Consider the following 144179-nt stretch of genomic DNA (forward strand, 5'->3'; position numbering starts at 1 on the left):
ACCCTCTCTTTCTCTTTTCTGTCAGTTTCCCCGATAAGCATTTGAAATAAGAGGAGAGGCTCACAAAAACTGTCCGCGGACGAAAACGCACACTATCTGAAACACAGAGAGCGGGGCAGGAAGAAAGTAATCATAGGGATGTGTTACATCCCAACCCACGGTAAACTGCCCTGACAGAGTTTGACATGGCTACATGCTCAGGGTGACAAACATCATCACACCACCCGCAACTCATCTCATACCCAGTGACACACATCACGCACAATACGTATCTACACGTGTGCACACACACACACACACATGGCAGAATTGGATGCATGCACCTATGTGGGCTCACATGCTGAGGCACATATTGACATAATGTCATTAATATGCACTAGTAGAGGCGCACACACACATAAATATACATAAATCCTATAAACCCAAACACAGGGGCACATAGTGATGGCAGCTATATAGGTATATAATTTGTCATAAATGTTACGTAGATTTAAATTGTATTTGAACTCCACCTACAGCATTACATGAGTGCTGCTATGTAATTCTTCATGAACCAGGACTCATCCAGTTTACGGTCATAACCACAGCCCGGGACATCCATCCATCCACCCACCCATCCATTATCTAACACCGCGTCGCGTATAGAGGGCTGGAACTCACAGCTGACACTGGGAGCGAGGCGGTGTGCTCCCATGACAGCTCGCTGAGTCCATCACGGGGCTAACACAAAGAGACAAACAACCATTCACACTCACATGCACACCTACGTCCAATTTAGAATCACCAGTTAACCCAACAGGCACGTCTACGGACACCGAGGAAGGGCCTGAAAGTGCATGCGGACGCTGCACCCTATGGGAAAAAAACGTGCCACTGCCGTACGTCCCCAAAGCCACAGCAACATCGTGTAAAACAGTAACGGCGAGTTGAGATGCTTTTTAATCGATCTACAGTTAAGTCCACATACGTTAAGACACTGATAAATATAATTTAATTCATTTCATTTAATATTTTAGCTGTTCATCAACAACAAAACTCAACTGAGAGTTTTATGAATAAAGTGAACCATTCAGACTTCATCCACCAGACTGGACAGGCCTATTTACAGTGTGTCCCAATTGTGGAGTGTGCAGTGTAGCTGTTCTCCTTTTAGGTTTGTTCAATCACTTTTGTTTCAATTCCAACATCTTTCCACTAATGTAAATGTGACCACCCTTAAACTGAAGCAGAGAGTCTGCTTTTTAAACCTATAACTGTGACTTGAGTATCTTTTGATAAGAGTGATAGTGAGTACTTCTGATACCATAAGTACAATTTTCTGCTAATATTTTTCTAATAACGTACATATTTTGTGTATTGTAGTTAGGCCGGCTGTTAATTCAGGAAAGAATTCTTCCGCGACCGGTTGTAGACATGCACACTGAAACACGCCGCTGAAAATCATCCCGCCTCTCACCAGAGCAGAATGACACTTCATGCAGGACTTCCTTGAATGAAGCTGACACCCTTCTCACTATTTATAATGTTCACTTATAAGAAGGCACAACTCTACAACAGCATGAGCCCACTGAAAGCAGGCAGCAGTCTCCAGAGGAGTCGCTCACACTGTATGATGTCACTGCCTAACTCCCGTATCCCACTTGTATTGCGCTATGCCATCTCTCCCCCCCTAACGAGGCTGGGACATTGGCCTCATGACGCCTTTGCTCCTCTCTGGTCGGTCCAAGCAGCCTTTTCAGTTTAGATCTTTTTCTTAACCTTACAGCCCCAGCGCGCTCTTAGCATTTCATGTCCTCCAAGGCTATTAAAGTCACCACAGTGTGTTGAATCATTGATTTTGTCACTCTGTGGATGAGGTGACTCTATAATTGCTAGTGACAAAACTGTGTTGCCTTACAGTGATATTTGCAAATCATTCGTTAAAAGAGGTGCTGGATTTAAATTTCAAATTTAAAGTCAGATTAATAAAAAGGTCTTCTGTGCATCTATTTTTAATTAACGTCTGAGCCTATCCCTTACAATTCTTGGTCCATTTACAATCTGAATGAAGGCATGTAAATTTAGAGCTCTTTTCGTGTATCTCGTATTAACTTATAGCCTCTGATTTCAGCCTTTGGACACATCAGCTCTGGTTTGTCCACTAAGTTGTCCCCTAATCAAACAGGGGAGCAAACATAGCATGTGACAATGCTGAGCTGTCTCCTCTGCTTTGCTTTCAAACCCCCATACACCCACCCACCCACCGCTTCATCATGTTTTCACCTATTCACTTTGCATCTCATGAAATAATGTGCATCTCAAGATGTCTTTGTCCGGTGGGCGGACAGTGCTGGAACACCTATTACTCACTCATGCTAGAGCCTATTAGACTGCAACCATGTCATGTCACAGGTCCCCTTAGGCCACGTTTTTTTTTTTTTCTTCTTTTTTAAATTCTGGTTATGCGTGTGTGGACATTTGGATATGACTGTACGTGCATCTGCCCAACTTGAAAATGTGAAATTCTTTTTTTTTATTCCGTACACGTGTTGTGTGTGTCTTCGTAGGGCTGCGTACACAGCGTTACCCCTAGCTGTGACCCACAGCTGCAGATTTCAAGAAGTCAGGAGGAGTCTCCCTGCGCTGTCTCTCCCACTCCATCACACACACTGACACACGCCCTGCAGAAGTGTGTGTATGTGTGTGCGCGGCCTAATTTAGCACTGGACCTTTTTTTTTATATATATATATATATATATAGCTCTAATGGGTAACACTGTATGAGCCACGTGAGAGTGACTGACTCCTTATCAAACCTCAGTCATTCAAGAGCACAAACACGCTGAAATGCTACAAGGACATTCACCTTAATATTACGGATGATTTAGGCCCAACTGCATCCGCTGAAAGTCTGCTGTCACTCCGGCTCAGTCTCCCTCCTCTCCGTCTAAATATGCATTCAACAGCTGCCTCTCTCTCAACTCCATCCCACACCACTTTGCTCTTGACAAATTGATGTGGAGCGCTTTTACATAACAACTACATAACGCACACACATTCACACTCCAAAAAATAAAAAATAAAAAAAAAAAACGTCCACGGCATAAATGTAAACCTTACTCGACCATTACACATTCACTTCACCACCTGTGTTAAAAGCCCAGTGTTCGCAGTTGCAAACGTTTCCATCATTTTCTCTTTGCGGAACACAAATGTGGCTTCCATGTTAACTATTGCTTGGAAAGCATGCAAAAGAGGGGAGGGAAGGGGAGAGGAAGACAGCGGGAGGGGGGAGAATTGACATTCTGCCCGAGCACTGCGCTCTGCTTGTGGAATAATGATTAGCTCCTCAGTATTCTAGTCACATATGCTTCACTATCAATGAGAGAGGGAGGAAGGAGCAAACACGAGGGAGGGGACAGAGAGGGAGGAGACAAGCAGAGGGAGGTGTGAGAGCGAAGGGGGAGGGACAACGAAGGGGTGGGTGTCATGCAGGCAGGAACAAGGTGAACAAGAGAGCAAGGGATGGAAAAAAAAAGTGAGAGGTAATGGAGGACACAACAGAGAAGCATGGTATGACATAAGCAGTAGATGTAGGTGTGCTGCAGTGTGCGCGCACGCACACACACACACACACGTTGCATGCTTTAAACAAATGAAACAGACAAATGTGCAAACTAAAAAGCGGCGCGCGCGCACACGCAAACACTCTTGTGCATCCTTGAATCGACACACACAGAAACACACCACTACACGCGTGGAGACTACTTTGTCAAAGTCACAGCAGGTACAGCCACCTCAGCAAAGAGAGAGACAGAGGCTGCGTCGCAGGGGGGGAGAGAGAGAGAGAGAGGGAGAGGGAGAGGGAGAGACAGAACGAGGCGGGTGATGAAAAAAGAGGAGAAGAGAGAAAAAGAAAATAAGAGAAGGACAGAGGGCGGAGAGGAAGCATGTGCAAGCAATAAATATATAATCACAAGGCATAGAGAATGATAAATGTATACCATTAGTTAAATAGGTCAATCACACATTAATAACTAAAATATGATAATAAAGTTGGGAAGTGAGCTGGAGCCGACTGAGTAAGTTGGCATAACTGCGCTCAGTTAGTCACACACAAAGAACTACATCATGTTACTGAACGCCCTCTAACTCAGACTTGACTCCTCAAGGTGGATTATTATATAAGAGAAGTGCAGTGGTGTTTTTCACTCCAGATGAAAAAAAATAAATAAAAATGAAAGAAGTTCTGAGCAAACAGAATAATTTACTGCAATGAATAACATTAGCTTTTACTGGTACAAACAATAGATACGCTAAATCTCGAAGCTTTGATTTCAGACAGCCAACAAACACTTTTATGTTTAAACATATTTGAATATGCAGCCTTTAAGCTATAAAGCACAACTATAATTTCATCTGGTTGCAGTTGTAATTATATAAACTTAACCAGCCTACTGTCTCCTGGGCTGCAAATGCAAAACAGAGAGAATTACTTCAGTAAAGCAGCTGTGGTAAATATCAATAGATGAATAATTCGGACTAGTAAATACTTAACACACCTCAGGCATAGGTCATCGTGTCATCGGAGAGTCTGCATTTATATACAGTATGTGTATTCATAAATATAACTTCATAAAACATGCCTTTCCTCCTGCAAACGCTTCCTTGGAGGGGATACAGTATAGTAAGGTGCTGCATCTACTGTACACTGACCTTAATATGATTTATGATATTTCTCTCTCCAGCAGAATGCCTGGTGTATGTGATTTTCCCTGGTAAATAGTTTGACCTTTAATGACCACGTACTACGTCTGTGATAAAGATACGGTGTCTTTTATATTATTATATGCAGTCTGACTTTAGTTTTTTTGACTTAAGGGCTGGATAAAATCAAGGCTCTGTCATGTCCGTCCACAGGGGGGAAAAAAATGTTAGTGCAGAATTTGTACGGCAATTACACCACTAAGAAACGCTTTGAAGGGTGTCACGGAAAGGACGACATATGAACCCTGTAATCATCATATAGGAATAAAACAGCTCTATGACTAAATTACATGTCTTTTTTGACCACACTGCCAATCTGTGTCAGTGAAAAAGTGTTTCCTCTCACGTTACCTTGGAAACAAAGCGGTGGCCAGCATCTCTGAGATGTCAATAGAAACGCCATCAAAAAAAGGTGTGACGTTAATGGTTCTCTGGGGACACAGTGCTTAGTGCATTTACAGTGACGGTATAGAGGTTTACTGTAGGTCTGTATTTTTTACGATAGCACACTTCAGTAGGTTTGTCCATTTTGTTTGTCTATAGTTACTATATTTATTTTTACTGTCTATTTACTCACATACTGCGTTCATACTTACTTCTGTCTGTATGTATATATATATATATACACACACACACACACATACGTATGTACAAGATATGAACATGGTATTTTTTACTTGTTTATATGTATATTTTGCTTCATATTATTATTATTATTACTATATATACATTTCAGGGCATTTAACGTATTCCGCTACTATAAGACAACAATATATTATATATATAATATATCTATATTTACTTATCTGTCTGCCTGTATCCGAGTTTTCTCAAGTAACCTTAATACATATGTTTACATATATTCTTTTTTAATAGCGAACATAAAGGTAATTCTTTGACAGTAGAAATGTCCATGTGTGCTGGCGAATAGTTCAAAATCTAAAGGTAACCAATTAATTTAATAGCTAGGCCTGATGAATAAAATGCTGAAATCAATGCATAAATGAAAAAAAATTCTAAAAAAAAAAACAAGTTAAACAGCTTAAATTAACATTCATATAACACAGAAATGACCATATATGTTAGAACAGGATAAAAGTAAAATATTTCATGGAGTAACTGATAAATAAAATAGATAAAATAATCAGTTAATGTTGTAGACGGCTAAATGGTAATTTTGCACAAAACATAAAGGTCAATGAGACTTCTAACTGTTAGCTGAATTAGAAAAATTAAATTAAAGAAATCGCTCCAAGTCACAAGTTGATATATGGTTGAAATTACTTAAATAACATTAAATTAAGGATTAAATGTTACTAAAACATCTTCTGCCACGGTAATTAGCATTCAAGAACAAAATTACACTGACCACATGAAAACTATAGAATGCCAAATATTGCTGACTGTGTTTTAAAGTGGTACTTGCCACCGTTAAAGCTTAGTTATCCACTTCATGGCTGCTCCACCATCACTCTTACCTGGAGATTAAAGCCGAAAACAGAGCTCCTGGTGTCCTCCACCTGCTCGGGACACGGTGATGTCAGCGGGTTTACTGCTGTGAGAGCTGAAAGCTGAATATGCACATTCCCTCCTCAGGGTCACTGGGGTATTTTTAGTGTTTATGATATAAAAAGAGGTGAGAATCAAAGGGATGCCCAGGGTGAGAGAAGCTACTCCGCGTGCTTGTTCCTCATTTTTTCATTTGCTACAAGGACATTCCTGAATCTGATGGGTTATTTTAGGGCCCATGTAACTGCATAATTGTCCATTTTATCTGGCTGCATTAAAGGATAAAACCCTCTCATCTCCCCCTGCGTTAACAGCTTATACATGGCATGAATAATTTAATAGACGTGATTGGGGGGAGAAAAAAAACACCACGCATGTAAGCACATGTAGGAGTTTATTTTCCTCTCAGCTATGTATACATGCATGATGGTAAAGCATTTAAGTGGTTTGCGGGTGCATCAGTGAAGTGATGAACACAAAAGCTATTAATTTTACCAGCAGCCATGTCAGTTCATTCAAGCAACAAATGACCGTTGTTCAATGAAACTCTTTTTGGAGGGTCTTTGAAATTCTTTACAGTGTAAGAGCTACCAAGGTCTATTTTATAATGACTTCTTTCTTTAAATAAATTAAAAAGCTACATTCATATTCAAGTGCCAGCTATATTTATGCATTGACATGTATCAGCATATGAATTGATACATCCTATATGATCTGTGAGCTCATGTCACCGCTGAGAGCCGCACATCATTCTGTAGACTAGGAAGGACTTTATCACACGAACACAAGTTGTTCTTCTCAGTCTGTTTAAGCATTCTCATCACAAGCCAAGGTTAAGCCGGAGGCTAAGGATTGAGCGCAGCCAGACAACATACTGTTTTCTGTACATTAAAGACATTTATACTGCAGACCGCTTCCCCCGGAGCAAGTCTCATGATTTCAACAGCAGCAGTATTGACAGTTTCATGATGCGTCTGTGTTCTTATGCTTTCTGTTTCACTGCTGGGTAGCAGGTATGGAAAAACAACACTCCAACCAAAATACCAGCTCTCGCGGTTTGAGAGGAAAGAGGGGGGAAACATGTATTTATCGACTGGTTGCTAGTTGACTCTCAGAGAAGCAATGAAAAGCAGCTAAATTCTTGGCGCCGGTTCCTTTTTGCTCCTCGGGAGCCCTCTATTTCCTGATATGCCTCTCACTCCGCAGAAATGCTGCCATTTTCCCATTTCAGTTACCCACACAATCATCAGCATTTCTGCCACCCTGACATGAAAACAAACGAAGACTGAGTGCCTCTGCGCGTGTGTGTGGTTTCAAACCCCCCTGTCAGCAATCACTGGGTGGGAGACAGCCATAAACTGCACTTTGGAAGCCTATAATGGGCGACTGCAGCGCTGGCAAAACTTATATCACATTATGCCTCTTCCCATTCAGACACAAATAGGATCATTATTTTTGATAACAATACAGCAAGTGCTGCGTAATTTCATTACGCTATTTGCCACAGTATAATGCTGTACTTCAGTTAAATCATCATAAATCTCGCTGGATCCCTGTTATTATTGTATTTAATTACAGCAAACAAATCAATAATAATGCCCTACAAATTATTGGAGCATTAGGGTTGATCTATACTCACAGCTCTACTTCATTCTGCCTTCCACTAACATTAATGCGAGGATGACGGAAAGAAACAGCGGTTTGAAAAGGTTGTACGCCACTGACTGGGCCTTTATATTTTTCAGCATGAGACTTAATAGCATTTGTCAAACGGCAAAGGTGTCAATTTACAGCGGGGCCTATAAAGCCCATCACATCAGATGGGAAGGGGGCGATACCCTCAAGTCACCCACCTAATAAAATGATGGACGCTCACAAGTGTGAAAACTGAAGCGTTTTATTATAAAGAAAGCAGAGAACATTTCACAGGCGACTGTGTCTTGCCCTAATAAATAGGGGCTGTAAATACACCCTTGTATACGATCAGGGACCAATTTGTTCACAATCTGTTTTTTAAATAATTTAAAGGATTAATTTAAGGTTCTTTCCTGAAGCTTTCCTATTTGTATTAACCTTACTTTAAGTAATTAATTTTCACTACTTCAACAATGGTATTAAATGGTAATCTACTACTCAATGCAGGAGTAGGTTTATTTCTGGCTTGAACATTTACCAAACTATATACATATGAGATAATAACTATAGTTTTTCAAACATTTCAACCGAACAGCACTCTATAATTATAATAATAATTTCAGAACCAAAGGTGTCCCAGTGCTCGTGTCTCCTTTGCTTTCACACCGTCTCCTCCACAATGAACTCAATGGCATGCTGTGGCGACTGGCTCGTCTCCACCATGGTGATTTCTCCTCCCAGAACGGAGGAGGGCAGGATGACGACCTGCGAGTTTTCCTCCATGACACCCAGCTGATCGGACGGGATCATCACGGTCTCTGTGCTACCTTCAGGTCCCTGCAGTACGTAGATGGTCTGCACGGTGCCAGCTTCAACCTCACCTGTGGCGGCCAGAGAAGACAGCGCCTTGGCCCCCTCCAGCACCTTCTGAACTTGGGCGACGTCGGCTGCGCTAACCACGTGCTCGGTGGTCTCCGGAAGCAGATCTCCGTGTAGCCGGATGTGTTTGTCCAGGTTGGAACGAGAGCGGAAGGCGGCAGGACAGTTTGGGCAGGGGTAGGGCTTCTCGCCGCTGTGGGTGCGGGCGTGCTCGGTGAGACGGGCGGCCACGCTGAAGCTCTTGCCGCAGATCCAGCAGCAGAAAGGTCGCGCGCCGCTGTGGATGCGCTCGTGGTCCTGCAGATGGGGCAGCTGGCGAAAACGCTTGCCACATGTGGCACACTGGTGAGCAGAATGGAGGAGAATGGGGAAGTGGAGAGTGTACAAAACACAAAAAAGGTAAGAAGACGGCAAGAAGAGTTATGCTCACAGTGCTACCAGTGCACAAACTCTACTGCAATTAATATTTTCTGAGTCTTCTCTTTATTTTTCTGCAGATGCAGCACTTCTGGCTGGGACAGAGAAAGAGCAGAAAGAAGACTGTATAGGGGGAAGACAAAGGAGGAAGGACAGATTCAAAGCAGCAGAAATGTTGTATGGTGTTGTATGGTTATATTGTTGTTTTTCATCTGATGTTTGATTTTGTTTTACCCAATCAAAGCCTGAAGATATTTGGTTTGATGTCACAGAGAACCACTCGACATTTACATTTCAGAAGCAGGAACCAGACAGCATTTGTCATTTTTAGCTGATTAATATCCCATTGTTCAAATAATTGAGTCTAAGCAAAACGTTGCAGCTGTGTGTATAAAAGAGGGTAAGAGAGGGTAAATCACAGAGCTGCACACAAAGTATGATTAGTTATACAACACAAAATGTTACCAGTGAAGTCAGCGCTAAACTATTTAAAGCGTGGAAGTAACCATATCAGCAATCAGCCATTCAGTAGTTACACCTTTAATGCCACATTAACATTTGCTTTCTGCTTGCTTCTATCTGAGTGTGCACAATGAACTGCAAATAGATACCTGATTAAACATTAAGCACTACAAAAGAATGACACTGTGCTTCAGCTGATTGCCACTGGGGACACTCAGGTTGAAACTAATCTCTGTTGACAGACGTGCAGTTTTTTCAAAAATAAAAAAATTACAAAAATACTCTAATAGAATTACTTTTTTTAATTAGGTTTGCTCTTTGCATACTATGCAAACACAGGTGCTCCTTCAGGAGCTCGCGCGATCTGTAATATAAATAAAAATGAATCCCCATAACTGGCTCTTTGTTTGAGAACGTCAGCTCCTTGAACCTTGTTCCTTAGAGTACCTGGAAGATGTGGCTCAAAGAAAAAGCCACAAACATTAAATCAGGCTTTTCTTGGCTGAGATGGGCTTGGGTGGGTCTATAGTTGATGTCCTGCCTCGTCACCAGAGCAGCAAAGAGAGAGGGAGAGAGTCCCAGAATAGTAACAGTCACTGAGGGGAGCTGACAGGCCCTAACTCAAGCCTGTCATTAATCACAGGTACACAGGGAGGGAGGAAACACCCGCAGGACGCACACTGCACGAATGGCCATGGTGTGGAAGCAGAGATTTAGCCGTAGCCATGACTGGGTGTGATGATTTGATGTACGGGTGTTAAAAGAATTAAATGAGGACAAAACATGATTCTGGAGGATGCCCAAATATTCCCTTTGTATGCAGGCGCACAAAAGCCATCGCACGTCTTACCTCAAAGGGCCTCTCATCAGTGTGTGTCCTCATGTGAACACTGAAGGTGGAATTGTAGGCAAATTCCTTGTGGCAAATCTGACAGCGGAAGCGGGGTCTGTTTTTGGACTTGCTGAGCTTTCCTTGGAAATGCGCCAGCACGTGCTCCTCCAGGGAACTGTTGCAGGTGAATCGGCGACGGCAAGGCCTCACTGGGCATTTGAGAGGTGTCTGTCCCGTGTGGGATAACCGATGGAGGTCAAGGCCCTCCTGGGTCATGCAACGGTGGCCGCAAAGGTCACATTCAATCTGAGAGAGGAGGAAAAGGGAGATGGAACAACCAATAGGTAATGACGCGGAGATCAGAAAGATGGAGGCAATTAATGGAAAGAGTGTCCTCATGCAGTAACTGTGATGCAACCGCAATGTCACAGTTTGATTCCATCATTGTTAGATGTCACCGCCCTTTCATCACACATTTCCATTCTGTCTGAACTGTCAGCAATGCATCAAGGGAAAACAAATCGCACCAAAACTTTGAGGTGAAGGGGGAAAAAATGCTTAAAAATAGTCATTAAGGGTTTTATATGTTCCCAACCTGTCCAGTGGAGCGTCCTCGACCCTGTCCCCGACCACGGCCGGCATTCTTCTCCTCGTCTGTGGTAGGACAACGCTGCAGGTGGATTTCCAGCACTGACTGGTTGATAAACTGGGATGAACAATGAGGACACGTCGCTGGCTGCTTGTCTGCAATGGAATCGTGACAGGTTGAGACAAACCTGTCAAACACTTCATACTAGGCCACATACAAGGCTACGGTGTTGTGTTATTATTCGATAGCTGGCTTGAGCTCACTGATTGCTAGATGCTGTGCCAACCATTGTGCGGCGACAGGTGGTACATACAGAAATGATTGGTGATGGGCAACAATGCCCAATCATTCAGATGCAGCCGGTTCTTCTGGGTTTAATGACTATTTACAGTGAGAACACACTAGGAGAGTTTAACCCAACAAATGTATGCTGCAGGATGGAAAACATGAACTTGTGTTGTACTGAGTTCAGAAAATAAATGGTTTGTCCATTTTTTATGTTGCAGGTGTAAAGATTTTCTGATTTCTGAAAATACACAATTAAATGGTTTTCTATGTCCATTCCAGTCAGAGCAGTGAGACGACATTATTTAGAGCTGTTATTATTTAGACATGTCAAGGTAGGAGTAACATCTTACTCCAATTATCCAAAAACATCCGTGTTTATTAATTGTAAAGACACAATGAACGCCACTGAGCTATGAGATGAGAGATTTTTACATATTAATTTACTGTCGACATCCGATAAAAACAGACCCAAACTCTTGGTGGCCTGCTTCTAAAAGCTGTCTGGGAATCTACTGGCATTAATGGTTCATCATTATGTCATAGGCCATTATGCCAACCTCTTGCAATCTGCTAACCATCTGTACAGTCTGTCCCGGTGGGGGCGATCCACTCTGCTCCCTATTGGGACCTTCTAATTAAACCTTTAATAAGGACAATCTCAGTCTATGGCCCTGGACTGATCAATAGATCAATCTCTCCAATCATCTTTCTCAGAGGAGCAACATACCTCTGACCCCTGCTGCACGCTGACTCTTCAAGCTTAACTAATGAGGTTGCCATGCCAACAGCCCCCCTGATTAAGATGAAGTGTCAACACGCTGACCCAATTCATTTACGTCTGCAATCCTCTGCCATTACACATAGCACACAAATCAATGGAAAGTCATTGACCTAATGCACTGGAGGAACAATGCACATATAACATTGGATGTATGTTTGTAAATAAACAAGATGGGCCACCCAGACGAGCTGATGGGGTCATTCATCGCAGACTTCGCATTTATCAATAGTAATTCACTGCATGCTGGACTGACAAGGACATAGTCTCTAACTGAGTTTCATTACAGGACATTAAGGCTTCAGTCTCTGTATGTTCCCTTCAGTTCTCTAAGACAAAAGCGTGGCCAATCAGACGAAGGGAGTGAGACATGCAACATGAATTGGACATTTAATGAATAAATAAATAAATAAATAACCCATGAATATGACTTGAATTGTTGCCGTGACGTTGGAGCTACTGATACATGCGAAGCTGAGGCCTGAACTCTCACCTTGATGCACGAGGGAGTGAAGGTCGAGATCTTTCCTACGTTTGAAGGCCTCTCCACATTCTGGACAAGGGAACGGGTGGCTGGTGTGGAGCAACCTGTTTAAAAAAAACACACATATTTACAACTGTCAAGCACAAACACAATTTATATTATGCTACAAAATTATACAGTAGACCTCAAATCTGGAAAATGGAAGACAGCGACATGTGTACCTCAAATGTAAAAGCAATGATGACACTTCATTTACTGTAGGGCCTAATATAAAGCCTTATAAAGTCCTAATTCAGAGACGCATAACAATAAGTTATGTTTTGGTTTTAAGCCCCCATTCTGTACGTGGGGGGCCTGTGGGAGGATTACCGGTGAGTACGTGCTCAGCTGTGCTTAAGGTCAAATAAGGAGTATTAGCACAGCGTATAACTGCTGGAGATAAAAGAACAGCAGTAAACAGGGAGGAGTCAGAGTTAGGGCATGAAAGACTATATTTATCCATTGCATAACTTTACGCTGGGTGTAGCCTGAGGGGAGGAGAGTAGTGTTAGGATGTATTCACCTAATGCTGCATCAGGCCTGCTTTTACAGCACGGGGGGAAAAAAGAAAACAAATACAGCTACTCTGGGCACCTTCTCTTTATCAGAGCAAACACTTAACACACAGAAAGATTATACTGTATGTACTGCATTATCTCACTCTACTAAATCACACTGCTTCAACTGAAATACTTAACCACACAACTCACTTAAAGCGGGATGCTAAAGGTGATTTGCAAGGACCCTTCAAGGCCTGTGTAAAAGGCCAGACTGTTTCTGTTCCCTGTTAAATAGACAATAGAAATCAATATTTCAGGGACAGCTGGCCCTGAGGCAGCTGGCAGGAGAAAAATTTCAGTCAAGGCCACATCTCCTCTGAGCCAGATGTTCTTCGATGAGAGGGGTGACATTGTAACCATAGGTACTAGTAGGAACATATTTGCTAAGACGCTAAGGTGATTTATTTATTATCTATCACCAAGATGAATGAATTGGTTGATTGTTAAAAATGTCATTTTACAAGAAAATAAAAAACATCTGTATGCTGCGGCTGCTTAAGACTAAAGATCCTACTTTGCTTTGTCTCTTTATAGCAGAAAACCGAACATCTTTTTTGAATGAAGGTGCATTCCTGAATTTAGGAATTTAAAAAAAAGAGGATGATGAACGAGCAAACTCTATCTGCTCATCAAATGTGCGTTGCATTCGAAAGCTCTGAATAAAATAGTCCTTAATTTATCACCGTTTTGTCAAAAATGAATCATCTTTTTCGAACAAAACCATTTGAGGACGTGGCTTAGATACTGATGAGCAATTTCCATTTTCTAACATTGGATAGACCGAATGATTATCAAACACATTAGCAGCAGTTTAACTGACACACTAACACTGACTCCTTTTCCCCAACAAATACAATATATATTGGTCCTCTGGTTCACACACTGGTTCTGAGATCAAAGGCAATCAGAAGCGTAGTAAGTGAGCTGTGAACCTTTGGAAGATTTAGTCTGATTCTGTTCATCATAAAACATTAAAGAGCTACTTTTGGGTTTGATTTAAAAGAAGTGACGTCCACAGTACATGTATATGAAATCTAAAGACCTTTAATCCTTAAGTGTTTAATGTCACATATAGAATCTGGAGCGTTTATCCCCGACCCCTAGTTTAGCCAGGTAGGACAAGACCCGGCTTTTCTCTCCGTCCTGGGTCGTTATCATAATCATCTTAATTTACTGGGCTTTTGTCCGTCAATCATATGTGGCTGAGGCTCAAGGGCACCCGGGGATCTCAGCGTGTTTGCTACACAGCTTAAAGGTCTAGCTCAGTAGTCAGACACAGCTCAGCTACCACAGCTCCTGGCGTGAGGGAAGGTGGCTTATCTAAATCCTGCCGTGGGTTCTATCTCAAATTGTAATTCAAATGTATTTATGTGGTACACAGAATTGGAAGATGATTTAATACCGACACCTGCCCGACGCGTTGCTGTTATTTCCATCAACACCTACAAATGAAATAATGTATATATAAATGTGTTATTACTTGTGATGGTTAAGCTGATCCACAGTGTTGAATCGTGAAGGACAGTTAGGACACGGGTAGAGAGGGGCCTCACTGTCCAAAGCACAGACCTGCTCAGAGGAACACAAAGGACACAAATGCAGGGAAAATTAATTTCAAATACATAATAAACCAACCATTTCAAAAACGTGACTTAGATGATTAGCAGATAAATCACTATGAATCATTACACTTAAAAATGATTTCATTTATTATTTTTCTTTCGGAACCAAATAATTCGGTTTGAATGTTATTTAACAAACACAATGGCAGACTGTACCGGTTTGCGTCCACGCTTGCGCCGAGGCTCCGTTGACGTGTGAATGCGTTGGTGTCTCTTCAGGGTAGCTGCTTGGGAGAAGTTTTTGCCACAATCATCGCAGCTGAAGGGCTTGTTGCCCGTGTGGCTCATACTGTGACGCAACAGGCTCTGGGAGTTGGTGAACGACTTTGAGCAAACCTTAACAACAACAACAATCAGGATTAGTGTCGGCTGTTTTGAGTGCTTTTGTGCAAAGGTTTGGGAATTACGGGATAAAATGCTAATTTGGAAATCTGAACATGATTATTTTTTACTTCACAAATTAAAATGAATAAAGAAACTGAGAAAATACTAAAATAATTGTCGTTTCTGCCAAAACACTATCGCAGTCTTCAACTCTATTGTCTTGTTGTAGACACAAAATAAATAAAATGTATGGTTTTCATATATATTTTATTATTATTATTTTTCTTGTGAGAAGACACCGGGGAACCTGTCAAATATAATGAGGTCGTGGCTCAAATACTTTCAGCATCCAATTCAAAGCATTACATCATCCTATCAAAGTCAGCTGCACAACGTAAATGATATTTACATGAAAGCAAACCATGCCTTAGACTGATGAAAGGGAATTCTGGTTAAATTTTTCATTGGCACCTTGCATGTGAAGAGCTTTTCTCCAGTGTGGCTGTAGACGTGTGTGCGAAGGAAGATGCGCCGGGTGAACGTCTTGCCACAGTGGGGGCAAACGTGGGGAAGTGGCGTTCGGGCCCAGTCTTGCAGCAGCTTGGCAGGCGGAGGGTGATTTGTGTTGTCTGAATCTGCTGCAGCGCTGCCCTCTGATTCATCTTTACTGACTGAACCCTTGTTTCCTGACCACATAAAAACAGTTTAAGGCCAAAACACCCTGCAAGTAATGTCTTTTTTCCCCCCAAATGGGTTTTTAAAATGATAAATTCGACTTACCTCTGAGTGCATTGCTGCTCAGGATCCTGAAAGAAGGCCTGCTTCGCTTAGAAAGAGGAGAAACTGATTCACTTGCAGAGGCAGATGGGGAAAGCAGACGCTTTGTGCTCTGTGGGCTGTCTTGAGGTATAGTGGCGGCTGTTTCATCACTAGTCTCGGCTCCATCTGCCACCTCTGTCGCTAATGTGAAGCGATGCTGCTGCCGATGGTACAGATACTGGGTGGTGTTCATGAAGCTCTCGCCACACTGGGAACAAGTGTGCAGCGGCTCCTCCAGGTTATGCTTCTGCTTGCGATGAGTGACCAAGCCTCCCTCCTCGCCGAAGCTCTGCCCACAGTGGGTGCACATGAACAACTCGGGCTGCGCGAAAGGGACGGTGACGGTGGTCGTGGAAGACGTAGCGTCCTGCTCCTGCACGTCCATGCCGTTGCTCTGACTGCAAACTTCCTCTGACGTCACCTCGGGAACCGCGGCCGCCTTCTCCTCGCCCTTCTGCCTGTGTTGTTTGCGGTGATAGAGGAACAGGGTCGTGTTTAGAAAGCTTTCCCCACACACGGAGCAGCGGTGCAGAGCTTCCTCAAAGCCATGCTGGGTCTTGCGGTGGGCCACGAGTTCAGACACCATGCCAAAGCACGAGCCGCAGTCCACACACAAGAGCAATGGTTCAGGCTTAGGCTTTTTGTTTGCCCCTCTCCTCCTGGTAGATGAATCATCCTGACTGGAGGCTGCAGAGGCGACCTCAGATACGGAAGGATCAGCGCTTTGAGATGAAATAGTCTCTGCAGAATCTTGTATCTGTCTTTCTTCTTCAGGATGATCTTCTAGTTCTTTTTTAAGATTCCTTATGGTTTCACTCAGGGTAGCGTCATCCAGATTTATTTGTGTGGTTACAATCTGGTCTGAGGGGGTCTCTGGCTCAGGTTGTGAATCGGGATTGTTCTCGAGGGAAGGAGATTCCCGACATATCCCCTGTTTACGGTGATGCTGCCAAAGGTCAAGGCTCTTGAAAAGTTCATCGCAATCTCCGCATTGGTAGAGGATCCTCGGCTGGTCTGAATGCATGCCCGCAATGGCTTCAGCCTGCTTTAGTTCACTCTTAACCGACTGCAAGACCTGGGAGTGTTCTGTTTGGATTTCAATCTGTGGAACAGCAATCGTCCTTGACACATTTACCAACTGTTGCTGCAGAGACAAGACAAAAAGCAGAGCAAATCAGAGGATATCTTCAATATTTCAACCGTCTTTTCTGTGTATAAATCAAATATGAAGTTAATTCAGCCATCTGCTTTGTTTTATTTTCTCTGGCAGATGAGGGACAAGAATTCAGTGTTGGGGTACTGAGGTCAATTAGTGCAACATGTGTTCAGAGCCAAGGTTCCTCCCAGAGCTCCAGACAACCAAGATAAGGCCTCAGTCTGGCCGATAACTATCAAAAGGTCCATCAGGGTTGAATGGGTCAGTCCGCGGGGTTTTACATTCGCTCGCTCCATTCATTTGGATGATAAAAACAGAACAACAAGGTCGAGGTTAAAGGCGCTTGGAGCTGCCTCAATCACAGCGGTTCACCAGGACTCAGTCTGTAATGACTTATAGGCTCTTTGCTTTAGTATAATGGTTAGTTTAATAGCTTCCTGACTGCATTTCAATGCATTTTATTCTTACACAAATACTGATGTTAATGTTGTGCGTGTCTTCCTCATTGAATAGAATGAAAAGGTGTGTCCAACATTTTGAATGGTAGTGTATGTATATATAAGATGTAATTTATGCTTTAATTACCAGTTCACCCAAATTAGGTCAATAACAATTTGAAGGAGTGCCATTTGCAGTATTTTGCTCGTTTCTTTTTCCTACAAGAATGAATTATAATAAACAAAAATCTGAAAACGCCTGTTACACATTGTCTAATATTGTGTTTCGGGTGAGGAACAGGCATCTTTTAGTTTTAGACCCAGATACTTCCTTTGGGGAGAATTTCTTGGCGAAAAAATAACTTTGTTTGACTGACTGTTTTTTTTTTGTCTACATCAATGAAAACCTGCGAAGGAGCACAAAGTCAAGATCAAGACCGAGTTTGAATTCATGGGGGAAGTGAGAATGTTTTTTTTTAGCTTCTGTACTAAAGTTATCTTAAATGCAGGAGGACTGAGCTCTCTGTCCAACTCGGCTCACCAAAGAATTCACTAAAGCACTCTCACTAGAGAATAAAACTCCCACATGGAAGAATAGACAGTCTTGACATGACGGCTACGCAACATTAAAAACCTGTTTTGACATAAATTGAATGATGTTGTGCTTCCATTTAACATCCCATTGAAAACACCACAATAACAGTTTAATTTGAAGATGGAGGCTTATCTGCATAAACTATGTTTTTATCTGTGATTGGTGCGGACGTTTGGTTTCAAATTGTAATTGACATTAGATATATACCCAAAAATAGTATGGCTTCACCGTGCACTGCTAATTGTTCAACTAAAACAAACAACACATGTGAGTGAAGAGAAATGGCCTCAGATCGGTTCTACGAGTTTTGCCTCTTTTCTCCTGACAGAACGAAGAATATGTATCAAAGATTTTCTGTTTTGTTTTTCTTAATCGTCGTTTTTTCTTACACCACCCGCCTGAAATATTTACTAGTCAGAGCACAGCTTGACTATGCTCTCTGCGTATTATTAATGGTTAAAACTAAGCAAATTAAACTGGAGGTGTGTGTGTTTTTAGAGTGTTAATGAGCGACGGGGCTGCAATGACTTGCTTACGTTTTCCGTGACCTTGTTAATGTAAATAAGTGGATGTCAACGCGAAACAATGATTACACTAATCTCTAATTACGGCGGCTCCCACTGCCAAGACAGAACAAGATTGATAGAAAAAAGTCCAAAGCTTCTACAGAGACAGAGTAGGCAGACAGGTCACTAAACTGAACAGTGCTTTACACAAGCACTTCTATCTGTCGGCTTCCCGACCTCAAAACAACATAACGTAGGTATTAGGACTATTATAGAGAGTTTTGTCTGACTGATGGTTGGTGGCCATTGCCTGGGAGTAGCTGTAGTGTTCTCATTTGTTGTTTTTCGAACAAGGACTCAACAAAGACTCCCCAGAGAAGATACTAATGGCCTCTATGGCAGCGCTGCTTTCCCATGCATTTTTGAGTTGTAAGCGGTTTGTTTTTGAACATGTGCACCTATAAAACTTTTTTTGTGAATTGTATCATTAGGTAAAAGTTCAAATGGGTTCTTTGTTAATAGATCTTATAAAATATCTAGCAATGAATACGTCTGAATAACAAAGGATTAAATTGATGAATCTGAAAGTGATTGATAATTTAGTCAAATTAAATAAATGTTGCAACTTGCAACAAACCCACTTAAGTTAAAAACAAGGTCCATGAAGCCAGAAAGTACCCAGGTTTTACAGCGTTTCTCAAACTGCTTCATCTATGAGAAGGCCAACGAGCAATCCATCAGGAGACAGGGTGTCATTGACAGATGCATTTCTCATGCTCCTCTTCCCGCTGGCGGCTCAGGATGCAATACGTCTGTCACGAGCGTCACTGTGCTTTATGGGCGTGTGCTGAAGACCATGAGGACAGGAGTCCGGGCACAAGCTTAGACAGCCGTGGCCCACTGCTAAACGAGGGCAAGCGACTGCTTTTAACCCCGAGAGCTTTCTGGAGCCATCATGCGAAAAGCAAAAGAAAAAAGTGACTACGAGACAAGACTCGGCTTAATACATCAAAGTTAAACAGAGTAACTCATCTCATTATACTAATTTTAAACTCTGAATTTCAGATACTGTCCTCGTAGAACGAACGCATTCCTAAAGAGGATTTCTACAAAAGAGACACATACCTTAAAAAAAACACGAATACAAAGCATTATGTAAAAAATTCTATGACCTCGCAAAATAACTATGAGCCAACAATATTTACATATAAATGCAAGCAGGATGCAGAGGGAAAAACTCTACAAAAATCAATTGTGCTGCTCACCCACAGAAGCACGATGGTAGGATCGCTACCAAATGACACCAAAACAGATAATTCGTTATTACTGAAGCATGAAGAGGAGTTGTCCAGAACCTCAATGTGGCCAGCGACCTTTGTCAAATGTCCTTCTCTTTTGCTCTCAAACGTTCCTGCTTTCCTCCAATGTTCCTCTAGTTTACCCAACTGATGCCAAAAATAAACCAGTACTTACTATTGTATTGCATCATGTAACTTCTCCATTAAACCGGCTTATATGCTCTGACTTACCAAAATCTTGTGCACATCAAAACGGTGAGAATAGGGACTGCCAATTCTCATATGCCCACAACAGCTTATTCATAACATAAACGTGTTACGTTGCACATTCGCAAATATAAATCCTGGTTTAAAAACATCCATAATCAATCCACTCGCAGTCCTGCCAAGGATGCTACACCTGTTTGCCTCACTAGTGACTCATTACTCTGATAAACAACCTGCTAATGTGTTACTCTGACATAATGCTAGACATAGAGCAGTTCCAGGTAGCACTTGTATTTAGAAACAAATGCGTTGTAGCTCAGAGAGAAATCTGGAATTGGGCACTATTTATTATGGGAATCTTCAAATCTTCAAAATACGGGATACGTTTGAAAACGTGTATCAATTTGTGTTGTCTCAAGTAGAGAATTATTGTCTTCTCTATGAAAAAAAATCCTAATCTCAATAATAATTTTACCTTGAATTAAGATGCAACCTACTGGTTATTGTGTGGATACAATTATGAAATCAGAGTACACCTAAATCAGCTATTAATACTAGAGTAATACTAACAACGTACCAAGATATTCCCCTCCCCGGTCTGATATCAATCTTTTAATATTCAGTATCAGCCCATCCAATAAGTAATAAACAACGTTTCCTTACTTATATTCTCCTAGATCACGTTTGCACTGTGTGACTGTGCTGAGTTCAATAAATAGTGGTGTCAAAGTTAATGTGGTGTGGAGAAGGTAGCTGGTACCTTGACAAAACAGAATCTTCAACAGATGGTGAAAACCTGTGTTCTCTACTTCAGAAATAAGGTGGCCGTCCAACGCCATAAACTCTGTAACCCTCTGTGTGATGTTTTTTACCTTGATTCTCTCTTGGGGAAACTTTTCTCTCTCTTGTTTAAACACGGCACTGAGTGTTTGTTGATTTTCCTGAGCAGCCTTGTGCCTGAATTTACTTCTTTTTATGTTTTTTTTCCTCAGTATTTACTTAGTTGGTGAATCAAGTTGGTAGTATTAAATGACCATCTGCCAAAAAAAAGTGTAACTGACTTCATCTTTCAGAGCAAAATACTTCCACAAAGCATGTTTATTCGTGAGATTTGGTTCCTCTTCTTCAATCAATTTTTGGCAGCTTTGACACTTTCCAACCAAAAGTAAAACAGAAGAAGAAGTTGTTATCTTCTGCTTCTTTTTTGGCGGATTTAATTTCTGTTTCCTGACATGATTCAGACACTTTGTGTGGTCAGTCTGGGCTACGTTACTGAGTTTGCTAAAATCCTAACAGGCAGTTACATGATAAAAAGCGGAAGGCACGCCGGTGCTTACTCTTGTCTGCAGCATCGGAACAGTGACGGCAGTAGTTCCAGGTGTGACTGGCTGATCCACCTCAGCAGTGCATGTCAGCTGGTGCTTAAGGACCTCTTCCAGACTGTTGAACTCCTGGTAGCAGGGGAAGCACATGTACACCGACGAACTCTCCATGGCTGCTGGGGAAACATAAGTTAAAAACATTTCATGAGAAATGCAGCAATGTAAAAAACTGACTGAGATACAGATGCAACGGTTCACAAAACTAATGCATTCCCCAGACTATGAAAGTAACATCACAACGTGAACCTTTCACAGATACAACCTCCCCCCCAGTGCTTTACGTATGAAGTTAGGTTGTGAACATTGCCCTCTCCTGATGAAAAGAAGCACCTGCATATATTATCAAGACAGCAGCTTGGACACGAGCACCAGGATGCTAATTCTGAGGTTGCCAAGATGACTCACCGAGTGCTGAGCCTAAGCTAATTGTTATTTTAACCATGAGTTTGCTACTCAGATGGAGACCTTGCAAAGTCTTTCTCTCTGTGCCATTTCATGAGCTAAGCTGATGTTTAGTTTCAACATCAATTAGACATGTACTGTAATTGGATGCGCTGGAGGTGCAGTCTAGCTCATGCTGCCGTCGAAAGTAACTATAATCAAAATACAGGCTCTGTAATCCTTCCCGCTCACTAGAACCCAACGTTCAAACTGCACCATTTGACAAAGGAAGCCCATAAATCAAAGAAGCTCACTGAAAGGCACATCTCTGTCTTGGAAAAACATTTTCTTGTATTAATTATAGCTTCGACAAATAACTAATATTCTATGCCTTTGTTTTGTTGTTAAACACAATTAAAGTGGAAAATCAAGGCATCAATTCTATAAGCAGCATCCACCTACTGAAGATGCATCTTTGAGAATGGGTGACAAATCTAGACTTTATTAAGGGCACATTGCCAAAAAAGTAATTCCCTAAACCACTATAGGTTATTAGCAAATGATGTAGTGGCTGCAGATTTGATTTTCACTACTTACTATGTACTGTGTACAACTCTGCAATATCCGCAATAATTATATTCAATCATTTTTCGTATTTATGCCAGTACTTGGCATATTCTTTTTATTATTCTATTTAATTATTTATGTTTTACACCCTTTCTTATTTTTCTGCCCCTTTATGTGTTGTTGCAAAATTCTATTTCCCCATTGCAGGATAAATAAAGGTTTTCTTTTAATTCCAATTGATCAAGTATTTTACAGTTACCACATGCACTGTAAATAGGAAATATGTCATATGACTGGTACATTTCTAAAAGGTTTAGAAAAAGTCTCTATGGCAAAGACGTGAGTTTTAATAGACACCGCACACTGGACAAATTAGTTAATGGGGCTTGTTGGTCATAAAAGAAAAATACAGAACATGAGCACACAACAAAACGTCAAATAATAAAGCTCCACTGGCCCATGTTAAAATTAGTCTGGGCTGGTATGTGTCCATCTTGTTGACAGGAACAATACTGCACTTGCATAAAATGGTTAAATATAAACCACTTTCACCTGAGTCTGGCCATAAAGAATCGACCGCCATGTGATCAGCATCTGTCTCTATCCGTTTACCTTTCACCAAGTATAATATCCCCTCCAACACATGTTTTTAAATGAGTCAGGTGGTCTAAACTACAGGTGTCAAACATAGGCCCGGAGGGTCCACTAAAAGTAACTACTATTCCTAGGGTTCATAAGACACATGACACAACATTGAGACCTAGAATTTGCAGACATTGCACTTATTTTTCTAAAGAGATGTCTGGTTGCTCATTTCATGTTTTATAATAGTGCAGTTCATTAAATTTAAACACTTTCATAATGCACTTCTTTGCATTAAAGCAAAGGGAAGCCTTTGGGGTTGTCGTTTTTTAAAGATGAGTATGCTATTGTATCACTGGATCGGCCCATTTGACATCAAATTGGGCTGTATGTGGCCCCTAAACTAAATTGAGTTTTAAACGTTAACGTACTTCATGACAAGCATGAAGCTAACGCTAGCTTTCACTTGCAGGGGGGCTAAAGTCACACCACTGCTAAACGACAATAAACGGCGGACAAATAAAAATACCAGTCACTCATGGCTCAAACAGCTACTGTCAAATGCCATGCCCTGTGTTAGCTTCTTGAGCTGTTTTGGAGGGGATCAGGGAAAGCTAAACAGGTAACGTTAGCATGTCAATGCTGGCTAATGGCCGCTGGCTAGCAGGCTGTCAGGCTTTATATCTGACCAGGGCAGTGTTGCTGACTTGCAACCATGGCCATCTTTCTAACACAGCTAACGAGATCCTGTCGTGGTAGCTAGCTCCCTCGCTAGCTTTGAAGCTAACAAAACAGCCTCCAGTCTCATCCTGAATAGCGGGCGTCGATTCCACGCTAGCTCGCTACGAAACCCCTTTATACCACTTGGACCAGTGGTGCTTACTTTCTGATACCAAGGAGAAGAAGAAGAAAAGACCGAAGAAGGAGGGCGGGATACGCTTCTTCGGTGGTATAATGGCGGCGACAGACTAAAAGTTAACATTAGCTGTCTCCCCCCGTCGAAATCCTCCATACGTCAATACCACTCTGCAATATATCAGCGAAAAAAAAGTAGGCTTTGTGTAGAAATAAGTCAAATTAATTCAACTAAACTCACCGCAGTCAGACGTTAGCGGTCGCGGAAATAGGACAACTTCAGTTTTTTAGCATGTTAGAAGCGTCGTTCTCATTGGCTGTCTGCGTCGCTTCCTGCACCAATAGCGTCAGAGTACACATAACGCAGGGAGTTTGTAGTCCAAAAGCGCGCCAGGCCAGCAGCAGCAGCAGAGAGAAACAGAGACATGGGGCTTGGAAAAGATCTCCAACTTAAAATTCTTCTACTTACTGTATTCCACTGTGTTTTACAGAACAGGATTAGGAAGAAAAGAAATAGCAGGATTTATTTCTTTATTTATTTTTACATTTAACTTATGTATCGAATTATTCGTCATTAAAATGTATACTTCAATTGTAAATCAATAAACAAATGATATAAACAATATAAATTTTATTTGTACATTCAAACCACACAACAGCATTAAGGTTTGGGGAATTACCCTTGCATAAAAGAAGCTGCTTGACATAAAGGCAGATTAATCAAGAATTAATTTCAGCCTGCGGTAGATGCTGTGCACTGATGTCAACATCACAGTGTCAGTCTGAGATAGAATAATTCAACAGAACAAATGGAGCAAGTTCTCCAAAATGCACCAAAAAACTACCTTCCAAATTTCTTTAAAGATTTGTAGAAGTGTGTACAGAAGAACTGATGGTGCTTAAAAGCTAAATGGAGCTGCTCACATCATTATAATTAACACTGATTTGATTTGTTGTTGATTGCACTTTCTCTGAAGTGAGAAGATTAAAAATGTTGTTGCCATAATTTCTGAAATCCTCCTCAGTTTAGTTCCTTAACTATTTGCACAGTCCTGCACGTAGACAGATAGCGGAGGGGTGTATTGGTGTGTGATCAGTGAAGGTTATACACTATTGATCCACAAATTGTATAAATCAGGCAGCACCATTGTTATACCCACAATCTAAGGTTGTTACTGCTTGAGTGATTTTATTTATAAAGTAACAACCAGTTACTGCCCCTCATGATTTATCCTGCTTATTGGACAGGTCATGTGGCTAAACACTCATCATCTTCATTCTCCTCAGAGTGTGTACAGCCAGCCACATGGTGTATCTCAATTTTGCTGCATCAAGTATTATATACCAAGGTCAGTGGAAGTATAGACTTGTCCACTCCACTAATTTCCCCGAATTACGCTATGCCCCTGTATGGCCCATTGGCTGATTGGGAGGATGAGCTACTCCTCTAGACTGCTTAACTCCAAATGGTATTAAAGAGCCAACCAGGCATTGAGCCAGAGGGGCCAGGGCCACTCCACAGAAACTCTACAGTCTGTGCAACACACTTCAGAATAACATTATTCAACCTTGACATATCATATCATCATGATGACGGCTTAGCAGTCATGCTTTTTATTGAAGGTTACGGTTGAGAGGCTGCAGGTCCCAGGGGAAGGCGGATGTCTTGTCACACAATATTGATTGCATCCTCACCTGCATCTTCTTGTGTTGATTTCGTGACATATCCCTCTCTTAAAGCTTTCAGTGGCAGCCGCATGTTTGCTCAAGTGGTAATTGACTCATCCTTTAGTTAAAGGTTCATTTAGTAGTTATCGATCACATCACATGGTTACAAGCCTATTCGCTTTGCCCACACTTTCAAAAAGATGTTAGCTTACAGACAGCACAATTTCACACAGATTTTAAAAAACAGTGAAAAATAGTGCGTCCAAGATCTCCAAGATCCTTCAACCTCGCTGAGCCTCCATCAGTAAGCTATCCAAAACATAACATTTCATTAATGATAGATTATGTTGACAATATAATTGATTTTGGAAAATTCAGGCTTAATTTCCCATCAAAACAACACAACAGATCAGCACAGTATTTGGTGACAAATCATATTAACCTGTAAATGAAGAAATTATTACCTTTTGTTTTTTTTTTTTGTTTTTTTTTTTACCAATAATTACAGGTTAGAGTTTGATTCATGATTACTAAAACAAAAACAGATATTTATCTTGGCCATTTGATCCTACAGTTAAAGAAATTTTACCTAATTAATTTATTATGGAATCCATTTATGTATTCCGTTTATTGAATACAATCTTTTGTGCTCTGCGAAATCACAATCCCCAGCACATCTTTGAATTGTCTGCCAGTTTTTAATTAGATTACATTCAACGTTTTTTTTTTTTTTTGGTTTTGTTTTGTTTTTGGCAATTTTCCATGTGATAAGTCTGATTTAGTTGATCTTATTGTAAATACAGTGAAATGCCACATTGATACATCCAAGTGGAAAAGCACCAAACCCGCCTTTACTTCCTGTAAACTTGTTTCTGCAGGTGATGTCTTTCTTGTCTTAGTGCCAGAGAAAGGCAGATTTATTTGTATTGTACTCTTTAACAAGACGATTCAAAGTGCTTTATATAGATATAAAAGCAACAAGCAGTAAGACAAGATGTAATATAATACAATTATGTAATATAATAAAAAGAGTAGAGCTAAATTAAAAAATAAAAAAGGAAATGTGCAGCCTTTGTTTATGTGCTGGTGTCGCATTTTGATTTGACTTAACCACTGTTAAAATGTCTCTGCAAGGCCTATTAACAAAGAGAGACCAACAGCTGTGCCAGGCCACACAAGGACAAACTATTAATTTATCTGAGTGGAACCTAAGGGGGGCGGACTTTAAGTTAACCAAGAAATCTTAGTCAAGCACATGGAGGCAAAGGTTCTGCCAGAGCCTTTAAATATTTTTCTACTCAAATACTGTGAAAGGCGAAAGAAGAAAGTTCACTCACACCCTGAGACTTCATTAAACCATGCTCTTCTTTTACAGCGGATGCTTGTCTGAATGGAAAATCTGAGTCGTTCTGGAGCAGAAGTGTAGCAGACAGGTACTTTTTTTATGCAGCCCTGAAGATGCTGAGCTATGTTTGAGATGTGAGGTGAAGATCATCACAGTTAGGAATCAAGCAGTTATGTGACCTGAATTCATCTCGACTGTTTGAGAGACAATCAGCTAAACAACAGCGTAATGTCACTGAAACCACAGCATGAACACGTTAATATCGATGAACCAGCACAGAAACCCCAGACACCGTGTTCACAGATCTGATATAATCAAACTGCTCTAGTGCATGATTTCATCAATCAAGGACAAAAACACTGTCGGTGACATTTGCAATATCATGGTTCCCATAGCAACCGTCCATCTCATCTCATCCATTTCATCATTACTCAACGGATCCTGTGCAGAGTTCACTGATCCACCTGACTCAGCTGCACAGCTTATTTTCATTATTGCTTTCATTAAAAGGCTTCATACAAAGCAAAAGCATGCCCTGCGATTCATACTTGATTAGCTATTATATAAAGCTCTGCATATAAAGTGTATAAGATATGTTTGATGTAAAGAGCACACCACACTTACTTACTGTATTGTCAACATCTGAGAGCTGGAGTCAAGGTAGGTGACTTGTTTTACACTGAATGCAGAGTTGCTTAATGATCAGCAGTCAGCATTTGAATATAGGAATTATTATTTAGATAACAGAACTTAATATTTGCACACATTAATGCAGAGACTTTGTGCAATGACTACAACTGCAGATGTCTAACACACACATACAGACGTAACAAAGGCAGTGTGGTCAGGTTACAGAGAAAATGTGTCGTCATACACAGTAATTAACTCTGTACTAATTAAAACATAACCGAAGGTGTAATGATACTCTAGTGTGAATAAATTTATCCATATGCTGTTCAACATAATCATAATAATATGATTATTATTATATAACTGATTCATTGGTAGGGTTAGGGTTCTTTTTTTAAAATGTATTTGATGTAAGATGTATTGATTGATGTAAGGCTTGCGAGGAATTTCAACTAAGGTGCATATTAGATTTTAGATTTGCAGTCAGTGAAGGCTCCCAGTCACCCACATCATTTCCTGAAGACGTTACTTTGTTGAGTGGTGAAACTTTACATGTCCAGTTGCCTTTATTTCAGTTAAACTTGTTGCACTCATCTTTCATACATATAGATGGACTTGTTGCACGTAAAGATGAGTAATAACAGAATGAAAACAATGCACAATTTTGTTAAAAAGTAGGAAGGAGAAGGGAGAATTAGAAGACAAAAAAAAACGTTAAACACACATGCAGAACATATAAAAGGTACAAATATGATTACATATCATACAACCAGGATAAAATAGCCAGCATTTAAAGTATTAATTTTTTGAGCGAAACTTTCAAAACTATTATTTAAAACTATTATTATTGTAATATTGTGCTCATAAGGTTATCAATATCACAGGTGAGTAGGCTGGCAAAAATAAATATCAGAAAATTAGGTCAATAAATACTTAAAATAAGAGCCTGTAAAATACATTTTCCAATTTATTTTATTTTTTTATTTATTATAGATAGGTTTTTAGGTCTTGTTTAAAAACATCTGTGGTTTATGTGGCCCTCAAGTGGTCAGGGAGGGTGTTCCACAGCCTCGGAGCAGCAGACGAAAAGGCCCCCATGCTGCGGAGTAGTAGATGGGCGATACGGGCCTAAAAATTTATCCCAATAAATTTTGCCTTTCTAGCGGTAACGATAAAAATCATGATAATAAAATATTATAATTCCAATCCCTGTTCCATGTGTCCAAAAAATTTGTGAAATGAAAAAAATCTTTGATTCTTGTTTTTTTCTTTTTTTTTTTCTTTTAGTTTTCCAATAGAATATGTTTGTTTTTAGAGTGCAGTGATGTAAACCAGTTGATACTAGGCTGGGTTGGGATCATTCTAAAGAGATAATTGATTTTGACATTGACATTTTGACTGTTGCAATTCTTCCCGTATGGATGGGGTGGAGCATTTGGGGATGCAGCCATCCAGTCTCCCGCACTCAGTTGGGGGTGGTAGGTTTAGTCCAATATATTGAGTAATATGAAAGTTTTAAAAACTGAGCTTTATGACTTTGTGCAGGGAATTGGATGCGGATTGGAGGTACAACAAAATGTCATCTGCGTATAAGCTGATCTTGTGATGGTAATTGGAAAAACAGATGCCCTGGAAACTGCGGTTCTGACTTCAACTGCTTCAAATTTCAGTGAATATGGCAAAGAGATGAAGAGAGTGGACATCCCTGTCTTGTTCCCCTGTGAATGGCTTTGATATTATTCCATTGGTGATGACGGTGGCCATGGGTGAAGAGTATAGTGTTTTAAACCAGTGTATAAATTATTCTCCAAAACCAAATTTTTGTAGTGTTGAAATAGAAATGTATGTTTAACTCTCAGGCTTTTTCATTATCAAGAAAGGTGATGGTTTTGAGGTTGTTGGATTCAGAAATGTTTATCAGGTTAGAAAGTCTGCGCATGGTATCTGAGGAATGTTGGTCTTTAATGATCAGGATATATTATCTCATCTCATCTTCTACTACCACTTATCCTTACTAGGGTCGTGGGGGTTGCTGGAGCCTATCCCAGCTGTCACTGGGTAAGAGGTGGGGTACATCCTGGACAGGTCGCCAGTCTATCGCAGGGCTAACATACACTGCCAGGAATTTTGGGTCCAATGAAAAAAAAAATCACATTGGGACCCCATCATAAATAAATAAAATTCTTTTAACAATAAAGAAAGTTAAATAAACTCAAAATAAATTAAGATAATCCCCTAAAAATAATGAAAAGAGCAAGTTTTTATGTTTTTTTTTTGTTTTGTTTTTTTGTAAAACATAGCAGCACATATTGAAACAAGAAAATAAAGTGACTAAATGAATAGGTTTTGAGGTTTGAAATACAGTCAGTAACAGAACCAGTGACCAAATTAAAAGGTGGGTTAACATGCTTGAGTAAGAACAAAGGACTGGCCAATACTATTGACCTTTTGATTAGAGGAACCTTTACTGCCGAAATCAAGTGAAAACAACACGAACATCACTTATTTTACTACTATATTTTATTATTCTATTCAAATTTTATAGTTTTTATGATGATGGTTTAATAATTTTCTCCTTTTTAAACCTGTCTTTTGGGGCTCCTGCAAACAACCATTTGCACTCCTATGGGCAATTTAGAGTCCCCAATTAACTCACCAAGCATGTCTTTGAAGGGTGGGATGAAACCGGAGTACCCGGAGAAAACCCACACAGACAAAGAGAGAACATGCAGGATGTATTATATGAGGGATTACTTTTTCGATGTGGGGCTTTGCTTATTATTTTAACATCTGTGTTGATAGTGATAGTGTTAGTGGCCAGTAACTGGAACATTGTGTCAGGTCTTTGTCTGGCTTCGGTAGTAATTTCTTGGCACATTTTCATTAATAGTGGTCAAATAGTGTCCCAGAAATTCAGCAGGGGGGCCGTCCAAGCCAGGTTTTTTTATAGTTCGGCATTTGCCTTTAAGTATTCATCTTGTGTGAGTGGTTTGTCCAGGATATTTGCTTGATCAGTTGTCATTTTGGGAAGGTTGAGATTGACTAAAAAATAATCAATTTCTGATGCATCTGGTTTATACGGAGCTCCTAAGGGCACATGGGGGACATTTTTTTCAAATTGATATTTTGTTAAATATTTAGTCGAATTGGATTTTAACCTCTCTTAGTTCATTGTGTGTAGCTTCTGATGGGTTATTTGCAATAGAATTGTTCAGCTGTTTGAGTTTTCTCTCTAGTTTCATTTTCAATATTCATGTCTTTTTTTCTTCTCATATGATGAGTATGATGCGAGTACGTCGAGCGTGTCATGTGAGCCTATGTCATCAACTTGTGTCTGATGACAGCAGTTAGAGCTATGGTAACTCTGTGAAATTAATGTGAGGTGTGACGACCTTCTTTCTGAAAGGCTTATGCTACTGCTTAAGATTCTTTCAGGGTGCCACTCTAGGTGCAGACCAGCAGCACACGTACCTCCCCATCCTAGAGAAGAAATTTCCAATCCTTTTCAGTACTGCCTTTCGGGTTTTGACTGTGACGCAGCATGAGTTTTCTACATTATTACTAGAGTTGGGTTCATGATCTCGATAGCTGGGTTTGTTGGGATTACCTCCAGGGATTGTCTGGCTTGGTGTTCTGCTGTGTTTGGGCTTTTTTGTATTACTTGCCGTACCAGGAAAATGGGTAGGTGAAGCAGTGTTCTTTGGACCATCCAGACGACGGACTGTTGACAGTCTGGGCTTTGAGGTTGGGCTGAGGGCACCATCAACAGAGACTTCGCTGGAAGTTACAAAGTTGCGGATTTCAGTGTTTGGGTCCAGAGATGGGCAAACGCTCATTCTGTGGCGGGACCATTTTACATAATTATTAGTGTCTTCAGGAAGGTTTCTCATGGTAATAAACTGATGCCCAAGACCTTGAATAGGTGTGATTCTTTTAGCGGGATCCACATATAGCATCCTTTTCAGGAGGCTTAAAAATCTTTTTGTGTCCTCTTTCTCACATTTTGATAATGGCGCTGGGTGGAAATTGGCTATATCTTCCAAACAACTGTACTTACAGTGTGGGGTTTCATGCCGCCTGGTTTCAGCGCCAGTTGCAGTGTCATATTGAGCCTGTGTACGCAGGGTCTTCTTTTCTTGTTTTTTCCCCTTGAAATATATGTTAGTGTGCAGCCCAGCATCCAGTAGGTGGTCACCTGGCCAACCATTTATTTGCACAATGTGTTTAACGACATCAAAATTAGTCGTGATAGGATAAAGATGCCGGCACAGGTACAGGAAACTCACCACACAGCCAAGAGCCCACATATCCACAGCCTCATTTAGTGGGAGGCCCAGGATGACCTCTGGGGCCCTGTAACCAACAGGCTGAATGAGAGCACCAGGTTTTAGGGATGAAACTCGCCGGGCTAAACCAAAATCAATTAATTTTATCCTAAAGGGCTTTTTGAAATGATCAACGAGCATGAAATTGTCTGGTTTAATGTCTGTATGCACCAGTCCAATGCTCTTCAGAGCATTCAGAGCCACCAGCATCTGCTGAGAGAGAACACGGATTTCGAACAAACACAGCGGCTTGCCATGCCTCTCTAACATGAAGTGAAATAAATCAATGTCTAGCATTTCCATAACTAGACACATGGACCCGTTGTGCATAAATGATTCATAAAATTTCACCAAATTGCACCTGTCCACGTCCAGGATGCTGAGTTCTTTGGAAATAGCTGCTTCTTTTTCAGCAGCGTGGGCTTGATCTTTCTTTGTAATCTTGACCGCTACATTCTTCAAGGAGAACAGTTTAACGGAGCGGACCACTTGGCCAAAGCTCCCTTCTCCAATGGGCTCCACTGCTATGTATTTACCATTCATAACAGAAAACTTGGCGATTGCCATGTCAAGGCTGTCATCCGAAGACGACGTTGAATATGAACGTGCCATTTGCTCAGGTAAAAAGATGTGTTTCAAATGTTTCCAGCTGAAGCAAGTATTTTCTCTAATGTCCACAAGGATCAGTAGGTTATTATAAATCTTGGGTCTGAGTGTTATACCTGTTTATGGTGCCAAAGTTCAAAGGACATGCGTTGTCGTGACGTCATACCACGACCGCAGTGTAGAAGAAGTAAACAAACCCTAGGGTTGGTTTCCATGGTAACAAATGCAGAGACGCGGGGACGAGACTAAAGATGCAAAACAAAGCCTGAATGTCCTCTTTAAGATGGGGTCGAATTATTTAAAATAACGAATACACGATTGGTGTATAGTACAGTACGTAGTCCACACGGTTTGCTCTCATTCATTTGAGTCGTTTCGTCGTGTGAAGTGTTCGTCTCTCGAGCTCGTTAAACCATTTATACAGCTCGATAGACAATTACATTTATATTGGACTATCACAGCACATTTCAGCTGATCGTTGCAATATTTTTGACCTCTACGTGTGGCGAGCGAGAGCGAGGTGTGGGGCTGAGGTTTTCTGCTGCCCCAATGAACAATCCGACAACACCACCCTGGGAATTTCAGACAGGGATTAAGTTATTAATTCTGAACCAGTTCTTAAACGTCACTCGGGTTCGTTTCACAAATGGGCAGGAGACGAAGTTCCATCGGTTAAAACGGTTTTTATTGAGAGACAAATTATTAAAAAAGAGCCGACTGTCACACACAGCCATTAAAAACTGGTTCAGACTTACCAGTGGAGGCATCTCGGGGAAGGGTCTCTGAGCTATTCCACGAAAATGGTACAATCTGAGTCCCTGTCTCTACGGAAGCCCTAAAGAGCTTTGCATATACACTGAAATGACTCCTAAACATGAACTAAATTTGATATTTTTATGAGAAATAATATAGCTTTTTCAGTTTACATGTCCATCAAGGCCTAGATGACAGTATACTTTGAAAATAGCGAGTAAATGTATATATAAAAAAAATCAATACATTTTGATATCAACCTAAACCTCTATTTGTACTACTTTATACTAAAAGTTAAATTTCATTAAAATATAAAAGAACCAAATACACATCTATCACTGCACTGACAGTTGTGTGGAGGCCAAGCAGTACGGCCAACGTGGTTAGCTGTGCACAGACAACCTTCCCAAAATGGCTTTAATATGAGCTACTAAAGCGAAGCACACACACACACACACACACACACACACACACAAAAGCGAGAAAAGCAGTTAAAACCCTCAGAGATCCACGGGCGAATGGAAAAGACGGGCAGAAAGGGCAAAGCCAAAGCAAAAAGGAAAGGTATGTATAAAGACCAAAAAGGAGAATCCAATAAGGCAAAGCAGCAGCATGTGGAAATGTGTCAGTCACGCAGTTTAGCTTCCAGCATGGCTAGTAGCCCCCAACAGCTCCAATACTCAGTATTTGGACTCAGAACGGGGGTAACCGTGGGCCATGAAGTTCCACAGGCCTGGGCTTACATAGAAACCCTGCAACAATGATGAGTCTGCTACACATGTGTAAATTAATTTATGAAATATGCAACATATTAGCACAAAACAAAATGTCATACACACTTCAAATGAAATATATGTGAGCAGCTACTCTGAGTATAATTATAATACTTATAATTGTAAGTGTACTGCAGACATGTAAGAATCTAGTATACCTCAATCTGGCATAACGTTACTTAATATCTGCCACCAAAACAGCCCTGACCCATGGAGATATGGACTCCACTACAACATTGATGTTAGCAGCAGATCCTTTAAGTCTTGCAAGGTACAAGGTAGGGCCCCTGCTTGTTCAGGCACTTCTCACAGATGAGTAGTAGGATTGAGATCTGGGAATTTGGAGCCCAAGTCAATACCTTGAACTCATTGCTGTGGTCCTCAAACCATTCCTGTGCAACTTTTACTAGGTGGCAGGACACATTATTCTGCAGAATAATACCGTTAATGGGAATACATTCACCTGAAAATGTGTACATGGCCTGCAACAAAGTGTGACTCATCAGACTAGGTCATCTTCTTCCATTGGTCCAGTTGGATGCCCACTGCAAGCGCTTGGCCAGATGTAAGCGTGGACATCCAGTTGTTCTAAATTTTATTTAGCAATTTGTTGGATCGGACCACACTGGCCAACGTTCTCTCCTTACATGCATCAAGGCCACTTTTAGTTGAACACCCCACAAGAGCTACAGCTTTTGGAGCTGCCCTGCTCCAGTCACCTATCCATCACAATCTAGTCCTTGTCAAAGCTGCTCATATCCTTTCATTTGCTCATTTTTCCTGCTTCTAACACTTTAACTTTGAGGAAAAAATATTCTCCCGCTACCTAATATTTACCACCCACTGACAGGTGCCATGATAACAAGATGATCAGTGTTATTTTCTTTACCCGCCAGTGGTCAGAGATGTTGTGGCTGATCAGTATACTCTTACAGATCAATTTATTCGGTACGCTACTGAAAACAAACACATTCTAAATAAATGTCCTGCACTTAATCCCACTTCACGACTGTTAAAATGTTCAGTTTGTGTCAGAAAGGTGCCAATTCAAGTGTATGATCTTTTTAGAGGATATAGTTTGTGAATGATGACAGATGCTTAGCAGAAAAAGTTGAGAGGTTTTAGAAGAGGCCTGTTTGGATTAACTTTCCAATTTGGCTACATTTGGGTTTGATCTCTATGTGCAGCTGCTCCCAGTACCAGGAGTGCTATGGTTACTAGGGATTAAAGTTAGATCTAAATGAGATAATATTGTGCGTAGAAGTACACAAAATACACAACATCTACAGCTTTACATGAGTCTAGTCTTGCATGACAAAAGACTATAGGTAGCATTAGTATTTTTTTTTGTACATACAAGTCAAATGTGTTGGTAAATTGTAACTTGGCTCAGTCATGAACAGGAAACAGTTTCATCACTTTATTAATGAGCTTAATTATTTATACCAACAAACAAAAACTGTCTCTCTCCCTCAATCCCTCCCTCTTCATCATCTCCTTTATCCAACCGTTCTGTTCCCAACGATGACATTGTACCCTCCGACAAGGGTAATAAAAGAGAAGGGTCACAGGAAATTAAAAACAGAATGTGGCAGATCAGAAGATGAAACAAACCTACTTTAAAATAGCACATTTAGCCAGCTCTTCATTTCAGTTCAGAGAATAACATCCGCCAGCACACAAACACACATACATTCCTGCAGCAGCAGCAAGAAACTCATCCGCATTCATACTCGACTAACAGGTTGAACCTGTTTCACTCACTCAATACACATTAAGCAAAAACAGGAAACAGTCAGACAAAGGAGATGATACATGTCGATAGACAAATTTGTTTTCCACTTGTTTTCCACTTCCCTCCAGACACACACACACACCCACACACAAGGTGATCCACGTTCCTTCCCAACACCTCGACCCCACAGATCCAGACACTTGTAACATTCCCTTCACATTGAAGTTAAATGGAAAACTGGAGTTCACCTGTTGGCTAACATGTGCATCTGCATACACACAAAACCACCGTTTGGAAACCAAACTCCGTCGTCTGGATCCGAGTACAGTATCTTGGATGTGAAATGGTTTTGCATGTAACATTGCTGGACTAAAAACTAGAATTAAAAAAACAAAACAAAACAAAAAAAAAAGCTAAAAATTTACCACCCCAACGGAATATATTCCTCCTCCCCACCCCCCACCCCCCCAAAAAACACAATACAATAAATAAAACAGTCATGACAACAATTGTGGGGGGGACAAAGGAAAAACAATGAAGAGAGAAATGGAGGGAGAGAGATTAAAAATGAAACATTTTGTTCTGTTTTTCCCCTCCTGATCCAGGGACTGAAATGAAAACGTATTTACAGACTGCGACTGAGGATAAACAGTCCGGCCGCTGCTGCGCCGGTCTACTAGAGAAGAAAAAAAAAAAAAATAATACAAGAACAACAATATAATAACAATAATAACAAAAAAAAATAACAAAATAAAATAAAAGGTACTTGATATTTACAGTTTAGCAGTGAAAAAAGGAGGACAGAGGGAAGCAGAAGGCAGAGGGATGAATAAAGACAGGGAGGAATGGGAAGGCTCCAAAAGCTGTCAGGTTTCAGGGATTTGAGCATAATTTCTGGTCAGATTATAACTGAAATTAGTGGAATAATATAGTGCGGTCAACTTGGACATTACATGCACTTGTGTTTGTTGGAAGAAGGTAAACTAGCTGATGCTGACAGTGGACTGCTCGCAGCGTAAATCACTCCAGATCAGAACAGGACAAGAACATGATATGAACGTCACAGGCAGGCCAGTCTGGGGAAAAGGGGTTTTAACAAATCGCTCTCACAAACCAAAAAAAAAAAAAAAAAAAAAAAAAAAAAAAGATGATTCAGTCGTCTTCCTGAACAAATTTGAAATTGTGACTCAAGTGAGCAGTGAAAGCACAGAGTAGTATCCCTGCACCTGATGTTGTTGAACATAGTCGAGCTGATATGAAAGGTAACACTGTAAAGTGGCATAATTAATGAGCATCTGCTTATGACAAGTGATGTTAGATGCAGCTGGAGCTCCACGCCTACAGCTCCCTCTGTGTGACCTTATGCTAACCACCGGACGTTACACATAACTCGCCCCTTCGCTTCCCTCTACTCCCTTTTGGAGGTGTGCAATACTCACTTGAGAATTAACATGAAACACTTGGTTTCCAGCTTAACCAATGAAGACATGAGCTTATAATGAGGAAACTAAAAAATGTGCACTCTGTTCGTGCAAAGCTCCCACTCATTCACATAAAAGGCAGACGAGGAGCTAATACGAACAAACGGTAAAGACAAGCTGTGGCGCGCTCCTTTGTGATAAAATTTAAAATCGCCATGTAAAAAGGACAAAATCGAGCTGATGTGTTTGGTATTTTTTTTTTTTTTTTAATTCTTCATATGTGTCCGCCCCTGTGACGAGCGGACAAGTTGAGCAGAGATCAGGGTAGAAAGTGACAGAAACGGCACTACTCTACACAGTGTCCTGTACAATCCAACACTACGTGCAGTATGAGTGTGGCATTTTTGACCCTACTTTGGATGATTGTCAATATTAGTCAGGCCTGCCCCCAATCTCAACTCCTCAGCCAGTCAGGATCTCAACCATGGCTGCGCATAAAAGTAGCTAATGCAAATAAAAGGAACTTAAAAAGGATAAAAGTCAACTGTTGATTATAATACAGAAAATCCACATGACATGTACAACCCCGCTGCTCATTTCCTAAACATCCAACTCAACCAATGTAAAGTTTCTTTAATCTAACGGGCCATAAAATGGCCATTCTGGACCTAGACCAGCTGCTCTCATTTAGCACAAGCACGGCTATCTAAACGTCCTTAAAACAACCTGCAGCTTCCTGAGGTGCTGCAAGCATTGCTTTTATTTGAGACGGTTAACATTCAGGGAAACGCTGAGTGTTTATATGGGTTTGTCTAGTAATTATTTTCTATTTTAAGGGTTTGGAGCCAGAACGAAGGTTGAGAAGGAGAGGAGCAGCAGAAAGAAAAGGACAATGGGGAAGACAAAAAAAGAAAATATGGATGGATGCTCAGGTGCTGTTGTTGATGGATCCGGGTGCTGAGCTGGGCTGGGTGGTACTGTCTGACACGCTGCCCTCTGCAGGGGGAGAGAAGAAGAACACGTTAACGATGGGACAAGCAGTGTAGTAGAATTCAGTGTTTGTAGCTGAGGCTAATCTCAGGATCAGAGCATAGAAAAGGGTCACGACTAAAGTTCAGAATGAGGCTGAGATTGGTTAGGTTCTCGTGGCCTGAAAATACAACAAGCAGTTTGTCACCAGACGTGTGATCACTGGATGAGCCACATGATGTGTTGCTAGCAGTTTAGTACATTTAATAGTGCTGATACAGCTGGAAAATGCCATACGCACCGTGTGAGGCAGGCGATGTCTGTGCACGAGCGTGAGGAGGAATGAGCGTGGAGTTCAGCTGGGGCTGGATAGACAGCTCTGAGAGAGCAAAACATAACAAAGGACAACCATGTGAAGATATGTGAAAATAAAGCAGACAACACAGACGCAACGACAGAGGGGTAAACTGACCGACGGGGCTGAAGTTGAAGAGGAGCGGCAGTTCTCTTCCGCTGGGCAGGCGGGTGTTGGGCTGGCGCAGCTCGTCGAAGAAAGCATGCGCGCAGGCCTCCAGGGGAGACAGCCTGGTCACTGGTGTGTATTCCAGCAGTCGGGAGCAGAGGGCAATGGCCTCCGGTGGGGTACGAGGCTTAAACACCTGATGGGAGGGAGGGAGGGAGGGAGAAAGAAAGAAGTTTAGTTTCTGCATTGACAAATGAAAGTCAGCCCCAGCAGAAATTTGTCTTTTTATTTCAAAAAGGGGTAGAAAGTATTTTAAAAACAAAAACGCAAAGCTAATTATTCTGGATCAGGTTAATGCAACAACGTAGAATGACAAGAAATGTTTTGAATTGTTTTATAAGAATGAATGAAAATCAAAACATTCCAGCACCGACTGTATAAAACCCACACTGATATTTGACCACACAATTACAAGGTTTCAGTTATGAGATTGTTGTGTCCTCTTTGTTGCTACAAATGGTGAAGTTGGAAACAGATGACTCTGACTCTGCTGATTTATCAGACTTATAAATGGGCAGAGGCATTTTCTCTTAATCTATTGGTGACTCTTTAGATGAAAGGGACAGATCTGCCACCAGTCACTGACATAGATATACTCATCAATCTGCAGCACACAATAAGTTATTTTCAACCTTTTTCCTATCAAGTAAGCACTCCACAATGCAACCAAACAAGAATAATCCATTAATGACAACATACCTTTGTCCAAGGGTGTGCTTTGATCTGTGGGAATTTGAACTCTGTGTAGTTAGGATTCATCTCGCGGATCTGCTCCCTCGTGGGTGTCCCCAAAACCTGGCAGACAGGAGTGAACGTTACCAATCATTAATATCAATCACAACTGTCTCCATTGTCATTCCAGATGTATCGTTCTTCAGTTTAACAGCACCTTCACTGTCAACAACAAACTTATTGTACCTTGATGATCTCTACTAGTTGGTCCACACCACTGTCTCCAGGGAAGATGGGCTGGCCCAGTAGCAGCTCAGCCAGCACGCAGCCGGCTGACCAGATGTCAATGTTGGACGTGTAGTCAGTGGCGCCAAATATGAGCTCTGGGGCACGATAGTACCGCGAGCAAATATAGGACACATTGGGCTCCCCTCGAACTAGCTGCTTAGCACTAGATGATTTAAAAAGAGGGACATAATGCAGAAAATGAAACAGTTTAGGAGGAGAGTGCCAGTTATGTGTGTTTTTGTATTCAAAACCATGAAAGCAACAGAAACATAAAACAGAAAGGATCCACACACACAGACAGTGAACTAGACACTCACAAAGAGACTCTCGCATAAAAAGGCTGATAATGACAAATACAGAGAGATGAGTCTGTTACTGACCTGCCAAAGTCACAGAGTTTGAGGATGGCCGTCTCTGGGTCCACCAGGAGGTTTTGAGGCTTGATGTCTCTGTGACACACGCCCTGGGAATGGATATAAGCCAGACTGCGGAACAGCTGGTACATGTACACCTGAGGGAGGGGGCAGAGGATTGTCAAAACGTCTGACATTGTTTAAGTAGTTCACTCAAAAATACCAAAAAAAAGGAGCAAAAGTGCATTTGAGGACACAGGTGAGTTCACTTCTCTCATGACTCATGGAAGGTGCCCTGGCTTCAATGCATCAACATTTCTGCAGGTTTGTTTAGTTAGATAAAGGTTAAGGCCTTTTAATAACACATGCATTTTTATTAGGGGATGAACCGATTGTGAAAATCTGTGACGATACTGTTGTTTAAAATAACAATTTGGCCGATGATGATTTTTTTCCTTGTTATTTACACATTACTGAACCGTAATGTCATCCTACCATCCCAACACAAATTCAATCAGTGAAATTTATTAAACTAAAACGTACTTTAATGCCAATTTGACATTTAATACAACCTTTAATCCACAAAGTTCTTTTCTTAAAAACAACTTTGAATTACTTATAATTAATTCTCAATTAAATCGTCAGTATTACATTGCCCAACAAAATAATTTCATTGGTTTTAAAGACATATTTTTCTGTGAAAATAAACATATGTGTAAATGTAAAAACATTGGAAAAATAAAACACGTTAAAAACATTGAAACACATTGTCTGCAGACATTTTTTTCCCACGGGCGCCGACTAGTGTTTGGGTGGTGTTTTCACAGAGCGAGTCAGACTTAGGAGGCACAAGTATAAATGACTCACTACGGCGGAGGCTACATGCGTAGGTCACTGAGTCTATGTCCGGCAGTACCATAAAAGCGTCTTAAAAGAGTCTTACTGGTGGTGGTTTGGACTTTCTTCAGTCGTCAGTTTTTGGTCGGCTATGAGATTTGATTTGTTAAAATCATTTCTGCGACTGTGAAGTTCAGCCACGCAACTGACATCTCGTTTCAGCTGATTAAGGAGAATGCGGGAGTGGTGCGTTAAAGGGCCTCTCTTTAGCACGCTCGTGTGACACGCCAATCAAAACACAAACATCAGTCACTGCCATCAGCCAAAAGAAATGACATAACCGATGGCAATTTATGAGTCAAATATCGGCCGATACCGATGTTCAGCAGATGTATCGGTGCATCCCTAAATCTTATATAGATTTTCTTATTTGTCAGTATGTCACAGCAGCATAATTCAATGCGACCTGGACACGAGCAGAGAATGGATGGGTAGATAAGCCAATAAAAAATATTCATTACTTTAAGTCAGTCAAGACTAGTGTCAGCAGGTCTGACAAGAAAAATATGATTAGCAGGCTGTTGAGTACACAAACTGTCACTACCACTTCTTTAATGTAGAGATGCATAACATCACCCTGTAAATGGATATAAAAACATTTACCACAGCAGGTGAGAGAAAATAAGCCACTTTTCTTAAGGCCTGAAGTATTATAATCACTAAAAAATGAGGCTTCACAGGTTATTTAAAATAAAGAATGAAAAATATTGTTCTGCTGCACAAATTTTAGTACAGTATGTCTATTTAGTATATATAAGTGGACATGGCTACATTTAAAGGGGCAACAAACCAAAGTGGTTGTGAAGAGCTGAACTGTGTTACTGATGAAATCTATTTTAACGAGCAGTATAAACACAGAGCATCGTGTCTTACAAAGGCAAGGGCACACGTGCGTCTCCATGTCTGCACAGATTCTCATCATGTGCCACTCACATCTACACTTGCCCTACTTCTGTTTCTGGCTGTACTGTATAGGTGTGTATTGAAAGAAGCAGCTGCGTGGTGCCTGACGCCGCCTGCAGTCGTGTTTTTCAACACCAAAATAACACGAGAGGAAAACAAATCTCCCTGAAGGTATGTAAAGATACTCCCTGAATTAATATTTGCCCTTTGTCTAAACATCCAAGGTCCATGATGTCATTCTAAAATAAAAAAAATGTCTGCAGTCTGCCATTTAATGTGTCTGTGAAATGCAGACACTAAACATCTTAACATGACAAATGATGACTGTCATCATTACCATCATTATTACCCACATGATGCAGTGACAGCAGGCTGGCCAGATTACAAAATGATGACAGACAAGATGACAGAGGGATGAGAGATGATGGACAAAGAGAGGGCGGAGGGGTAAGAGGACAAGAGGCTTGGGAGGGAGAGAAAATGGAGAACATGGCAAAAACATGAGACTCAAGGGACACGGAGGGGGAAAAGACCCCGGGCATATAATGTGTGTAAGTGTGTCACTGGGGGAAGGAGAGATGTCAGAAAAGAAAGGAAGAGTGAGATATAAGCAGCAGTTTGAGGTAGGGAAATGGCCCATGAGAGGAACTATAATGTCCCGTAATGTTGTCTGTGAATGGTCTCGTCTCCACTCACCTTAACATAGATGATGGGGATGGTGGTCTTGGCCTTGTTGAAGTGCCGAGCGACCCTGTACACCGTCTCGGGGACGAAATCCAGCACCAGATTCAAATACACCTCATCTTTCTGATAAAGACGAACAAAAGGAAAGTTAATACTTCACATAAGTGAGCTCTCCACACAGACGTGAAATACACCGAGTTATACACTAACCTGTGTGTATGAGCTTACTGGACTAGGCCTGCTGTGTTGGATATGCCATAAAATTTAGGCCACTGAATGCAGTGTACATACAGTGGTGTGAAAAGTGTTTGCAGCCGTCCTGATGTCTTATTTTTTGCTGGTTTTCACACCTAAACGTTTCAGATCATTAAACTAATTTAAATATAAGATGAAGAACACTGAGAACAGGTTTGACAGTAAGAGGTTTGGGTTTTCATCTCCCTTGATTTAAAAAAAACACATTTTGTGTTTACTTGTGTTATCTTTGACTAATATTTAAATTTGCTCGATGAACTGAAACATTTAGGTGTGACAGACAAACAAAAAATCTAAGTAATCAAGAAAACAGCACCACTGTATAAAGACTGATCTGAGGATTACAGGGGCATATCAGTTTTTCTACACAATAATACAAACGTTATGGACAAAAACGTTTGACTGGATTGTCAGTGCGTCTTAAAGTCATACCCTCCAGTTTTAGTTGCTCGTGTTGAGATTTAAAAAAAGCCTAGCTGGTTTAATATGTGTTTGAATTTAGACAAATATGAAACCATAATGTTAATCTGAGCAATTCATCTTAAGTGCTAGGACCCCTTGAGTAAAAGGTAAGATCGACTTGTCTCAAACATGTCTATGAATCATCATTGACGCATACCTGGGTGTGGACACAAAGTGCTTCATAAGGAGAAAACAATGTAAAATGCCATGTCAGTGCATACACACCTTCTCTCCACTCGAGTAGAAGAAGTAACGTAGCCTCACAATGTTGCAGTGGTCCAGTTTCCTCATAATTTGCAGCTCCCTATTCTACAGTGCGTAAAAGAAAAGGGCAACATGAAATGCAGAGGGTGTAAAACAGAGGCACGGTGACCTGATTGGGTGAGTGTGTTAAACGTACCTTAAACCTCTTGTCTTGGAGAACTTTCTTAATCGCCACCATCTCCTGGCTGTCGATGAGACGGGCCTGGTAGACCACTCCGAAGGAGCCATTTCCTATAACCTTTATGTCTGTGTAGGACACTTCCTGTGGGCGATCAGGGCCCTGGCCGGGTGTGGCTACCACCGTCGTCACTTTGCCACTGTCTCCTGTAAAAGACAGAACAATCCGTCAGAGGTCGGTCACACAATTAACCCTGATAAAAAAAATAATAATAATAATAATAAAATTAAAAATGAGGCTTCGTATCCAAGTTACATTCATTAACGCTTACTCAATACAAACCTCATTGATAAAAAAAAAGCCTTTTTTCCATTGATAATGGCTAACACTCGAGACAGAATCTAAACATCAACAAGCCCACCCCTCCACTTAACAGTCGTGACCAGCAGCATGTGGTGAATCCCCAGACACACGGCGCTGGCTGGTAGTGAGCTACTCATAAAACATTTTCACCCTGCACCATGTGTGAAGCCAGTCTAAACCTCTTTCATGGTGGAGACAAGCATGAGATGTATGAACCCGCATCCAACCTGAGTTTGACCCATTTGAAAATGACATCCAAGATTAATCCCTTGTCACTGCAATTACTAGAAACCAGAGACTACAAAAGTATTTGCAGTCCATTATATCTCAAGTTCCATATTATTATTTACTAAATATCGTATCCAATGTAGAAAATGTTCATTTTAATTGGGAGTGCTTCATTCATGCCAAATAACTGCCTATCACAGCACAATTTTGGAAGTCAGTCAAGATGCTTGATCATCAAAACTAGGTTGCATGAAAGATGGTAATGACACATCGTCTATTCAGTCGACTAATAACCAGCCCATTCACAAAGCTGGCCAATCACGGCCTCACGTGGGGGTGAACATTGGATTAGAGGTTTTCAGAAAGTTACAGCAACACCCGTTGCTAAATGCAGCTTCAGAAATGTGTGGAGAAAGGGGGTTTCTGAAGCTCTCAACCACCTGACGAGCTCTGTAGATGTTGCATAGTGGCTTCTTTTGGATCACATGTTCTGATATTATGATCTAAAACCTCAAATAAGCTTCCACTCAGTGTTTTCTCTGTTGCGGACTAAGTGGCTTCGGGAACTGGAAAGAGTAAACTACTACACCCTGGTCACATTAAATAAATTACACTTGGAGAGGATTTTACATGAAGGAATCTAAGGTGAGATTAACTGGCTGAACAGACTCACTTTTGGGATAATATTGGACCTTGTGGAAATGAGGCAAACTAAGATGCTTAAGATCTGACAGTTCAAGTTAGGGTCAAGTAGCTGCTCTGTGTTTTACACCCATGCATGCGTTGGGTCAAGACCGATTTGACAAGTGGGCACCAGAAGCAACGACACTAGGATGGGAAGAACAGCAGAGAGGGGGCGCACTGCCAGAAGGCTTGTCAGAGCATGTGATGAAATTGCTTGGACAATAGCACACCCAGAGGTGCTACCATTTCCTTGGCTTGCTCACTTTGCCTGTCTGAACAGGATCTCTCCTGGTCTCTAGTATGTCTCCAAGTTTCAGAATGGAGTCAGACAGTGGAACATTTTGGTCTCTCAGATTAAGATTTACAGAACACATGGTTTTAGTAAGTGCCATGTCTGTATATATGAACAAATAGGGTCCAAGAAAAATATTTTAATGGTCTTGTAAATTCAAATGACTGATTACTGAGTATATATTTTCTATTGTTAAAACTTTCCAGCAAGATGTTTTTAAAGTTAATGGTACAGGGTAGTCAGTGGAATATCCATGTGATTGGCCTAGACATCATCCCTACCCTCAGGTCAGTAGGAAACATCCCCATTTGAGAACAGTCACAATGAGGTTCCTGCACAGTGTTGAAATATTTTATTTCAGCATCACTTCCACACTCAACAACTCAGATTTGAGGGGAGCACATTTAATATGGAGCAGCTCTGGCATGATGGCATCCTGAATGATGTATGTAAAAATGAGCAGTCAGTGAATAGCTTTGGCCACGTTTATCACAGAATTGATAATAATTTGGGCACAGATGCACTGATGCCAGTATGAGGGACTGGTCTGATGCAGTGGGCACAGGTTAACTGGCTATCAATGGTTTAATGACATATGTCACTTTCGAACAACTGTACTTATTTGTGAAAGAAATCTTTTAAAAACTCAAGTGTTTCCTCAATATTCTACCTCTAGTCGGTACATCTTGCATGTGGCTTTTGTTTTGTGCAGCTCTTCTGTTATCATACTTTTTAAAGTATTATTTAAAAAAAAGTTTTCATGATTGATGGTGCTTGAGGTTGTAGTTTTCGCCATGTTTTAGAGCTCCCAAAGATGAAGACTTATTGCATTGCTCTGTCTTTCAAGACTTGCTTCAGTCAACCAATCTGGACAGAAATGGCATATAATTTTATGGACTGATACTGAGCATTTAAAATCAAGATTAATTTGCATCAGAGAATTGACTGCCTGAAAAAAAGAAAAGAAAGAAAGACTACACCCAGACAAGCTGGGTCAGCACATACTACATGTTAGTAGCTGGGCCACAGCATGTAGCACTGTAGCATCATGCTATAGCCTCTCCTTGAGCAGAAGAGGGCAATGGAAATGATTGTCTCAGATTAAAAAATACCTCCACAATCTCACTGCTAATAAAGTCAGTGTATGTACATTACAGTTTGTGAGGAAATGAATAGGATAGAGATAGAGAGGATAGAGAGAATGACTACAACAAAACCTCTTTATGTTCAACCTTAATATTTTTAGTCTGTAACATTTTCATACTCGATCTACTTTATAAGAGACCTGAACAACTGAACAGTCAATTTCATAATATCATGTATCTTATTGGCTAAAGTATTTGGCTTTAGACATTAAAAATGTTCTGAAGAAAACATCTGATCTAAAAATCAATGTCGGAACAAATATTTATTAAGTTATTAAGATTACTGCTCGGTAGTGGCAAGCGCTCAGAAGTAAGTACTTGAAAAGTTGTATCTCTGCTTCCATAACTTTGGGGCTCACCTCCAAGTGTAAAACACAAGTACACTTTTAAATGTCTTATGCAAAAGGCAGTTGTGTGACAAATTATAACTACACATCAAAATTTGATTTTCTGGCAGGACAGGCTCTTGATGCATACATCTACATATTTCCTCTGCTGCTCAGCTATGGAAAATCCCTTGACTAACCAGAAGTCAATCAGAGTCACATGACAAACATAATGGTTGACTTCGCCTGTGGTTGGTCAGTTTACTTCCCAACTAGTGTAGTTCATGATCTTAGTTGGTTCCACACAGAAAAACTTGCATTATGTCTTCACAACAACTAGTATTAGAAAGCTACAGATTAATGGTTTAAACAGAGAAGGTCAAATTGGAAATCAACGGAGGAAAATATACTAGGAAAAAAATTGACTCTAAGATGGCCTATGTGTGAATAAATTTGTGAAATTAATTTGTTATACATTAAAATGTTTTCTTCTGTAACTCCAACCCCCTTGAATCTCGATATACTCAAATTTACTATGCTTTTAGCATGAATCTGTTTGCCTAACTAGAGTTGGGAGTGGGACTAGCTGAAAACCAAAATGATCTGATCTGGATAGGACCATAGGGCCACTGGATGACACACCCTAAAACACATAAAAGCACAATGAACCATAGCAAGGTATAATGAATGTATTGTACCACTTTTATTCACCGCTCATAATTTGAATAAGTAACAGTTTGCTTGCTATCTTAGTAGCATATGCGGTCCTAACAGCACATATTTAAGACAAGTAGTCTTAAACAGTTTATAACTATCAAAACTACTAAGGTTCAAGTCCCTACGCTGATGTCAAACCACAGTGGCAGTATCCTACATACATCAAAATGGTAACTGGTAAAACAAATACATATGATTTGTTGACATTTTCGCTGGAGCATTAAAACAATTGTGTCAACATTGGTTTGTATTGCATCTTGGGTTTCAATTTCATATGTGGGCTTTCATTGAAAAATTTATCACAGCTCAACAGTTGCTCTGTTGCTGCTAGTATGAACAGAGCATAAGCAGGCAAATGGCACCTTGTAGAAAATGCTCTGTTTTCACCATCCACTTAAAAAGAGTATTGTGGAGTTTTTGACTCTGTCCCTGTCTGGTTTTGGTGGTGAACTTAGTAATGTTTCGAGATGGAGAAATAATTTTAGATTTAGCCAACTTAGTGTTGACGTAGTTTTGACTTCACAGAATACACGGATCCTGATGACAAAAGTTGGGATACTGTAAAACTGGAGAAGGGAACAAGTCACTCTTTACAGTAAAAGGAACATATTTCATGGAACCAAGTCGTCTGAGGATCTGATACACAACGATTTATGTTTACTTTTATCTTGAACTTATCATTTTCTTTGTCATTTGTATGGATCAGTTATTAATCAAATTCAGACAATAGAGATTGAGTGTGTTCCAGCCAACCACTCCAAAATTAAAGCAAACAGGCAGCCAAGGGCTCATACATCTGAGGGACTGACACTGCTGCAAAACTATATTCTCACTTTTCTGATCTGAAAAATCCCCTGAAATGGAGTAAACCTTAACTTAACTGATTAACTATAGCCATCCAGGGAGCAACTCAGTAACGTTATTGCGAGGTCAACATCTACTGCCTAGTAAACATAAATGCTGATTCGAACTCAGTATTATAGGATATGGGTTATTTTTGCTCAGCATAATTCCCATGTATTCAGGTTACCACATAATGTATCGTCTTACCCGACACCTTAGTATGGCAAAAATGCCATGACAAGATCAGACAGGATCGAGAACGACGACTAAAAACTTAGACCAGCTGATTTTCAATACTCTTTGATCATATTAGCAAGCTAGCTAGCTTCCACATCAGATATTGATGTCGATTATATGAGATGAGCGTAGAGCAGCTCACCACACCAGAGTTTAAAGGCAAAAATAATGCTCGGATAATCCTGCCGACAAAAATGACATTTCGTTAATAAACGTCGAAATATCAGCGGCTTAATTATAAGCTTACTAGCGCAGCTAAGGATACTGTTAGCTGTGTGATAAAAGCCCTTTTGATCTTAATGGAAAACACAGCTAGTTGTTAGCTGGAGCGCTAACTCCAGTTGGCTAACCAGCTAACGGCTAGCTGGCTAACGTTAGCTTCGCTACAAAAATCGAACAGTTATTTAAGAATAGCACACAGACGGAGTCTTTACATGTAACATGGCCATTTCACTAACCATGGAAACATAAAATAATACTTACTAGGCAGTTTCAAATTTCCAAAGCTCGTCGAGCTGTTTCCACTCGCTTGAGAAGCCCCAGTTTTTCCTGCCGAGCTTCCGCCGGCTACTGCCGATCCGGCTCCGGCTGCAGCAGGTCCGGGAGCTCCGGGAGGCTCAGCGAATGAGCTGGTCCTGGGCCGCCCGCTGCCGCTCATATTGGTGAGAACTAAACCCGGGGCAAGTTTGAAGGTTATCAGCAGCCACGCCGGCAGAGACTGGAGCTATATATGTGTATTTCAATATTCGGTATATATATAAAAACTACACTTACAGCGTTCAATATAGGTTGCCCGTCTCCCCCTTTCTTCCTCTGTAGAACAGTGATGGTGGGGGGACTGGGGAGTTGACGCACAACGACGTATACCTCGAAAGGGTTCATGGGAAAATGAGTCATTGGGCATTCATGTCCGAGAGCGCGCTTTTGCGCCATCCATTGACTGTAGGAGCCAACTAGAAAATGTCCGTTTACAGGTAATAATAAGAATAAATAAAAATAAAAACTTTGCTTAATTACTAATTGTCACTACGTTAAAAGCCGGATTACTGACGTAATGCCGACATACTGAGCGATTTACCTATGCTTTTTAAAGCTTTTTAAAGTGTATGAGGATTTAAGAATATATACAACAAAGACCACAAAATGATTACGATGAAATTACAAAAGTAAATCAAATGAATGATTGCATATAACATACATAATTATGCAAATAACAAGTTATCCGTGTACTTAAACGGTTTGAACTTCCGATTAAAAAAACTACAATTCCCATCTGTATGGGAGGTCTATGATTGACAGCCAATCTGACCAATCACAGGATTTGAAATGTTCAGACTACCGCATTGGGCGGGGCTTTGTGTCACAAGAATGGGAAGCGATCGGCGGGCAAACGTTTCATTACACGTTTTGTGATTTTATATCCCTTTGCCTTTTCTCGCAATTTTAATTTCCACGCCACGGGTGGCGACAAGGGGCTGCCCAAACAAGAGATACGACTGCAATAAGGAAGAGTGATGGCTGCACGAGGGATTGTCCAACGAGAGTAAATGAGAGGTAAGGGGAAAGAAGGGCCCGCCGTCCTAGCGAGCCGGAGAGCTTCGGTGAAAAGTGGGTAGCGCCGCCTGACGGACCGCCAGACCAGCCCGGGAACCCGTGTCAGGAAACCGCGGTGCCGAAAAACAGGTCTGCAGTATCGGAGGGAGCGCCGCCAAGAGCTCTCCATATGCCATCACACACTGTAAACAAAGATACGAGGCAAATTAATGAGGAAAACAGACAATCATGTGCTAGCATGTAGTGAGTGGCTCGGCATAGCATCAGAGGCCCTACATTTAGCTAACGACTGAACACTGCGACAATTGTTTGTGTGTTTTTGTTTGTATGGACACCACCATGATTCCTTTTCCTTCAGTGTTGACTCTGTGGACCCTTTACAAACGTAGCATTGTGTGATAGTAACACTGGCCCTGTATGTTAACACATATGATGATTTGCTGCATGTGCTAATATCATTAACTGTTACATGTTGTCTTTGTGTTGTTTGTGTGCTACAGGTGTGCTCCTACACTGGCTCTCTGGATGACAAGGGTCGCGGGCATTCATCAGACACGGCCCTGAAGTTTCAGTTCTCACCACTTCATCACCGCGTAGTCAGTCACACCTCTCTCTCGCCCTCATGGCCGAACCCCAGGACGAGGCGGAGGGCGTGTACGTGGAGCACCAGTACATGTGCAGCGAGTGCCACGAGCTGTTCAACACCCTCGAGGATGTGCTGATCCACCAGCAGATCCACACGGGCCAAGAGGGGGAAGGGGATGCGGGCGAGGCCTCGGCCGTCCACGGCGACCCAGAGATGGGGCAGAGCCAGCAGTACCAGTGTCTGGAGTGTGGCAGCCTCCTCATGAACCCGGAGGAGCTGCTGCTGCACCAGGAGATGCACATGAGAGAGGCCGGGATGGAGGTGGAGCAACAAGGTGCACGATTTGTTTTTTGAATTTCTATCACGCGTGAGAAGCTGGATTGTGATGTGATGTTTGCTCTCTGTAGTAGCTGGTGGAAATGGCACCGATCAACAACTGCTGATCCTAGTGAAACGCTCACAGTGTGTGTTTATGACCGTTCCCCAGAGCTGTGTGAGGTTCTGGAGACGGAGGAGGCCAGATCAGATGCACACATGTCGGGACCGGTTCAGTACCAGTGTCTCGACTGCCTGGCTCTGTTCACCTCACCTGAGACGTGGCTGGAGCACCGGAGGACCCACAGCAGGAGCAGCACCCACAGTAACACAGAAACCACAGTAAGAGGCTCAACACAACACACTGCCAGGGGAAACACTAATCTTCTGTTAATGCCACAGTTGGTGATCATTTAACAAATGATGAACTTTTCCCTTAGACTGACTGCACTTAAAGGCAGTGTCACTTACTGAAACCATTTCTCTACAAATCTAAAAGAGCCGGCGGTCACTTCTTAAATCCCCGTTTTACGGCGCCGCATTCATCTCCATCATGTCTTGGCCCACGCGCTGTAGATCGCTTTCAGGCATCGCCGAGACGAACGCAGCTCTGGGCTGCGCTGGTGGGCGGAGACAGACTCATCGTGGCTGTGCTTTAATTTGTGGAAATGCCAGTTTGAATGGTCGTTGTAATTAATCACGGCTAATAAACGTAACATGTGTCTTCGTGCCTGGGTGACAGGAGTATGTGCTGCAGCCGGACGGCACCATCACGCCGCTGAACAGTGTGCAGAACTACGTACTGAGTGAACAGCAGGCGGGGGAGATCTTGGCACAGGTACTTATTTAAAGCCCAGAAACGGATGCACGGAGGTGAGGACTGGGTTTAAGGTCTGTTCTGTTCAACGCTGTGTGTTTTCCAGGTACTCGCCCAGCAGCAGCAGCAGCAGCAGCAGCAGCAACAACAACAACAACAGAAGAAACATCAGTTTGTCTCTAAACCTGCGGCACCCTCCCGCTCCTCCCTGCTGCCTCCTGTCATTCCCACCCCGGGCTCGGCCACCATGCACCTGCAGATCCTCACGGCCCAAGCTCTGGCCGACGGCTCCACCGCTCCCAGCCAGCGTCGCTCCAAGCTGCCTCCTCTGTTGCCCGCTATGGGGAGAAGCTCTTCAGCGAAGCTGGGGGTCGTGGAAAATGGCGTCCAGAGGCTGGAGTTGAGGCTGGGCCCCGGCGTCCAGGAGGACAGCCAGCACCAGCAGCCGACGGAGGTGGTGGTCATCCACCCGTACGAATGCTCCGAATGCTCCCTTCTCTTCCAGACCCCGGAGGACTTCCTCCAGCACCAGGGGGAGCACTTCCTGGGCCAGGACAAGGAGAGCGGCGAGCTGGGGGTGATGAGCGGCTTCGAGGAGATGCGGGGGAGGGAGGAGACTGCGGAGAAGGTGGAGGACCTGAGGATTATAGTGACGGAGAAGAAAGCGGCGGTCTGGGGCAAGAACCAACAGTGTGAGCTCTGCCACCGCTCCTTCACCTCCGTCAACCGGCTGGCTGCTCACAGGCGCGTTCACGAGCAGGGCACGCACGAGTGTCCCGAGTGCGGCAAGGTGTTCAAGAAAGCGACCTCGCTGCAGACGCACATGCGGACACACTCCGGCGTGGCCCGGTATCTGTGCGTGGACTGTGGCAACGGCTTCACCACGGAGATGACGCTCATCATGCACAGGTAGGAGCGCGGCGACGCCACAGCGGCACACACGCACACGCTGTGTGTGATTACGAGACGCTCACGCGTGTCATCTGTTCTTCCTTTCTTACAGGAAGTCCCACACTGAAGATCCCCTGCACAAGTGTCAGTTCTGCAATAAAACCTTCACCAACATGACCAAGTACCTCTACCACCGCCGGACCCATCTCAACCGTAGTACATCCAACGCGCCTATGTCTGTCTCCATGGTAACAAAATGAGCGCATCCCCCCTACTAATTGCTTCAGTAACCTCAAGTTAGTGTCGTGCTATAGTTACCGGTTTTGTTTTCTAGGTCTCCCCTCCAAGGAGAGCATCCGTCTCTGCCCTCGCCATCCTTCAGAGAGCGAGAGACAAGAAGCATTCCCTCGTGGACGAGGCGAACATGAACCTGATGGCCCCTCTCACCGAGGAAGAGATGGAGGCATTGGGGGATTCGCAAGAGAGTACCCGGAAAAAAGCGGATGGAGGTGAAGAGGAGCAGGAGAGAGAGGAGAGCAGCATGGAGGTGACGGAGCCACCTGAAGTCAGCGCCGATGACGCGCAGAAGGTCGGAGATGCCGCCGCCTCGGCTCCAGACTCCGCCCTCGCCGGTGCCGCGTCCGACCCCGCCGACTCAGCACCAGCCGCTCCAGCTGGGTCGTCAGACAAAGGGCCTTTTTCCTGCCGTTCATGCCCCAAAACGTTCCCCTCCCAGCTGCTGCTCGTGCACCACCGGCGCAAGTCCCACGTGACCGAGCGCAAGTTCATTTGCGGCATCTGCGGAAAGGCCTTTAAGAAGCAGATCCACGTGCGAAACCACATACGCATACACACCGGCGAGAGGCCCTTCCAGTGTTCCGACTGCGGCAAAACCTTCTCGTGTCTAGCCAACCTGATGAGGCACAACCTCATCCACTCTGGCGTGCGGCCGTTCCGCTGCGACGTCTGCCACCGCTCCTTCTCCCAGTCCTCCAACCTCCGCCAGCACACCCTGCTGCACTCCAGCGCCGCCATGCTGAGCTGCCCCGACTGCCCCGCCATTTTCCGCTGGCCCACCAAGCTGGCGGCGCATCGCTACACCCAGCACTCGGGAGCCCCGGCGCCCTTCCCTTGCTCTCACTGCGACGCGGGCTTCGTGACCAGGAGGCAACGAGACGGCCACTGCCTGGAGCAGCACCCGGCGCAGGTGCAGGCCGTCGCGGGGGCGGACGCGAGCAAGGAGGCCAACAGCCGAGCGGAGCCGGGCAAAGATCCGACCTCGGCGGCCTCCACGTCGGCGTCGGAAACGGGGGGGGACTCGGCCGGTTCGACGAGGGGCGGCCTGGATTGCAACATTTGCGGGAGGAAACTCAACTCTCCCGCCAACCTGCGCCTTCACAGACTGAGCCACTTCGCCATGGGTCCCGGGCGGCCCCGGTGCACCCCAGGGAAGCGGCCCAAGGCGCACCAGTGCCCCATCTGCGGGAAGCTGTTCGTGTCCTCCTCCGGCGTCGCGCTTCACCAGCGGGTGCACACGGGCGAGCGCCCGTTCCCCTGCCAGGTGTGCGGGAAGCGCTTCCGGCAGAACACGCACCTGCGGGAGCACCTCCGCACGCACTCGGGCGAGCGGCCGTTCCGCTGCGAGGTGTGCGGGAAGGGCTTCATTCAGAGCATGCACCTGGCGGAGCACCGGCGGACGCACACGGGCGAGCGGCCGCACGCGTGCCCCCAGTGCGGCAAGGCCTTCAAGACCTTCTCCAACCTGAGGAACCACAAGAAGACCCACGCCAGGCAGCAGAGGCTGGACCAGGAGGCCGCCGCCCTGGAGACCGGCCCTGCTGTGGCAGTGGTGGACGCGTCTGGGGTGGAACTAGCCAATGGGCAGCCTCAGCTCATCCAGATACAAACTTCAGATCTGCAGCAGGTAGGAATTGTCTCTGAAGTTTGATTTTATTTTATGATGACATGGCTAATTATTACCCTCAGGTCAAACCTCTCAGTTGTTCCCGGTTGTTAGAAAATATCATAGTAATAAACACAATCAAAGCAATTGTGTAGCAGACTGGAATTGGAACATGTGGTCCTGAGTTGCTGGTTTGTCGACTGAGGTTTTGTCATGGTTTTGTCCTCGCAGGCGCAGGGCACCCCGACCATCATGTGTAATGAGTTTGGGGAGACCATCGCCATCATTGAGACCAGTGAGGGAGGAGCGCTGCCTCTGGAGCAGGCCCTGGAGATCTACCACACGGCTTTGGAGAACGGCCTCGCTATGGACACGGTCGCCGTAGACGGACTTCAACTCCTCTGAGGAAGAGTCGACCAGAAATAGTTTCAATCTCGGCTGAAATGAAGACTAACGTTCAGTTGGCTGAGTGACGATCTCAGATTATTGTGTAGTGGACAAATAAATGTCGGCGAACAGACCAAAGTATGTCAACATCCCACATTTATAAAGCTGTAGGAGAAGTTGGTATTAAAATCTACTGATGTGACACAAACTAAACTAGTGACGTGGTTTTCATTATAAGTAAGGACCATCAGTCGTGCCTCAGATGCTGATTTGTATAAAATTTTGAAATGGCTGTGATTTTTCTTGTTTAAAATGATGTTCAGGTTGTTGTAAATAGGTAAAATCAATAAATGTTTTTTTCAAGATCTGCATGGCTACCATGTGGTGTCATTCACTTCACACCTGTGCGCGCTGTGGAGATGTTTAATTTGCATAAGATTTCTTTTTATTTAAAGGGTCTGGATGAAGAATTATGCGTTTACATAACTTTCATAGAACACTGTATTTCTGCTTAAGGAAAACCCATTTTTCACATTACCAGCGATTAAATCACTTTAATTCAACACCTATTTTTATTTGCATACTGAAAGATACAGATACAAACTTAAATTATGTATATAAATTCCTCTCTTGCATACTGGAGCAGCAGAACAAGGAGTAAAACACAAAAACATTAATAGCCATATTTATTGTTTTTTTTTTTTCCCCATGTCACGTGTTTTACCTTTGATAACGGTGTCTTAAAATTCAACTTATGTTCAATGACAGATTTTTGCCTTAATAATATATCGAGTCTACTGACTCTACAGTAATTATTTACAACACAACCAAGTCTTGCACAAAGACACAACCAGTATTATATTCTACCAGCTCTCTTTGATCCGTTACCCTCCCGTCACTTCCCCCAGTTTTCTCTCCACCTGTTGAAAAAAAGGAGGTCTGGAGAGAGCAATAAAGTGACAAAGGGAGGACGGAGGGGAGGAAAGAGGTGGAGGAAGGAGATGTACAAGTATCAGGGCTATAGAATCTAACTTAGCAAGAGACGGAGGCATACAGGGGTGTCTAAAAATATACGACTTATTGAAAGAATATCAAGGTTCATATTGTGTTTGTCTTCCTCTTTGAAATGAACAATAAAAATATCTGCACCCCAGATTTCCTGGCTGAGGTGAGAGGCCAGTCAAGGGAAGACTACAACGGAGGAGCTGTACAGGTGCGGAGCATCATCTTTCACCTACCTCCAAAAAGATACAAAATGAAACAAGCTGGCAGAAATAAAGGAAACATCTGTCAGAAAAAAAGAACAGAACTCAGAACCGGGGTTCACTGCAATGATATGAGGAGTAGTAATGATGATAATAATAATAATAATAATAATAATAACCATTGGAATAGTACAACAACAAACTGAATAATATGACAATGTTAAATACAAATTATTTTTTAAAAAAAGTTAATAAAACTGCTTGGCAATAGAGGGTTAAGGTCTTATGAGCCTGACCTCTATGACTAAGAGCCAGGATGTGCCCGGTGACTCTGACCCACCTCCTTCCTTCATGGCTAGCGAAATGAGAGGCACAGGAATGCTTGGTTCCCACCTACTGGCATGTGCTAGGGTCAGTCGCAGGAAGGGAGGCCAGTCCGGTAACTGCAGGAATGATGGCACTGCCAGAAGTCCACTTAAATTTCAGTCAACGTTTCAGTCCATCCGCGCAGACCTCCGCTGAAGGTCCACGGGTGAGAAAAAGATTGTTCCGCGGGTCAAATCTCGTTTCCGGCAGTTGAGGGCCCAGCCCCCGCACTTCAGCAGAAACCTTCTCACAACAGTAACATAACAACAAGTTGTTCCTCAAGCTTCGACTTCTCTAAAACTATTAAAAACAAATATCAAAACATAAAACGTCCCGTGTTAAAACTGCTGACTTTTCACCGACTCAGACTGTTCTTTTTCAAGGCAAACGACTGCAGCTGTACACAATGGTCCTTCGTTCACTGGCGTCAATGGGAGCTTTCTCCAAGGTGGTTAATACAGAGTGCTAATTCAAGTGGTGGAATCAAGAGTTTGCGGTTTGTGTGTGTGTGTGTGTGTGGTGTTAATGTGGTAGTTTTTTGTGCCACTGGTTTTTCAAATGTCCTTCTTTTGGTTTAAGTCCCAATGTTGCATACAAACGTCCCTCGCTCTCAAAGGTTGGCTGCTGAGGATGGAGAGGAAACGGGATCTGAACAGAAGAGAGTGAGGAGTCAGGATGAAGGAAAGCGTGAAAGCGTGTGGGGGGGGGGGGGGGGGGGGGGGGGTGGGCAAAGTCGGCAGACACTGATTGGTCGATTTGAACTGATTGGTCAGCCTCCCTCATCTAGACGAGTCCTGCGAATCTCGAGGATCCTCCGGACTCGCTTCAGTTCCTTGTTCCATTTCTTCATCCTGCAGGTCTCCGCCTCCTCTCCCGGACCCCTCCCCTGACTGGGAGCCGGAGGGTCCGGGGAGGGGGCCGGCCGGGTCAGAGGGGCCCAAACCAGACGCATCGGAGGGGGCGGCCGTCTGCATGATCTTCTGCCGCACCTCCCTGATCTTCAGCTGCAGACACACCTTGGTGGGAAATATGTCGGAGTATCTTGTCTGGAAGGCTGCAGTGGCTTGAGCTGGAAAAGGAAAAAGCAGCGATCAACATCTGCAGGTGGAAGCTCATTCTGAAAATGCCTGTGTTCACATGTATGTGTCTTACCTGATGGGAAGAAACCCTGCTCCTGGAACAGCTGCATGACCAGCGCTCTCCTCTGGTCCAGCGTTCGTCGCAGGGAGGAGTATGGGACCTTTTCAAACTCCAGTTCTGCCAGGATGTCTTCTCCATCTGTGGCTGGGGAAGGAACACACAGGTGGAGCGGTTGAGACTCCAGGTAACCTTTTGAAATAACAAGCACCTTTTGTTTATGAGGCAAAAGGTTTGGACTCACCAAACCAACATCAAATAACTACTGGCAGCCAAACTGTGACGTAGCCTCACCTCACTACCCGCCTAGACCAAAAACCTTGACACAACCCTCAAACAGTGCTGCCCTCCCTCCACACAGTCGAGTTAATTTTATTTTATATAAAGTTATTTAAGGTTAACTTTCCTATAGAACAGGTCTATACATTGTTCTTCGATTAAATAAACTAAATAGTTTGTTTTTATCTTTTTGGAAAACATATCATTTCTATCTCTAACATGGTCACACGTTTACAGTTCTCCTCTCTCTCTGTATTGTGCAGTGGACACACGTCAGAAAATATGTCACCTCAACCCTCTGAAAAACAGACTATAACGTATCAAAGGAAGAAATGTTCAAATAGTTGTTCAGTTGATGTACTGAGTGCTGTCATTAAAAGAAACACATGAACATGGTGTCTGTGTCCATCTGCATCGTTACCTTGTGTGTCAAAGTCATGATGCACACACGTTAAACAGCGCTGTTCTCCGTCCTGGAGCAGTGGTACAGCTCCATTAGACATTAGACAGTCGCTGTTACAATATTCTACTGCGCCCCACATGATGTCGGGGTTTATCTGCATACAGCGTGTCAAACTGAGACCAGATCAGGGGACGCATCTTAAGTACCTCGAGATATCCACGAGCTCACATCTGATCTCAATGCAGATCTGAACAGGCCCTTAGAGGCTGTAGTTTGTAGGACCACTGAACTGTTGCATATACACTTGTTTCTGTTATTTTGACAACCCCATTTGAGTCAATGGGCTAAATGACAACAAGAGTTTTGTTTCTAATTCAATCCAGTTCAACAGCACCACAAACTACGGATGGGTACTGTTAAGGTTTTATACGATACCGGTGCCAAACCGGTACTTTTGAAACAATGCCAGTGTTTAAACGGTGCCAGAACCGGTGCTTAAAGAATGGAAAACATACAAACTATGTCCCAAAACGGTGCCTTTTTATTTTTAGGGCATTTGGTGACGTGCAAGGTGAGCAGAATATTAATATAAATAATATAAATACAACTAAGACTGAGAAATAAATAATGCAATATAAAATAAAATTCCAACCGTCATAATTAATAAAAACAGTGGTGTGGGGTCACGCAGACCATCAAAGATGCTACATATCTAAGCTTTTTTAAAAAAAATACGAGATGTTGTCAGATGTTTAGTCAAATTCGAGGTGTTACCTCCCCTGCACGATAATGCCTTTGAGCACTCGTTGCAGGTTACCAAGTCTTTTGAAGTGAACTATTCCAGCCAAACTTTTGACCGTTTCGCTTTAGACATTTTGAAGGTTCACTTCCATCCATGCAGGTGAAAAACTGACGTGACATCACATGTAGCTTTGGCACAGCAATAGAGCTGGGGGGGGGGGCGGTAATTAAAAATTCAGTTGCAGCGATATGAAGCACCAAAATCTGTGTTGCTTTTTTGTCTTGTTACTACCGTTTGCATCAGCACCGGTCACACAGTTAGATTATCACCCTTCTGACACAGTTTCAACGTGAACTAAATATTACAACAGTCATGAAGCTAAGATTTGGTGCAGAGCAATGAATATTGTACCTAATGTGTTTATGTTATGCACCTGTGTGAAAGGATATCCCTGTTCAAACCAGCATGTGGTCATGTTTTGTATCTGACGTTAAAATGCAAACTCCTGCCACAGACGCCTACGACCCAGACCCACCTCATCTTTGTGTATTGTGGTATATTAAGCATGAAAACACGGTACGGGATTAAACATTCTTCTAACTCAGTGATTCCGTTGTGACTCGTAAATTAAATGAATATAACTCGTCTTAACGTTAACCTTGGTTATGAATGGTTATTATTTCAACACATTTAAAACCACACAGGGTTTTCAGTCAAGTGAAATGAACTAAAATGAAACCAATTTTATGTCAGCATTTAAGGATACAACATTTTATGTGAACTGTTTTTTGATGCCATTAGTACATAAAAACATTTATATAACAAGTATATAAAATGTTCACCTTGTATTTGTGCACTACCTGCTCTGTCGAAGGTGAAGATGTCTCCCTCACACTTGGCGGCACTTTTGGGCGTGTTGGGCTCAGAGCTGCAGCTAGAACGCCGCCGACTCTTTCTCTTTGGAGAGATTTGTTCATCTGTGGCAGAGTCCAAATCTAGTAGCACACAAGATTTAACATGTCAGTCATTTCAAACGTTTGAATACAGCACTTAGTCAAATAGGAATAAGCTGTTGTGAAACCTGTTGAGTTCTTCCTCTTGCGGCGATAGCTGCCCAGGATGGCGCGAGGTGAAGTGGCCAGACTCTGCAGGGTGGGTGAAGGCAAAACCTCCTCAGGCCGAAACTCCGGGAGCTCGGCAAAGCGTTCCTCAAAATACACCTCCGACAGCACCCTGCCAGTCCAACACACACACATGCACACAACATACAGTATATATATGCTGTCCATCGATCATTTGGACTGAAAAGATTCACAAAGGCATAAACTCACTTGTCCACAGAGTCAAAGGTCTTCTTCAGCGGTGGTGGGCGGGCTTTGACCTTTTTGGGTGTAGGACCATCTTTGTCAGTGTGTGGGGGTGGAAGGGCGGGCTCTGTGGCCGATAGAGGGGGGAGAGGGGAGGAAGGGAGGGACTCCTTCCATGTAGGCTGCAAAGAAAGTTCAATGCAGACATTTTATGTAGCTACGTATAGACAGTTTACGCAAACTGGTACAGTTGGTAGGTTTAGTCTAGTGGAGAAAACCGGTGTGTAATGTACCTCTTTGGTGGTTGTGCTTTCTCTGTTCCTTGTGTCAGAGGAGTCAGCAGCACTCGAGCCCTCCAGGGGTTTGTCAGAGGACGCTGGCTCCTCGGTGGGATGTGTTGACGGAGACCCTGTCTGCACCGCTGGCTCAGGATCAAAGGAGAAATGACTTTTGGCTGCGGCTTCCCTTTCCCTCTCCTTTTCTCGCTCCCGCTCTCTCTCCCTCTCCCTGTCTTTGTCCCGCTCCCTCTCTTTCCCCCTGCCTCCTCCATCGTAGCTGCCCACAGGAATGGTCGCCACCGTTGCCTTCACTTTCTGAGGCATCCTGACTGGAAGCTGGGTCAGCTTGGGCGTACCTGGTGTGCTGCCTGTAAAACAGAAATATGAAAAATACATGAGTGGAATAATTCATTACAGACTAAATTAAAAACAGTTTGTGTGGACGTACCAGGTGCTTGGATCTGAAGGGGAGGACTGGAGGGCCTCATGGACACAGCTGAGCCACTGGGAGGTGCCGCTGAGCTGATGGCGCTGGAGGTCTGCATCTGCCTCTCAAGCTGTCTGTCCGAATGTGTCAACAGTTCTGCCTGCCTCTCAGCCTGCCTGTCGGCTTGTCGCTCCGCGGATCGGTCTGGAGGTAGGTGTCTGTCTGCCTGTCTGTCCGGGTGGGGCTGCGAGTGTGGGTGTGGGTGTGGGTGTGGGTGTGTGATGGTTGTCGGGGTCGCCGTGTGTTTGGGCAGGATGTGGGGAGAAGCGCTAGAAGGGCTGGAGACAGAGTAAACCACGCTGGGGGGTACCGCTGCCATGGAGACCACCCCTGTTGCCATGGTGACATTAGGTGAAGGAGGGTAGATGGCAGTGACGATTTGGCCTGAGCCAGAGCCTGAAGCCGGGGCCGAGGTGGAGGGCTGAGGAGACTGAGCGGCGGCTAAGAGCGGGGGCTGACCTGAAGGGAGAAGACAGAACGCTCTTATAACAGTGACAACTATTTACATTTTCACATGAATACATGACAGAAATGTGGAGTCCAAAAAGCAAACAATTAAAGACTCTTTTGTCAATGTTTTAGTTTGTTTTGGCATAAAACTGAAGCTAATATCAAAATGTTTCACTTTTCCCCCAATTTGGCAGAAAATATGTGAATGTTTATGCTCTATGCTGCACTATGAGGCAAACACTGCGGGACATAAACGCTATAACTTCCACACATAGCCAGAGCCGGTGTAGACCATTTATACTTGTGCACTCTGTGGCTACAGACACTAGTCTTTTTTGCCAGTCAAGTTCGTTGGTAAATGAACGGTAAATGATAATTTTGACAAAATATCACAGAAGACGAGTCCTACAAATGTCTTTATCTCTGTAGCTCATTGTAGTCGATCTCCAATGATCCAACACAATCAATTTGAAAATTTCTGGGGAGGTGCATGTCAGCAGGTAGTTAACTGGTGTAGTTATCTTCACAGAAATAACCCTGTCCTGCTTCATTTATGGTACAAGTCACTGAATGTGAACTGTACTTGATATGAGTTTCTTTTAAACGAATGATTCATTTAATTTATGTTATTCATCTATAACATCATGAAGTGGATTTTCATTTAAATAGTAGCAGTTGAATTAGATTTCATTCTGGCAGCCATATGTCAGCACAGAATACTAGTAAACAGAAAGATGAGTACTGAGGTACATTTAAGTAATATGCCGTTAGATTCTTCCACAACGCAGGAAATCAATAGATGTTTTCAGCTTCAATGACACATTTCTGAACTAATAATTCAGTTTCGAAACACTAAAAATCAAAGAAAAACTAAATCCCCACACACACAGGACTAGTATTACCTGGAGGTGTTGATAGATCTAGAAATCTATCACCTACATATGTGATGCATCCAAATCATTTACACGGAGAAAGCAAAATCTGTTTTACTACAACCTACTGACATTATCCTCAATTAAGGCTCCGCTACTTTCCGATCCCGCTCCACTACATCTCATTATGGAACCTTTTACACCACATCACTTATTTAAGAGATTAATAATAAAATATATCAAAAGCATGAAATGGTATTGAGCCCAGGGGAGAATTCATCCAGGCTGCCATCCATCTGGCATATGCAAATCGGCTCCAAGTTTACCAACGTGATGAACACACTAATGAATCAATAATTAAAATTAAATACATCAAAATGAGCTGTCAAGTGTGTCATCCATCCAACCATCCTGAGAGATTTAGATTTTCTTGGTTTTTGAGCTTGATTTCCCCTGTGAGTGTGTGCAGTAAAATCATCCTGAACAGGCCCCCAAGCTTATGTCCAAACTTTTATTTATTATTCATTGTTTATTTATTATCTCAAGTGAAAGAGACAGAAGTGAAAAAAATACACCTAAAATCTCTGAGATGCCAATTTTCACAGGATTATAATATGCACAGGACTTGTGTTTAGAAAATGTGGCTGATTATTTGTGGTATAATGTCTATTTAACAGATTACAAATATGTAACAGCTAATCTTCTGGAGGGCCAGATTTAACCCACAGATTTGCTACTGTTGCAATTAATTTGGCCGGCTACGTAAAAAGAAAAAAAGGATTTTGTAGAATCGATGAATTCATCACTGACCTGCAATCAGCGGCTGAACCAGCGTCTGTCCGGGCGGTGCGATGGCTGTGAACCCAAGTGTTGCTAGGGGCGATGGAACATATGCAGATCCCGGCACCGGCAGAGCCTGCTGAGTGGGGGAAGAGCCTGTTGTTGTGGAGACCAGAGGCAAAGTGGATGGGACCCCCGGAGTAGATTGGACATAAGTGATCCTGGATAGGAGTTACAAAAAGAGGGTGATGAAGTCATCAGAGGAGGAAAATATTCATTCAAATTGAATTAAATGAAACATAGGAAGGTCTAGAGAGAGAGCAGAAAGGAGGACGTTTGCAAATATGAATATCAGGAAAGATGTAGAGCAGGGCTACTCAACTACATCTTGTTGTGGGCCATACTGCAGGAGGGCTATGGTTTGTGGTCCAGACAATCGCTGGACTATTACTCTCAGGTTGACCGACACAAAGCGCCGCACATTTTATTGAATGCTTTTTGTGCAAGTAATATAAAAAAAACATAAGCAGCATCAAGTTTAATTAAATAATAATCACAGCACCTGCTGTGGAGCATCTGAAAAACGTGACCAGCTCCCGGTTTAATTAAATAACAGTAACGGCACCGGTGGCTTTTTGAGCAAGAAATAAAGAGAAACATAACCAGTTTCAGCTTTAAAGATAAATAAATAAATCAAATAACAGTAGGTGCCGTAGCAGATTACTTTTGTTTATGAGATGTAATGAGAAAATTTACACTTCCTTAACTGAGCAAGGGCAGACTAATTTGGTTGATATGAGTTATGTGTGTATACTTATCAGTCCCGTCCTCATTGAACAGTCAACCTTCCATCACTTCTCCTTTGAATGTGACTTGCTCGATTTCCTAAAGCTATTTTGCGGTGTATTTGCGGTGTGTGCAATACGCCCTCAAGAAAAAGCAGTGACACAAAGTCTAACAAAGTGTCGCAAAGCCGTGTGGCAAAGAGCGGAACAGTGGTTCAGGTCCTGGGTTCGACTCCGGGTCAGGGCGTTCCTGGGTGGCGTTCGCATATTCACCACAGGCCGGTTCAGATTTGGGTTCTGGCCCACAGGCCGTTGATTGAAAAGCCCTGGTGCAGAGGCTGTGACAGGCAGTGCAACAGCACAATAACAAGGCATACCAAGAATGTTGAGAACAGAGACGTTATTAGAAAGAAAGAGGAAGACAAAAAGAGAAGTGGTGCAGTGGGGGTCAGTTGATAAGTGTACATCTCAGCAAGCAGGACCAAATGACTAGTGCTATATGTTTATCAGTGTGTGAGAGAGAGGAGCTGAGAGGTAGTGTGGGGGTGGCAGGCAGAGGCAACTTGGGCCACCAGTAGCATGACTAACACGTCCAGAATAGAGCTGCACCGTTGCGGCTGAACCTTTTACTGAATTTAAGTTTCTAGCATTGTTTTCTCACTATGATTTAGGAAATCTGGACTTTCTTGGTATAAGAGACAATGCAGCTACACAAAGTCTCATTTTTTTTTACTCAACAAGGACAAGGCAGCACATCTATGTTGGTAACAACACCTGTTAAATGTTATCTGATATCATCGGTTTCATTTTATTTCATGAAGAGTCGGCTTGAAATAAAACTGTCTAGTTAAAGACCTCAACGGGCTTGAATTGGCCCATTCAGAAAGACATTTCATTGCGTCTAAAACTGCCAAATAAACCTTTTATCATCTGTCCAGTGGGCAAAATTGTCATGTAAACTTCTGATTAGCCTCGACAGACACACTCTCTATTCATGTTCAATTTATTTGAGCCCATAACGATTCGAGGGGAATCATCGTTGGTTAAGTGATGTTTACTAGAGACGCTGAATGAAGTCTCATGAGTGTCTTGCTTTCCTCCCATTTCATAGCTTCTATGGTACGATTGAAAATAATGTTACAAGCAATAATAGGCTCATTGTTTGCACTGAAAATACATGTTTTCAAACATAGTTCCGTCAGGTTTTTATGCATTTTTCTATTGTCCCTTCTAAACCTGATTTGTAATCAAATCACTGAGTTCACCTATGCGTTGCAGTATAGAAAAGTTTTTAGTCTGGGAGATATCCACCTCCATGTTGACCATTACAGACCCCAGTAATACAGGAAATCAAAAATCCCTTGTTTTTCCTCACCATGACACAGCAAAGCTGGACAACAGCAGAGTTAGGAAACGTAGTCCATATGGAAAGGAGCCTTCATACACGCAGCAAATAAAACTTTATAGTTATATGCTGACAGTCACTGCTTGACTGCACATGATTTACAATATACGGAGCGGCACTGGTCCCTTTGGTATCTGTAAATCTGTAACAAAATTATCTATTAAAAAGCTTTAACAAGGGCTGACTGCACCAAAACAACTCCAGCTGCTATGTAGGTAAATGGTAAACCACTAAGTCAGTTTGATTCCTCTTCTTGCCCATGTGCTGAATAACTTGAGATTTTAAGTTACTGGAAAGAGACATTTACAATCTGGTCAATTATCTGGTATATATGTGAAATTATAACCTGTCTGTCTTTAGTGCCAACATTTTGTGTTGTCCAGATTGGGCAAAAGTATTAATGATATGAGACTCATGATGTGAAAAAAATTTTGAAAACGTAACAAGAACATGTTAAATTGCAACCAGGTTCATTTTGTGAAGATAAAAATAGCGATTAAGAGCCTTCAATTTAGAATACCTTTCACTTCATGTTTTCTCTGCAATATACAAAAATGATGACAATTGGCACATTGCCACAACTGCAATACGACTTGATGTCACAGAGCCGTGAAGCAGGAGATAAGACAATGCAGGCAGAAAAAGGATGGTGTGGTAGATTAAAGAATCATAGCACCTAAATGAGTTTGCCCTTTCTAACCTGGTAGGTGCTGGTGGCAGCAGTACAGCTTGGGAGGGGGCTGATCCTGGCGCTACAACAGCAGCTGTGCCCACTGTTACAGGGAAGGGGCTGGCAGGATGCACCGCTCCACCCTGAGGCAGCTGGGACTGGACCACAGGCATGGGAGTCAATTGGATGATCTGGAATGACGCAGAAAGCAGGGAAAAAAATATATGAATATTTGAATTGTGATTTAATTACTTTTAGTTGATGTTATGATCAAAATGACCACAATTAAGAAGTGAGGCACTCATTGACCTTGCTTCCAGGCTGAGCACCGTTCTGGACAGGAAGAGGTGGAGCCACGATGGGAAACGGCTGGGCAGGTGTAGGAGCAGTCCGTACTGTTGCCATAGGAACAAGCATTTTACCCTGGAGCACCGGAGACTGTGTTTGTGCTGATGCAGTAAGAGAGAGAGAGACGGGGGAATGAGCATTTTATTAGGAGCCACCACAGATTATTAGCACCATAAATCACACCGTTAGTTTTCACCTCTGGGTCCCGGGCTGACGACCCCCACTGCCGGACTGGACGTGTATCCCGACAGCGAACTAGTACCCTGCTGCTTTCCATTGGCCAAGGACACGTGTGTTGGCGGAGCTGTGGGCAGGTTGAAGATACTGGTTGGCTGGCTGAGCTGCTGAGGTGGACTCTTGGGGTGGGTGTTGGCAGGTAGGGTGGGCAGAATATACTGAACTTGTGTGATGGCCTTACCCCCAGGGGGAGCCAGTGAGGATGCAGGAAGGAACTGGGGCTGAAGCAGGGACAGAGGCAGGGGCCCATTGGTTTGGCTATGTGGAACTGAAACAGCAGTGGAGGGAAGGGCCTGGTGTTGGGATGGCTGAGGGGAGGGGGTGATGAGCTGTACAGCGGGTTGGCCTGACAAAGCCCCGCCCAACACCAAATTAGTCACTACACCACCTGGGCCCACGCTCGCACCTACAGGGTTAGGTGACGATGAAGAGTAGTACCCACCGCCTCCTGATCCCGAACCAATCAGAAGCTGTGGATGCTGCTGGGGAGTCAGAGACTTCCTCTCTGGCGGGTGCGGGCTGGATGAAGTGCCTCCATCTCTCGGTTTGCTGGCGATGGGGAGCGGTGTACTAATGACAGGACGCATTACATTGGTTACATTGGTCACCACTGTGGAGGCCACCCTGACAGCGCCAACTCCCAGGTTCACACCCAGAGAACCTATCGCTGAGGACGGAGGCCCTCCTGCTGTAGAAGAGGACATGGCTGACTGACCAGAAGAGAGGGAGAGAGAAGGAACTTGCACACTTCCACCTCCCTCACCCACAAATGTGTCCTTACTCTCTCCCTCTCCCCTGTCCTTCCTCCTGTGGTCTGAAAACCCTCCCCCTCCTGATCGCCCCTCATCGTAGCGCTTGTTGGTGGGGTAAGAGGACAGCGAGACACTCCTTCCGTGTGGGGTATGGTGCGAGGAAGAGGATGATGCAGAGGAGCAGATGACTGGAGCAAAAACTCTCTGGAAAGGAGGACAGACATTTTTAAACTACTTCCACGATGATCAAACAACAACAACAACAACAAAAAATAGGAAACACATGATGTTACCTTTCGATCACTTTCATCTCCTGAGCCGTTCTCACTATCGCTGTCAGTCACCCGCTCCTTACACTTGAGGTCTATGGAGCTGCTAGGATAAGGGTCCTCTGTGGAAAAGAAAAATACACTACAGCTAAATATGACTTGTTTACAGCTCATAATCAACTGAATATTCGTGTGGTTGTTGGAAATCTACAAAAAGGAGTCAGTGACATACGAAGCAGTGTGCTAACACTTTAATATCTCTTATCTAAAGTGCCTTCATGAGAAGAGGAGGGCTTGTTTCTCACCAATGACATCATCATCTCCCTCTTCCTCACAGATGACCATGCGCTCTTCGTCACTGGTCATGTCCTCACTGACCCCTCGCTGCGACTGTGACAGTGGAGGAGCATGGCTCGAAAACTGACTTCCACCATCCCCACACATCTGGAAAAAATTTAGAAACATGTTAGGACGAGCTGGGATCCGCTCCAGCCCCACCACGACCCTCTAGGGGACAAGCGGTTACACTGGATGTGATGAGATGTTAGGATGGCTTCTCATTGCTGTTATCCGTGTGTTCTCAAGCACAAGATAGAATGAAAACATCTGGCACCTGTTTTTAGTTAGTTAGTTAGTTCTACTGCACTGATTAAATACGTGTTTGTTTTTTAACCAAAAATTCTGAAGTGGCACCTGTTACATGTATTACTGATGACTGCTAGGGAAATGGTGACAATAAAATGGATGAATCCACAGAGACCTACAGTGGGACAATAGAAACAGAAGCTGAGGGAGGTGTATGGAATGGCGGCTTTAACTGCTCAGTTGTCTTTGTGAGGAGGTGGCTACCTATAGCAAGATACCTCTTTAACTGAGGGGGACCCCAGTGACGTCTTAACTGTCCACTTTATTTTCCCCTCATTACTATTCAGCTTTCTGGGCCCCAATGTTTTTTTTTTCTTTCATTTTTCTTTCGCGCTGTCATACATGCTCTGTGATGTTGTCAAGGAATGTTCTGTATTGTGTTCCTTTGTTTAATAAAAAAATAAAATAAAATTCTGAAGTAATGATTATCTTGGCAGCTGAATGCTTTTCTCTCTTACCTGAGCCAGTTCTGCCAGGGCTTGTGTGTTACCCCTGTCACTCCGCTCCAGGCTGTGTATGGCACTTTGAGAGAAGGCTCTGGGTCGGGTAAGTTGGCCCACATGTCCTTCTCCTGTACTCCTCTCAGACACACCCACCAGACCTGGACCGACACCCTTCAACTCCACAGAATGGGGTTCTAACGAGAGGCAAAAAAATCTCTGTTAAAGGACTGGAAAGATAAGAACAATGGACAGGACAGACACTATATTTACATCCATGCAGTGTATAGTAGCTAGTGAGTAACAGCAGTAAGACCAACCTGTGGATTCAGACATGCTCCTCTCTCTGATGTCTTTGCCTCCTGGGACCCCACGACCTTCAGAGCTGGACTTCTTCCTGTCTTTGTTGCACCACTTCCAGTCCGGGTGGGCCTTGAAGTGGGCCTCTTTGACCTGGGTTCAAGAAAAGGAATATATATAACATGTGGTAGACCTGGTCACACACCAGTTCTTAAATTATGTGTGTTTTTTCAGTCTGCAAATTTATCTGTGTACCTGGAAGGCCAAGTCATGGTATTTCTGTTTCTCTTTAGGCCCCAGAGCGTACCACCACTCCCCAAGAATCTTGCTGACTGTCCTGTTGTCCTGGTTCGGGTGCCGCTGGTGCACCAGTGCTCGATGGCGCTTACTGAAAATCATAAATGCATTCATCGGTCGCCGGATGTGGTCCTTCTCCCTCTGAAAGTGTGAGCAAGAAAGACAGGGATAAAACATGACATATTTTAGTTAAAAGAATGTTGATAACAATTTTGTCTGTGAACATAATTAATTTCAAATTACCTTTCCTGGGCTGCTCTTGTCTCCATCTTTGGGCAGCGCACTGAGCGACTGAGTACGTCTCTTCACCGGTGATGTAGAGAGGGGCTGCTCTGGAACGACTCCCGGAAGGAAGCTAAAGGAGACAGAAAAAACAAAAAAAACTCATCCCGCTATCTGTTATCTTTATGTTTTCCTTGAGGACCATGTCCACATGCAGGCTTACACATAAGGAGTCTTTAATATACAACAGGTAGTAACTGGGTATTATATACCTTAAAGCTTTAGGTCTATCAGATGTAGGCACAGAGCACAATTACTTCATCTGCCATGAAATACATCAGCAGATTTAGAAGATAGCTCATCCATTTCAATGGCTGACAGCCTGGCCACTGCCTTTCATAAACTGATAGAGACCAGAGATGGAATGCTTTTGTTCCCATCTGCTTTGTTCTGGCATCGAGCTCTTCTGCCCAAATTAGAGCGAGGATACAGAAAATATCACACTCCCTTACTGTATGTGTGGGTACACAGTACCACACAGAAAATTGCTGTGAAGCCTGGCTGGGACAAATACATAACCAGATTAATAGATGGACGATAATATCAGAATGACTGATGTGCTGTGTGCATCTCTGTGTATTCTTAACAGCTTCACCCACAAAATGATAAGTGATAAACAGAAGTGCTCTTACGGATCGTCCACATCACTCTCAGTTTCACTGTCGGGCCTCTCTCTCTCAGCATCTCCTTTCTCCTTCTCTGGAGGCGGATCATCAGAGGAAGGGGGAGGCCGGGGTGGGGGGCCTCGCTCTATGGTGGGAGGTGCCTCTGCAGGCTCCTGTGACAGTGTTGCCACCCCTTGACACTCTGAAGAAAAACAACAAAGACATGAAGATTCATCCATGGCAAAGTAAACAATAATGGTATACAAAACAGAATTAAAATAAATGTAAATGACATATTCTCTTCAGCTATGTCAGCAATGATTGTATACACCACCTGTCTTTAAACTAGCTGCTTGGGGTTGGTTGACTGGGTGCTGGCCCTCTCCTGGCTGAGAAGAAGCGTCCGACTGGGTGGGAGCCAGGAAAGGGACCAATGAATGCCAAGGGAAGACTGGAACTGAACGTGGCTCCACATTGGTCCACACTGCAAAGAAAAACGGTACCAATTATTAATATCGCTGCGTGTCCATAACTTCATGTGTTAAAAAAAATGTCTCTCTTGCGTCCAGTTATCAAGAAGCTGTTTCCTTATATGGGGAGTCAAGACTTTTGGCACAAAACTATACACTCTAATAATCTGATAAAAATCTAATAATTTCATTTGTACTTTGATCATGCATCCTTTTTTTTTTTTTGCTATTTTGGTTCCAGACGGAACAAAAAGTGCAGCATGAGACACTTTTATTTCAGCCATCTAAACAGGAGCTGGTTAACGTCGGAGATAGTAGGTGAAGGCAGTTGGTTACGTGGAAAAAGAGGAAAAAAAGTACCAATGTTTTTAGAATTATTAAGAAATTAGTACTGCCAGGGTAGCAGACCTACATCCACTTAACTGGTTAAATCACTTCAACAACAGCAGATGCACAAAAGGACTCTCTGTTCTCAGTAACAGGCAGGATGGAGAACAGAAGCTGTTACACTCTGATCATAAATGAAATCAAATGCTCTATATAATATGATCTTTATTTCTATTGCCAGGAACAAAAACAAGTTTTCACTGAATATAGATTACCTCATAAAATCCTCAAAGCCTCAAAGAAGAGGTAGACACTAACAATAGTGAAATCCTGCTATTTATTAACAGATTTGATTAAATAGATATACTATATTGTCAACTAAACATAAAAAGTAGGTGATGGTGACTAACCAAACATGCTTAATCCTTGGCGGAGATACTGAGGATTCTCTGATGAGAACATGGCTGTATGAAATCCTTGATGTTTCTCAAATAAAAAAAGAAAATAATAATAATGATAATAATAATAACGAGGATGTGTCCTTTCAAAATCTCCCTTCTACCAGAAAAAGCAATCCGGGTGAGGAAACATCTTTGATCCAAAATCTCGAGCTGGTTTCGCTGGGAAGCTCACAGATGGCGGTAAGTGCTCAGTGGTGTCCGCTTCATCCTTACAGGTTGCAGTCATCATTGACAATAATCACTGCATCGTTTTAGGGTTCATTTAAGATGTGTCTGGAAGAGGTATCCTTTTTGGTAATTAAAATGGGAGAGTACAGTCCATCTCTGTGTATCGCAGAATGCCGCAATCTAATAACGCACACGGAACAAACATCTGTGGACAAAATGTACTTTAAACGATTACAGTAAAGAGCAAAACTAGCAAATCTGTAAAAATGCAACAGTGTATAGACAGACCACTTGCCAGATGATTATGATCGAAGGCAATGATCGTCCTCCCTTTGGTCTAATTACCCCCGATGCCCTCTCTCCCTGTTTGTTTACATTACTACAGCAGCTTGGCCATGAAGGGGTTAACAAGGCCTCTAGCCCATCCACGGCCTGGGTTAAAACATCCGCCCGGAAACTACGCAGTCTTCCTGGGCCATGACAAACCGTGCTCTGCGCTACAATACATCTGCAGGCAGGTGGGCTTGGCCGGTACTGAAAAGCACACAAAGTCCCCCACTCAACAATCGAGGGGCTGATGCAAGAGAGCACCGTATCGATCAGGATTAGCAGCGCTGCAACAAGCAGAAATTGGTGGTAATCAAAGTGATTCGTCCCAGTGTGACTGCCTATTATCCGAGTTTTGACCGTTCACTCAAGCACCGACTTTAATACGTGCTGATTCATATGAGAACCACATTTAGCTGCCTCTTGCAATAACAGGAGCCTCAAGTGCACCGCTCCAAATTGGACCAACCTCTCGGGAACGCCCCTGGTCGTGCACCCGCCGCACATACACGGGCAAAAGAGGCGAAATTGTTCTCATGTCTCAACTACAGAAGATGTATTCACAAAGTACTGACAAAGTACTGGCCGCCCAAATAATCAGTCGGGGTCCTGTTTGTCAAGTGCATTACCCAAAACACTAACTCCTATTACCAAGTGCGATATGCACCTGTTTTAACCTAGCGATTTCCGGCCAAAATCACCTATAAAGGTACGATAAACAAGCTGGGCTCATCCCTGGTAAGCACGCACAGGCAGACGTCGCTGACCGTAAATCTGGTGCATTCATCCATCACCCTGTCCTTTACCAGCCCACTATCAGTTTGGCTACCAGGAACCAGGCTACTTAACAATATTACTACCCAGCGTCTGTAGCCTCTAATCTAGCAGCTGCTATCCTACCTGCCCAATCTGGCCACAAACCTGACGTTAGCTAGCAACTGATGAGACTACCACACGGTGAGGACTCCTGACTCCAGTCGGCGAGGAGAAGAGGGGGTGAATCGCTGTTGTATTCTTCTTACTCCTCCTCCTTCTCCTCCTCCTTCTTGGTCAAGCTTTTCAAGGCAGCAAATGACCGCCTGGTTGAAGAGATGCCCGAACACAGGACCTGAACCCGGCAGAGCGTGGGGGGCTTTAATACAAGCGGCGCTGGGTTAAAGTCGCTGGAGAGGTCCGTCCGCCTACAGCAGGTTAGCTAGTCACTTCAAGCGGACGACATCGGCGCGCACACCGTCCGGTCCGTTTAACACAGTTACGAGTGTTGTTTTGGCCCAGAAAAGTCCTCGTATCCCATCTCCACAGCTCGCAGCCCGAGATTACTCCCCTTATTTTGTCTGGTGCTCTCTCTCTCTCTCTCTAGCAAGCCTTGGCCCTTTCTTTCTCTTTCCCTCCCTCCCTCTTCCTCTTGTTGTAAACTAGGCTGCTCGCCCCCCACCCCCTCCCTTCTCGTCCTGTCAACCTCGCCCAGCCTTTGTCCCGCCCTCCTCGGCCAATCCAGCTCCGCTATTGGTCAATGCGGCCAACCGTCATCCGCCCGCTGCGAGCTCTGATTGGCCAGAGTGTGCGCTGGAATGTCAGTCATATGCAAATTACTCCCGGCTTTACAATCACAAACTCTTACTACCTAAAAACCTCAACTTTATCTTGATATACTATACTAGTACGTAGCAAACACCAATGTAGCTTTATTGTAGCCGTATACAAATACTAGTTGGCGCTTAGATAACGCCTTAAAAGTGCGTATTTTTGTGCTACTTGCTGTGGCTCCACCCTGTACTCAAGTCATTGGTGGATGATTCGTAGTAAACCTTGATTGACATGTGAAAGCCCCAATCAAGTTCCAGTACTCAGATGTAGGCCAACCAATGGCTTAACACAAGTTCGACTAAATCCCTCCCCCTTACAAATGCTCGGCTTGAGATTTAATACCCATAAAGACCATGGATGCAGGGAGGCGCTGCTGTACTTTCTACTGTTTACCTGCCACGCTTCTTTCGCTCTGTGCACAGTAGCTTATATGAAGGGTCATGACGGCTCTGGAGTCAGACTGGCATGCCCCCTACATTAGGCCGTTTTGCAGACTTGTGCATTTTGATGAAAATATATGTTCACAGTTTAATAAATCAGCCATGTAAATGTAAAGGATGAGACAAACACTTTTACTTTGCTTTCAGAGACACAGCCAACACTAGGGGGGTTAGTGATGTAATTTTCCACGGTTTAAGCCCTTTGAAATCCCCAAACATTTTTCCATCTTTCCATCATGCAAATGTGGCTCCTCTACACCAAATTTCAAATGTTCTGATGTAACACTCAGAGCAAAAGAGAGAGAAAGGGAGACAGGGAGAGAGGGGGAATTGAAAACAGGAGAGTATAGGTTGGTTATAAAGAGAGGAAAATGGGTGGAACAGACTAAGAGAGGAGAGGACCAGAGGGTAAAAATAGACTTTAGTCATTTTCAGCAGGAGAAGCAGCAAGGGCGGGAGGCGGTGAGGCAATGGGGAGGGGGAGTGGAGAGAAAACAACTTGTGAAAACAAAACTTCTCTTACAAGGAAGAAGGGTGTAGGGGGCCAGAGATGGGGGAGGCAGTATGGCACAAAGCATTTAAAGGCATTATTACACATACCAGACAAAAAGAGAAGTATCTGTTGTAATGAGTCAAGAAGTTCATGTGTCCATAAAAAGAATACAATACTGGGAGGGACTAAATTACCACTCTACAGTCCAGTCAGCACATCAGGAGCTTGAGATTTGACCAATAAGGCTATGAGAGCCACTGGCAGCTGATGTCCTCAGTAGTAAAAATGTTAACCCTCCAAGCTCTGGGTTACACTTCCCTAACAAAGAGAAAAAATACATTTGCATCTGTGCAGCTATGCGAAACTTGAGGAAAACGTTGTAAGCAGCGCCTTTCCTCATTTTGGCTGAATTTTCTTTTTTGACCTAATGTAGCAGCATGTTTTTCTTTTAAGTCTGGGATGTTTTATGAAGGGTTAAACTAATCGGCATGGGAAGAAGAGACAGAGAGTAGGAGATTAAGGCTTATCAACTGCTCTGAGCTCTCAACAAGTCAATCCAACAAACACAGCGTGTTAAGGGGAGGGAGTTGGACAGCTCGGCTCAATGAGTGAAAGGAAAAGAGGGTGAAAGAGGGCACGGGTGGAGATGAGGGATTACTGTGGCTGCTCAGTGGTTACAACCCTGAGTAAACACTACAAGCCCTTAGTATAATGAACTACATCGGACCAATTATTCAAAATGAGGTTGTTAGAATGTGGCTAAAATGCGCTTCAGTTTACAACAAAATACTGCAAATGTTTGTATAAAAGTAGACGACCGTGGTAGTCACAGTAATTTGAAGACAAGAGATGTGCAGGTCAGATAAAGAAATGTGTTGACTGCTTGCACATAAAGTTGCAGCCAAGGGAACATAAGATGATAGTGGGAAACCACAGAATTTCAGCACTTAGTCACATAAAATAGAGATAAGTGCAGATTGGCAAGAGTAAGAGAGAAGGTGTGAAGAAAAACAGCAGAAGAGAAATTCCCCCTCAGCTAAGCTTAAGTATCTCTCCCTGCTGCCGTGCTGGCAGTGTGGTATCTGTGTAGGTGTACAGCAGCTTTCACTGGCTGTCTCTTTTCACAGACACCATGCTTTTCAAGTGCATATGTATGCATGCCCCCCCAACAATTACATCTATCAAATGGCACGAGACATCACATAAGAAACTTTACCTCCTCCTCCTCTTTACCTGCACTGGCGCTATGCAGGCAGAGCGCTGCCTTCACTCACTCTCTCTCATCCCTTAATTCATCTTCCACCCTGGTCCTCCCTCCCACAACCCACCATTTGCTCCGTCCAATTATAACTCGATCCACCAGTCTTTTTTTTTTTGCAGTTACCATGGCAACAGCTATGTTGGGCACCGCACAGGTTCCCGTGTCGCCCGTGGTCACTAGCGTGCCACTGACCATCACCATCTATCGCGTCAAAATAAACATAACCCATGATTTCTGTGGGGTCTTGAGGACGCAGAGAGGGACAGTGTAGCACAGATGGTCTTCGGTAAAGACACTGAATTCACTCCCAGCTTTGGTCTTGTTAAAATGAAATAAGCAACAACTTCATATTTCATTCAACATTCAAAATGGACACTCCGATCATTGTGCTGAGGGTTAATGGGAATAGTCAGAATCAACAGGAAAGGGTCTGTACACTTAAATAAAAGAACATGTAGGCTCATTAAAGTTCTTCACTACAAAAAAAAAATAAATGAATAAATTAACTTAGGAAATATGTGAAACTAAGCTGACAGCAGTGCTCAGAGACCCAGGTCTCCTCATCCACTCACTGAAGCAACTTGTAATGTGTGTTTTTGGCCATTTGGTGGCACTAGTAGTCTGCAGATAAACACCTTAGAACCAGGCAGCACCAGAAAACCCGTGCAAAGACTATGGAGACAGATTCAAGAAGAGGAGAGGACAGTGTGATGAAAGAGAGGAAAGAAATTCCAAAGCAAAATACGAACTAAGTCAAACTTTGGTATCACATGAAAACTATGATCTCTCCAGAGAAATGGACGTCATAGGCAGTAAAAAATCCGAACCGCTCTAAGTTTACATGTACAGAGCCAAGTCTTAGAGCTACCTCTGATGAAGAAATCCCACTGCACCAGCGCATTTTGAGAAGCTCCCCAAAGTATACATTGCCCAATAGAAAATAGGATTACTGTTCCACATGACTTTTGTGGTAAGTCTTGAGGGCTTCACATGTGCTTCAGTGCCAGTCTAGATGGCTGTGTGATCCAGATGTGGTTGTTGCCATGGCCAGGGAGGATGTGCAGGGCTTTAAGCGTTACGTAAAGCAGGGGCGGGAGGGAGTGGGGATGTTATTCCCGGGTATCCGTATCCGGGTAGACCAGGATGAAGAGAGTGAAGTGTAAAGGAGGGGAAGCAAAGCCACTGCAATGCGATGGAGCAAAGGGTTAAAAAAGAACTGTGTCATAATTCTTTAGAAAGAAAAATCACAAATGAGATGGAGGAAGGCGGGACAACAGAGAAAAAGACATATCCGAGAGCAAAAATAACAAAAAGTGTACTCACGTGTACTTAAGAGTGTGTGACATTTCTACTCAGTGTTGCGCAAACTGCGCGTGCACGTTCGAGTGAGACAGAGAATTATGCACTTTACAGCCATATGAGCAATACTGAAACCTGCTGTATAGCTCATATTCATTTAAGATGCTCAAAATGTGACAAAATATATCTTCTGTCCAAGCAGTGATGCTAATAACCATGATCATGCAGAGCAGTTTCACTACGTGGTCGTACAGCGAGAGCTGGTGTTTCTGGTGAGTTGGCGACACCACACACACCTTGTGCACCGACCTCAGAGCTCAACTGATGCCGTTCAAGAACGCTACACTCGCTCAGAGAAACAAAGTAAAATGCTTTTTGAAAAAAGTGCCAATAATAGGAATTTTAACGTTTAAAATGGAAGGCGTGGAAGTGTTGTTTGTGATTTATATTTGACCTGGAACAGTGACCTCAGTCACAGTTTGAAGGAAACCCTCTGATCATCCGCTTCTGTTTTCAAGGAATGTTGACTAAAAATCCCCAGAACGGGAGAAGCAGCCTTCAATAGCATGTTGGCGTGTAAACACACGTGTGAGCGCGCTGAAGTTCCTCCTCTCTCCAGCGAAAAGTGACACGAGCGCACGTGCCCGACACACACAAACACACAAACACAGGGGCTGCTATTTCTGTTTGTGAATATTCTGTGTTATGTACAAGCTACATCAGTGTGATGTTTGCTTTGTTGCCATGGCAACAGACATTTGGCGGCTCACACATCATATCCGGTACTCCGTGATTGACACTTGGCTCTCAAACACATAGACAGCATGCAACACACACACGCACGCACGCATGTGACACCGCTAAAAAATAAATAAATAAACAAAACTCTCATCCTTCACCCTGCTGCTAACAGTTCTTTTTTAGCTTCGAGTTACGGAGATGCTTAAAACAACGTTCCATTTATGTATTCATTAGCATGTCTCATGTAGGAAAGCACGCACACACACACACACTAACACACACACACACACACACACATGTTTTGTGTTAAAAATGTGCGGCAGTGTCAGCTTAATTGTGTCAGGGGATCGTTGCGTTATTTCTGAGTGAATTCACAAAAACCCAGCAAATAGCTGCGTGTTTGTTAGATTAAACTGTATTGAACAAACAAAAGAGAGGAAATACTCGCCTGTATGTATGATATCTACACTATGTATAGACTTTAATATACAATTATAAGGTGGAAGAACGATATTGATTTGATGTAATTGTCCTTTTATTAGGGTTAGGGTGAGTGCAAGATATTTCACAGTGGTTTAATTCATTTATAAAGAAGCCAAGTTGTGCATGCTGAACATTTTAACTACGTTTTATTTAACCATCTAATTATTCAGTACAGAGTAGTTTTCTTAAAATAATGCCGTCTGATACCTGTAGTATCACTGAATAGGTTTAATGTGTCATTAACTGCAAACCCACACAGGAGAATTTCAATAATCAGTGACGTTATTTTAATTTTTTTTCCACCCTCACATGAACACATGTACGCACGTTTGGATAAAAATATGATCACATTTTTATTGAGCGTGTGTGTGTCTTTATTACACAAAGACACACATTTATAATAATCCAAATATTTTAAAATAAAAGAAGCCTCCACTTTGTTTTTGTAGTGAGTGCATTAAACAATTCCTAGAGACGACAGAGTGAAAATTAAACGCAACGTTTGAAATATCAATTTCATACCCAGACAAACACTGTGAAACATATTTCAAAAAAGAGTAAACTAACATTTAAAACTTCAGAAAGGTTGCCTCCTGCTGATACACCAACGCCTACGCAAACACACACACATGCACAGTTTCCTACTTTCCCATGAACTTCACACTTCTTCTACGGCTGTATGCAAACAGAATACCCACACAGCCGAGCGTGCGCGCGCTCACACAAATAGACAGCATTCATTCATTTAGTGTCTCTTCTGCTGCGGGGGGAGCACACACTCAAAATGACAGCAGTCTCTTTCCTGTCCACTACCCAGTCACACTCGTGAACGTCTGCACAGCAGTAAGTACAAAACCAGCGCTGGTGAAAATGCTGTGGTGAAGTGAATTACACTAAACTACGTGTCCGCATATAACAGAAGTGAAAAGTAGGCTCTTATTTTCAGCTGATGATGAATAATTCTCTCTCTCTCACACACACACACACACACACTCACATACTCCATAGTACAGCATATTCCCACACAGGAGGAAAAATGAATTCTTCACACGCCCACGCAATACACTGAAACTCACTGCATATATCCTACACACCTTTGAAGCAACCCACCTCGGCATCACAGGCCAAGGAGACTGCTCACACCTTGTCTCACTACATCGTCTTATGAGTCACTATTAAACAAACAAACACGTGAACACAGCGAGAGCTGGGGGAAACAGTTTCTAGTAAGTGCGACAATAACAGCCGGGTCAAGAAGTCAGCCACACACATATAATAAGCATGTTACTGGACAGAGGGGAAGAGGATTTAGACAAAATATGGATTCTCCTTTTATATAAATATAAATGTACATGCCGTCGTCCTCACTGAAAGACAAGACAACTCAAAAACAAGTTGGGGGAAACTGGCCTAGATTCTCTCTTCATCTAGCCCACACGTACGTTCCACAACCATTTTTGCTTTTGTCTTTAAATGTTTATTTCTTGTGTAGCATCTCTGACAACAGTTCCTCCTCTTCATCCCGCCTTTATTTCACTCTTTCCTCCCTCTCTATCACAGACCCGTGCAGTTTCACCGTCTATACGAGGCAGGTGAGGTGTGAGGGCTTCAACTCAGCCACTAAGTTTCTCTCTATAACGACTGAAAATGTAAGATGGACTCCCCAGTATCAACACAGCTAATCCTGTGGAACGTGCGGACTAATCCCTACAGAAAGCACAAAAACACCACAGCATGCATGTCCTCGCATATATTTATTTTCTCCGTCTCACACACACACTCCGAGACACACTCGCACGCGAATAAACAGAAATTATTTTTGTCCCTCTTCCATTTCAAATTAAAATCAAAGGAGACTTGATTTCTACTTTGGTAATTTTTGCCTGTGACATGCACCTATAATTTAATATATATCCCTAAATATTGTACTATACACAGTGTGGAAAACTCTTTGCTCTATTGTGTTTCTGTCCTTATCATCAGGAGCGATTCCAAGGAGTCTAGTCGTAACCTGGCGAATCACAGGTGCTCGTTCCAGGGTTTACGTGGGTCATGTGATGGGCCTCAGCATTTAGTTTAGTGTTACAGATGTGAGGGTGGTGGAGTAGAGCCATATGGGACAACAGCACGCTGACTAAGAGGAGTTTCTCTCACTGGCATCAGAGGTCGAGGCATGATCATGTGAATGTAACCTCCTATTACACTGTGGGTGTTCTTAGACATTGGTTATTATATGAAATAAACATTGTGCAACATTTTAATATATCTTTAACAGAATCATTGTGGTTGTTTGGCTGAATGTGTATTGGATGAGCATATCAGTGGCTGACTGGTATTTAGCAATTCAAAAAAATAAAAAATAAAATCAATAACTGTGTTTTCTGTTTACTATTCTGCTTGACAGGAAAATGTCATTAAGAAATTGAAGTTTTAAAACAACTTCCTCTCAAGAACTCTGTGTCTGTGTTTCTGTGTGACAGATAGAAATAGGAACAGTGTGTGTGGCGTTTAAAATAAAAAAAGAGAAACTCATAAAGTATTTACACACACTTTCTTCAGCCTTCTAATTTTTTTAAAAAAATATTTGGGTCTTTTCCAGTAACTTCAGCTAAACTCACAACAATGCAAAACAATTTTACTCTCTTCCTCGGTGCTTTACAACAGGATGTAGCTGCACAATCACATCATCTTTTCTGAGTGTAGGAATTATTTCCATCTTGCTGCAAAAACATGCTAGTTCAAGGCCAGTAAAGAGAGCGTTCGCATTAACTGAGACCACAGAGTCAGAAGTAAAGGATGTTTTCCCTCCGCTGTCTAATAACTGAAATTACCATATACTGTTTATTATCAGAATCATGTTCTGGTCAGTTTAATGTATCAAGGTACTGAAACCCAGAGAGCACTTAACCAAGTGGTGCCACACTACTAGGGTTGTTGCAAAATACTCCTTCCCAGGTACTAAGGTGTCAAAATTTGAGTTTGTTAAAAATGAGAGGGAAATATTTCTTTATTTAAATGCATTTATATAGTTATTATATATCATGTAAGAATAAAGGTAAATAGAAAGTTGAGTTTTGTGAATTTGAATTGCTATACATTATTATATATTCCACATTTTAATTCAATGTCCAAGATCATCTGTTATTATCTATATTTTTCTGATTAACAAAACATATTGTTTAGTATTTTTACTAAACAATATTTTTTTGGGAGAATCTCCAAGCATGTATTTCTATATTTATGCTACAGTGAAAGTTTCTCTGGAATCCTTCAGAGCGGCTGAACTCACATACAAAATGGACCCACACGAATGCACCAATCCTCACCTGTGCCAGGGCGTCCCATGATGATGTCTTTCCGTGGGACAGGGTGAAGGCTTTCCGCTGGCAGGATGAGAGGCAGCAGAGCGGTGGGAGAAGGGTGACAGGGGACTGGCTGCTGGACCTCGCCGCCAAACGCCGCGCTCTTGCTCTCCTCCTGCTCCCCGGAGCTGTCCGTGCTGCTTGGAGCGGGAGCGGTGCCTGTTGTGCTGACTGTAACTGACAGGGCCTGCAGGGGGGTGGCATGGGTGTCAGCGGAGGGCAGGGAGCAAGGTGTCGGGGAGACGAGCACCAGAGTTTGGGCTGGACTCCGCAGAATGACGGTGCCGTTGGGAACTGCGGCTGCAGCGGCATTAATCGGGACGGGAACCTGCAGGCCGGAAACTGGTTGAGGAGTGAGGGGGTCGGTGGCAGTGTCTTTAGATAACGTGTTATCTGTCCCTCCCTCATTCCCACCTACTCCTCTACCCATGGGACACTCTGTAAATTTTGCCAGTGGGACTTCAGGATTCCTCACAATCACAGGGGAGTCCCTTAAGGCCTGCTGGGATACAGGGACCACACGACGAGGCCCTCCATCCGTAGTGAGAGGGGAAGGAGGGGTCGGGGACACCAGCAGAGGAGGAGGGGAAATAGCAGTAGAAGACGGGGGCCTGCTGGATGACGGGGTGGTCACCCCTCTGGGTCGAGAGAAAGTGGGCGTGTGCGTGCGGGAGTTCGAAGCCGGGGTTTGGGGGGACAGCACCCGGAAAGAGTTGTTGAGGTCTCCCTGCTCCAGCTCTGTTTTGGGTGTGTAATCGTGGTGGTTTGAGGGGAGGGGCGGCGGAGGAGGCGCGTCTGGCTTTCGTTTGCTGGGGCTCATGGGCACTGTAAATGTCAGGTTACTGTGGAAGGAGGGCTGGATGCCCGAAGTGTGCCTCTCCCTTTCTCCTCCTCCACCTGGGGTTGCCGCCTTACTGCCCCCTCCCCCTCCTCCCCCCGTGCCACTGGGCTGCCGGTGCCTCCGGTGCTGCAGGACTGGGGAGGCGGTGATCGGGGAGAAGTTGGCCGGCCTGAAGCCGAACAGTGGAGATGGGGAGGGAGAGGGGGCAGGGGAAAAAGGCGACTGGTTGGAGATGGGAGAAAAGGAGGGGGTGCCAGAGCGGGAGCTCCCCAACGACACGAGCATGGTGGCGGCCTCACACTCATCAAAGTCGAACCGTGACGACAGGTCATGAGGGAGGAGGGAGGGGAGCACCAAGCGGGGTCTGGAGTCTCCTCGGCTGCTGGTCTCGCTGCTCTCTCTCGACGTGTCGTCCCACTCGAACTCACTGCTTGCCCTCCCCCGAAGGTCAGAAGGAGTAACTGTCCCTGAGCTGCTGCCTCCTCCTCCTCCCCGCTCTCCACCTGCTGCCTCCATCTCCTTGGTCCTCATGGACAAGTGTCGAGAGCAGTAGCCCCGACGCTGAGACTCCTTCATGCAGCCCTCCCTGGAGCAGAGCCTCCTCCACTGCTTGCCGTTGAATTTCTTACGAATACCATTGGGGGTGCACACCACGTCACCCTTTTTGTATTTCTGCTGAGCCAATGATAGAGGGGTCCTGGAGCGAGAGGAGGTAGAAGAGGAGCCCCCACCGGAAGAGGGAGTAAGGGTCTGCGAGGGAGTGGTTTTGGATGGAGGTAGGTTTGAAGAGGCGTTGCTAATTTCGGACCCCAGCAAGGCCGGGGAAGGGGGTGGCTGAGAAGCTGCTATGGTGGAGAGGTGGGGCGTCCCCAGGCCCCGGACCAGAGAGGAGAACTGGGGGGAGGAGGGAGGGTAGACGCTGGACTTGGAGATGATGTTCCTGTGCTGAGATGTTCCAGCATTTGGTTTTGGACCACTGGTAAGACCCATGCTGAAACAAGATACCTCTACATCTTCTTCCGGAGTGTCAGGCTGTTTCTGTCGTTCGGAGTAATTATCTCTGCAGCCGTGAAGCGTGCTGGCGGCTCCGCCAGAAGTCACGGAGGAGGGATGGCTAGGTGGATGTACATTTCCATAGCTATGTCCTCCCGTGACCCCTTCGTGTGAGTAGCCATGACCCAACCTGGCACCACCTCCCAGCACACCCATTCCAATACTCAGTTGGCAGACTTCCCTCTCCACCTCCATCTCCTCCCGCCGTTCCCTCTCTTCCCTCTCCCTCTCCCGCTCTCTCTCCTTTGCCCTCCCGCCATCTAAATGCGAGACCTCCCAGGGAGGGGTGAGCAGTCTGAGGCTCTGTCGGGACACCCACTGGGCCTGACCGTTCGCTTTACTTGTCTCTTTCGCCTCTCCCACCCCTCCGCTCTGGGTTTTTCTGTCTTCACTCAGGAGCACCTGGTAAGGAAACGAGACGCCGGGGTGGGGGTCCACCTGAGCGACAATCCCCTCTCTGTACAGCAGAGGACCCCCTTCCTCTCCACCAAATGGCACACACACTTGGGTCCCAACAGCCACAGGTGCCACGCCAGGTGGGGGTGCATCTAAAATGAACTCCACTGTGCTCTTAGCCCCAGAAGATGAAGACAACATGTTTCCTCCATGAAAAGGGTATTTAACGAGAGTTTCTTCTCCTTGGAGCTGGATTTCAACAGTGCCTCCGCACACCCTACGCACCACCCCTGGCCTAAACACGGGCGACGGAAAGTAAGAGTCTCCGTTATTTGCAGCTTCGACCCCACACGCATTCTGGCGAGCCAGGACTCTCTGGTTCTTCATACCTTTGGCCAGAGCTTCAGCTAGCCCCTGCGAAAGACTGACGTCTTTAGGGTGCGAGTTATGGAGAGGAGCTGGGATGTGGGAGTTTTTCTGATGAAGGCTTGGTCCCGTCGCTTCCATCGCATCCAGGTCAGCTGAGTGCTCGCTGGCCGTATCAGTCGAGGAGGAGCGCACCGAGTTGGGGGCCCCTTCCGACTCATTTTCCCCAGCTTGAGACTCTTTTTCCTGGAAGTCTGCTGTCCTGGGGGGTTTATCCTCAGTGGAAACAAGGTGATTTGCTTCTGTAGCTTTACTATCCACAGTTAGCAATGATAGCGGATTACCTGAGCAATTATTTCTTCTGCTATTGATAAAAGTACTATGGCTCCCAGCACAACTGTTATTCATATTATTAACACCACCTGTAGTGACACTACTGCTATGGATGCTTGGAACATTAATGCTTTCATTAATGCTATTACTAATATTATTTGTACTCTTGAAATTATTATTAGGAGTATTCACACTGTCACTTATTTTGCTGTTGCTATTGCAGTAACTGTTATGTATGAGTGTAGAGCTGGAGGTAGTAATGGTAGACATGGCACATGCATTGTTAGCAAAGTGCTCATATGTGTATTTTTTCTTGGGTATGCGGGCCTTAAATGTGGCTGTTTTCCTACTAGAGACTGAGCCTGAACTTGGACTGTGATTGGTGGCTAGAGGGGGCGTCGCTGTGGAGAGTGGCGCTGGGGCAGAGGTAAGAGATGTTTCAGAATTTGAGGGCATGGTAGAGTTTCCATTTGTGACCACTATCTTTTCCTTCTCTACGTTCTCTTCTGCTTTCTTTCCATCCTTCTCAGCGGCCTCCACAGGTTTCCTCAGCTCGGCAGGCTCCTCCCCCGCGGGGCTATTGCTGTTTGTGACTGGCTCTACGTTAGAGTTGGCGGCTGTGGGCGGAGTGTGTCTGCGTTTAGATGGAGTGTTGGGTGTGTGTTGTGTGGTTTTGACAAACATTTCCCTCTTGACTCTTTTGGAGTCTTTCTCTTGGAGGGGCTGAGATGCCCCTCTCTTCCTCCCCCCTCTGCCTCTAGTTAATGGGGGAGAACGCCCTCTGTGTTTCTTCAACGGTCCCATTTTCTTCACTTTTCACAAAGTGCTGCAGATTTCTGTGTCGCTTCTCTCTTTCCACTTCTAAGGCACTTCTCTTCTTTTTTGTCCTCCTTGACTTTTCCTCTTTCGTTCCTCTCTTCTCTGTGTCGCAGGCTAGGAAGGAAGAGGGAGATGGAGAACACAGGTGGTCATTTATTATCTTCATAATTGCTCAGAACAAAAATGACGTCATACCTGGAGTAAGTGTGCTACACTGTATCGGCTCAATATAGGAAGCATGCGCTCATTCATCCTCCATGCCTTCCTGACTCTACTGACACTATTAACGTGCATCATGTCTCAAATGTAGGTAAAACCTTGATTACAACATTGCTGAAAGCTACATTATGGTGGCTGAGTGAGCTCAAGGCACAGCAACTTTAGAAAACACATGCAAATAGACAAAACACCAGCAAATTAAGGCAATGTCTTAATTAAATGACAACACATACGCCAGAAAACTCAACAGAACACAAACACAATGCACATACTCGCAACACCAGCGTATACAGAAAAGCAATGGAATGGAAATGTTTCCATTTTCCATGTTTCCATGCAATAAGAAACATCTCCCAACAGGTTGATGGCTTTTACAAGCGCCCTGGAAATATTTCCATTCTTGCATTGTGTTTTTTTTGTATTTGCTGGTATTGTGAGTATATGTTGCAGTGTATGTAATGTTAAATTTGATGAAGATGTCATAATTCCCTTGTGTTTTACCCTTTTTTTTTTTTTTGTTGTTGTTGTTTTTTAGGATGCAGCACGCTGAGCCACCATACTGCATTTTTAAAATGATTCCTTATTACAAAAATAAAAGATGTTTTTTTTTTTTAAATCTAAAAATCAACATTCTTCGCAATACCTCATTTTTGGCTGAACACAAATGTGTGAATTATTATTATTTATTTTTTTAATATGCATTAAAAAAAAATTCCAGTCACATGAATAAATTAGGTACACCAATGAAAATGAATGCAATCTATTATAAGAGTCAGAAAAGTGAATCAAACGCAATTGTCAATATAATAGAAAAATGTGCGAGTGCAACACAACACAGTTCACTTAATGAAACAGTTCTACAAAAAGTAACATCCAAAATAAAAATACAGTTGAATCAACAGCTTGCTCGGTTACTGTAAACAAATGCTGAATATCACAACCTCCTCAAAACTTAGATTTAATTCACTGGTGTACCTAATGAACTGGCAAAAGGGGTGTATGTTGTGATAAATGTGATAAATTATTGATCTAAGCCTTGATGTTTCAACTGGTTAGCTTCATGGATTCGTTTAGTCAAAAATAAATGGGTCCGCAAAAACGCTAAATGAAGAACACAATAGATGAAGAAACAAACAAAGGGTTATTATGCAAAGTCACCAGGTTCAATTTGTCCCTTTAACGAGGCCGGTATCTCTTCAATTTTAAATGCATGCAGAGACCAAAAAACGCTTCCCCTTCATCTAACACACACACACACACCAACACAAACACACACACACACACGCTCATACTACAGGTCGCCTGATCGTTTTTCGACATGCAGCAGCTTTCTCACGCAAGGCATTACGGAGTTGATGCTGCATGATCAACTCAGGAATGAACGCGGCATTTATTTTGACTTCCATCGGGAAGGAAAAGGGCTGGCAGTGGCCTGGGTGAGGTCACCGACAACATGAGAGAGCGAGGGAGGGAGGCAGAGAGAGAAGGGTGGTTGGAGCATGCGGCTGTTTGGATGTTTGTTCAAATAGGCCGTTCTTGTGTAGTCACTGGGAATTTCCACAGTCATTCTAGCGCTCGCCAGCCCTCTCTCACTCAGTCTCGATGTCTCAGTGTTTCCCAGTCGTCTTTTGTCAATGTCACACTGATACTGACACACATGCACACACACACACACACACACACACATCCTCAAAAAAGACAATACAGTAGGAATAATCTGCCGTGGTTAGATATGCCCAAAATTAGGGAAATTAAAACGCTGGCAAGGGATCAGGCAAACACTCACTGATGCAAGATTACAGGCTAAAAACAGCGACGCACACTCAGGCGCGTACACAGACGTGCACATATGTGCTCCCCTCGATTAAGCTCGGCAACTCACCAATGTCTGAATTCCTACAAATACAGATGTAAACGCACACTTAGACCATCCTGCACTGGAAAAGTTTGTCAAACGCGCATAAGGTGACCTTGTCATTAACTGTTTGCCTGCCGCGACAAACAATGTTCAACATAAATGAGTAACGCAGCAGTTGCACTTCCTGCAGCACAGAAAAGCATCTCTTCCTGGGTCTGAATGACTAATAAACAACCCGTCTTTCATACACACATCACTGACTCTACATTTTAACCCCTGTCCTGAAACAAAACAACACGTATCATATGTGCAGACTTCAGGTTTCATTTTATTGTCCCCTGCTTTCATTGTCAAGGCAGCAGAATGCACACACACATTGATCGTTCCCTGTCAATAACTTTTACTAATATTGATACCGATGTTTGTCTTTTCTCTTAGAGCCACGTCTGTAGTTTCACACCGGGAGTGTATCTACTGTACTGTAACGCTTCCTGCAGATGTGGAGAATTGAAAATAATGCCTTATTAATGTGTGTGAAAATCTGTTCACGTATATGTGTATCACAGGATACACATTTTGTGCGAATCACAGAAATTTAATTCCTCTTAAATGTGTGAACAAATTAAACAGGAGGTTTTGTAATCATTTCATAGTTGTAAAAGTTCTTCTGACCACATCAATCTAAAATATTGCAAATAAAAATAAAAGATATGCTGTATATTATATATTAATAACATAAATTAAGAGATGTATATAAAAAGCATATAGTACATTATTCATTCTCTAATTAAAGAAGATTTGTAAAAGCATGAATGCAAGGAAGAAAACAGTGACTGCAGGAATGTGCCCACTACCAGTGCCAGGCAAAGTGCCTCTTTCATTAGAGTAGATACTGAGGCCTGGACTGGGAGCACTGGTCCTGTAGCGTTACTGCGCAGCATTGGAAAATACAGGAAGGAGTCAGGGCCACATGGCTGACTGACTGGCTGAATAAATGACTCGAGAGAATCTGATCTTAGCTTAGAAAAATGCATTTGGTCATGCTCACGACCCCGGGCTTTGGCTGATAAGCCTGAGGTAGGCATGTGCGTGTGTTCACATTCTGTAACTTTGAAGATACAACGGGCAGATTATGTGCACAACCTGCAGATTACAGAGGAGTTTCACAATCAGACACAGATCTATCTTTATTTTCAAAACTATGTATTTGTATTTTCTGCAAGTATTTATCATAGAAACTCAATCAAATTGATTGAACACTGCTAACACCATCCATAAAAACGTGTTTGGAAAAGCATCCTGTCTGGTCCACAAAACTGTATTTCAAATTCCAAATACCAGCCAAATAGGTTACACAAAATTACACTGATAATTAAAGGTATTTATGCACAAATTATCCATAATTACTTTAATATCATATATGAGAAGTAATATTTTACATGTCTAATCCCTCCCTAAAAGATCAAAAGTGTTACACACACACTATGTACTCGACAATCAGCCTCTAAATTGGGGATAACTGCAGACTTCTAACCATTAGTATTTGTCAAAGGTAATCCAAGATGCAAAAAGAAAATCTGAATCAGAATCTCTTCTCTTGTGTGCATAAATTGTTTATTAAAATTAGGACCAAAAATATCATGTTGATAAAATGCTGATTGTCCTTTGAGCTAAGAGGTAAATCAAGACGTCTTCCAGCAGGTCAGAATGAGATATTTGCTGGTCTAATCCAAAGCTATAGTAAATCGTGAACAGACAGATAGTCAACGTCTCCATGGCGTCGGACTGGACTTCTCCTTAAACAGCAAAAAGATGCCGTTGCACCCAATGAACGTTCGCGTAACATAAAACTCCTCCGCAGCACAGCAACAACAAACTTTACACACATCAAATACCCTCTCTGGTATTTATGGTGCAGTCATGCATATACTGTAAAACCTATATATTGTCACACATCTCTTGTGCCACATTAAGACTTTTTACACAAGAGCTCTCAATTGCATTTAAAAGTCAAAATGTTTATTATTACAAAAATTTTAGATTACAAATATGTCGTATAGGCAGTATATTTTCAGGTCGGGCATGGGATCATGTAAGCCCACACACACACACGCACACAGTCATTTATAAGGACACATCTTCTCATTGTCAACTCCAGAAGAAAATTAAGTTGTACAGAAATTATAAACAGCTCTAACACTCTATCGCAACGCCAGTTTATTGAGTCAGTTGTAGCAAATTTAGCCTATGCCCCACTGCAACATGGCACATGAAATGTGTTGGCATCGAAACAGCTTATAGTACACGAGACATATCAGACTGTATACGTCTGTCTCCGGGTTGTGTGTACCTTCTTCAACGCTGCGTTTGCACCATGTGTCAGTGTAAGCGTAGTTACCACTCACACACTGCAGCTCATCCCTCTCCTAAAAGCATTTTATGGGTGTCTGCATGGGCGCAGGGGCTGCAGTGACGGGGACAGGGATGGAGACGGAAGAATGTGTTGTAGGAGAACACATATGTTATTGTGAAAGATGGTGAGGCTGCTGTGATTGTGACGCCGACCGTGGCCCTCCGTACACTTAAAGCATGGCAGGGCGGCTTTGCCCTCAAAGTGGGTCACCGGGGAACACACTCACACATGAAACAGCAAAAAAAAAAAAAAAGGACATGTTTTCACTGCTACACGCTTTAGTTTGTGTGCTCATGAATGAGTGGGAAGTGACTGTACGGACACGGCAAGTGGAAGAAAACATATTTCAGCAAGAGGGCGAGCTGTGAAGTGTGTGTGAGCATGAAAGTGTTATGGAGAACATCCTTTGTGACGTACTATAATACTGGCAGCTGTGAGAGAATGGCATGTCTGACTGTATATATATATATACACACACATAAATATATATATATATATATATAATAAAATGGAGAAAAGAAACAGAGAAGGCTGGAATTTGTGTGTGCCCTAACCCATATTGATCAGGAGGTCGTAGCATAGATCAGGGGCAACTGCTCCTGATTGGAACCAAATGGCAGAACTGTCAATGCCACATCAATGGGCAGCAGCTCAACAAGCTATGTATGCAAAGGGCCACACAAGTGCAATAATGAGGATGTGAGGAATGCAGTGGAAATCTGCAGGACAGATGAGCACACGTAAGGCGAGGGTTGAATTCCTGTCACTGAAACAATGTACCTCGAATATATTGAAGTCAGAGGTGACACGGGTGCTCCGACTCTGACTGCGGGATTGCAGTGCAGAAAAGTGGAGTGTCGACGAGGGAAAAGCCGAGAAAACACCGAACGCATCCCCGGCTTCTCTTGCGCTGATCTCTGTGAGTACTACGAGGGAGAGGAGCTACACAATGTCAAAGGAGTATTATGACTCGAGGCAGTCAGGCGGTCTGTTGTGCCGTACCGTGCTCGGTAACAAACACAAAAACAACCGGTTTCATTTTATTATCCCGACTAGACGAGCCCATAATTCTTCACCACACAACCATGTTTGGCATGCAAATAATCACTGGAGTGTACACGCAAACATTCCGGCTTCCTCAGTGGATCCGGAGAGGACGCGGACTACTCAGTGGTGATTTTTACTAAAAAACTTGCAAAATCTTTTCGCTCTAGTAAGCAGCTCAGTTAGTAGTAATGGTGCTTGTAGTAGTCGTAGTACGCAACCGTGGCACAATATGACACAGTGTGCCAGTGTGCCGGGATGTTATTCTGGACTATTTATTCCCATGTCTGTTTTATACGCAGCAAATAAGCCTGCGTAGCTATTAGTAAACATTTGGGCTGGAGTGCTGCAACTCGGTGGGTTGTTTTTACTACGCTAGCGGTGCTCCACGTTAAACTCGGCAACTGAGGTGAAGGAAAAAGTACTCCACTCGTATGTTACTCTTGTAAATCGAAGAACACGGAGGGTTTGAGTGTTTCTCAGTCGTCCGTGGGACTGCGGTAAAACATTTCAGAAAGTTTTTAGGCTGTTACAGTCGCACCCCTCCCCTTTCTCTCCTCGGCTCTTCCTCGGTTCACTAGCGTTGTCGCTCCGGACGGTAGCGGGGCAACCGGACCACCACGGGCTGGCAACGGCTGGCTCTCGTGCTAACTCGCTGCTCCTTAAAAAACGATAAAAATCAGTCGGGCTTCACTGTCTTGTGCTAACTAAGTTTCAACTCACCCAAACAGAGCTTTTCCCTTCTCCACGGAAAGATTTACGGTCTCATTTTGACGTTGAGGAGACTCGTGCAACTCTTGCTAACATCCTTTAGCTGTCGGCTGTGACGACTGTGCGGTCGGGGCTCACTCTTTACTTTTCCTCCGTAAAACATGTCTTTCTCCCACAGAAACTCAAACAAGGATATAAAAAACTATCGGTCTTCTTTTCCACTATAGTCACAAAATGGTGAATGAACCACTAACAGCTGGGCGAGTCGACCAATGAGAGGTCGCTGACAGGTACAGTAGCCAATCAGCGGCGGAGTCTCAAAGCAATGGGCGTGGCCGACTGTCAACGAGTAGTTGACGGACGGGGGTATCCGACCAATGGCGGCTGGGATGCTGAGCCATACCGGTGTCCTGTCCCAAACTTTACAGTATCCAATAAGAGCTTTAGGAACCATAGGAACAGCATGAGGGAGGGCTGAGAGGAGGGAGCACACATCTGTGAGCCAATGGAAACACACAAATGCCCCCTCCCCTTTCGAAAAGGAGTATGTTTACCATAATTGACAGCACAAGTGCCGTCCCTGAGCAGACAGTGATAATGCATCAACCTTTCTTCTTGACACAAGTTTCTGCGGCAGAGTCAAAGCACCACAATGTGCCAAATTATGTTTTGGCACACAGAATTGAACTGTTTCAGGGTGTGTTTTCTTTGTTGTTGTTCTCCTTTCTGTTATTAAAGCAAACACGGTGAACGTACTGAGTTGGAAAAGTTTTTATTTTTCAGAAATAGTCAACTCTCGTGTGGTGCAGCCGTCGCATCGCTGCCGCTTTGCAAACCGTTTTCCCTCTCCCTTTTCTCTCAGCAACAGACGCTCACTTTCACCGCTCTCAGCCAATCACGGCGCAGACCTCCGCTCGCTCTGACGTCATTAATCTCCGCGCCCCGCCCACTCCACTGTAAGTGAACGGGACCCGTCTCGGCTGACGTCACTTCACTGGCAGGCGATTGGACAACTGCGAGACGTCTCGGGGCCAATGGGCGCGCGCGACGGTGATGTCACCATGAGTGTTGCCACCAGCTGGACCGAGGGGGCGTGGCCTGGCGTAAACTCGACTAACCCCGTGTTTGCAATTTACAAGCCGAGTGGCGGAGATGAACCTGTGCGAGAGGACTGACGGAAAGATGCGCGTGTGTGAGAGGATGGCACGTGCGACGAGAAGGGCATTCTGCACGTGTGATCACTTTGACTGTCCCCATTAACTTCCCCTGCATAACGCCAGGAAACGATGCTACCTCGCGAAGGATATAGTGCCATAATAGTAAACATTACATAACCCAGTGCTCTGTGCGTAGTAGAGGACCATGTTGAGGCAGGACATCAGAGGTGCAGCGCCGCCTGTCGGCGTCCAACTGCAGATCAGTGACAGCAGAGATGTGCACGCCTGAAAGCAGAAGAAAGTTCTGATTGGCTGAACAGAGTCGTGTACTTTGTCAAAGTGTGTCTATCACTGGTGTGTGCTTGCCCGCATTGGTGCCCATGAATGTGCAGAGAGGGAGACGCGGAGAGAAGGCTCGGTTAAATGCTGGTGTAGATTGACATCTACTGGTGACTGTTGAGTACTGCAAGAGGTGCGCACAAACAGTCAAAGATATATCAAATCTATGCAATCATTTGAGAAATATTTGATTAATTTTTCCACAAAAAAATCATATAAAAATAATGTGAAAAGTGATCTCTCGTAGTAGTCATGTGTCATATAAAGATGCCGTTCCCTTTCCCGTGAAAAAAGATGCAACATCTACACTAAGAAATCAGTCAGAAAAATAAAAATAGATGTTTTATGAAATAGTTCTCTCGTTATGTAAATCTATTGTACGTCCATCCTAGGACCATCAAGACATATAATATCTAGTATGGGTATTGGTTTAATTAGACGGTCAGTGATTATATATTTGTATTTGAAAATAAGGAGTATATGTATATATATATATATATATACAAATTTTATTTTATTTTATTTATTTATATTTTTTTGCTTAAACCTGGTTGTTAAAGAATAGCACAGAGTGATTTTAGAGGTTTTTCAAAATAAACTTGCCAGTGCTCTCTGGTGGACAAAGTATGTAACAGTGACAAAAAAAAAAGTGATTTGTTCCTGCAGTACTACACACTATATTGAGTATAGTATATATAGTATTTGCTCACCTGCCTTGACACACATATGAACTTCAGTCATATCATATATCTATAGATATATATAGATAGCTTCAACTCTTCTGGGAAAGCTTTCCTCAAAGTCCTGCTCACCTGCCTTTACACACATGAGTGTTGATGTGAATTTTTGACCATTCTTCCAGAAGCGCATTCATGAAGTCAGACACTGATGTTGGATGAGAAGGCCTGACTCACAGTCTCATCCCAAAGGTGTTCTATCGGGTTGAGGTCAGGACTCTGTGCAGGCCAGTCAAGCTCTTCCACACCAAACTCACTCATTCATGTCTTTATGGATCTTGCTTTGTGCACTGGTGCACAGTCATGTTGGATCAGGAAGGGTCATCCCCAAAATGTTTGGGAACATGGAATTGTCCAAAGTGTCTTGGTCTGCTGAAGTATGTTCCTTTAGTTGGAACTAAGGGCCAAGTCTAGCTAATGAAAAACAACCCCACACCATAACCCCCCTCTACCAAACTTCACACTTGGCACAGTGCAGTCAGACAAGTACCGTTGTCCTGAAAACCACCAAACCCAGATTCATCCATCAGCTTTCCGGATGGAGAAGAGTGATTGGTCACCCCAGAGATCATTTCCACTGCTCTAGAGTCCAGTGGTTGTGCTTTACACCACTGCATTCAACACTTTGCATTGGACTTGGTGATGTGTGGCTTGGATGCAGCTGCTCGGCCATGGAAACACATTCTATGAAGCTCTGTACACACTGTTCTTGATGTAATCTGAAGGCTGTGGCTCAGTAGATAGAGTGGGTTGTCTATGAACCAGAGGGTTGGCGGTCCTTGAGCAAGACACTGAACTGCCGGTTGCACCCAGTGCGTGGCACTAGTGTGTGTATGTGTGTGTGCTTGTGTGAGCGACTGGGTAGATGCGTCTATGACTGTGAAAGCACTTTGCGTGCCAATAGGTAGAAATATATAAAAGCAATATAAAAAGCAAGCTACATAAATGCACTCACCATGTACATGAGGTCTGTAGATCTGTAGTGATTGACTCTGTTCACTATGCGCCACAGCATCCTCTGACCCTGCTCTGTCATTTTACGTGGCCCGGCACTTCGCGGCTGTTGTTCCCAATCGATGCAATTTTATTGTAAACCACTGACAGCTGACTGTGGAATATTTAGTAGCGAGGAAATTTCACGACTGCACTTGAAATTCACTAGAAGCTTGATTTTATACACCTGTGGCCATGGAAGTGATGGGAACACCTGAATTCAGTTCTTTGGATGGGTGATTGAATACTTCTGGCAGGACCAGGACCAGGACCAGGACCAGGACCAGGACCAGGACTACTGATGCATTTCATGGCTCTGTGCTGTTGGATATATATTTAAAAAAGCAACTACTATACTGTTGTTGTTGGTTTGATAAACATCAAAAACACATCTTGGAGCAACTAATACACCCGTTTGTTTTCTTATTTCACCATTTAAGAGTGGAAATGTTCTCTAAGTCTATCATATTATACAAAACAAGACATTCACTAGAGAAAAACTAGAAAGTTCACCATGATGTCTTATTAATGTTTTTGCACTTTCTATATACATACTGTATATATTTATATTTATACTCCTTTATCATTCTTCTGTAATGATTTTATGTGTAGTTTCCATGTGTTTTCTTTGCACCAATCACCCCGCCTCATTAGCACGTCCCCCCAGCTCTGATTCCCCCTTCTCGAAGGGAGTATGACCTCTGACCTTCACCCCTCACCCCGTCTCTTCGCGCTCATCACTTGGTTGTCAGTCAAACACCAGAGGCCCTCCTCTCCTGCCAGGCTCCGCTGTTAGAGGGGCCTCAGGTACAGACAGCAAAGGAGGAGAAAAGTGAAAAAAAGATTTGACATGGAATAAACTTAGACTGGATATAGGATTGAATATTGTTATATTCTCGTCTTCTCTGTGAAAAAATCCGAAGTTAGCGCCACACAAAGCCAGACTTTCATCAGGAATGCCTGTCACCCGCCCGCTGGATTTCTTTAAGCAGAAGCTCACAGTAGCGTAACCTCCGACCCCCACCTTGACCTCTCACCCAGTCATGCACGCCTCATCAAACCAATGACAAGGGATGAAAATGGGGGAAACAGAAACGCTTTCAAAACCAGCAGCCTTCCAGTCGCGGGGACGGTGAGCTCCAATTAGAGAAAAACAAAACAATGAAACTGATTGAGATTCTGAGGGTTCAGAGGGGAGTTTTGCTCCCACTTCGTCCTTCTTCTTAATAGCGTGAGTATCTCTTCTTCTGGTGATCTAATTTTACCTTTAACTCCACCCTGAGAGTTTTTTTTTAAGTAAAATGTCTCAAGAACTACTGGGCTACATGAACAGAGTTGGTGGTCCCTTTAAAATGTTTTTGACAGAACACACGCAAAAATAGAAAATCATTGACCCCTACTTAGTTTTGTTTTTTGGAGCTAATTGGAAAATGAATGTGTGCTAATGTCCTAAATAAAGACGGTAAACCCAGTAGACATGAGCACGTTATCTTTGTCACTGTGAGCATGCATGCTTGTATTAGCTTGACAGAACTGCTCACATTAAATGTTTTATATGACTAATATACGGCCCACTGCAAAAGATAGAAACAGAGAAACATATGTTGTTACAATAAAAATCAGTTTAATCTACAGCTCAGTTATTCGTAACAAATTCTATTTACCATAACCTTGGTGAGGCTAAGAGTTGGTGCTGTTAGTATTTACTGTTATATCACTGTTATATCAGAATGTGTTCACTCTACTAGTGTACCTAATGAACTGGCAGGGGAGTGTATTTCTGACCCCCGTGGGCTGCTGTAGCTTCTTTTCTTTTGCCACCAAACTGAGACAGATTTCTTACGTAAGTGTCTGAGGGTCTTCGAATAGATTTGTGTCACAAGTTTGTGTGCTCCTTACTTAAAGCTTTCACAGAGGGAGCAAGTTACTGAAGCAGCGGAAGCGCTCTTTGTGTATCAAGTGTCAGCGGAGGACAGGTTCGTTCTTGTAGCTTACAGGAGGAGGCGGCTAAGAGCCATGATGTCTAAAAATATCTGATAAATGCTGCTCTGTGAGGTTAGGGATTAAGGAGAGATCACAGTGGTATTAAAACTATGTTTGAGTAAAGGTACGCCACTGAAAAAAACAGCATGTATAACTCTCTCCCTTCTGTGGATTTTATCTGGAAGCCCAAACAGGCACTGCACATTGAACCGTTTTGCTCCATGATCCTGAGAAAAGGCCCAAACAGACGCACACAGGAGGCTGGATCCGTACGAGCTGCAGGATGGAGAACAGTGGGGCCTTGTGCTCGCTACATTCTTGTTCACAGTAACTTTATACCCCTCAGCTGTTCCTCAGGGTCCAGTCATGTCCCGCAGCTGAAGACAGGACTCTGGTGGAGAGACGTCCTTGGGCACACAGATTCCTCTCTGTATCGGGGAAAAGACGAATGGGAGCAGCTACGGGCATTCAGTAGTGACAAGCTTCCACCTGCGTTCATGCCAGCATTTAGGACTTTTGCATGACATTTTGCGTGTGATGAACACCGGCCACTTCATTAGGTACAATAGTGGTCTAATATAACGGTCCTGCAATAAACACCACTTCATGTTTATAATGATTATAATGTTCAGCTGATGTCGTCATTCAGCTGGATGATCATGTTGGAGGTTGTAGTTTTTGGTTACTGACACTGACACTAAAATGGTGCTGTCAGAATACTAGAAACATGTCAGTGCACAACACAATACAGCACAGTACTACGAACTAAAGCCTTTGAAATGAAAGCACAGCTGAATCAACAGCTCTCGTAGTTATTTGAAAAGGAAAAAGCAATGCACCTAATGAACTGGAAAGAGTGTTTATGAAGTGTTGCTTAATGCTACTCCAAACTTCTAGCCCATGAAAAAGTATTTGTGTTTTCACCCACGTGTCCTGCCTAACCAGTCTTTTACAATCACACATGTAACTGGATTTTAATTTGAGTATTGCCTATTTCTCCAGTTTGAAATGTTTAACCTTATTAAATAGCATCCATGAATTACGTGAATGAAAGGATTTCAGTCTTCTTATGATACGCCACTAAAGGTCTGGGTTTCACATGGACGGTAACGTGTCATACTAGTTGTTCAGTTATGTTTTTTTGAAGGAGAAGCACTTGTAATGGCCGCACACATCTGGTAAATGAACAGGCCACACACCTGTGAGCTTGTATAATGTGTACATGCAGCTTCCCAACAACAGGGGGAGACATTCAATGCGAAATGACCACGTGAAACGACGCGTGCGTAAACCGGTTCTGGGCTGGAGGTGCTAGATATGAATTCCAATTCAGGCCAGTTTCTTCACAGCCTGTTACACTCTTTTAAACATTAGTCATTGACATTTCGTCTCTTAGAGGGGAAAAAAAAGTGAATGTGACACTCCTTCGAGCGGCAAACAGGTTGAACAAAAGGATTGGCGGGAAGGAAAGAGAAAAAGGAAATACAAGCACCACAGTTTCAAAGAAACCACATCAATGTGCGCTCGCACTTGCCTTTGCTCGTCGTGACAAAGCGTCGTCGCTGTGAAAGTGCCTTACTCCTGTGCGGTGCAGCTCTTCTCTGTATGGTGGAGGATGTGGTGAACTTACTAGCAGGCCCCTGTATGTTACCATACCGTAATCCTCTCAGAGGATGTAACAGTCGTGTGTTTGTTTGTGTGTGTGTGTGTGTGTGTGTGTGTGCATTCACAAAGGTTGCTTTCAGTGCAGCGTCTGCATAATGCATAGGTTGTGGTTCTATGTGGAGCACTGAGCCGACTCTCAGCAGGTTTCTGCGAAAGCAGGCGCTCGGAGGAAGCAGATGGAGAGGGATGTGGCACAGGTGACAGAGCACAGTGGTTCCTGTGGTCTCTCTCTCTCTCTCTCTCTCTCTCCTCTGCTTCTGGATGGGGCACCTGGGCGAGCGATGTGTCAACACGGAGGGCCGGGAATCTCTGCGCACACACATACCGTGACCCCCGCTGAGGTCAAAGAGGCTGAAACAGTACCAGTCACTCCTTGAAATTTTAGTTTCAGGCTTAAAAGTTCAATGGGGCTTTTACAGTTTGTTACAGATCTGTAGAATAACAATAAGGATATTATTATCTTAATTTTACTGAAGCCTCATGGACACATTTTTTTAGCACACACTCATGTTTTTTGAGTGACATAATACTACAGCAGCAGCAGCAGCAGCAAAGGCTTCACACTCTCACTGGTACTTGTTGAATGTCTGTGTGACACAGTTCAAACGAATAATGTAGCTTTATAATAATATAAAGCTTTTGTCCTTTTTTGTTTTTGAAACGACAGTTACAGTCTTTCTGAGGTGGACACCGACACAAAGAGAAGGCTTGGCGTTATGACTGTAATTTATGTTCTCTGTTTAATTCAAATTTCTGTTTCAAGCGCGACTGTGTTTGTCCTGCTTACCTGTAATTGTATTTTTATATAACCCTGAAAACACATGCTTTGGTTTTTCTCATATTCGCGTCAGTGTTTGCTTAAACTGACTTTTTTTTGTGGGTTTTTTGCTTTGTTATTTTCATTTTACTTTTAATCTCACGTAATCCTTTCAAAATCTCAGAGTGCCATTCAAGAGCTGCAGCTCTTCATAAAATAACCCACCCTCCTCCTCCTCCTTCTCCCTGTGAACTAAATGTGCCTGTAATTGAGCTTAAGACCAGTCAGCTAATGCCGACGTTACGTTAAAAGGTAAATGGGTAAACCTTATGTAAGAGCTAAGTGGGTGAATGGGCAGCAGCAAACAAAGTGCTTTTCTCTATGATGGCCAAATCTATAACCTCAGAATCCTCTGCAGCACAACAATCACAACGGCCAGGATAAAACGTGGACTTATCAAAAACAATGAAGGATTGATTAAAAATGAACTGCTTTCACAGCAGGAAGAAACTTTCTACCAACTCTGTTTGTTCCTTAAATCTACAACAACTAGCAGCCTGTTAACTTAGCTTGGCATAAAAAGAAGAAGCAGAGGGTGGCAGCTGCAGCTAGCTTAGCTCGGCCCAAACTTCAACTAATATCTGTCTGCACTATCACCTCCAAAGCTCATTGTAAAATCATATATCTGATCTTATCTGTACACAAACTCCTCTGTGTGACTGCTTCTGTGCTATGAGCCGTTGCTGGGCAACCAGGACAATCAGTGTCAGGAAGTGGTTTGTAGCACAAAAGACGTTTTTTGTGGAAATTATATGAAACACATTAGTTACGTAATAAAGTTTTGTTACCTTTTGTCAGAGCCATTCAAGCTGTTTTCTGTCATTATGCTGAGACGCGCTGACATAGCCCCCTGTTTGTATCGACATAATCTAGCTAGCTCGTCTTGATGCTAAAGTAAGCTAACTTAAGCTAAACTCACCTAGCCCCTGCTTGTGCTAAGCTAAACTAACCTAGTCCATGTTGGTGCTAAGCTAAACTAACCCAGTTCTTGTTTCTGCTAAGCTAAGCTAACCTAGTCCATGTTTGTGCCAAGTTATTGTGGAAATGATATGAAACACATTAGTTACGTAATAAAGTTTTGTTACCTTTTGTCAGAGCCATTCAGGCTGTTTTCCATCATGCAGAGACATGCTGACTAGACCCCTGTTTGTACTAACATAATTTAGCTAGACTCTTGTCACTATATTAAGCTAACCTAAGCTAAACTAACCTATCTCCTGTTTGTGGTAAGCTAAACTAACTTAGTCCATGTTTGCACAAAGCTAAACTAACCTAGTCCATGTTTGTGCTAAGCTAACCTAGTTCTTCTTTGTGCTATGTTAAACTAACCCAGTCCATATTTCTGCTAAGCTAAGCTAACCAAGTCCATGTTTGTGCCAAGCTAAACTAACCAAGTCCATGTTTGTGCCAAGTTTTCGTGGAAATGATATGAAACACATTACTTAGTTTATGTAATAAAGTTTTGTTACCTTTTGTCAGAGCCATTCAGGCTGTTTTCCATCATTATGCTGTGACATACTGACAAAGCCCCCTGTTTGTACAAACATAATCTAGCTAGTATCTTGATGCTAAATTAAGCTAACCTAAGCTACCTACCCCCCTAGCCCGTTTGTGCTAAGCTATACTATGCTAGTTCATGTTTGTGCCAAGCTAAATTAACCTAGTTCTTGTTTGTGCTAAGCTAAGCTAACCTAGCTCCTGAGTGTATAAAGTGTACATTGGCAAGCTGGTATTGACCAGAAAGTTTACTTACATCTATATCACAAACAGCATTCTCACATCTCTGTATAATTAAAATCTTGGCAGAAATATTAACACATTTAGGGATTTTGCTCACCCACTGTGGTTATGGATCTTGTCTTAACTTGAATATTAGTGAGCAAGTCTGACTTTTGTTTCAACCAAGTAGTAGAAGACAGTAACTAATAACAAAAAGTCCATGGTTAATCTCCATGTTTACAAATAATAAAATAATAAAACTCAATGTGATGAATATGGATGTATGAAATAAAGCAGACATAAACAAACACCGTAATATTTGTACTGGGTTTTAACCGGTTTTAATTAACCCTGATTACAGCTTAATTACAAGTTTGGAAAAAAAAAAAAAAACACAAAAGAAGTGGAGAAATTCAATGTTACATCATGGTATTAACTCTCTCCGTCTGAGTGTTATGCAACTGCTCAAGGGAGAAGAGGTGAAAGACTGAAAGAAGGGAGAAGATAGACCTTTACATAGTAAAACAATACACATCTTTTTTCATCTTTTAAAATGATACAACACCCCCCAAGAAAAAAAATATACAAGAGAAAAAATATAAAATTAAAATTACAATACAAGACAAAAAAAAGATAAAATCGCTCCCCGTATGCCACTAAAGAAAATCCTCCGTTGCTGCCCTTTCCTCTCAATCACCCCCAATGTTATTTCTCTGTCAGCATCAAAATTAATATTACACATTTTAGTTATATTACATTATTTTGTAAAGACAGGAAAGGGTTTCTGGTTCGGAGGCTAGAAAGTTTAAAACAGGGAATGGAGTCTGGGGGCGTTCAACATCATCCAAAGTGATGTACACAACATAAAAAGCTACAGCTAACAGAGCCATGGAATAATCATAATAATAATGCCAGGTGAAGAGGTAAATAACCCAATGAGGACAATAATAACAACAACAATAATCAATAGCAATATTGACATCAGAAAAATAAACCAAGAAACTTTTATTCTTTTGATAGAGACTTGTAATCTTTGTGCTGTTTGTCGGACTGCTGAGGCCTGAAACAGGATGAGAGTTGGTGCTTCAGACTCGATCAATCTCTTTACCCTGCAATATCATGTCTGAGTCAGATCAGGCTGCAGTTAGCAGGAAGTTAGACAACGACCGAAACAGAGCGAGGAAAAAATGAAACGGTAAGAAGAGAGAAAGAGCGCAGGTAAAACTGACGTCCTATCTGCTGCCGAGATATGAAAAGTAGAAGTAAGGCATCTGTCAGTTCAAATACAGACACAGGACGTGGTGGGGGTGGCTGTGCATGTTGTGACATGCTCTGGTCAAGACCACAGGGGTCTGATGAGGAAATTCAATCAACTCAGCTACACAGACGGCCCTCGGGCTGTCTATCTCGCAGCTCGCCGCTATAGATCTATTTTGTTGCCAAGCCAGACTGGGATAGGCCGCTGGTCAACACGGCTCAGTTAACCAATCAGACACCTGTGTGACTGGCCAGCAGAAGCGAGTACATGATGTTAAAACATGTCACAGACATATATGTATGTACGTACGTGTGTGCGTGCGTGCGTGCGTGTGTGTGTTGAGGACAGGGTGCTCCAGGACAGGGCCTCACACATCTGACTTTTCCAAGCTATTTTACAGTAATGATTAACCTACAGGCCAGAGCTGATGTGAACTTTGGAGCATTATGCTAACTGTCCTAAAAGAAAAGACAGGATTACTACTTCACTAATAACCCGTGATACCTCTAGGCGTGCACACACGTGCAGGCGGCCGGAGAGGTGGCCCGGGGCCAGGGCTGCTCAAAGACTCCTGCCGAGCTGAGCTAGACTGCAGACAGGAAGGAGCAGAGAGCTGAAAGGGCGAGCTACTACAAATGAAGTGAACGTCAGAGAGAGCCTCACATCTGAATCATTAGCAGTCTGTTCGAGCCCTGATTTTTTTTTTTTTCTTTTTTCTTTTCCTTCTTGCTGGTCTGACTCTGTTGGACTGGCCTGTGCTGTTTTTTTTCTTTCCCTCTGGCTTGATTAGCTATGAAACAAATGTACAAGTGAAAAACCCGCCCCACCGCCGCCCTCAATACCATAGTGAGTGGCCTGACATGTCTCACCATTCAAAAATTTCCACTTCCAAAATAAAATTAAAAAAAAAAAAAAAAATCCTGAATCAGTCACATCATTAAAATGCTTTTTAAAATTTGACTCTTCTTTTATAATCTCATTTAGAATATATAAAGTCTGTGTGGGTGTGTTATTAGAGCTCAGTTTGCACTTTTGTACATGCTATAAAAACAAGGCATAGAGAGGCAATGTGTATGTGTATATGTGTATATGTGTGTGTGTGTGTGTGTGTGTGCGTTGGTTAACCAGCCTGCCCGTCTCACACACTCTCCAAACCTGAGGCCACTGCGAGGAGAGCTGGAGGAGTCGGAGCATGTTTAAGGGCTGAAGGCAGTATTTTCCCTGCGTGTGTGCGTTTGCTGGTTTAGTTAAACACTTTCTATATGATTGTTAGATGAGCTCTAGCTGGTGAACTGGGATTTCGCGCTGCTGAGACTCGAGGGCAGCTATCTTGATGTTAGCTGAGGTAAGTAGGCAAGTTGCTGAAACCACGTGAAAACACTTCCACCGTCCCCTCGTGGTCCCCTCAGCCGCTGTCGTTTGTCCTTTTCCTTTCCCCTGGGGTTAAAATTATTTCTGAGTGGAGACGTGACATTTCCACAGGTGATCCACGAGAGAAAGAGGGGGCAGGACAGGAGAGAAGAGTCAAGAAGGAAGGTAATATAAAAGTCAAAAGCTCTGAGAGATCAGTATGCCAGAGAGTCTGTGTGCTTGGTGTAATGTCTTGCAGTGAACACTGTCTCTACAGTCCCCAAGTCCAGTTTTTTTTTAATGTGTTTTTTTTTTATTTGTTTTTTTTGTTGTTTTTTTTGCTTGTGTGTATTGATGTGCATGAATCCGATAAACATACAGCAACAGGCTTCCCTGAGTGGAGTGGGCCAGGTATAAGAGTCAGTCAGAAGACACCCAACAGCCCCACTCTTCAGTCTTACTCTTTCCTCTTTCAGTAATTTTTGTTTCACGGGTTAAAGAATGATTACTCAGATTTGCCCTCCTCCCTCACACTCCTCCTTCCATGTCAGTCCAGGGCTGTGGGTTTTGGGTACAGGCACTTAAAGTCTCATCATCTCGTAGGAAAAGAAACTAGCGTGGGTGTGCACATCATTAACCTAGATGTGTTGGGAGTGTGTGTCCCCTGAGGAAAGTGTTCCCTTGCCGTTGATCCTACTGATGGGGGCCTGAAGGTGGGCGCTGTGCTACTGGGACAAGGCATCTGGAGCTTCACTGGCCAGGTTGGGGTGGGGTGGGGTGGGGTGATTTAATTCTAGGTTCATGAGAAAGCCTCTGTCAGATTTCAGCCGTGCTGCAGCAGTCACTGTGGCTGGTGTGGCTGAGTCTGAGCGAGTCCCTCCTCCAGGAGAGTCCAGATCCAGACGGACGATTGGTGGTGGGTTTGACACAACAAGCTGTCTTTGAGGTGTTGATTTTATGTGTGGGTGTTGGACTGTGCTCTCGGGTCACTGGAGGTTTGAGGAATCTAGTTTGTCAGCGTGCGAGAGGGATTACAGAGGAACCATTTACATACTCTTGTACCACCTCCTGTGCTGCCAGAGCAGTAGTGTTTGGACTGAGGCTCTCATCAGCAGTCTTTATTCTCTAGAGACAGCTGTGCGGTGGCACGATGCAGCTCGGCGCTCACTCTTCGGTGTGAGGCCAGCGGAGTTGCTAGGGAGCCCTCGTACGTCAACGGCGGAGGACTGTCCCCTTCTCCGCTGCCCGTCCCGTCCTCCTCCATCTCCATCCGACCGTTGCTCTGCCGCTCTCTTTCCCTCTCCTCCTCCGGTCGTACTTTCTTGTCGTCCGACTCCTCCTGCGAGGCCTCCATGCGCTGGTCCTCGCTCCAGCGTCTCTTGAAGCGCAGCTTGAGAGGGATGCACTTGGTCTGGGGGGCGCCCGCCGCGGCCGCCTGAGACGGCGGCGTGTTGCTCTCGCCCGGCTCGGTGGGTTCGGTCTTGATGGTGGGCAGCATGCGATGCGCGTTGGAGTGTGAGTGCTGGGAGGTGAAGAAAGGCATCAGGCCAGGCGGAGGAGGAGCGGGGGCTTTGAACACATCCTCGTCCAGGTCCTCGTCCAGATGGGGTTGGTGCTGAGCTGTGGTCGAGCCGTTAGCATGGCGGTGGTGGTGGTGATGGTCGGACGCTCTGGAGTGGCGAGAGGAGAAGCGCTCGTACTCCTCATCTCTTTCATCAGGGTCTTCGTCGCTAATGTCGGTCACCTCCACCTCTTCCTCTGACTCTATATCAGAGATGGGCTCCACCTGGAAAGTCAGGTTAACACAGACACAACAATGAACACATTAAAAGTCTAAATTATTTTTGTGTATATTCATTATCAAGTACTGCTCAAACTACAAGGTTTGTTCCCGTTTACCTTTATCTTGGGAAGTCCTGCACTGTTCAGGGACTGCGTTGAGGAGGAGGCAGAGATGAGGCCCGAGCCACTGGCCGAGCTCAGGTCGCTGCCAAATGACATCGAGGAGCCGAGGCCAGAGGTGGAGGACATGGACCCGGATCCCGAGCCCGAGGATAGCGAGCTCTGCCTGGGTTTGCTCTGGCTCTGCCCTTCCCTTTGCTTCCTGCCCAGCGGCGGCGGCTGCAGCTTGAACTTGAAGGGGGACATGTGCGGGGGCTCCTCGCCCAGGTGGAGCGGGTGGTGCATGGGATGGGAGTGGGGGTGAGGGTGGGCGGAGTGAGGAGGATGCGGGTGGTGATGGGCCGAGTGAGCCAGAGGTGGATGGTGGTGGCGGTCTCCTCCCCTCTCTCCTCCGGCTGTCGCGGCTCTCTCCGCCCTCTCGGCCGCTCCTCTGTCCGCGGTCAGACCGGCCTTGTCGGCGGCGGGCCGGTGGGGCTGAGGGATGACGATGTTGGGGTACTGGAGGAAGGCTCTGGGGCTGAGGCCGTAGTTGTACACTGACTGGGTGTGGGCCTGCAGGTAGCGCTTCATGTCCTCCGGGTTGAAGGAGAAGTGCGAGCCTAGCATTGGCGACAGTGTCGGGGAGGGAGTGTAGGGGAGGTGAGATGTGGGAGTCATGGAGAGCGCTGGGGACAGGGGAGGGGCTAATAGGGTGGCTCCTCCAGGGCCCGGCAGAGGGGACACGGGGAAGGGGGACAGGGGCTCCGGGTGGATGCGGTGTCCCGTGGGGCCTCGGGAGCCCGGGTGCCCAGCGGGGTTACCTGGACCTCCGTACATGCGGAACAGGGCTTCATGAGAGAGACGTGGGTGGATGATACTCCTGTAGCCTCCTCCACCGCCGGGCCCCCCTCCTCCGCTCACACCCCTCTCGCCCCTCTCCTCTCCAGCTCCCCCGTTACCCTCCTCGATCTCAGAATTGACCGAGGTGCCGTCGCTGCAGTCGCTGACGGAGCCACGCGCCATCCGTCGGGCCACCGAGCTGAACATGTTGCCAGGGCTGCGAAGGTCCTCGTTGGGGGAGAGGACTTCTGAGGGTGTGGAGGGAGGGAAGCGGAAGTGGGTCCCTGCGCCAGTGGGGACAGGGGGGGCGCTCTGAGGAACGCTGCTTCCTGGAGAAGCAAAAGAGCGAGAGACTATTGAGATGTAATCGTGCGTAATCACGCATCATACTGTGGGCTTATGAGATTTTTAAACATCATGCACAATCAAAGTGCTCAGCTTACCAGTGGAGCCCATGTCGATGAAGGGGTAGTTGACCAAAACCAGTTTATTGAAGTTGAACTTGTAAGTGAACCTCTTGCCTTTGGTCTTATGAAGGATCCTCTTGTTGTAGTAGTATCTGGAAAAACAGCAGAAAACAGACACGATAAGGTCGAGAGCTAACACAAATGTAAAAACCCAGAGGGTTGAATAACTCGATGCAAACATCTCATCCCGTCATGTTTCTGTAAACCACCTGAAACGTTTAAATTTAAAACGTGTGCCCAAAATATTACTCTGCTCCCGAACTCACTCAGACTATGACAGATGTTCACACTTTAATAAGCACAAGTCTTTCATGTCCACTCCGACGTCATGATAGATATTAGAGAGTGTTGTATGACATCTGCACAAAGCAGACCCACAAAGGGGAAGGGGAGGGGGGGGGGGCGAGACGAGGGAGAGGACTCTCAAATGAGGATGGACTGAGCCGTGGCTCAGCACAGGGATGTTGTGTGTCGGGATAAGCAAACAATTAAGAGATCAGAGGCCAGTGTAAGCAAAGCTACTGCTGTGGCCAAATGTCAGGCTATTTTAAGCCTGTGTAGATTGTCAGGACATGAGGGCAAGTAAGTATACATGTCTGCCAGGTGTGTGACACTCGTGTTGGAGCGCGTGGATTTTACTCGGCCGGCATTTGTGTAATATAATGCGTTTTAAGTTCAGATAAAGTGTCACGGAACAACACCGCGCACAGTGTTTTTCCGCGCACTAGATAGACATATCTCTTTATGTAACAGCAAAGCAAAGCCACCAATAATTCAGCCATCTTTATCTGTTTATGTAATGGTCATTCTCTCTTCTTTCTCCCCCCCCCCCCCAATCTCTCCCTCTCTCTCTCTCCCATGGCTCCTGCCTACAGTGCAAGGCTCCATTTTTATTAACCTTTGTCCAGCTACAGCTCTTTATGTAACATCACTCTCCGCTTTCTTCCTCAGATCCGCATCCACTTTATGTAACCTCTAGATCCCTGACAGCCAGCCCTCACACACCGAGGGAAGCCGAGCGAAGGAAGGCAACAGGAGATAAACACCAAAGAAGAGGATGCGTTTCTCCATCAGCTTGTGTTCTGTGCTCATGAAAAAAAAAAAAAAAAAAAAATACCACCATCCATCATTTCAAAACTACCCGTGGCCATTAAACACGAGAGTGAACCAGACTGCATGAGGCCGACCTGCTGGCCCCTGATCCGACATGTGTCTGCTGGCACAAGTTAAGTGACGAGTGCTGGCAAAGATAGGGGCTTCAGGGTATATAGGTAATGTTGGGTTAATCAGAACCCATTGACTATCATTACACTGAATGGTAGTGATCTAGACGGTGGTGAGTGTGCATGAGTGAGTATCTGTCTGTTTGGGAGGTGTCGCCCTTCAGCCCCTCTTATTATGCTTATTACACGGACCGTTTTTACTCCGGGAACAGACTGTTGCTCTTTTTTTTTTTACTTGTTCTCTTCACCACCCCCTTCTCCCTTTATCCCACTGATACCCCCCCATCTCCCCTTTTTCCCTCATCAACCCACCTCCCCCCTCTGCTCTACAGTCATCCCCTGAGGCAATGGGAGAGAGGGAGAGAGAGAGGGAGAGAGGGAGAGAGGGAGAGAGAGGACAGGCCTGCACTGTTGAAAACATTGTTTACGCCACGCACAAAGCAGCATGTAATTTCTGCTCTAGGGGAGACACTCACAAGAGCCGGGAATGAGGGGAGAGGAGCTGCTGGGAGGGGGACGGACACAGGCAGGCAGGCAGGAAGTCAAGCAGAATTAAAACCACAACAGGACTGCAGGACTGTGATCAAATTAGCAGATGATAGTAAAGTAAACAAGCTGTACTACACAGCTCACATGAGAATCTAATATGAATAAAGACTGGAAGACCAGGAACCAGTTCACAAGTTTAAGTTAAACCTAATGCATTGAAAAGACACTGCCTCAACTGCTTGTAGCTCATCACCAGAGAGTCTTGTGTAAATAAATAAATACTGTATATAAATAACTTCCTGTCTCGCTGTGTGTAAGCTAGATTTAAGCATCTGAATTAGATCTAAGGTACCAGTCAAGTTTGGATACACCTTCTCATTCAATTCAATGACAAAGTGGTAGTGAATGTCTCCCCAGAAGAAATTTCCACGGAAAAGACCCAGAAAAAAAAAAGTGTGATCGGTCTGCATCATATTTCTTCCTAAGCACGTCCACCTTCTTCTTCATCTATTCACCATTTTTGAATTAGAAACGTGGATCAGAGCGACAGGAGGTTAGTTGACAGATTCTGAAACTGAACTGCCACAAAAAGCTCACCACTAACGGGTGCTTTGGTGGTGTAAATACAGAGCGACGCCGACAGTGGATAATTTTACAAGCTCACACCGATACACAAATTTAGCCCTACTCATCACCTTCATCGCCTCTATTTTTACCTCGCCAGAAATGTAGCTACATGTTGTGGCGTGTAACAGGCCGCAACAACTGTACACTTGGTAGCGTTGCATTTCGTCGTGCGCATGTCCCCCTGCTTCTTCACCTCCACCTTTGTTCAAACCATGTTGAACACACTTGGGTCAGATCGAGGAGAGGTAAATATGCACATTTGTAGGACTCTTCTTCGCATGTAGGAAGTAATGAAAACAAAGAAACTATTCTGGGATGAAATTCCTATCGCTGACCAACTCCATGGTTGAGCAAAACGGATGCACCAGAACACATTACTTCACCTAATAAACTGGCAGCTGGGTGCATATGAACAAAAGCCAATAATATGACTGTGCCGACGTCTCTTTGACCATGGCTCGTGACAGTTGGCTAGCAGGCAGTGTAGCCAGCAGAAACTTTAAGACACACATGTTGCTAATTCACAGAGACGCATAGTTGGAAGCAGACAGCAACTTTGTGGCAACCGAAGCTGCGTTTCGAGCACATGGTCACCCATTCTTCCTCCAGGATCCCCCTCCTCCTGCGCCGTCATACGGGCAGACGGTCTTTGAAGAGCATTTGAACTTACTTCAAAAGAGAAGAAAGGGATTCTTTGAGTGCCTGCGTTTAGCTGCCCACCACACTTGCCTTCCACGCACACAACCATATCCTGTGCTACAGCGTTCAGGCACACGCCGACATATGGGTGTAGGCCCACTCAATCCTAGGACACGTCCACGAGACTCGGCTTCACACAACTCCCTGTTTAACCAAAAAGAGTAGCGCGAACAATCAGCGCGAGTATGGATTTAGGCAAAGCCTTCGGGGAAACAGAGGGGAGGCTTTATATCAACTCACTTGTTACTGAGAACGGTTCGAGGCCGGGGATTAAGCCTGAGATTACACAGACGTACTGGGGTCCAGGACATGATGATCAAAGCAGGGGGGATGCACACTGGACTCAAGGAGCTAAATATCAATGAGTGAACACACCATCTTCAAGAGTCCTTAATCCACATTGGAAAGCACTTACAAGGAAATATCACTACAGCATTGTTTAGTTGTGAACATGTGAAATTTTGGCTCACAGTCTCAACTCGGGTTGAGGTCAGGACTCTGTGCAGGCCAGTCAAGCTCTTCCACACCAAACTCACTCATTCATGTCTTTACAGATCTTGCTTTGTGCACTGGTGCACAGTCATGTTGGATCAGGAAGGGTCATCCCCAAACTGTTTGGGAACATGGAATTGTCCAAAGTGTCTCGGTCTGCTGAAGTATGTTCCTTTAGTTGGAACTAAGGGCCAAGTCCAGCTAATGAAAAACAACCCCACACCACAACCCCCCTCTACCAAACTTCACACAGTGCAGTCAGACGAGTACCGTTGTCCTGGAAACCACCAAACCCAGATTCATCCATCAGCTTTCCGGATGGAGAAGAGTGATTGGTCACTCCAGAGATCATCTCCACTGCTCTAGAGTCCAGTGGTTGTGCTTTACACCACTGCATTCAACACTTTGCACTGGACTTGGTGATGTGTGGCTTGGATGCAGCTTCTCGGTCATGGAAACACATTCTATGAAGCTCTGTACACACTGTTCTTGATGTAATCTGAAAGCCACATGAAGTCTGTAGATCTGTAGTGATTGACTCTGTTCACTTTGCGCCACAGCATCCTCTGACCCTGCTCTGTCATTTTACGTGGCCCGGCACTTCGCGGCTGTTGTTCCCAATCGATGCAATTTTATTGTAAACCACTGACAGCTGACTGTGGAATATTTAGTAGCGAGGAAATTCAACGTGACTGGACTTGTTGTACAGGTGGCAACCTTTCACAGCACCACGGTGGAATTCACTGAGCTCCTCACTGAGCTCCTGAGAGCGACCCATGCTTTCACAATTGTTTGTAGAAGCAGTCTGTACGACTGGAAGCTTGATTTTATACACCTGTGGCCATGGAAGTGATGGGAACAGCTGAATTCAGTTCTTTGGATGGGTGACTGAATACTTCTGGCAATATAGTGTATGTGTATCTGCACATTAACTTCAGATAGTGGGGGATTCCTTGTGAGCAGGGGACCCTTTAACTATGGTCAACTCTTTGTTTTACCCTACAATATGATGCCTGTATTAGGTCACTAATCTTTTCCAGTATCACTGCACACAGACGCACACACAAATTGAACGAGCTGGCTTGCATGTGTGCGCTCAGGCTGTGCCTTGCCCATTGTTGGGCTGTAAATAGGCGCTGACTGTGACAGGAAGTTGGGATTACAATACTCCCCATGCGTCCCGTGTTTATTTTCTGCCTCTTTCGTCAGCGTTGGCTGTTACACACACACATCCAAGCCAGATCCTTCTCTACACATATATACACACATACTCACACACACACACACACCAGCTGCTCATGCTCAGGTGTGCTTGTGTGTACGAGCTGCATACGTAAAAAATCTTTTGTGTAGGATCCAGATTTGACGACTGACTCAAAAAGGAATTAAAACGTGTTTGTGTGTGTGTGTGTGTGTGTGTGTGTGTGCACCTGGGCTGAGTTGGGGATGTGTTTAGCTAAGGTGTCACATGTGCAGTGTGTGTGTTTATGTTTGTGTTGATGATGGGGGGGGGATCTGGTCCGGGTCTGATTAGGCCGCTCACATGCTCTGTGGGTGCGAATGTGTAGTCTCGCACACTCTGTGTGCGCGTCTGTACGACTCGTGTGCTTTCCGCCCTCGTGGAGAACAGAGGCCTCATTCAGTCAGGGACAAAGACAAACACACAGTAGTCATGTATGGCGAACACAAACATACTGCAGATTGAGGCAATGCAAAGACAATGCACACGAGCGTACGTCGCACACAGTAAGTCATACAGTGGCGCTGTCCCTGGGTGCTCCCTCTGCACTTTACCTCCAGCCCTGGGTGTTTCCAAACAAAGCCCTGGTGTAGAGAGAGAGAGAGACCTTCTGACCTACAAACAGGTCCAGCCAGCTAGGTGAGTAACAGTGTGTGCATATGCAGCAGTATTTCCTGCAGCGTGTTTTGTGCATGCGGTCACAGGGTTTACTTAGAAATCACAACTAGTTTTAGTATGACTGTTTAAAATCCAAACCAATCTTCATTTGAAAGATACAACATCAAGTGCTGAAATCCTTGTCTGGCCTTTTCCTGAATGCTCTCGTTAGAAATCCCACAACAGCAACATTGGTCAATGTGTGAAGGAGCCTCAAAGCATGACAGAAGCTACAACCCTGAGAGCACTGAGGGTGGCAACATTTTGAATTTAAACTGGATGACGACAGAACACGTGCCAGAAGACACAGTATATGCCAACTAGACATAAAATAATGTGAAAATGCCTAAAAATCTTAGGAACCAGGAATAATATCAGTTTTGTGAAAATATCATCCATAAGACTGAACATTGAATTAAATCAAATCAGAAAAAGGGCAAAGCCCATATAAATGGCTAGTATGTATCAAGGTAAGAATGGAAAGTGGAATTACATCATTGAACTCCAAAATAGTAAAACAAATATACCTAAAATTAGGCTATTACATGTGTAGTTTTGGTGCACAATAAAACAACTGTTGATCTATTTATTCACTCTTCTCTGGTGGCAATTTTCCAACTGTGGTAGCCCTCCACAAACGTGAGCAAGGAAGCGTGCACGGGCAGGAGCCTGTACAATGATGTGTTTGTGTATGTGAATGTGCACATGTGCCGTGTTGTTAATCTTTGCCAGCTGTGCGTGGCAGCGCGCCACGACCTCTGACCACAGTTAGAGCCGACGCTGGCTGCTGAGCGGTGGACAGGGGGCCCTGGAGGTCTCAAGGAGCTGGGACCTCTTAGCATGATTACACTCATTAAGGCAGCGCTCTGCAACGGACGACCAGCAACGTGCTTTGTTTGCCCTGCTCTCCTTTGTACATCGGTGCACGTCTATTTCATAATATATATATTATATTTCACGGGGGTGCAAGAAATCAGGAGGAGGGATGAATGCTTGGGCTTTTTTATTACCACACTTCTCTATTGTTTCATCCGTTATAATAAAACTGCAGTGGAGGGTTAAAGATTACGCCGGCCCCTTCTTCTATGCAATGTTAAGTGGCACTGACTGAAACCCATGATGAATATCCATCAAATAAAAGTCGAATTAATGAAGGGTTTGGCAAACTGTGAACAACAAAAACAGGCTTCAGTTGTCACGTTTTGCTTCGGTTTTAAGCGCTTTCGTTAACGAGACAGAACAACAGCCTGAAACCTCGACGTTCAGCACATCCACAAGCCGACTTACACGTAAACGCACATTCGCACAGTGTGAACGTAATCCTCTCAACGGGAGCGGGAATTTCACAGCGGCCGTGGGAGCGGGAGGCCGGGATGACGCATGGGTCGCGGCTGCGTCGCCTCAACGGAAAGCCGACACACACACACACACACACACACACACGTCCACACACACAATACCTCCGTCCCGATAAAGGGAAATTCCGCCATGTGCACGGCAGACGGGAAAGAGCAAGATCACCGGGGTAAAAATAATAATTGCGAAGGCTAAGTGATAAAACGAACACTTCAAAACAATCGTGCCTTTTCAAGTACGCGCGCGCGTGTGTGTGTGTGTGTGTAGGCTAATTGCACCACGCTGACTGCTGCCTCCATTATTAGCAGACAGGTTTTCTCCATATGAAGGGTGCAAGGTGGCCAGCTCTCCCACCGTTCACTCCATATGGGGACAGTTACCGCACACATGTGCGACCGTGTGCGTCTTTTTTAACTTCATTAATCTGCAGTGCCATTAATCCTCTGCTGATGTCTTGAGAGGCGTCATTCCCCGGTGTCTCTCGCGATGAGGGATTGACGACAACTCCTGTGTCAAATCGGGTGATGGACGTGGGTGTGTGCCAGCGCACGCTGTTTTGTCGAATGGCCTTCTCGCTCTAAGACGGCCACAAAAGAGGACAACAAAGCTGGCGGAGAGTAGCCGTGGACACAGTAGTGAAAGAGGACAAACTCGTCTGTAGAAAACTTGTTTATAATCAGCTTCTGAGGCCAGTCCATCAGAGGGCACTAAGACCCACTATATATAAGCACTCACTGCAGCCTAAGCTTAAAATCTGTTACAGTTCCCGAGGATGGACGTGCTATAAATACGCGGACTCGCCACAAGTACCCTCATCCACTTTGTTTTTCTCTCTAATTCAATTTGAGTCTGAATGTTTGTGTGCATTACATGTGGTTAATTCCCTCTGCACCCACCGGATTCCATCTGTAACAGAGGTTATCTTAATCTCACCAGTGTAAATGAGTGTGCATAAGTCAGACCAGAGCTGAATTAAGCAACTCTGTGCATTTCCTTCCTTAACGACGTTTTTTTTTCACATGCTTAGCTTAATCTCGCCTCTGTGTGTTAGCGCACAACAAGCCAGAGACACAAGGCAGCATGAATGAGATGTGGTGCCTGTATCTGCTGATGCAGGTCCCCACATGTTCAACTGTAATATGTTTATAACTTATAAATACATAAAAGCAAAGACACAAGCTCTGTGATAAAGCTGAAGCACAGCTCAGATTTGATTTGTTAATGGTAAGCACGGAAAGAATAACGCTGTGAACTTAAAGGCCACCACCAAAGTGTCCACTACCGTAACACACTAATAGGATTTGGCTACGATGGTGTCTGTGGATATAACTCTAGCCAAAAGGTGTAAAAGTGTACTTGGCCAAATGCAACTTTACTTGAGAGTAACAGTCTAAATTTGTCCTCACCGACACTATGGGAAACCAAAAGTGTAAAAAACAACAAATGTTTCTGCATGTGTCACGTAACCAGGGGTTTGTAGTTGGTCTGGCATCATGTTGAAGTATTAAGAAGTTCAAGATCTTAACCCCTGTTCACACTGGACTAACTGCTTGATCACATGCGAACAGCTCTGAGTACGTCATTTCACACCTGGCATTAAGGATGAGGCTCGACACGCAGCGCGTGTGACCACACATGACCCAATACGACTTCCAAAATCTATCTGCAAACCTTCTGTTTGCAAAGAACAAAGTGATTTACTTATTTATTTTTTTAACTCCGCAGGAGGCAATCACACCTTAACCATACTTAGTCAGGAAATTAAAAGAACAAAAAAATGCAGGAAACACAACTGTGTGCAATGCCCAAGATGTTTAATCTACAAATCTGCACATGCGCCGCTAAGAGAAAGTGATCACACGAACGAGGCCCAGAACATCTCACGACGTGTCACCAGTCACTCGCACTCGTCTTTAGAAATGTCCATTTGTAATCAACCAAAACTTCAGAACCAGAACTTAAGCATCAGGTTCAGCTCTCTGCATCACTGCCTCTGCTCCACCAGTACATTCAGACGTCACTCAGTCCTAATATCTGCTCCACCACAAAAGAGAGACTGACAAGTTCAGAATATTTCTCAGCACCCACGAGTATTTCCAGCCGTCGTCAGCACTTCTCCTCTCCTGCTGAGAACAACCTGGATTGCTCCTGCCGCCCTTTCCCGAGTAATTTCAGTTTTTCAGAACTTCTTTGATGCATCTCGAAAGTTTTTTTCTTTGCCAGACTGAAGAAGCCCAAAAGATTCATCACTGGTGGTCACCATCTGTATTTCGGGTTAAGTTACAATGACCTCTAGTCTAAAACGCCAGGGAACCACCTCTTAGCTCGATAACTGCTTCAGTTTTTCATTCTGACTCACATTGTTCCCTCACCAGTCAGTGCACGACTCGACTGTCCACCACGTATTCTAATTAACGCCGACAAAAACAGAAACAGCCAAAAGCTTCTCACTTCAAAACTCAACCATTCAGCATGATTCCATTTCAGTCCCATTTCATTATCATAATTATGATTAGTGTACTGCAGCATAATTAGGGCTTTCGGGCAAGTACGGGTCATATGAGTGTGTTTTAAATGTCAAGAACATGAGCAAATCACAATGAGTGAAAAATAAGAAACTTCTCTACGATCATACCTCAGGGCCCTGCTAAGCTTGTCGTAGTTCATCTGGGGTTTGCACTTCCTGGCACCCCAGAGCCGGGCCACTTCATCTGGATCCTTGATGACAAACTCGCCGTAGTCCCCCTGCCAGGCGATCACATCGTGATACTCCTCTTTCCTGAGCAGCTCCAGGATGAAGTGCCACAGCTGGATCTGCCTGGAGCCAGGGCTCGACTCCGGCTTGTAGGCCCATTCTGGGAAGGCGAACCCTGTAATGGACAGAAGAAGAGAGCGGAGGGTTAGCGGCGGGTAGTCCGAGCGCTGCCAGGAACGAGAGCAAAGACCGAGATACGAATCGCAATCAGGAGTCATCTGCTGTGTCCGTTTCAGGTGTTCTAAATAAGAAAATAGGGTTACAGGCATCTGCCTGAGTATAGATCACACACACACAACAGCTTAGTGCACGAGGGAGCGTCCTCATTCATATTTCACACTGGACACAGCTGCATTTTTCTCTCACTTTCCAGACAGTCTTTAAAAATGTGTGTGGAGCAATCCTCGAGTAATTTCTTTTTTATTGGATATTTTGACTGAGTGAAGTGTAAGAGGAAGGACTCTTGAATAAACCACATTGCTCTACTGTCATTAGGTCACCACCACGCCGCGATAGCTCTCGACAGGAAGCGAACACATACCGAAACTACAATATAGAAAGCGGTAGTGTCAGTGGGCTCCACAGAACAGTCGGGCCCGTGATAAACCTTTCCACCTCTCCTCCACCTCTTTCCTCTCACGCAGTCACTCTTTCCTCTGACCGGAGGAAAACAACACGGCCAGTCATCTCTCCTGTCTATCCCTCCATCTCTCCCCACCCCGCTGCTCGAAGGAAACGCGGAGTAACAGACGCAGAATGAGACCGTGGGCGTGGGTATATGACTGTTTGCATGAGCATGTGTGCGCCCAAATGTACGAGTTTGAAAGAGTCTACGTGCCAGCGCGTGTGTTTGAAAATGTTTGTGCAAGTCTCCCACCAACATTCTGTTGCCTGCGTGGTCAGGGAGATTTGACACGACCGAGCAAAACAGACTATCGGAGTGTAATATTTAGCTACATGTAGCCCGGACTGGACTTTATTTTATCAACAACCGTCCTCACAGCGCCACTGACAGACGAGCTTAAGTGTCACCGTGCAGGACACTTAACGCCCGTCATTTCTGAAGTAAAAAAAAAAAGCTTCAGATTAAACTGGGTGAAAGAAAATACGAATGCAAATGTTACTGCACATTCTTTGTTGTGACTTCTGTCATGATAACGATGCTACATGATAATATCCGGCTCTGATTCACACGGCCCCAATTAATCTGATATCAGTTCATTTAGTCTCAAAACGATTTTTCTTACTTATAAAACACATTTTCACAAATTAATGTTGTCATGAGTTTCAGAGATTTGTGTTCTTTCCACAATATTTTATGTGTACTTGGCCCTCAGAGTTGTACCCCCCGTGTAAAGTGGAAAAATCTTTTTGCCGTCTTGTCTGATTTCTTACATGAGGATGCAGAAAACAGTAAACATTCTTAAAACTCGCCATCAGATCTTTCAAATGAAGACTGATTTCAGTCTTTTTTTTTTTTTTTTTTAAATCAGTCCTAGCTCTATGTTCAGGACAATTTATTACATATATACACAGTACAGGCATAACATTATGACCACCATCCAAATCCCTTTAGCTTCCAAAACAGTTGTGTGTGTGTTTGTGTGTGTGTTTGTTAGTTGTTCCTAAAGCGCTTTTGAGTGTGTGTCTGTGTCGGGCTGCATCCTGCTGGGGGTGGCTGCTGCCACCGAGTGTGGTTGCTATGGGGTAGGTGGTCTGCTCTAAGTGAGCGACGCTTGTACCTCAGCAGAGCATTGTATTAGCGCACGATGGTCAACGTCATTTACTCCTCCTGTCCGTCACTGGTCTTAATGTTGTGGCTGAACGATGTGCATGTATTGTTTTACAAGGATCACAGCTTTGTGTTTTGACACTCACTTGGCTTCTTTTATTTTCATCTCTGATATAGAAAAGACACGTGGCTAGCCGGAGGCCAGTATTTGCCATGTGTACTCCACACAGCAAGACAAAGCAGCAGCCCGCGCTGGGGATTGGTCGACAAACATGGCCGAATCATCAGATTATGGATGTGCAGGCCTGTCAATGGATTTGCTGGCTGACAGCCTGAGGAATAGATAGATAGCTCTGATAATCTCTTCTGCACTCGCCTGCTCTTACCATTTACTCAATGTTGTGTAACACTAAATAAGGTCGATAGCACATCTGCCAGACATCTATAAATCTGTTTCCTATGGAGGTTTTCATCAACTTGACTAACATCTGAAAGAAATAGACAGAAAGTTATCTTCCTTATATGTGTTCTTACTCATCTGATGCAGACTTCTAGACCTGTTTTCAACCACCTTTCTTTAGTGGTTTTCCTCCACAGTGAAGTATTTGCAAGGCACGGTCAATGAATCACTCAGTTGTCTCACCCACTCAGAAGTCAGCGTGTGCTTGAAAATAAACATTTCTTAATATCACTCAAAGTATCTACAAGATGCCTACACACTTTCCATCTCTAAATTCCACACGATGTTTTTTTTTTTTTTTTTATTAATCAGCGCCTAATGTTATGTAGAGAGTAGGTGGCCAAGAGCAGTTGTGCAGACAGCCACTTTAAGTAAACTACAGATCATTGTTCCTCATAACAAACACCACAACGTGTGAAATGACCACGGGTGTAAAAACTGCAAACTGTGTCGCCTGCGTCTGTAATTTTCTCAGACTTTCCAGGCTTGCATGTGTAGGAAGCAGTTAACATGCAAATGACACTCGCTGACTGTCACTTTATTTCCTTTTTCTCTTCCCACCGTCCACCTCCTCCTTTCTCTCTTTCAAACATTCAAATCAACGCTTGCCGCGCGATCGAAGTTCGAGTGAGTCCCCGGCCGCGGAGGAGCAGGCTGCGGGCTTCCTTGATCGCACCGAGCGCGCGCTCTCGCAACCGTTTCAAACAACACGATTAAGAAAACAACACTCCCCTGTTACAGAGGTCAGCGCAATCTTTACAGACAAAGGTAATGTCGGTGAGTCAAACCCTCAATCTGGCCTAAATCAGTAATGCTAATCGCAACTAAGCAAACAGCTCCAATGAAGCTGCCAAGCATCAAACAGAACATTAAAAGAGTGTTTGTCCTTGGTCTTAAAAATGCATCAGCAATGATTTTTTGACTTTGACAGAAGTCATCATACACACGCATCACACTTGAGGTCACAGAGTGAAAGTGATCTCCTGAAAATACTCGATGCACCAGCAGTTACGTCTGTGTGTGTGTGCGCGTGTGTGTGTGTGTCTCTAGGTGTGTGTGCGTGTGAGTGAATACAAGCGGACATTTTCTACCTGAAATGACACACGATCAGAGCTCTACAGTGAAAGCAAATGGCGTTCATCAGCGAGAGGAATTTACAGTGTGTCAATGCCAATAATTATTATCTTGACACTGTATTTAGCCAAGCAAAAAAAAATTCAGGCGGCAGTTTCTCGCTTTTAACTGGAATCGCAGTTTAACTGATGCAGTCCTGGTAAAATATCAGTCATGACCTTAGAGCCATCATAACTTATATTTACGACATGCTGAAGTGAAACCTCATATCGAGATTGAAGAGAAAACCCCGTCTGCACCCAGCTCAAGTCTGTCTATGAGTTACAAGAAGATTCACTTTTAGACATAAGTGTTTGTTGATTGAAAGATTAACGGTGCCTATATTTTTGCTTTGTGGCGCAAATGTCCTGAAAAAAAAAATAAATAAATGTGAGCCCCGATGATTCACATACATCAATCAGCTGCAACGTTATGACCGACTGGTCATAATCACTGGTGAAGGGAATAGCACTGGTGATTATCTCGCTAACATGGCAACCGTCAGTGGGTGGTATATATTAGGCAGTAAGTGAACATTTTGTCATCGAAGTTGATGCGTTAGAAGCAGGGAAAATGGCAAGTGGAAGGATTTGAGGGACCCCGACAAGGACCGAACCGTGAAGGCTCGTCGACTGAGTCCGAGCATCTCTGAAAGCTGCAGCTACTGTGGGGTGTTCCTAATCTGCAGCGGCCTGTATCTCTCCAAAGTGGCCCGAGGAAGGAAGAGTGCTGAAGTGGTGAAAGGGTCAGGGAGTGTGTGGTCCGATCCAACAAACCAGGTACTGCCACTCAGATTACTGAAAAAAAGTTACTGGGAAAAAAAAACCCCACAGTTTTTTTTTCTCACATCGGGCTGCTGGTTTCACAGAACAGCATAATACTCTCATCACACCCGTAGATAGTTTTAATCTTGCGGCTGATGTGGTGTAAATGTGAGGATTAATATATTTGCAATCGAAAATATCATGATATGTGGTCAATGCTGTGTGAAGACGGCGCATAAGAGATTATATATATATGTAATGTATATATAACAGAGTGTGTGTGTGTGTGTGACTGAGATGGCAGGGATTATGTTTAGAGGAATGCTGAGAGCAAGAACAGGTGTCTTTGTCCTTCTATCTACCCAGAGTCCAGCCCAGCCTGAGCTGTCCTGACTCACACCGGATCAGCTATCACGCACACACACACACACACACACACACACACACACACACACACACACACACACACACACACACACACACACACACACACACACACACACACACACACACACTCTGATCTGTTTCACCAGCTCGGTACATCCGATCGGAGAATTTCAGAGGGGGAATGTTTGGAATCCGTGTGTGTCGAGCATACGATCTGCGTGAATCCGTACGTCAGGGTGAAGGAGAAGAGGGAGAGAGGGTGACCTAACCCCCACCACCACCACACTTAACCTCCGCGACCTCCACTCTCCCTCCTTTCAGCTCCTATTCCTCCCTCGCCCCTCTTCCACCCTCCCTCCCGGGGGAGACACCAGATAGCCATTACAGCATGCAGGCACAGCCTCGCACACACACACACACACACACACACACACACACACACACACACACACACACACACACACACACACACACAGACAGACTCTGCATCAATAATGTAGAAACTGGTGTGGAGGGTTGGCGATAGGGGTGCGCCTAATCTCTGCCCTGGGACACTGGAGAGAGCGCATCAAGAAAGAAAAGTGTGTGTGAGTGAGTTGGGACAAGTGAGGGGCAGGTGGTAGAAAGTGATGCAAAGGGGACAGGGAGGGAGGGAGGGAGGGAGGGAGGGAGGGGGCTGGAGTGAAAGAGAAGAAGGCAAGATGAGATGGGGTGAGCTCTAGGACGAGCAGAGAAAAGAAAGTAGGAGAAAAGGAGAAGGGGGAGGGAGATCTGGGAAACAAGAGTGGGAAGAGGAGAAAGAGAGACAATGGCTAGAGTGGGTGAGGAGAGGGGGTGGACAGGGGGAAGGAGGGGGGGGGGGATTAGGGGAGCGATGAGATCATAGCTCGTCTCGTAGTCTGTTGTCATCTAGGTCAGATTGCTTATCCCCTCCACTACCTCCTTCTTCAGCGCCTCCTCCTCCCCCGCCCTCCTCCTCCCCCCCACCCTCTCTCGGAGTGCGGATGCCTCTTTTCCTCCGTGTGATCTCGGTGGCAGGCCTCTCGCAGACTTCTAACACCGCTGCTATTCCAGCTATGTGTGTCGCTCACCAGCCCAACAATGATCTCCACTCTGCCGGAGGAGAGTGGGCCCGAGGAGATGAAAGTAACCGAGGGAGAGGAAGAAAGAAGTTCGAGAAGATAAAAGAGAGGCGGCGCTGAGGCCGAGAACGAGCGAACATTGTTAAGACGATTAGGGGCGACTTCTCGGTCGATTCCAAAACAAAACGTTGCTCCAAGTTCAGCTATTCAGACGCCAACGCCAACAACTTCTGAAGCGCAACGACCTCTCAAACGTTTTGCAACGGTAGCACCGAGTTTTTTTTTTAGTCCCGGTGATGATTTCTGTGATACACACGACGACTTAACATGCCCCGTAGAGTCTCCGACGCCCGGAACAAAAGCGTGCACATGCACGTGGGTGAAGCAAACCACGTTCCTGCTGCCGCTGCCACTGCACAGCAACAGTTGGTGGCTGTAGCACAACCAAAAAAAACGAAATTTAAATCAAAAACAAAAACTATATTGAAACATGCACAATTCCAACAGGTAAAGAAATTTCAGAGTTTTCAGCTGCAAATATGTTTCCATTATTTTCATACGCTTTCTAAGGCAAAACGCGTAACCAAACAATTGAGAATATTACGTGCAAATTAATATTTAACAACTACAGCTGCCTAAAAAAAAAAATGAGCGGATCACCGACCTGGGACTAAAGTGCCAAGGAAGGCGAGAGCTGATGGGAAGGAGGCAGAGACAGACGGGCAGTCAGACAAAGTATCAGAGTGAGAAAAGAGATGAGGAGGAGAGATTCCCAGAGCTGCGAGTCCTACTCAGCAGCAAATCAACTGACAGGCCTGTGCCAAACTAACAGCGGAGTTGCACACTCAGGGTTTTTTACACAGGGCCAAGGCCTCTGAACAGCCATTAGCGGCAGCTGGCTGGCACTGTTTTACTTTAACCCAGCTCAGCTTTAGCGCGAATGTGGGAAACGGCCAGCGCAAGTGTGTCTGAGGATGAGGAGGGTGAGGTCACCGTCGGCTCGGAGAGTCCGTAAAAGCCCCGAGACGGTCGGTATCCGCCTATAGCGAATCCATACACGAGCACACACGGCCACGTCTTTTGTCACGGCCGCTCGGATGAGTAAGACAGCCCGAAGCGCCGGGCAGGGGGGGGACAGAACAGACAGAAATACAAGACCAGGAGGTTGACGGGAGGGATGGAGGGACAATAAAAGACCTGGAGGGTGAGACAGAGAAAAGTAAGAGTGAAAGGAGGGAGAGAAGGAGGAGGGTGTGCTACACAAGAGCGGGAGGAGGAGGGTAATGAGAGCCCGTACGCCTGAATCCCAAAGTGTCTGGACTCTTCCCACCAAGTCCATTAAAAATTCATTAGGCCAATACTAGGAAGACTAGAGAGAGTAAGACACGGAGGGAAAGACAGAGGCAAAGTGGCAGAAACACAAACAGGTTGGTTATTTGAGAGAGTTTTGCTTAAAAAGTTTCATTTAAAGTGGTTAAAGCCAAACTAAATTGTAAATATTTTTTTTTTCTATTTTTTAAAATAATGTTGCCACATTTTTGTTCAAGCAAAATTACATTAATAACACAACCACCTAAATGTCTAACCCTTGTTGTGTAAAGGTGCTAGACTAGCAGCAACCTGACAACAAAAAAATACTTAAAAAAAATTTAGCGGACGGGTAAATTCAGCTAATCTCAACGTTGAGGTGACGCAAATGATTCGGCACAATCCCACATTTCCCAAATATTTCCCAAGCAACTTTGGTTCCTGCCACCAAATTCATCACGTGTTTGTGCCAGAGTGTAGTGAAGGGTGAACCCAGATGAAGCTCTGGAGATGTGACGGTATTTTCTTTTCAAACAGAACTGGCCGGAGCAGGTAACAGCAGGACTGCCAGTGAGGGCTGATACAGCCCTTGTGCGAGTGTCTGTGGCCTTAGTTTTTCTCATGTGTCCTGTACCGCAACCACAACTCAAACCCTCGTCGGTGGCTTTTTGTAGCATTTACTAGCCTCCCGTCTAACACTAGCTCTTCAGTTTCCTGCAGTCAGCCTTCATTCATTCATTCACCATGTGATCTATGAACTATGGAAGGGGAAAAAAATGTCCGTCCCCCCCAAAACAAATCAGAAGTAGATGTCAAGAGGTGACAGAGACTAGAAGAAAAGTCGCACGGGCTTGTTTTAAATAGTGTTGGATTTAGATGTTGTTTGACTTTTTCCAAGGGCTTGTGATCTCTGTGGTTTTTACAGCAACATGCAGAGAAGATTTTGTTCAGTGGGAGCAATCTTGCAGAGAAATGCAGCTTGTTGGGAAGAACCCAGATGGAGATGGATAATCTCCCCTGAAGGACTTTTCGGGGGGTCCCGGCTGAGACGAGACGTGCTTCACCTGAGTGTCGCGAGCGGTTAAACAGGCGTCATACGCAAGAACATGCAAGCCTTTCGAGGCTGTTCATCTATTCTTAGAGGTCACCGTCGTCTACGTTTCCTATAGGCTCTTGCTCACGGCCATATAGCTGCAGAGGGAAGAAACAGAGGAGGGAAAACGCAGGAGAGAAAAAAAAAAAGAGTGCTTTGTGGCCTTGGAGGGGCCAAAAATAGCGCCACACACACTGGGGTTATTGTTCAACAGAGGGAGAGCGAGAGAGAGAGAGAGAGAGAGAGAGAACGAACACACAACATGGATGAGGGAAAGTACAGAAGTACTGAGGGAGGAAGAGGAGGAGGTGATGGGGGCACAAGTGGGACAGAGAACGAGAAGGACATGATGTAAGACGAACGATTTGGTCTCTCGGTTCAGTGCTGTATAGCGCGTCTTCCTGTGAATACGGACGTCTTTTCCAGGAAACTGAGGGGAGGAGCAAGAAAGAGAGAAAAGGCAATAGAGTCCATAGGGATCCTTTCTCCCAGAACAAGCTCCTCTGCTGCAGCCTCACACATCTCGTTTACATGCTTAAGTGCTCAACTCTAAAGGGCCCGTTAAGTCACAACGTGGTTTAAATACCGGCTACGAGCCTGTGAAGAGTGTATTATGTTTCCGGTTTTATTCTGGCTTATCAACTGACTAAACACTTCACTAAAAATTGAGTTAGTATCTCCAGTGTTTTAAGGCCGGAATGATTTTATGAACTATACCTGATCTAGGTCTAATCTTTTAATTATTTGCTTAGTTTGCAGAGATTTCATTTCTCAGGGATTCATCAAACATCTGGTCTCGTTAAGGGACATTCACACCTATGTACTGTTACAATACAGCAAATGAATGTTACGATATCTTTAATGTTTTCATAGGGCAATCAAAACAAAGTTCCAACACTCAGATAACACTAGGAGGTTGCAAACAGAACCGTGATTGGTCATAATTTGGATTTCAGGACATAATCCAAAAGAAAATGGTTCATCGGCTCCGAGTGTAGGGACTAGCTTGGATTGCTGTTTTGTGGGTCATGTGTCTGTGTTGCTGTATATGTACAAGGTCGGTTTGAAGAAGCACTCAATGAACGATTACACATCAGAAAAACTGCTCCATCTTGCATTGATCTGTGGGTAACATGTGATTTAATTGAAATCAAACTGATTGCAAGCGAGCTGAGACCTCACTGTCTAAGCGCTCACAGTTTAATCGAGCTATGCTCAAAATTCTACTTTCTGAATGTGGTCCTTGTCCCAGTTTACACGCAACGGACAAAATTTAATAACTGACGGGAACGTGTCCTCCTCCTCCACACTAGGTGGCGATATGTGTCTTTTCAGCACGTTAATACGGCCCCCTTTCCGGTTGACCTGTTATCAAATATCCGCAGTCTAATGGAGCAGACAAGCATTTCAAACAACTAGTTTAACTCCGATTGAGGCGTATACATGCTGGGGAAAACCAATTTCCAATTGCATGTCTTAGTCGGATAAGGAGAACTCCGATATTAGTCTGAATACCGCGTTTAATGTCTGATTAAACGCAATAATCACAATCTTTTGTCAAACTTTAAAATAGTGTTATAATGCAATTAGAAATACAGCAGTGAAATGAAAGTTAATACCTGTAAAAGGTGCAACATAAAACATAATCTGATTTACTGGAAAGAGACAACAATTTGCAAACAATATATACCTAAACTAACTCCACAGATGTTTGATCACACAGAGGGACTGTGCACATTATTATGAGGATGAGTCCTTTGGTAAGTACGTGAATTTAGGTTGTGGCGAACAAGTGGTGTAGCATCTAACCACGTGGGATGTTTTAACACTACAGAGCACACATACCCAGTTACATCATGGCAAAAAAAGACACAAACACCTACCCAGTTTCTTCACATGGTAAAGACACAAAAGCGTTTAGGATGAACACCCCGTGAACAAACAAAACACAGAAATCTGTCCGTGTGAACACACACACACACACACACACACACACACACACACACACACACACACACACACTGTAAAGCCCCGAGGCGCTGCACCTGATGCGCTCTCAGGTGGGCTGGACAACTGGACCCCTCCGTTTAATCGCACTCATAAACAAGCCTGGTGGGAGTGTGTGTGGTTGTGTGTTCGTGTGTGCGCATTCCCTGGAGTGTGTTAAGAACAGAAGAATAATATTGTGTCAGTGGGAGAAGAGTCCTGTTAGGTCTCAGGGCACAGTTAGGTATATTTACTTTTGCCAAAGTGATGCACTGCTCCCAGGACATTAACCCATCTCCTTAGACATCTCACACACACACACACACACACACACACACACACACACACACGACTTCTACAACCTGACATTATTACAGCTCGAAACGCCCGTAAAGCCTTAGTGTTTTACGGGTTGGCGAGCAAACTGTTCTGATGGCCACAGAAAACCTTGGAAAAATATTTTAGATATGGATGCAACAATTTCGTTTCCTAACTCGGGACATCTGCTGGGACTCAATAATGATTTAAGTGGAACTAAATGAAAAGAATCAGAGGCAAAGGAAAAAAGGCGACGGTCACTTAAAAAAACACGTGTGCATAGTTTTTATAGACTGCAGACAGTAAAGAGTCTACTAATTATGTTAAGGCATTTGTCGGGCTTTGAGGGCTGAAAGTCCATTTCGGTTTTATCAGATCAAAGACGCGTATTGCGGATGAGTCTCCCGCATGCCTTTCTCAAACTCTAACTGAGCTTTACCACTGTCACATAAAGCTCTGAGGGGCTGAAGGACCTGAGCAACAGTTGTCATATGCAGAGTCTCTCTCATCTCATATGCGTGTCCCTCACTAGTCTCCTTCTTTCACGACCAGTTTGTGAGGACAACCAGCTCGAAGCAGATTTACACATGTACGCATTCCTTCACCATGGAGTTATCTTAACACCAGGGTACGTTCAGTGACTTTTTTTTTTCCTATGCGTCCCCAGACTTAAACTTTTCATAACCTTTTCTCTGGGTTGCTTGGAGCGTCCTTGTTTCTTCTGAAACTGCAGCAGTGAAGGTTTTTTCTTTTAGCGAACGTCTTAACGTCAAATTCCACCGACCGTGACTCCGATTATAAAAGCAATAAGGGAGCGAACGCTTTTCAAAGGCGCTGTATGCCCGTGCATCTGGACTAAAACACGCGGCCGTTTTTTTCCGAGGTCCAGCTAATAATTTCCTTTCAAAGTTAACTTTTAGGGATAAGCTGTTACACTCTAACACAACCGTGTCGCAGGCCACAGGCGCCTCTCTTCTCCTTCGCCCTGTCTGCCCAACTCGCAGCCTGGTGTTAATGTACTTCTCCAGCCAGCAACTCAGCGGAGAGCTGCCAGTTGACACTTTACCTCTGGTTCAACAACACACTGCCTACACTCACTACTGCCTGCAAGAGTGTGCGCGCACCTGCGTGTGTAGGAGCGTACGTGGTCGGCGATTAAGACCGAGAAATTATTACGGCATTATCTCAGTATCTGAACGGTGCGTATTACTCAAACGGGGCGAGCTTATCTTTTAGAGGATGACGACAATGTGGAGCCGACTATTGTGATGATGCGTTCGATTGCAAAATACAACTGTCAGTTTCAGAAAGATGCAGATTTGACGGTTTCTTGTTACGAGATCATGTGAACAAATCAAATCAATCAGAAATCTCATTGCTTGCCAACATGATACATAGAGATTTAAGCTGGGCTCAGACTATCAGACTATAGAAGTTCTGGACTAATTTATCACGAGTGAGTCCGGAGAATCTACTGCTCGGTACTGAGGTTTGGCTGAGATTAATGTAACGTGAGGTCCTTATCTACAGGGACCGTCCTTTTGGTTTGATATGCGCTGGCAACCAGCCTACATACGTTTTACTGCCAACTACTGGACTAGTGTGCGAATCAGTCAATGCACAGAAAGTTTCTGCACCACAGACTCTGTTGACATCATGTGTGGTGGTGCGTTCAGTATGTGACCTCACCGCTCAACCTACGCCTTTGCAGTAGGCGCATCACATCCACAACGTTCAGCCGGACTGTCTGCGAGGTCAGTGGGTCAAAGGGTGGCTTTGACACGCAGGAGTAAATTAGAAATAGCACAATCCAACTATACATCTGTCAGGTGGAGGAGGCCTGTGTGTGAGATAGGTGGCACATTTGGGAGGTGGTTTCCTGGAATGTGCCACTAGAGCGGGACAGGATGTTAGCAACTGTTGTATGCACCACAACAACAGATCTGTTTCCTGTCTGTGTACGCTCGTCATTTCTGATACGCACTGAAATCTGGCTACAATCAAAAACCACCTCAGGCAATACGACGCAATAGAGATTCAAAGATAATTTCATTGGGAAACAGAAAGAGAAAATGTAAAAGCGCTGCAAGAATACAATACCGACGCACACTTGTTGCACTGATGAGCATGAAATTGCCAGCTTGTGTGTATAATAAACAGTGCATACATTGACATATTAACGCGCGCACGTGACAGCAGGTACTGCCAGAATCCAAACATAAATGACAGTGCCACACGGAGCCGCTGAAAAGAAACACAGAACCAGAAAAACAAGTCCACAATAACAGCTACAGACTAAAACACCCTGTGTGTGTATATTTATGTGTCTGAGTGTGCGTCAGTGCTGACTCAGTGCGTGAATGTGTTTGTAATTCAGCCTTCACAACGCAAACTCTCCTCCATTCTCCAACCTCTCTCTCCCGCTCTCTCTCTCTCACTGTCTCCTAGCAACGGGACACTTAAGGCCTAAAAATAACCTCCCAGAAACGAACAGAACAAAAAAATAAAGCATAAACGGCAATTAATCCTTTCAAGCCTGGAACATAGACTCAAATAGAGCAGGTATTGGAAAAGGAAAGAGCAGGGCAGGAACGAGCGAGTGAGGGGATGAAGAGAAAGAAAGGAGTGGGAGGCTGAATCTGCCAGCAACAGGTAGCCGTCAGCGGAGGTCTGCGTTACAGGACGGCACACGCGCGTCCACCAGACGTAACTCGTTGATAGAACTTGTCCAAAAGTCAGGGCTGCTGAGTGCAAACTCCAGCACAGCCAAGCCTAGCAAGGTCTGCGAAGAAAACATTTTGAAGGGAATTAAAGACGACACAAACGGGCTGCATTGCATCGTAACACACGCAGAAAGTGGCACGAACGTGAATGAATATTTCTACTGCTTAAGAGAAAACCTCAAGAGAGGGCACTGTCTGACTGTCATCAACCCCTAAGAAGACGGAGTCAGAACTCAACCTCCGAAACAACTTTCCCCTGCGACGTGAATAAGACGAGATGCTTAGTCCCGGGAGCAAATTCTCTCGCTGGGAAAATATGACAGTGGCGCACAATGGCGACGTGGCAACAAGTGTCAATCCGTGCCGACGCGCATCAAGTTGGCGCTGGTGTGCAGGCTTCCATAGAAATCAATGGGTGGGTATTTTGACATACATCACACGCAGCTTAAGCGCGTTTCTGCCAACATCAAAAGACTCGGCGACGCCGCTCTCTCTGCCGCTCTTTGACGGTGGATGTATTGTGATTTTTCTCCCCTCCCCTTGCAGCGGCACGAAATAAACAATGTTGTGAAACAAAGTAAAAGACGACTGAGTCACGGACACACATACACAGAGGCCTGCTGTCTAGCGCCCGGAGCCGACGCATACCAAGGCGAATTAACATTCTGGATCTGTGATGGCCAGCAAGAGACAAAGCAGCGAGACACCTGATCTTTACAGCAGATGTCCGTTTATAAAGAGCCGTTCATGTCTTTTAAATAACGTTACTGTGCCCACTGTGTAGGCAAAAATATCATAAAACGCAATATCTTTCTTTTCCACGTCAAATGACAACAGTGCAAAGTCTTTCCTTCAAGTAAGGTTTGAACCCAAAACTCTGGAGAGAAACAACTCATTCAGAAAAGTTTGAAAAGAAATTTAAAGACAAAATCTGTCAATATTTTCCCTTTAAACATGTGGACATTTCTGAGTATCCATTTACAGTGAAATGAAGGGTTTTGATTGTTTAATTTTTGCCATTTTGTTCTCAAGTCTGATAGCTCGGCTCAGGTATCACTGTTTCCTGAATCCACTTGATTCCAACTCAGAAGGTCCCAATTCAGTCTGCCTCAATTGGATATTTATTCATTTAGAGATCATCCAGTTTGGAAACAAATCTGCTTAGCTATGAAAGAGACATTCAGAAAACTAATGTTGCTATTTTTTGGGGGGGAAAGTTGTGGAGTTTACACAATATTCTACTTCTCGTCGGAACACCGTGCATGTGGTTTTACTGCTGTCAACTCTTCTCTTTCACACTTGAATCAAAAGTCCTGCCACACATAGAGTTCTTTAAAGTTCTGGATCTCCCTCTTAGGTGGACGAATCATGTTGCTAATCTTGGGGAGTAAAACATCTGAAGCGACGATGCAAGATATGGCATAAAATAAAATAATAATCTGCTGATTTTGAATTGATTGGTTGAATGTTTAAAGGGATTCCAATTAATCTCAGACATAACAGCTAACACAATATATCTACATGAGACACTAGTTCCTGATGAAGATCTACTGGTGGACCTTATGCATAGAAATAAAAGTCAAATACTTGTGAAGCATTAACACAGCTGGGTGCATTCTTAGGGTTGTTGTCAGTCTGGAGAAACTACAGGCGCTTAGTCCTAATTTAATATTCAAGTACCTGCCTCTGTTGCATAGCGATTACACTTTAATGTTGGGTATCCCGTACCTTGGACTTAGACAGACTTTAATGATCCACAGGGGAAATTACCTGGTCACAGTAGCTTAGCTGCACATAAAAGAAAGATAAAATCATATAAAACTAAAATAAGTATTATCTAGTAAAATAAAATGGATAATGGTGCAAGCAAAATATGTTCAGAATTATTGTTATGAACAAATTTACAAAAAATAGTTGGCAAAACAGTGTCCAAAGTGACCCGGTTGTTTGGACCGCTGCGTGGCAACAGTGGCGTGGATCTCGTCTCATACTGTTGCCTTGTCCGCTGAGAAGAGGGATGTAAACTCCAACACTTAGGAGCGTGTCCCTATCCGCCCACAGAGCCTTAAAGCCGGGCACAGACATGCTGTGGTCTGGGAAACCCGCGTGCAGCCAGGTCTCAGTCAAACCCTGCTCACGGCCACTCCCTCTGGTCCCAACAAGCACACAGTGTTCGTCCATCTTGTCTGCCAGGGACTCCTCGTTCCCCGCGAGCACAAACGCCACCGCCAGCCGGAACCTCCTTCTCCTCCTTCTCCTCCTCCTCTCCGCTCTTTCACTTTCACTCGAGCACTTCTTCTGAAGTTCAACAAGAAACACCGGAGTCTCTCCGGACGGCACAGGGGGCACAGACAGAGCTGGCAGTTGCTCTCTTGACTACACCAATGGACAACACAGACACACACGAAAAGTACAGAAAACCACTAAATAAAGGCACCACAAAAAGACAAAACAGTGTTTTGTCATACGTGTTGCACTGTGATAAATGCCTCCCAACAATGGATAAACAAAGAAATCTTTTGCTTCATTCGTCTCCATATTCCACTCATTTTATTTAATGCAACCTTTGGAGTCGTGATGATACGCAACGATAAAAACACTGTCACTCTCATCTTCTCAATAAAGGAAGCCAGGGACGTACTAGAGTAAATATGTGTGCATGTTGTTCAGACTTGAGGTGAGAGCAGAATAGGTAGCAGGCCCTAGGGAATCGTGTTTTTCTCACCGCTCTGGTGCTGCCAACTGCGGCGATGACAGTGTGCATTCACAGCAGAAAGGTATTCGCGGTGAGTACGAGGCTTCAAGCGCGTATACATTCATTTTGGGAAAGACGAGTACAGAGTAAACGCTATGCATGCTTTCTACAAGTTGTTTAACAATGTTTGTACGCAGTAAACAAAATCAAAGTATCGTTTCTTGGCCGAGGTCAGCGCACAACCATCCCACGCACAGACACACGCTCTGAGTGTGCGATCATCAGGTGGGAAACTTAAGGGTGAAGCAAAGCACTGGTGGCCTGGTATTCTGAACGGCCCCGCGGGTGCAGAGTGAACAGGGGACGGTGGCAGCTTGCCAACCAGCACTGTTGTTCTTAACACCTTCCTGGTGCCTGGGAGTAAGCAGCTTCGGAGCTGTGTACAACAACCAGGTTCCAAGGTGCAAATAGAAAGGTAATTAGAAAAATGATGGATGGGAGGTTTGACAGCGGCGTTGCGTCATGATGGTATAAGAAAAGGGCCGACACTAATGGGTCCGCTTAGCTGAAAAGCGTGGCTTTAGCACACAGAACTGATCAAAACGGGGGCAGCCTTAAATGGGGAATTTCTCTTAATATGATTATTCCAAATCCTTTTTGACAAATAAAAGATAACTGTTGGCGTTGCAAGACAATTTATTCGCATAATCTGTCTTCCCGAAACTGTGCAGAATGTAATAAGAGTCCAGCCAAAACACAACACTGACAAACACCAATTTTATTACCTTTGCTGCTCCTTAATGTATTAAAATGTGTCCCGCAGACCCGCAGCGCTACACTAAACAAAGCATATTACACAGCAACACGTTCACATCCAAAGTCTGTGACGCCAGTAGACTTTGTGCCCTCAGCGGTTCCCGTGCGTCAGCGATGTGTGTGAACAGTACCAAAAATACAACCACTTCACTAGGTCCCATCAACAGATTCCTTCCTGCACTTCTAGTCTATTCCTCCATCAATCTCCCATTCAATCCCCACCCCGCTGCATCCAGCTCCGCATGCTTTCCTGCTATTCTTCTGGTGCAGCTAATTTTAGATGAAGGAAAAAGCTCTGTCCACATCTGCTAGTCATTCGTGTTTGGGATCGAGAGGAGAGAGAAGGGGAACTGGGAAAAGGTCAAAGAGAAGAAAAAGAAAGGAGAGGCAGCGGTAGGAGTGTTGAAAACCAAATAAAAGGAGCAACCAGGATAAAAAAGAGTCACCGACACAACCAGCAACATTGTTGATCATGACTTATACATTATTTAGACTTAGGGGGGATTTCCTCTGAATTTTTTTGCCGGGGGGGAACCACGTGAGCAGCAATCTGCCTTCACAAGTAAAGACAATGTGAAATAAACTAAACAGTATAGTTCAGCTCGGTTTGCCCCAAAACGTCAAATATAAGGGCTCAGTGGTCCGTGTAATGACCATACATCATCCACATGGGAATCATTTGTTTTCTAAAGGAAAGACAAGCAAAGACACACAGGCTTTGATTTTGGCGTGGTGGCCGCAGGAGACAAGTGAAGCAAAGAGATGCTGAGAAGCAGGATAACAGTGAACAGATCAGTCTCCTTCTGTTTGTTCATGCTGCTTTGAGAAGACAAAACACATTTCTAACACTTACTGCAAGAGTTACACAAAAAAGTTTAAGATTTATGTCTATTTATAAAATCTTACAAAAATCTTTTCCCAGCTAAAAAAACACAAATGTTGAAGAGTTTATTATTTAGTGGTTAATGGAAGGATTAATGGACTACTCATTAAATAATCAAATGATTAATATATTTTTAAAAAGTTTGTGGCACTAGTACACTGCTGATTCATTGTAACAAACAAAACACATTGTGCACCTTTAACAGTGTTGTTCTGTCGAACGGAGGCTGTGAAATGATCAGGTCTCTGATCACAGATGGCTTCATGCGTCCGCTGTGAAAAGCGGCCTCAACAATGACTTGTGTTGTCTTCACTAGTGTTTTCTGACACGGTCATCTACATTGTCACCCAGAATGGACAGAAGAAAAACACACACACACACACACACACCACAGACGTGCGTACACACGCACCAACACAAACGGCATTCTGGCAATCACCACTGTGCGTCATAGCGGCCTGTGAGGGGGACACAGAGGGCAGAGCGCAGCGTGTTTATGTGTGTGTGTGTTTATCCCATCGTAAACAGGGACAAGAGACACATGCCGTGTCACCGCCTGTCACCACTTTCCCTGCTTCCCCCGCTGTTGTCGCCCTTCACTCACTTTGTCCAGTCTTGTATCGAGTCCCCCCCCCCCGTGCCCTTGTCTTGCCTCCTCCCTGCCTCCTTCTCCTCCTCTAACCCCGACTCCACTCTGTCAGCTCGTTAAGCACGTCTCCTAAAGCTGATTAAACAGTGTTGATCAGGCTTACGTAACACTCACCTCACATAGACGTCGCAGCCAGCCAGCCAGCCAGCCAGCCAGCCAGCCAGCCAGCCAGCCAGCCAGCCAGCCAGCATACCATCTTTGTGCGCGCGTGTGGCAGACTTAGAGAAATCGTAGAAAGAAACTTCGCTTCAATGAACACTGCTCACTGAGTATTTGCAGTTCAAACACACACACAGGAGCCTTTACACGTGCATTTGGTTTGACGCCAAGTTGGTGCTTTGGCTCACTGGCATGAGCATATCTGACTACGATGATTGAGTGTACATCACAAAGGTCTCCCCAGGTTTGTGCTTATGTTAATTATTATGGAGATGTGAAGGGAAGAGACATCACACGCACACCTGATGGGACACATAACAAGTGTGCGCGTGCACTCTGAGGCTTTGTCGGTTGGTGCCTGCGCAGAAAGCCCAGCGCCAGGTTAATTGGCGGAGTGATGGAGTTAACGAGGCAGCGCACATAGTCGGGTTGGAGAGGTCTGCCCGTGTGCCTCCTCTTCTCCTGGTTTGCACTCGCTCTCTGCCTCGTGGGAAAGATTAGAATCCTCAGCTGGAGCAAATAAAGCCGAACGTTATGCAAGAACCAGAGAAAGGGAGAGAGAAAGGCCGATGATGATGTAACTTGAGAGAAGAGCAAAACACGGAGATGAAGAGCAAGGGAGAGCGCGACGAAGGGGTGTTCGACGCGAGCTCTGGATGCAGCTGACCTTACGAGAAGCTCCGCTCCAGACCGCTATGCGTACCTTACCGTGCTATATGGTGCCAGCCGTCCATGTAAACAATGGCAGCCACTCCGCACGACTGGGCAATGAGCTCAGCTGGAAACACACAGCTGCACCGCAGCGGCAGAGACCAGTCCTCTTCAGCCGCTCACATCCTCGCTCCACTCACACGCAAAACCAGACCACAGAATGTAAAGTCTATGTCAGTGTTACACTTGGTTTCATTATAACCTCCCTCACTGACACGTATGGGGTCAACTTACGAGGTAGTTCACGCTGCCGACCTACCAGACCAAGACAGGCAGGCAGGCAGTGAATGCAACATACCATGAAGAAATGTAGCATGAATACTGTTCACTCAAGTGCTGCAAATATAAAGGTACAATGGTGTCATTTTTTATTGTGTTCAATTTCAACTTTAATCTCAGCGTTTAAAAAAATATATGCGATCGGAGAAGTTTAGTGTTTTTAAACTGCACTGATGCCCTGATCAGCAAACTAAGTAATTGTGTCTTTGTAAATGCAATGGAGTAAACCAGCAGGCTGTGCTCAACATACAATCTGAAACTAATCTATCCAGGCCAGGTATTGTGAAATGCTATTTGAAGCATTTGGATTCAGCATCACAGACTTACAAAATTGTATTACGTAAATATATTGACTTCCATGGAATAGTCTAAAGCATTGCACTGTTCATATCAGTGTTTGCACATCAAAGCTGTGAGAATTTATCATTTCCTTAATCAGATACTCTGTAAACAAATGCTCTTAGTCAACTAATTTCGATGATTTACCCAAAGGTCTTTAGTCTATCTCCCACTTAAGTCACTAAAGTGTCTGTGTTTAATACAAGCTTGAACTGTTTGCCAACGCCGTATACTTTATTAGGGAAGTCATGATGAGAACAGGAAGGGCTGAAAGAGACTGACCTCGAATCCAGGACGACAAAGTTACATGTTCACCTTAAACGGCTGAACCACTCCAAAAAAAAAAAAAAAAAAAAAAAAAATGAACTCCTTTTAAAATTGTGATATATAAATTTCAACGGAACAAGATCAGGATTACAGAGAACAGTCCTCCCACGAGTCCTGACCTTACAACTGCCGCTGATGATGAAGTCACATATACGATGAGATTTTGTTATTCAATCTAATTCTACATGTGAGCTTCTCCTGATAAGGACCTGATTTTAGACAGTGTCCCAGTGTATATTGAGTGTAGTGTAAATTGAGTAATAAACATGAATAACAGGTGTCAGGAGAGGCAGAAAACGAGAAATACAATGGGGAAGGAAGTGAAAAAAAGAGAAATGAATGAGAGATGGAGAAGGAAGCAAGTTCACGAAGATAAAAGACTGGCAGAGAGAGAGCGAGCGCTGAACTTTCTCCCCTGGTATACTGCTTGGATGGTGTTATGTAAGAGCTGAGTGTACACACCGATTACCTCTGCTCAGTGGAACTCATAACATGAGGCACTACCTCACGCTTCATTTGTGTGTATCTGGTAAGGGTGTGTTTGTGTGTGAATATACACCGGTGCACAAAGAGTAGAACGCACATATTATACCAGCAACACACATAAAAAAGTATTGTCTGAACCAAATGGTTTAGATCATCCATCCAAAGTGTAAGGTAACTGGGGGCTTTCCCGTGAAGTGACAGCTGCACAGTTTACAGCTACACCCTTCGATCCCCGCATACCCCGATAATACAGAAGAATATTAATAATTGTGTTGTCAATGTATAGCAGCTGCTTGATTGGTGGAGTGGAACAGAGTTTGCATTTTGATGCTCTGCAGAGTGGCCGCAGAGTGAACCAGTGTTGGTGAGTTTCTATGCACAAAAAGTATTGAGGATATAAGTTGTGAAAGATTTAATAATTCATTGACAAAAAGAAGATTTTCTTTTCTCCACAAAATCTGTTTGTCCAATCGGGTGCTTGAATAATCTGAGGAATCACCACTGAGTGGTCATTTTACATTTGGGAAATTAAAATGTATCCTCTCTCATGACCCAAAGGTGACCTCCCAAAAACAGGTGTCGCCAAAAAGTGCACAAAAGAGGTCACGGTGCGTCATCCGGCAACGTGGGTGCACATTCCTGCTGCACTGGACCAAATATTGACCTATTATAAGTGGCAAAAAAGTGTGACTTACTGCCCAACCCGATATTACACAAAGAAACAACTTAACCCTTTGTTAATACTGAGATCATTGAGACAGTCACGCACAGATCCCACATTCCCACACACACCTCTGTGCACGCCTGCTCCTCTCACAACTAATCCGAGGAAAAGAGCGTAACTTCGCAGAGAACCCATCCGATTCTTGGAACAGACACGATAACCAACTACTTCCCCAATACACACACACACACACACACACACGTGTGTGGAGAAGAAACTAGCTGGGAGCCAGTTAAAGAGTGTGTGCAGGGCACTACAAAGACCCTACTGTATATTTGAGTGTCCACAGAAAAAAAAAGCAATTCACTACAATTATCGTAACAGCATTTCTAATGCGTTTTCTGCACTCGCTCTGTAGCCTGCAGCCGACGGTGTAATAGTTTGATTGGCAGGCTGTTGATGCTCCGCTTAGGTCTTGTTTCCAAGGCAACGCATATACAAAGTATTATTATTTACCATAAACGCACATGCTGATCGCTGCATATCAGACACGTCATGTTACAGACAGTATGTGAATAAAATAAACCTACATCCCCCAAACAAAATGGTTTATTCTGTAATATTGACGTGATGAGCAAACAATTTGCTTGAATTTCAATTAAACTCGGGTTCAGGGCACCCCAATCCTCCTGGTAATCTCCGACCACCGCACTTGTAGCTGCCTATGTATAATTCTCTGCCTTTCCGTTGAAGCTTTGAAAATCCCCCCGTTGTTCTTGATCCATTCTTCCCTCCTTTCATTTTCCCCTCTAACCCTGTGACTGGTCAGGGGACCGAGCTCCCTGTTCTCCTCATTTAAAGCTTTAATCTCCTAAAATAACAATCACTGTGTGCATATGTACAGTAGGGTTATGTGTGTGTGCGCATGTGTGTGTGTGTGTGTGTGTGTGTGTGCGCGCACGTGTGTGTGTGCACCCACCGCGTACAACTGCCTGGCTGTTACGTAATTTCGCTGGGCCACATCTGATGCTAAAAATGGACATGGATAAAACTATTGTGACCGAGGGCAGGGCTACTGTACGGAGACGCTGCTGCGCACACACGCCGCAAATGTACACACAGACAGCAGGGGCAGGACAAGCTGCTTAACTCTGAAACGGGGGGGAAAAAAAGCACGTTTTGAGCCATTTCCTTAATTGAACTGCTGTGGTCGTCACCTAAGATCTAAAACGATAGAAACTGCGTTACTTAAATGATTTTGAGGCACAGCCCAAGAAGATCTAAACTGTGTTAACTACATATGAGATCATATCATATGTGCACTCACTTGCCAGTTCGTTAGGTGAAATTGTGGAAATAAATGCATTCTAATCTGCACTAACTCCTTCATGGCTGTTATGATATTTGGTTCAGGGTGTATGACCGACTGTGTAACCATTTAACTGTGCTGGATTAAGTGCTTCTGTTAATTAGCCCAGCCCACTGACAAAAACGCTATTGTCACGTTATTAGAAACATGTGTCAATGCAACACAATACAACTACAAACTGCAACTAAAATAGCTGAATCAACAACTATCTGAGTTATTTTGAACAAATGCTGAATATTATAACCTCCCTAAAGCTACGATTTACAGTGTTCCCTGACTATCACGTTAGAACGCATTTGGTCTCACTAGTGGACCCAGTGAACTGGAAACATACCACATTTTGCGAAGCTAATATGTAATCTTAATCTAACTATATGAGCGCATTCTGTGTGGTTAAGAAGAAATAGTCACGGGTACAGTGGGTACAGTCCACTCTTCTGTCAAGTCTTTACTTGAAGTTATTAAATATTTTGTACAACAGTTTTCAAAGGGTTTGTGTCGCATGACATGTACCCAAAAATCACTGTCCTTGAGTGAGCATCACACGTCTCCAACATTAATAATTTACCCAAACATCAACAACACAATTATTTTAGTTAGGAGTGAGGAGGATATATTTGGGTTGCTGGAAGAGCGGAGAGGCGTACAACACTAAGGCGGGTCAAATACCTCGAGAACCAGTTTACAGAGACCGGTGTGCGTTTATGTGTGTGTGTGTGTGTGTGTGTGTGTATGTAGATATGCAATATGATGTGCAGCACTGAAGGCCATCTCTGTCATTAAAGATTAACCACTCTTGCTTTCCTATAAATACCTTTCCAATGATCCAATGCATTATTCAGTTTCTCTTAGGCCGGCAGATACGAAGGCAGAGAAACATACACACACACACACACACACACACAACACACACCTGGAAAGCTGAGGAAAAAGCCAGTGTCGTGGAGGGAGTGGGCCTTGCGAACATTTAAGAAGAGGATGGCCGGTGGGCAAAAATAGAGACAGATGCTGCGAGTGCAGTCCACCACGCTTCATTTTCCATATAACCACGCATCTTGGACGGAGCCCAAGGCCGTGTGTGTGCGTATATGTATGTGTGTGCAGACATACGTTCAAAGTGCAGCGCGCACTTGACTTTGAGCTCTTATTTTAACTTTCCACTTTGACACAGGGAAGTTAACACTCGCCACCACGTATAGCCGATGTATTTTGACAGTAACTGACAGATTCTTTTTATACTATTTGAGCCGTGTTTGCAGACAGCCGCGCCGTGTCTGCTCATCGGGTTATGTCGGCTGGTAAATCAGGGCGTCCCGAGGAAGAAAAAGAGACAGGGTAGGGTGACATGAAGGAAAGGAGAGGGGGAGAGGAGGAGAAGGCTAATGGAAGAGGAGCTGCCACTGGGGTATTAGTCCATGGATTGGTGACAGAGAAATGGTGGTGAGAGGGAGGAGAGGGTGGTGGGATGGGAGGGTCAATCGATGCCTAAAAAGGTTTCACTCCCCTACAGGGATGTGTGCATCTGTGTGCGCACGAGCACAAGAGTGTGCAAAATGAAAACACAATCTCTCTGCCCTACACACACATTGTAGTATTGACCCATCTGGTTGAAAAAGTCAGAAGTCCCGCACAAGAGCAGCATTTAGCACCAGGACTTTGATTCTAATGAAAGGGAGATTAGAATTTGTTAGTCCAGTTATGTTTCAGACAGTGCGGTTGTGCTTCTAAATCTTGCTTATAAAAAATGTGTATATTTCATAGAGGAAGATTAAATTAGATGAAGCTGTCACAGCGGACATGGTCCTGGCGTAGGACAGAGTGTCGTTTGTCTGGCATTTATGCGGCGTCTCTATGTACCCACCTGCAGCCAGTCAGCATTTACTGGTGCACAGATGAAGACAGAGATCCCTTTCCATGTGGGTAATACCAATTAAAATTGCTTTCCCAGATTCAATCTTAACATTAACAACATTTTTTTAGGTCAGTTTGTTCCCACCAAGACACACTTTACTCCTGACACGGCGTTTCAGCCCCGTACTTCCCCTGCTCCCTTCTTTCCTCATGCACATAACTTTCTCAGCTACATACATAGGCTACGATGAGGTGGCTCAAAGTTCAGAACGAGCTCTGACGTACAACACAGAACAGGTCTGGACACGGAGAGAAGAGAGAGTCACAAGGTAAAGACTTAGAAACAGAAAGACACAGACGGGCCGCGGGAGAAGACAGACAGGTTGAAAAGAAAACTCTAAACGTGATATTGCATTCCTTACATGGGGTGAAAGAGGGAGGGAGAGAGAGAGAGAGAGAGAGAGAGGCGAGGAAAGAAAGGGAGGTGTGGGGGGAAGGGAAAGAGGGGAGAAAGGGAGGAGGGTGACAAGAGACAAAGTTTAACTTGGCGCCAGACAGTCTTTCAAAACCCGACAGCCAACCACACGCACACACAAAATATCGACACTACAAGTGGCACAGAAGTCCTTTTGGTGACTTCCCATCATCCAGAATTAGATTAGATATTTGCCCTCCACCCCTACTCCATGGGTCCAGCACAGAGGCAGATTCCCAGATAAAAATAGCCAGAGGAACTATTCAAACACTGCTGCCTTTCTGCAGGGAGTGTCTGCTGACTGCTCCGGACTTAAGGGGTTAGAGAGGGGTTAGGAGCTCCACTCAGCACCTCCCTGAACCAGAGAGCTCGGACAGTCCAGTCTCGATCACACTTAGTGCACATTTTTAAACACAAAGAAACACGCGGTAACAGGGTTTAAAATTGCTGAATGAATATATACATTTTTACAATTTACAATCGCATTTTTTTAAATTCTCTCCTGTATTAAAATATCAATGTATAAACACACAAAGCAACCGGGGTAGACACAGTTTTCTCAGGTCTTATGTGATAGAAGCACCAGACCGTGGATAGTTTACCATGCAGCCCGAGAACAGTTACACACACACACTGACTATTTGCATAACTGTCTAAATAAACACACTCACCTTAATACAGGCAAAACCAGGATTTTCAATTAAGGATGTCCTGATTGGTATCAGGGACAATCGAGGCATTTTTTAAGATGATCTAATTGAGCACATATACAAGACCAATCTATTGAATATGTTACCAACATTATAAACACGACTAAACATTTCTGTTGTATAGTTTTATAACGTTTGTCCAAGCAGAAATGCAATTTAGTATTTGATGTCACAGTGTGAATGTTAAGATCAACACCACAGAGCTATTTATAACAAAGGTTTGTTAGCCGGTTATTTATTTTGTTAAAACCACATCGCTAATTGTTCTTGAGGGAAGGGCGGATGGACTTTCCCCGAGTCAGTAGAAACACGCATGTTTCTACAAATAAGAGGGAGACGTTTTGTCCACTAATAATGCTATTTTTTCAAGCACTATAAAACACCATGAACGGGACATCCACAATTTCAATGAAATGCACATAAAGACCCAGCCCTGCTGTTCTGATCCTGTCTGTACAGTAACAGCCGCACTGAGTGCAGATCCCTTACAATACAGACCCTCCACACAGCCAGTATTATTGGCCCTAATCTGCAGAGATTAGGTGTATAGATTACAGCACTGTTAAAAAGAGACAGTAACCACAGGGTGACGCCCCATCCTCAGAGGGTTACGACAAACTATTCTGTGTGCGGTGTGTATTAGGTTGTGGTGTTAAGAGTTGGTGATGGCACGCTGCTTGGGAGGAAAAGCTGGCTTCATGACTGACTAAGTGCCGTCATGATCTTGACAGCTTACACCGAGATTATACCCCAACCAATAGAGAGGTGACAGTGCAGGCTCCAACCTAAAGGACGGGTCATTGTGTTGCGAGGATCCAAAATAAAACCTCTCATCTGGAAGGATCAGAGTTACCTGATCTTCACGTGTGTGTGTGTGTGTGTGTGTGTGTGTGTGTGTGTGTGTGTGTGTGTGTGTGCGCACATGTCATCAGACTCCGATCGGTTTCAGTGGTGCCGCCGCCACAGAGGAGCTGTCACACACGCCCACGAGCGCCGGCGTACGAGCTTTGTTCAACACGTAATACCTTTACAGAGCTGCCCACCCAGAAAACCCTGCCTCCTTTATGTACACACTCCATATTCTTTTACACCAACATGCCATTCTCCACCTCGCACTGAGTCACCTCTGTGGCAGCGTAGGCTCTGTAAACTCCCCGTATTACATTACAATACACATGCATGCGCAAACACAAACAGCTGCTGAACAGCGCAGGTCAATCCACGCACACCAACACACCCCGCTGCATTCTCAACATGAAGTTTGATACCCATCTGAAAAGAGACCCTCGTGTGTGTGTGTGGCTGTGCATGGCGGAGCATGTGTGCATTTTGATATTGCGAGCTGCAAAAGGGGAAACTGCACCTCGACTCTTAATATAACAGACACCTTAAGGACGTAAATCGGCTTTAGCGGCATTATCCACACGAGATATTAAAAAAATACGCCTGTGTGAATGCGTACATTTGCAAATCATTTTGTCTCGGTTCAGGAAAGACTCAAAGAGATAGTGTGTTTTCGCCCTCATGTGTAATGCAACACAGCCGGCAACTATTAACCTTCTAGGCAGGAATGTGGGAGGTCCAAGAATTCAAATAAAAAAAGCAGCAGTCTGTGCGAGTGTATGTGTACTGTGATGTGTACTCACACGCCAGGCCCAGGCCATTACCATCCCTGACCAATAACCAATAAACCTGATGTGGGGTCACGGTGTGGTTACAACCAATGGCTCTGCAGTAAAACTAGGCTCAACGCACATCACAGACATGCACGCATGACCTGGGGACACGTTTAGTTGTGCTGCTAGGTTATTAGCAAAAAAAAAAAAAAAAATCAAGTTCTTTGGTGTCAAACTTTATTGAGCTGATAAAAATGAGAGGCTGACGGTTTGTAGGAATCTGGCTGGAGGTTAATGCGTGGGCTTCTGGGGGTGATGGGGCTGAGGACAGCGCCGGAGAGTGGTTAGAAGCACCAGGGCCGTCAAGGGTAATGCCGCCGCGTTGGCTGTGGTCTCCCAGGTCTCCGTGGTCAAGGGCGGCACAGGACTAATGGCGGGGAGGTCCATTAGTGTCGACCGGCTGAGCACATTGTTCCCTTTGGTCACATTCCTGACTAAATACAGACATTTCCACAAGTGAAGACCCCTTGAACCAGAAGTCATTTGTCAACTTAACATCACAGGGGACCGTATCAAAACTTTTATGAAAAACTGTTGTGACACGTTGAAGTGGACCACACTGACGCTGCCTTGGAATTGCTCATCCTGTCCGTTGTCAAATTAATCTCTATATCGCCTACAACTTAAAACGCAATCAAAATAAATATCTTCAAGTGTGTTCCCTGCATCCATGAGAAGTATCCTAC

At 44.0% G+C, this 144179-nt stretch overlaps 5 protein-coding genes across 21 annotated transcripts in view; 1 reads left to right on the forward strand and 4 right to left on the reverse strand.

Moving 5' to 3' along the window:
- Positions 1-8136: 8136 nt before the first annotated feature.
- znf574 (zinc finger protein 574) lies at positions 8137-24317 on the reverse strand. Of its 4 annotated transcripts, none has more exons than XM_047599462.1 (10): positions 24191-24317; positions 21520-21677; positions 15945-17127; positions 15636-15850; positions 14997-15176; positions 14699-14787; positions 12629-12723; positions 11076-11224; positions 10499-10786; positions 8137-9111 (listed from the first exon to the last, which is right to left on the reverse strand). In XM_047599462.1, exons 2-10 carry the CDS (start codon positions 21673-21675, stop codon positions 8551-8553), a joined length of 2916 nt encoding a protein of 971 aa, XP_047455418.1. In that variant the 5' UTR covers positions 21676-21677; positions 24191-24317; the 3' UTR covers positions 8137-8550. The 4 variants fall into 4 exon arrangements, with proteins under 4 accessions (XP_047455418.1, XP_047455419.1, XP_047455420.1 ...); XM_047599463.1 differs by having other exon boundaries at positions 21520-21680; positions 24191-24281; XM_047599464.1 differs by lacking the exon at positions 24191-24317 and adding an exon at positions 23978-24167 and having other exon boundaries at positions 21520-21680.
- An 11137-nt stretch (positions 24318-35454) lies between these two features.
- Positions 35455-49347, reverse strand: gsk3ab (glycogen synthase kinase 3 alpha b). Of its 3 annotated transcripts, XM_047598351.1 has the most exons (11): positions 49203-49342; positions 48912-49097; positions 43612-43799; positions 43437-43520; positions 42507-42617; positions 40038-40168; positions 39616-39820; positions 39397-39492; positions 38647-38833; positions 38476-38553; positions 35455-38201 (listed from the first exon to the last, which is right to left on the reverse strand). In XM_047598351.1, the coding sequence occupies exons 1-11, from the start codon at positions 49330-49332 to the stop codon at positions 38134-38136; spliced, it is 1464 nt and encodes a 487-aa protein (XP_047454307.1). In that variant the 5' UTR covers positions 49333-49342; the 3' UTR covers positions 35455-38133. The 3 variants fall into 3 exon arrangements, with proteins under 3 accessions (XP_047454307.1, XP_047454308.1, XP_047454309.1); XM_047598352.1 differs by lacking the exon at positions 38476-38553 and having other exon boundaries at positions 49203-49347; XM_047598353.1 differs by having other exon boundaries at positions 48912-49274.
- Positions 49348-49717: 370 nt separating this feature from the next.
- znf526 (zinc finger protein 526) lies at positions 49718-55246 on the forward strand. 3 transcript variants are annotated; one of them, XM_047598365.1, is made up of 8 exons: positions 49718-49982; positions 50483-50902; positions 51056-51225; positions 51626-51721; positions 51807-52609; positions 52704-52839; positions 52926-54515; positions 54726-55246. In XM_047598365.1, the coding sequence occupies exons 2-8, from the start codon at positions 50605-50607 to the stop codon at positions 54897-54899; spliced, it is 3267 nt and encodes a 1088-aa protein (XP_047454321.1). In that variant the 5' UTR covers positions 49718-49982; positions 50483-50604; the 3' UTR covers positions 54900-55246. The 3 variants fall into 3 exon arrangements, with proteins under 3 accessions (XP_047454321.1, XP_047454322.1, XP_047454323.1); XM_047598366.1 differs by lacking the exon at positions 49718-49982 and adding an exon at positions 50062-50111; XM_047598367.1 differs by lacking the exon at positions 49718-49982 and adding an exon at positions 50148-50166.
- Positions 55247-55420: 174 nt separating this feature from the next.
- cicb (capicua transcriptional repressor b) lies at positions 55421-91923 on the reverse strand. 10 transcript variants are annotated; one of them, XM_047598362.1, is made up of 22 exons: positions 91707-91923; positions 81606-85563; positions 70557-70706; positions 70250-70424; positions 69579-69690; positions 69294-69476; positions 69059-69191; positions 68757-68935; positions 67959-68097; positions 67678-67775; positions 67414-67588; positions 66592-67320; positions 66357-66496; positions 66078-66238; positions 63218-63408; positions 61047-61544; positions 60614-60966; positions 60345-60502; positions 60095-60255; positions 59856-60008; positions 57605-57781; positions 55421-57521 (listed from the first exon to the last, which is right to left on the reverse strand). In XM_047598362.1, the coding sequence occupies exons 2-22, from the start codon at positions 85432-85434 to the stop codon at positions 57232-57234; spliced, it is 8184 nt and encodes a 2727-aa protein (XP_047454318.1). In that variant the 5' UTR covers positions 85435-85563; positions 91707-91923; the 3' UTR covers positions 55421-57231. The 10 variants fall into 10 exon arrangements, with proteins under 10 accessions (XP_047454318.1, XP_047454317.1, XP_047454320.1 ...); XM_047598361.1 differs by having other exon boundaries at positions 67396-67588; XM_047598364.1 differs by having other exon boundaries at positions 66592-66699; positions 67075-67588.
- A 9494-nt stretch (positions 91924-101417) lies between these two features.
- Positions 101418-144179, reverse strand: part of erfl3 (Ets2 repressor factor like 3) — a 46565-nt gene continuing 3803 nt past the window's right edge. The window contains exons 2-5 of the mRNA XM_047598232.1: positions 116319-116553; positions 106877-106992; positions 105612-106762; positions 101418-105498 (exon numbers count right to left, since the gene is read on the reverse strand). Of these exons, the coding sequence (XP_047454188.1) occupies positions 104821-105498; positions 105612-106762; positions 106877-106992; positions 116319-116553 (2180 nt within the window). The 3' untranslated portion in view covers positions 101418-104820. The remainder of the gene's footprint in view (positions 105499-105611; positions 106763-106876; positions 106993-116318; positions 116554-144179) is intronic.

This window comes from Mugil cephalus, chromosome 11 (genome assembly GCF_022458985.1).
Source record: "Mugil cephalus isolate CIBA_MC_2020 chromosome 11, CIBA_Mcephalus_1.1, whole genome shotgun sequence".
NCBI lineage: Eukaryota > Metazoa > Chordata > Actinopteri > Mugiliformes > Mugilidae > Mugil > Mugil cephalus.

What these genes read in the sequence shown, in the direction of transcription:
- znf574 (XM_047599461.1), bottom strand. Translation starts at nt 23,095, where the DNA reads ATGGCGGTCGATTCTTTATGGCCAGACTCAG. An exon ending in TTCCGATGCTGCAGACAAGA is followed by an intron (nt 17,128 to 21,519) that starts GTAAGCACCGGC and finishes TTGTCTCTGCAG; the next exon opens with CAACAGTTGGTAAATGTGTC. An exon ending in GAGCAGCAATGCACTCAGAG is followed by an intron (nt 15,851 to 15,944) that starts GTAAGTCGAATT and finishes TTATGTGGTCAG; the next exon opens with GAAACAAGGGTTCAGTCAGT.
- gsk3ab (XM_047598351.1), bottom strand. Translation starts at nt 49,332, where the DNA reads ATGCCCAATGACTCATTTTCCCATGAACCCTTTCGAGGTATACGTCGT. An exon ending in TCCAAGACAAGAGGTTTAAG is followed by an intron (nt 43,521 to 43,611) that starts GTACGTTTAACA and finishes TACGCACTGTAG; the next exon opens with AATAGGGAGCTGCAAATTAT. An exon ending in AAGCACACCCTTGGACAAAG is followed by an intron (nt 38,834 to 39,396) that starts GTATGTTGTCAT and finishes CCCTCCCATCAG; the next exon opens with GTGTTTAAGCCTCGTACCCC.
- znf526 (XM_047598365.1), top strand. Translation starts at nt 50,605, where the DNA reads ATGGCCGAACCCCAGGACGAGGCGGAGGGCGTGTACGTGGAGCACCAG. An exon ending in GATGGAGGTGGAGCAACAAG is followed by an intron (nt 50,903 to 51,055) that starts GTGCACGATTTG and finishes ACCGTTCCCCAG; the next exon opens with AGCTGTGTGAGGTTCTGGAG. An exon ending in ATGACGCTCATCATGCACAG is followed by an intron (nt 52,610 to 52,703) that starts GTAGGAGCGCGG and finishes CCTTTCTTACAG; the next exon opens with GAAGTCCCACACTGAAGATC.
- cicb (XM_047598354.1), bottom strand. Translation starts at nt 85,434, where the DNA reads ATGGGACCGTTGAAGAAACACAGAGGGCGTTCTCCCCCATTAACTAGA. An exon ending in AGCAGCTAGTTTAAAGACAG is followed by an intron (nt 70,425 to 70,556) that starts GTGGTGTATACA and finishes GTTTTTCTTCAG; the next exon opens with AGTGTCAAGGGGTGGCAACA. An exon ending in GAGAGTGATGTGGACGATCC is followed by an intron (nt 69,691 to 70,249) that starts GTAAGAGCACTT and finishes TGTCTCCTTTAG; the next exon opens with CTTCCTTCCGGGAGTCGTTC.